This window comes from Ischnura elegans (assembly GCF_921293095.1).
Source record: "Ischnura elegans chromosome 13 unlocalized genomic scaffold, ioIscEleg1.1 SUPER_13_unloc_1, whole genome shotgun sequence".
Classification (NCBI taxonomy): Eukaryota; Metazoa; Arthropoda; class Insecta; order Odonata; family Coenagrionidae; genus Ischnura; species Ischnura elegans.
The window spans coordinates 6,684,700-6,828,878 of NW_025791657.1; the positions used below are offsets into that span (position 1 = coordinate 6,684,700).

General features: G+C 37.4%; 3 protein-coding genes across 5 annotated transcripts; 1 reads left to right on the forward strand and 2 right to left on the reverse strand.

Annotated features, from left to right (window-relative positions):
* Positions 1-21,640: 21,640 nt before the first annotated feature.
* Positions 21,641-68,219, reverse strand: LOC124172377 (zinc finger protein 2 homolog). 3 transcript variants are annotated; one of them, XM_046551824.1, is made up of 8 exons: positions 68,140-68,219; positions 67,787-68,049; positions 67,529-67,666; positions 64,941-65,108; positions 63,505-63,672; positions 61,242-61,409; positions 36,074-36,146; positions 21,641-23,355 (listed from the first exon to the last, which is right to left on the reverse strand). In XM_046551824.1, exons 2-8 carry the CDS (start codon positions 67,952-67,954, stop codon positions 21,740-21,742), a joined length of 2,499 nt encoding a protein of 832 aa, XP_046407780.1. In that variant the 5' UTR covers positions 67,955-68,049; positions 68,140-68,219; the 3' UTR covers positions 21,641-21,739. The 3 variants fall into 3 exon arrangements, with proteins under 3 accessions (XP_046407780.1, XP_046407782.1, XP_046407781.1); XM_046551826.1 differs by having other exon boundaries at positions 67,529-67,686; XM_046551825.1 differs by lacking the exon at positions 63,505-63,672.
* Positions 68,220-68,966: 747 nt separating this feature from the next.
* LOC124172537 (zinc finger protein 37 homolog) lies at positions 68,967-94,355 on the forward strand. Its single transcript, XM_046551983.1, has 8 exons — positions 68,967-69,358; positions 69,479-69,616; positions 72,016-72,183; positions 80,133-80,252; positions 85,922-86,053; positions 90,965-91,037; positions 92,857-93,986; positions 94,314-94,355. The coding sequence occupies exons 1-8, from the start codon at positions 69,191-69,193 to the stop codon at positions 94,353-94,355; spliced, it is 1,971 nt and encodes a 656-aa protein (XP_046407939.1). The 5' UTR covers positions 68,967-69,190.
* A 42,691-nt stretch (positions 94,356-137,046) lies between these two features.
* LOC124172400 lies at positions 137,047-144,015 on the reverse strand. Its single transcript, XM_046551855.1, has 7 exons — positions 143,982-144,015; positions 143,176-143,295; positions 142,022-142,153; positions 140,718-140,849; positions 138,828-138,953; positions 137,742-137,814; positions 137,047-137,490 (listed from the first exon to the last, which is right to left on the reverse strand). The coding sequence occupies exons 2-7, from the start codon at positions 143,242-143,244 to the stop codon at positions 137,312-137,314; spliced, it is 711 nt and encodes a 236-aa protein (XP_046407811.1). The 5' UTR covers positions 143,245-143,295; positions 143,982-144,015; the 3' UTR covers positions 137,047-137,311.
* Positions 144,016-144,179: the final 164 nt, after the last annotated feature.

Sequence of the window (144,179 nt, forward strand, 5' to 3'; positions counted from 1 at the left end):
TCCAGTTACAGAAGGAAATGGTTTTGGAAGAAGAAATATTCGTGTATATGCTTAAGTTTATCTCAGTACAGATTTAAAATATTATTTTCACTGTAAATTTTGGTCCCGCTACAGCCAACGCACAACACCGCTGACATTTGAATTATTTGGTCATAACAGCCTAAACCGTGGTTTTATTTTCTTGCCTTGAATCATATACTCATCCACGAAATATCCTGTTTCTGCCTATAAAACGTAGACTTTACAGATAAAAGAGAGGGTCTTACCTATAATTACAGCAACTACAGAAAATCCTAATCTTTCACGTTTTAGACAAGACTTTGCGTGGCGAAGTCATCGGAGGTACTTATTCGCTGCATGGAAATTAAGTGCTCAATTGATACTCAACTCAGAAAATAATGTGTAATATTCGGGTAACTTAATTTTTTTGTTAATGTGTTGCATTTTGTCGTAATTGCCTGTTGTAGCTGAGTTACCATAGTTAATAAAAGTATTTTATTTCTGTTGTTTCATCGTTAACCGACAGAAATAATGCGTGGATGCATTCGTTATAGGAGTTTTTTATACCTCAGTGTTAGGCTGATTTACCGTAAAATCGGTATTCACCATCAATAGTAAATTCAAATCGAGGGCTATATATATGCAACTGGTTTTCTTGTGTATCCATGATACGTAAATGCAAAACTCGCGATTATATACATGAATATCAATGCTCAGACAGGTTAAAATGAAAATAGGGTACTAAATGTATGCCAAAGGAACTACTAAGGTTGAAAGAAGTATGTATAGTAAGTCGTCTTGGAGAGTACCATACAATATCACAATGTTCTCTCTTAGCTTTTCGTGGCGTTGTTGAACGTCTCACAATTATTCCGGATCTCGCCGCTTTGTTTGTCTTAGGATGAAAGCAGTCTTCATGTTGAAGTGCTGATACCAGTATTTTCGCCGCATTCGTGTAGCCCTCGTTCATCGCTGCTTTGCTGCGATTGGCCGGTTTCTGAAATACTCTTTTTCCCAGCAATGAAAATAAGAAAAAAAAAACTACTAATGTAGGAAGAAGTTTGCAGCGTAAGTCGTCTTCATGAGTACCATTCAATAAGACAGTTTATAAATTAGGCTTCGTGAGAAAAAAGCTTAGGTTATTTCACGTTAGGAAAACGTTAGTTCCAATATGAATAATATAATTGAACGCGTTGACATGATTTAGAGACGATGTAGACTTCGATTGCATTAATCGCATGCGTCTAAAATAAGCGACATTTTTTTCATGTGTCGTAAAAGTATATCATGGAATAAACTATTATTCTCAAATCTATTATGATCTAACATTTCAAATCAAGATGATAAACTACCACTGCCATAAACGCACACATCTTCATTTAGAACTACTTACTCCCTCGCAAGCCACATTAAAAGGAGTGTGGCAGGTGGTGTTACGGTACCAGCCTATAAGTATAATAAAGCAAATGCACAAGCCAAAAATTACCATTAATATATATTGAAGTCATTAATGATTCCGGGGAAGAATGAGTTCTCATATCTATCCGTGCGATCAAATATTTCTCTTATTTTATCTCTTTTACAAGGCCTAGAAATATAGCGGGGCTATGATATGATATTTTCTGTGTCGCTTTTAAAGATATATATTCATATTTGCTGAAGGAATCAAGGCATATTACGCAGCCTACGAGTTTCTAGCGGCTTCCATTCTTATTTATTCAACATCTGCGTAATGCTTTCTGTACGCCAGCAGCTGTTTTTAACGAATCGAAAAGCTTTCCCAAGTATTTTATTTAGTTCTTGTAGTTTCCGTCGGTGTTTAATTCAGTTCGCGGATTAAGTTTTTCTGCACCGGATTCCATATGCTATCGTTGCATATAAAAGGCGTGGTCGGACGAGTGCGAAACAACCAACTTTCTCATCCAAAAATCTTCCCACGATACGCTTGAAGAATCCTAATTAATTCAGGGCTCTACCGCAAATATTCCTCTATTCGTTCCCCTCAATTATTTCGAAGCTAACAAGACTTCCAGGTACTTCACTTCGTGTGTTGCCTTCATGTTAATACCACTCACAGCATACGCATGGAGATAGTTGGACAAACTCCGCCAGTGGCGTAGCCAGGGATTTTTAAAAAACTTTTTTCCCATATTGTCTAAAGGTGATCGCATATCTCCCCGTGCTTCAACTTGCGAAGGATATTTTTTTCCATCGTTTCTCTAAAGCGGCGTTTGCGATAGATAGATGTTGGGAGTCCTTTCCTCCGAAGTGACAAATACAAGTGAAGGCAGAGTCAATGTGAGGCGGAGATAAGATATCGAAAATGGAGAGATTAGAGACTCCTGCTTCTCCATTTATCTTTGGACGCTGAGTTTAGCCGCGAGAGTTGAAATACTTGCAGAGCGATGAGAATTTTGAAGATGGGCTAGAATATCATTTTCAATGACTTCTTATGGTCCAAAAACGTTATCGAAATTTTAAGTAATGTTTCCTGTTTGCTTCAGAGATACATCCCATTAGCGTCTCAAACATAATCAAGATTTGATAACAGATAAGTCTCTTTTTTACTCTTTTCATTACGACTCATAACAAGAATTCTTCCCTCAGTCACTGCTTGGAAACAAAATTACGGATGAACGTCTAAAGAAGTATATAATTACTTCCCTTCGGGCTCAATATTTTTTCGGTGCATTTCTAACTCGGCAAACGCGTGCGGTAATTTTTCCGTTACTTAATAGCATGTTTCTTATGAATGTTGATGCATGGTTAAATCGCGTTAATCATTCATTAATATTATTTACAAGGTTTCCTTTATGCCTGAACCTGAAGCTACCACTAGATATTGAGACGCTAGGTATTGACCAATCGCTAGGAGCCACTCCACATTAGAAAAGTGTAAAAAGTAGTTTAATTCAAATAACCAAATGAGTCTTAACTTTTTTTATAAGTATCCTTAGAAAGAAAAATACCGAAAAAATACGTATTCAGACATGTGATTGCAAGTCAGTTATAGCAAATATGTGCGTTTAGCTATTATCACTGTCAATGATAGCAATTAAATGGCATTTTGTCGGAGTAACGCGTAAAAAAATGGAACTTCCCTCGAATTTCTTCATAAAGAGTTATTTTTAACGTCACAACCGTGAGGCGGTCTTCAAATACGGTTATCAAGTAAACTTTTAGTGCGATTAATTGAAGAGTTACACAAATATTATAATGAATAATTAAACGGAGAGTTACAAATACAATAATAATTGAGAGAGAAATATTGATGCATTTTGTATCCTTTGCTTTATTTAATTATTCATATCAAACTCGATGACACATTATTTTTACACATAAAATGGTCTCATTATTCTTGTCTTTTTCTCCAACCAGTTTCTGTTTTCAGTGTACGTTACTTCTGTATGAATATATTTTCCCAGAAACATCATCCACAACCAATTCTGCGAGAATTTGACCTACTTTTCTTCATTCAATCTGAATGTCAATGCAACTCAATGTCTGCAGTCAATCGCATTTCAAATAAAGGATTCCCATCCTTTTCAATGGAAATAATATGTACTGAAGATGAGCACTTCACTCCTATTTATATCGATATTATGTCCTTCAACTCAACTGTTCATTTGAGTTACCCATCCAATCTGAAAATTGGCTGTCTTTTTCTCACTGAATACAATTTTTTTTGTATTGCGTAGGGTATTTTGAAATCCATTCCGTTTACTGTTTTCATGCCGTGAATAAATGTTAATAGGAACTCACGGAATGATTCCAACATGCATCGCCTTATATTGTTCACCATAGTTCACAAAAAAGTAACTGCCGTCATGATACCAGCTCGTGAGGATGGACACCAGTAAATCAGTCACTTATTCGAACGGAGATAAAATGGAGATTGTTTTTCTTGTTCAAATTTTTCCCATCGAACAATGTTTAACGACAAATATTTCTATAAATACATATTTCACTTGAGCGATAGTGGCAGTACAAATTGCATTGGGATCATTTTTTTCACATCCCACTACAATTAGTGTTTTCAAAACCTTTTTTCCTTTATTTTTTTTAAATATCGGCACAATACCCATTCCCAATGACAATGGAAATAATTGAATAGTATCAAAAAATTTAATCTTGATTGTAAATGTGCTTCCAATTATTTCCTTTACCGAACACGTCTTCCTTAGTGCTATCACAAGCAAAGGATATTTTTCCATCACATTCATAAAGTGGCCTTTGCAGTACTGCAGTGTTGTAGCAAGCAATATGCTTCGGGGGTAATTAAAAGTGACCTCCCTAGGAATCAGGGACTCCGGGAAAATGTCAGGAAATATAAATTGATTTCTGTAGGGCAAGTTCAGTACGACAACCTGTTTGCAGGAATAATGTGAAGTCTTTGTCACTTGAGTGCGCTTCGTTAAAAGAGGTATATAGCATTCGTCAGGTTTCCCTCCGCACTGTTTTCTCATCTTTTACCCCTATAAATGTCCATTACCATCGGGCAACCGAGTCATATACGTTACCTTGGAACAGTAGGATAGTCAGTAATTTCGTTCGGGGGCATCCAAAACCAGGATTTTTTTAAAACAGGGTACTAAACAGAATGATATAAACTAATTTTAACATTTTTCATAATTGAAAAAAACTTCATTTATTCAAAGAAATCTTTTTAAAATTATTGACTTTTCAATATTTTGTTTTCTTTGATGGAGGTGATTAGTGTTCCCATATTTGGGGGGGGATGTCCGGACCCCCCAGACCTCCCTTCTCGCCAGGCCAATGCCTTGGAGACCCCCTTTCACAAGATTCAATCTTTTAGGAATGCGCCGTTGCTCTGCTTATCCCCATCGTGTTTATTTCTTATCTTATTTGTATTCTCCTGCTGTCCACCTCTTATCTCCTAATCCAACCTGTTTCGATCTTTCTTTGAAACTCGCGCGTTCTCTTTCTCTGGATGGAATTCTTTGTACGTGATCACTTACACTTGTCTCCCACCGAACGCGCAAATTGAAATTGAAATGGATCAGAGAGATATCATTGAGTCATTTGGTGATAACAGAAAAAAAACAAGATTTTACTCTTAAACGATCGTGTCTTCGGTGACGTACGCATTCGTAAAATAACGAGTTGCGAATTATTCAGATAAAGTCGTTTTTTCTAGGAACAAGAGTTTTTCTCCCGTTAGTTTTTTTTCACCTACCACCGATTGCATGGCAATATTATTTTTGGAATGGATTTTAAGTATTTATTGTTCGACTTATCTCTGATTATTCAGATATAATTTAATATTTTCTTTGAAAGAAACAATTGTATCTGCAAATGGCGAGGAATTTCGAAGAAAAAATATTCGCTTAAATGGAAAATAAACCTGCATTTAAAAGAAAAAAGTAAAAACGAATTGCTTCATAATCAATGTAAAAAAAATTGAATATTGAACAAGATAAAAATTTCAAAATTCACCTGCGTTCTTTCTCACACTTACAACAAAAGGCAAAACTGTTCCCTTTACATTAACCTTCATCACTTGTCCCCATTTTAGTGCTCTCTGTTGTGCAATCACTTCCGCTAAAGGGATGGAAAAGTTTCATTTTGTACTCCGCGCGGTAAATAACAGGGGCGAATTTTAGAGATGGTCATCAATATATCTTGATTTTGTTAACTATAAGCACGATGGCTATAGTGTGAGGATGTCACAGCGCATCAAATGTATCTGAAACACAAATCAAAGGGCCACAAAAGATGAGAGAAGGCGACGGTTGTAGGGAAAGAGCGATCGACTCGCACGGCTTCCCGCAAACAATGGAGGGCTGAGAGGCGAGCGAACAGTCACAGGAGACACCGAGTGTTTATCAAAACAATAGAAGAGCGGAGAAGACATCTACGAATGGCATTTGGTTCTTCCTCGACACTTTTTTGTTCTTCTTCGAAACTTGCCTGCTAGGGTGAAGGATTTTACTGTATATATTTCTGGTATCGAATGGCGTGAACGTCATAAGACTATTTCATTCCAAATTTTCAGAAATTATTATTGAAGCTAAGTTACTTGGATACAGCCTTGAGTTATTCAATTGTTTTAATCAAGTGTTTACGGATATTCGACGGAATTTAGTCATTTTCGCAGGTAAAGCTTCAGATGTTTAGGTACCACAACAAAACAATAGAGGGTTAATATCATTCGCTATGGTAAAAAATTTGCTTTGATTTCGGTAATTTTATATTTTTCAAAGTATCCGTAATTATTAAAATCATACCATATCAGACCATTTCATATATTATCATAAAATTCCAAGGTGGTGCCAGTAGCAACATGGACTCCATACGCTCATATCATTCATAGAAATCATTCAAGCAAATTTGAACATGCTCTAAACTTCATTCGAGTAATCATTTGAATGCAGAAAATTTCACTTTCAGACGGTGAATGATGGTCATTTGCTAGATCATTCACCAAATCATTCACATGGTCATTCGATTTTAAACCCACCGAGTGAAACAGCCATAACATTTCTCTGCCGGCGCCTACGAGAGGAAAACTTTTTTCCGTCTTACAAGTAGGATAGAATTTGAGACAAAACTCAACATGTGCCCGGCCCCGGTCACTGGGCTATGCGTTGTGTTTTAATTTGATTTTGCGTTATTTGAGGTCTCTAAAATAGACCTCCTGACCCAATCTTTGCGCAAGTCCATGGTCAGTTCATTGAGTGACCAGTGTTTTTAAACAAAACATTTCTTTTGAATTTCAATAATTTATTCTTCCAAAAGAATGAATAACATTTATTGAGCAATTTTGATTTTTAAAATGATTTCTTTAATTGATTATAGCAAAGTTCGTGAATACAACCGAAAAACTCATTACAGATCCATAATTAGTATGTATGTACACTGTACATTGTACAGGTGACTAGGGTGCCTTCACAGCATTGCGTTGCGTCAACGTGGCGAAAGCTCTATCCCCATCGGCAAATATTGCCCTTGACAGCTCTGCATTGCGAAAACTAAAGAAATTCGAGGGTCGTCGGCTCTTAAAAATTGGCCCGAGAACAGGTCGATTTATGATTTCTATAACACTGGTTTACAAAAAAACAAAACTTTTCTGGCGCAAGAGGTTTATTAGCCGATCTTTATAGGTTTTTTTGCGCTGATTTCAAATATGTAATTAGTTTTTCTCCATCACCCTCAGTTTTCGTGTGATTCACCAAAACGTCCCGAAAATCCCGAAAAATCTGGTTTCATGCACCAAGATACACTTAAAATGACATAACTTCCACCCTAGTTATCGTAGAGCAATGAAACAAAAACCTGCGCACTTGTCATGCTATACGCGTGAATTGAGACTACATTTCGTTCCATTATACATCGTCAGGGATGGTACCCGGGGACCACAATATTAAAAAAATGCAATTTTGGTAATCACGATTTTTGGCGCAAGAGGTTCATTTGCTGACCCTAATAGGGTTCTCCGCGCTGATTCAAATATGTAATTAGTTTCTCTCCATCACCCTCAGTTTTAGAAAAGCCTGCATATTTATAGAAATATGCAAGCATGTAAGAAAGTATCATCCTACCTTAAAATGTTGTGGAGATGGATTTCCTTCTGTATTTCGCATCTTTCACATCTCTCTTCAGTGTCCAACAGTAATCAGCCACCATTCTTGCATTCCACTGTCTCTGATACCTCTTCTTCATAATACTTTTATCTTGGTGGAACCGCTCACCATGCTCGTCACTGACGGCACCAAGGTTGTCAGGAAAAAAGTCCAGATGCGAGTCCAAAAAATGAATTTTCAGCGACATGTTGCACCCCATGTCTTTGTACGATTGCAACATTTCTTCCACAATGTATCGGAAGTTCTCTGCTTTATTATCCCCCAGAAAACTCCGTATCACACTTTTCAGTGCCCCCCAAGCTGTTCTTTCCACTGGGTGTAACCCATCCTCGAACATTTTGTCACCCATCAAAATTCTTATCTGGGGCCCACGAAAATTCCCTCTTCAATTTTGGCGTCATTTCCCCGAGGAAATAGTGTCTTCATATGGCGAAATGCATGTGAATTTCTGTCTATTCCATGTCTCATCAGATGCAATTATTCTTCCTCCTCTGCACATAAAGTTCGGGCTGGTCAAGAACTTTGTGAGGGCTATGCATGGGAGACTAATGGAGGATGCGCAATATTTTTCTGTCCAGGAATTGGTGATTGACGCTGTGGCCATTCCTTTCTGAGGTAATGTTGTGTCTTGTCTCTGCTATCCCATTCACATAGGAAGGAGCAAAATTTGGTGTAGCCTCCCTGGAGACCAGTTAACAAGGCAACAACCTTGAAATCGCAACACACCATCCATTTGTATCTATCATATTGACTTGTGTCCAAAAGAAATTTCATGTCTTTGTAAGTTTCTTTCACGTGAGTAGCATAAGCTACAGACACAGAGGAAAATTTGTTCCCGTTGTGCAACAGCACAGCCTTCAAACTCGTTTTTGACGAGTCGATGAATAGTCTCCATTCACTCGTTTTTGTTCATGGCCAAGTTCATCCATCACATACTCAATGTTGTTGCAGTAAACCAGACCATTTGCTTCAGAATAGAAATTTTGGAACTCTCTTTGACGATTGCGATAGAAACACACCTTTGTTTCATGATGCAGTAAGTCCCAGCCACTCAGTCTTGAACCTAACAGTTCGGACTGTTGTTTCGACGAGGACAAATCACGAATAAGATCGTTTAAATCACCCTGAGTTAGGAGATGAGGTTCACCGGAAGATGTACTTGCCGTAAACGTAGGATCATGCAGCTGCACCTCTTCAACATGGGTGTCTTCCTCATATTCAAAGTGCACTAGTGGTTGTGGCGGATGAGCTGGCACGGGTAAGTCCTCGCTGTGAGCAACTGGCCTCATTGCAGACGGCAAATCTGGGTACTTCACTGTATGCTTGGATTTTGCAGTAATTCCACTTATCTTGGTTACACAGAAGTAACAGTCTGATGAGTGGTTTCGTGGTTCACGCCAAACTATGGGTACAGCAAAGTTCATGAGACGCTGCAATCCCTTTGCCCACTCTGCGAGACGTTTCGCGCATGTCGAACAACATATATGTGGTGCCCAGTCCTTGTCTTGCTCCCCCACTTTACAACCGAAGTATAATTCATAGCAATGTTTCACCAAAGGGGTCAAAGAACGACGTTACGAATTGAATGTGAACTCCCCACAACACAACTCAAATATAACAGAAGTTGTCGGGGTGGGTAACGCACTTCCTGGGCATCATCAATAAATCTTGAGTGGGCCTGAGGGAGTGTGGTCAACAATGACTGACAACCCTACTACAGTGGGAATGAGTGCGATTATAAACCACGCGCTCCAATCCACTACTCACGACGCAACCCTGCTTAATACAATACGAGCGATAAAATTGACAGTACTAAAAAATAAATATATATATATCACTGGGCGTCCAGAAAGTTCGCTTTTACAGGAACAAAATTGCATTTTTTGACATCGTGGTCCCCGGGTACCAACCCTGGCTATGTATAATAGAACAAAATGTAGTCTCATTTCACGCGTATAGCATGACAAGTGCGCCGGTTTTTGTTTCATTGCTCTACGATAACAAGGGTGGAAGTTATGTCATTTTAAGTGTATCTTGGTGCATGAAATCAGATTTTTCGGGATTTTCGGGACGTTTCGGTGAATCACACGAAAACTGAGGATGATGGAGAAAAACTAATTACATATTTGAAATCAGCGCGAAAAAACCTATAAAAATCGGTTAATAAACCTCTTGCGCCAAAAATCGTGTTTACCAGTGTTATCATACATTTAAGGTACTATTTTTTTCATAAAAATAACTTGAAGATTAATACTAGAAGTATATTTCGTAATGGACATACGTTGTTCTTAAGCGCAAGTATGAGAAGACCGCTTACCTGTCAGACCCTTGTAACTCCGCCATAGAAATAAATTCTGGATTCGCCATCGATCAACCATCGTTTCAGCTACATAAGGGTTACTCACCTGAATACGAACCACCTGAAACAAAAGGCTCCGTAGAAGCGTTTTTTAGGCAAATTTTGATTTATTAACCTCACCAACGAAATCTTAAATTCTTACGGTTAAAGAATATAGAGAAATTTAGTAGAGTAAAATATTTAGTTTACGCAACTGTAACTTTTTTCTCTGCAGAGCCGAAACTTCAACTACCAATTCACTACGATCCGAAATAGGCTTGAATTGCAAGAATGAACGCAAAATATCGTATTACACGCAAATATATGTGAATAATTGAATCACTCAAATCCAAGGATAAAAGCCTATTCAGTTAAACTATAACAATTCACGTATAAGGGATAGAAGGTACCAGAGGCGGATACAGATGGGGGGCGCGTGCCCCCCCTTTGCAGGACCGCTCACATTGCCGAACATTGTAGAATCACAGTTGTACCTTTTTTGTATATTAAGATATTGACTTATATACGTGTATAATGAGTTTTAATAAAACTTTCTTCAACTACTCACATGGCTTGATTAATTTTTTATTAGCATAAAAGTAAAGGTAGCTCAAGATATCTTTTGCGCCCCCCCTCCCCTTGAGTTTTTTTCTGTATCCGCCACTGGAAGGTACTAGGGTCTCATATAATTCATACTAATAAAGGGGCATTCGTGATTGTTTCATACAATGTGAATAAAAGACGCGATTACTTAGTGGTTCAAATAACCCATTATTCATTGCAAAAAAACAGTGGGACAACAATCACTCAGGCTCCCGGTTTAATCATATCAATATTAGATAAAACGGTTATAAAATTCTGGTAAACTCCTGGGCTTGATGATAAATTACAATATATCAGTACCAAAAAGCGGAGAAATATGCTTGGGGGAATATGCTTTCGAAACGGAGATTTAAGGAAAATAATAAAAAAAATTACATCCCTGAAAATGCATGTAACATTATTTTTTCCCTTGAAATTTAACTCGAAGCTGACGCAGTAAGTATGTATAATTCAGACAAGAAATTTTAATAATTTTTTAATTCTCCGAGGCTTAGGGGGATACATCTTCTCATCACCCCATAGTTACGCCTCTGCCAAAAAGATTTCAGTTGAAAATAATTAATTCACTAGCAAGTTAAGAAGTAGCAGTGACATAAAATACTTTAAAATTATAAATACTAAATGATTCTTTAATAATACGGTTTCAGGACACAATTGTTAAGCAATTCATCAATCAATTAGAAAATGCGACTTTTTCCATTATATGCTTTACGATGGGGCCGAAGAGTGTTTTTGAAAACATTAACGGGTGAACAGCTATTTCTGATGTCACAACTTCACCAGTTAACTAGTAGTTCATGCAATTAACGAGGTAGATATATACTGTAATGAGAGCTAAAAAAAAATTAAAATTGGATGGCCAATTGAAAAATGAGGGTCTGACGTAACGGGGAAAGCGAATTTCAATGAGGGTTAAAAAGTGATTCTCTAACACTCGACGAGGGGGCTGTGCCTTAGGGTGTTGCTTATTTTTTTTTTCCTCGGATTTTTGATTTCTACCTCTTAAAATATGCTATGGGGTGCAGAATGGATATCCTAAAAATTTCAGCTCAATTGTTTAACATTTAGAGGTCGCTCAAAGAGCATAAATGCAATAAAATTAAATTTTCCTGATTTTTTGAAGTAACATCATTTTCAGGGGTAATGCACGATTTTGCAGCGTTTTAGGGCCAAAACTTGCTCCATTTTAACGTCCGCTGAACAGTTTTCTAAGAATACAATACTTTTCCGCGAGCTACAGCAGCGCGTCACACCCCTGACGGCAAACTGGTAAAAACTGAAAATTAAAAATATGCAACACCCTACTGTGCCTCCTTCCGCCTCCAGATTCCTATGGAAAAGGCGCACGGTTTACTGCCCCATGACCGAACACAATATCTCCCGTCGTCGTTGAGATATTAATTAATGAACAGAGAATTAACTAGGATGTGGCAAAATTTTAAAAATGGTCTCGACACATTGTGACGGCTGCCTGTCCAAACGCTAATGCGCTCGCCGCTTTTCTTTTGTCTTCATTGGATCCCACCCCCGAACGGTGGACGGAAGGTGAGCTCGTGGGGCAGAAGTGAGAGGAGTCGTTCTGAGGAGACGTGAGGGCGAGGATTGCCATAGACAGCGAGATATTTATTTATGACAGCGATTTTTTTTTGTTTAGTGTCCAGCGTTGTTTTTAGTGCCAGAAGTTTAGTTAGTTTAGTAAGTCCAGATTATTAATTTGTTAATCCCAATTCCTTTACCACATTCCCGGTGATGAAAAGGGAGTGCTTTTGGCGCTAGCGCGATTCTCCCAACTGACTACGGGAATTACTTTCTCCAACAGGGGAGTTGCTTCAATTCCCAGCACGAGCGGAATCATTTATCCCTCTAATTCAGCACCCCGTACTGGCGCCCAATTATTCCAACGAACCTAGACCCTCGGGTTAACCCGTGGCACAACCGTTACCTTATCACGTGGACTACATTCCAAAAATGACGTATTCGAAGCAAGGACTTCATTGACACCTCAAATGGAGTGGTTTCCTTCATCAAAGAAACTAAAGGCATTGATTACGATTAGTTACCTGTGGCATTACTTCGTTAATCTAGGAGATTGTTGACGTAAGCCCAGGCATAGGGACACTCCAACCGTCGGTCACAAGCTGGATCAGGGTAAGACTCCACAAACAAGAAAACAGCACACAGGAAAAAAATTGCCAAAAATATTTACGAGTTATTTTCATCAATATCTATTTGAAGTAGAAGTATTCAAAATCATAATTATTACAGAAAACAACGATGATAACTAATGATCCCATAGGAAACATTACCAAACTAAATACCAGCAGCATAATTTTTCTAAAATCGGCCATGTCCCACTAGCCGTCCGTCCAACAAGAGCGCCCAAGTAGAAGAGAGCTTGGCTCTTCCACCACGAGACAGGATTGAGGGTAGGGGTTTTTCGGAGGGAGCGTAGGGGTAGTGAGGGCGATGTTCTATCAGCTGCGTCACTGCCCCTGTTGACAGGCTGCTCCGCAAAACATCATCCCTTGGTCGGAGTGAACAGCATACCAGCCAGAATTTTCCCCTCTTTTTTCTGGGTTGGAGACATCAGTCGAATCAGAGGGGTATTCATTGGAACACAAGGAGGGGAGAGACATAGTGGGGAGAGGTGTTGGAGGGAGAGAGATATGTGATAGGACTATGGTAATACTTCTCACTCCAAACTGCATACTAGAGACTCATCACTCATTTCCCCTTGATTACCAAGGAGTAAGTATTCCTCCGCAGTAGTCCTATATAAGTCTTGCATAGCAGGAAGGCTGGTTTGGTGCTGTTTCAGGGCTGTTTCGGGGGCTGTTTTCGGAGGCTTTTCCCGAGACAGGATTTTCCGGAGACTGGATTTTCCGAGACAGGAGTCTTCGAGCCTTTGTCAAAGGGCCTTTGCGCGAAAATCCTTTGCGAGAAAAACCTCCCGCGAAGGACTTTTCGCGCTAAGTTCTGCGGATAAGTTCGGAGGAAGTTCCGAGGAATTTGGAGGAATTTCTGGGGGGTAGCAGAAATTTTGGGGGGGGAACACTAAAAAATACCACATCCTCTGTGGAAAAATGATCACAAAAATTGCTTGAACTTGTGGACCAAGACACATCCATCAAGAAATTATCAATGCCCAGAAACGTTTTCGAGACATCACAGTTCTATTGGTTTTCACTGGATGAGCCCCCACAGTTAAATCCCCATAAATATCACAAAAAACATGATTCAGTTGTTAGAATTGAACTGAATATAAAAATGTTTATTAATTTAGACAATAGTTTAGATGAAATATCTCTCAAAAAAGTTTTAAGAATAATATACATTTTTATCACTCTCTAAACGATAACTTCAAGAGTGAGGTTTTGATTCAACAGGAATCCAACGGAATACCAAAGTGAATAACATGGCATAATTACAAAAAAATGAGACAAGAAATATTGCTGACTGATACAGAGTAAATTATTTAGTATTAAATAGCAAGAGATAAATTTAATAACCAATATCTTATAATTTGATGCTTGTTCGGTGTACCAGTGCATCAAAATTACAAATAATTACCAGCCTTAACAGTAGAAACTGGGAAGATTTTATTGGTATAACACCAGGAAATCTACCAAACTCAAATTGTTTCTTCTCTCATCAGAGATATTTTCTGGTTTTTAAAACCAAGTAAAGGCATGACAGTACAATAACCAACCACTTAAAAATGGGCTAAATTGGGTTGGAAAAACACTTGGGTTCGAGAGAACCTTGGGTTGACCATCAAGTTGGGTTCAACCACCTAATCAAAAAAACAAACGATATACAAGAATGGGTTTTAACTTCTACTTATATGCATATAGCAACCCAAGAGAAAGTTAGGGTCGACCAACAAAATATATACCCCATTTTATATAATTAATAATTACAAGTTTATTCAAATATATGGTTATTCACTAAATAATTATTGGGTTTCAGAATAGCAGCATTAAATACTCAGCATAAGATATAGACATATGTCTTATGCTGAGTATTTAATGCTGTAGTGCTACGTTGCATCCCATATAGAGTATGTCTATATGGGATGCAACGTAGCACATAATATGAAGGTTCAAATCACAGTCACTAAACATAGACACAAAAAAAGGAAACACTCACACGAAAAATATAACTGGAAGACTTTCGTAGTTGTAGCTACTTCATCAGCCAAGGAGAAAATGAGTAGGGAAGGAGTGTGTTGGAAAAAGGGAAAAGGTGGGGGGAAGAGGGGAGGGGTGTATTGGGGCGGGGCTAACTCAACAAGATACATTCAAACCCGGGTGCTTGTTGGCTTGCAAATGCCAGATGCACGCCAATTCGAGGGTGTGGAGATTGAGGGGCGAGTCAGTGGGTAACAGGGAGGCAATGATTGAAACTTTGAAACATTGATTAAAGATGGAATCATGCGATAAACAATGTGTGGGGACCGGGAGAGATGCGTGTGGGGATGACGGACACCAGGAAGCACGGTGATTATTTATTCTAAGGTTGAGGGGGGTGGTGCATTGGCGGTGCATAAAAAGCGGGGCAGAAGTTGCATTGAAGGAGGTATATGATGTTGGTGGAGGTACAGGTGGTGGAAGGAGATATCGGGAGAAAATTTAAGTTTGGAGAGGAAAGAGGCGGGGGGTGGAGAGAAAATTTTACAGGTTTTACATCTAGGACGGTTGCACGGCGAGGGTGGGGTAGTGGGGCCTGAATTCAATTTTTGAAGGGGGCGGGTGGCTTTGAAGATGGTGCTGAGGTTAGTTGGTCTCTTATACGTGATCCGTGGAAGAGAGGGGAAAATTTGTGAGGTGGATTTTTGGTTGGAGAGAATGGGGTACAGGTCCTTCAGGATGTCCTGTAAGGCATGAGCACCGGGAAAGTAAGTGGTGAGAAGAGATGGAGAGCAATTCTTTTCGGCACTGGGTTCATTGGACAAAAAAGAAACACTCACATTGAATAAATAAACTCGAAGCTATCGAAGCACTCCTGGCTTCTTCCTCAGCTGAAATATGAATGGTGAGGAAAGGAGAGGGTTGGAAAAGGGAAAAGAGGGGTAAGGGGAGAGGTGTATGGGGAGGGGGAGTTAGGAATAGAGGTTAGGATGCGACGTTCAGACCCGGAAAGTTATTGGCTTGAAAGTGCCAAATGCAAGCCAATTCGAGGGTTTGTAGGTTGAGGGCGGAGTCAGTGGGAGGGAGGGAGGCAATAATGGATACTTTGTAGCATTGATTGAAAATGGAATCATGTGAAAGACAATGTGTAGGAACTGGTAGAGAGGAGTGGGGGGACGATGGACAACATGAGGCGCGATGATTGTTAATTCTGAGATTGAGGGGGTGGTGCACTGGCCAATATAGAAAGCAGGGCAGAAATTACAACGAAGAAGGTAAATGATGTACAAGTAGTGGAGGGGAAAATCGGTAGGCATTTAAGCTTGGGGAGAAAAGAGGCAGGGGTGGAGAGAATATCTTGCAGGTTTTACACCTGGGACGATTGCAAGGTGAGGATGTGGAGATAGTGACTGACTGCGACTTTTGGAGAGGGCGTGTGGCTTTAAATATGGTGTTTAAATTCGGTGGTCTCTTAAATGTTATCCCAGGAGTGGAAGGGAAAATCTGAGAGGTGGACTTGTGTTTGGAAAGGATGGGGTACAGGTCCTTCAATATGTTTAGTAGCAAATGAGCACCAGGAAAGTAGGTTGTGAGCAGAGGAGAGCAATGTTTGTCTGCGCGGGGTTTATTGTGAATAGCCGGTTTTTTTTTATTTTGTTCATCAAGAGTTTTTCGGGGTAGCCGCGGTGAAGAAGAGAGGTGTGGAGTTTGTAGAGGAATTTTTGAAGGTCTTCGGGGTTATTGCAGATTCTGTGTCCCCGGACAGAGAGGGAATAAGGGATGGAACGTTTGGTGTGTGGTGGATGGCAACTGCTGTAGTGAAGGTATTGTTGTTTGTTAGTAGCTTTGATGTAAACCGATGTTTTGAATTCGTTATTATCTAAAAGGTGTATGTCCACATCTAAGAAGTTGATATTGGTTTTGGAGATGGAAGAGGTGAAAGAGACTGAGGCAGAAGCGTTAAGTGAAGAAACAAAGGTATTGAGAGAGCCGATGTCATGAGGCCAGAGAATGAAAATGTCATCAATGTATCTGAGCCAAAGAAGAGGTTTTAGAGGGTAATTAGTGAGGAAATTTTCTTCAAACAGGCCAAGGAAAATATTTGCATAAGAAGGGCTAAACCTACTTCCCATGGCGCAGCCGGATATTTGCAGATAGTAGTTATTGTTAAAAGAGAAGGCATTGTGGGTGAGAATGAAATGGGAAAGATCAAGAAGAAAGTCAGTGCTAGGGTTTTGAGGAGTGGGTCGTAATAAAAGATAGTGGCGGAGAGCAGCGAGTCCCTCAGAATGAGGGATTGAAGTGTAAAGTGAGGTTACATCAATAGTGGCCATGCTAATGGGCTGATTGGGGGGGAGGGAAATGGAATTGAGTTTAGAAAGGAAGTCATGAGAATCTTTGATGTATGATAGAAGGGACTGAACGAAGGGTTGGAGATAGAAATCAACGAAAGCAGAGATGCGCTTAGTAGGAGAGTTGCGAGAGGAAACTATGGGGCGGCCTGGATAATTAGCTTTATGAATTTTAAGAAGGATGTAGAAGGAAGGCGTAGTGGTGTGAGATGGTAAGAGAAGGGAAATGTCTGATGGAAAGAGAAGGGACTCGCTGCTCTCCGTCACTACCTACACAAAACACAACTGAATCTTAATATCTGGCGGCCCCTCCACAACTTATCCGGAAGCGAGTCATCTCGGGGAATGTTCCCCATTTATTCTCCCTTCCACTCCCTCCAATCACCCATAAATCCTCCACCTTACCCCATCTCACAACAACACATTACACCGACACTAAATAACGTGTGTGATCTAGCCAGGAAGAATAAGCATTTATAATACAATATTTCAGGATAGAAATAGACTTATTATTCATTATTAAGTATTCAAAACAATATTATTAGGAATCAATATATACACCACACCGAATCAAGCATCAAAAGTATTCGAGAAACCAAACATTAACATTCATTGAGAAAAAAAAATTAAAAAATCAATGATATTTCTCTCCTTTTAATTACTGGAATTAGCAATGTCACCATGATATGCCTTTAAATGAGAAACATGGCAGATTTTCTCTTTCTCAGGAGACATTTCCAGAATAACAGTTACAGGAGAGACATACTTTTTAAGGACAAAAGGTCCATGCCAAAGAGGTACGAGTTTTTCCATTCTCTGTTCACCTTTAGAACGGACAGGGTGGTTTTTGCAGAGAACAAGATCTCCCACACAGAAAGTGATTTGGGAGTGAGATTTACCATAGGTTTCTTTATGCCTGTTTCTAGCCTTTTTAAAATTAGTAATAACATGATTCATGCAGGCTTGTCTGTCATCATCGTTGAGATCATTCTCGAATAAAGACTTTGGAATGTCCCACTCTATCCAGATCGCCATGATTCACCCTATCTAGATCAGATACGTTGCTCGCGTCCTTCGCGCCGCCAAGCCACCAAAGCCGAACACCACTGCCGAGGAGAGGAAAGCCTTAAAGAGGCTACGTGAAAATAAGAATATTCTCGTTTTACCGGCGGACAAAGGCAACGCTACAGTCCTGATTACAAAGGAAGAGTACGAGCAGAAGATATGTGATATCCTCAAGGATACCACCTACAAAAACTGAAGACCGATCCGACGGCCAAAACGGAACGCAGCACTAAGGCCATCATAAAGAAGTCTTCAATTCCAACTGAAGAACAACGAGGTCTTTTGCCGCGTGTCTCCAAGCCACCGAGGTTATACGGACTCCCCAAGATACACAAGCAAGGAGTGCCGCTCAGACCTATAGTCAGCCAAATCGACGCGCCGACATACCATCTTGCGAAATACTTGGCTCAATCCCTGCAGCCACATGTTGGAAAAACTTCATCTTATGTGAAGAACTCTGCTCACTTCATAGACATCATAAAAAATGTCTTCATCGAAAAAAGCGACATTTTAGTGAGCTTCGACGTGGTGTCGCTTTTCACCAACATCCCGATTCCAGATGCAGTTGAAGTTGTAAGATCGCTCACATCTGATGGTATTCCAAAGGACTTCCCGGAACTCGTCGAGCACTGCCTGAAGAACTCGTTTTTTCTATGGAATGGTTGCTACTACGAACAGACGGAGGGCGCGGCGATGGGTTCACCACTATCGCCAGTAGTGGCTAATCTCTTCATGGAGAAATTCGAAAAGGAAGCACTTGAATCCTGCGAAAAGAAGCCGAAGTTGTGGCTGAGATATGTAGACGATACGTTCGTCATCTGGCCCCATGGTGTACAGGAATTACAAGTGTTCCTTCGACACCTGAACTCACAACATCATGGAATCCAATTTACCATGGACATGGAGAAGGAGCAGTCATTAAATTTTCTGGATGTCCTCGTGACCAAAAGAGACAACGGGGGACTCGGCCATGCTGTCTACAGAAAGCTTACGCACACCGACCGATATCTAAATGCAGCATCTCACCATCATCCCAGTCAGAAGGCCTCACTAGTGGCTACATTGGTCCACAGAGCATATAATATCTCCGATGATAACTCCCTCTCCACGGAGATAAAGCACCTCACTTCGGCACTCCAGAAAAATGGATATCGGAGAGAACTGGTCCTTAAAAGGACCACAAAGGAAGAGGAAAAGCGACGCAAGGCCACCATAGGAAACCAGAGTGATGACGATGGAGAGGCAGAATCGTCAAGGAAGCTGTACGTCACCATCCCTTTCATTGCTAGAACATCAGAAAGGATCGCCAGAATATTAAAAAAGCATGACGTGGTCACCAGATACAACTGTGTGACCAAGATAAGAGACTTCCTCCCCGGGCCCAAGGACATCATTCCTCAGGAACTGTACGAGGGGGTATACAAGGTGCCTTGCTCCTGCGGGAAATCCTACATAGGGGGAACTTGCCGCTCCATGCATGTGAGGATCAAAGAACATCAAAGGGCGACCAAAAACAAACAATTTCAGCTCTCAGCCATCGCCGAACATGCATGGTCGGAACCTGGCCACGACATAAAATTTGAAGAAAAGAAACTTTTAGCTAAGGAGTCCCGATACTTCCCAAGGCAAATCAGGGAAGCAATAGAAATTCAAAAAACACCATTGAATTTCAATAAAGAAGATGGATACTTCCTTCACAGCGCGTGGAAAAGAGTAATCCAAGAGAGAGCCAATCAGATAGAAGCGACCAGTCAAACAGCCAATCACAGTGCAGCTCCCATCCAGCCTACGGTATATAAGCGAGGCAGAAACCGACAGCCGATACCTTCGACCTGAAGACGCTGGCAGGATAGCCAGCGAAACTGTTGTCTACTAACAAGCTGACGCGGAAGGAAACCCGGAAGAAATGCAGAGGTCAAACCATCGCCGCGGAAACCTACGTTCTAATATTTAATACTTGTTCATATATATAGAAAAAATACTTGTATTTTTAATGAAAACGTTAATTAGTATTAAATTTTCTATGTATTTTGATCCTTGGAACTCATGCATCAATTATAAAGACAAAATGCAAATTAAGTAATATAGGACTCAATAGTGTATAAATAATTTCGTTATTTTATAACAAAACTCGCACTCGCGTGTCTTCAATTTTGAAGTTTTCATAACAAAGAAATAAGGTTTTAAAATAAAATTTCCTTCAAAATGTCCTTTTATTCATTATTATGGCATTCACAAAGATCCAGATATAAATTTGCTAATTATAGCGGCACATCTTTTTGACGCTGACGGTAAGATATTTGCAAAGCGGTGAATACCGAAAACCACTTGAACGTAATACAGTATCACAATGAGGCGCATGCAAACTTCGCTGCACACATATCTACATGATAGCAATGCCCTTGCAGGCTTAAAAAAACCGGGGCTTTGCATTCCCTGCGATAAAAATATGAACATTGACCACATTTTTACGTGAAATATTTTGTGCATGATAGAGTCATCTCAATTGATATATCTCGATACGCAAAACCACGCGTGTAATACGAACAATTACCTAAAAACTGTATTTAGCACGGCACGGAAGTTATTAGTTTCGTGCCTATAAACGGGACACATTTACCTAGTATATGGCCATTCATCTGAGAAAGAAATTCATTGCATTGATCATTTAAGCCTTAACCATGGCTAGCAATGTTTTCAAGAGGACATATTATTGTCATTTGAAGTAATAATTGCATGGTGATTGTGGTGCAGCCATTCAAACTACAACCCAATACCGATGTGATCATTGAAAGGCATGTGGGTACATCAACAATTAAAACAGACCAGTCACTTAGCTCAGCACCCTCTTCATCAATCGTATATTGTTGTGAACTTGACATTTGCATATAAATTACATAGATGCACTACATCAACTAACATTGATCAGACAATGAAGCACTGATTAATCACACAATAATCATTGACATTATATTGAAAATTATTCTCGAGACAAAGTGTCCTAAGCTTATATCGAAAGTGTTGAAATGCATGTATTACGTTTAAATGTAAATAATTTTCCACCAGTGAAAAAATTTACAGGTAAATATATAAGAATAAATTATTTAGTCCTTGAAAAAAAGCAGTATAAAATACTTGATGATAAATAAAATATGGTCAGATCTTACTGAATATTCTTTTATCATCTTCAACATTATGGGACATTTTTTATTTCATACGAATAGAACTCATAATATTGAGAATAATTTACCTCATTGCAAATGAACACCAATTAATTAGGCAACTAAGACCTAACCCTGTATGTTTCCAAATGAATAAAAGGTGGATCTATCAGGAGAAAGTTTTTCTACATTTATTGCAAGAATAAGGCTTCTTTCCGGTGTACCCGCATGTGAAAGACAAGGTTTTGATTGGTAGTATAAGACTTTCCACATTCATTGCACGAATAAGGTTTCTCCTTAGTATGAGTCTGAATGTGACGGACAAAATTGCTCTTTTCAAAGAAAGACTTATCACATTCATTGCACGAATAAGGTTTCTCCTTCGCATGAGTCCGAATGTGACGGACAAGGTTGCGCTTATGAAAGAAAGACTTATCACATTCGTTGCAAGAATGAGGTTTATCTTTCGTATGAGTGCGAATGTGACTCACAAGGTGACTCTTTTAGAGATAGACATATCACATTCATTCCAAGAATGAGGTTTCACCTTCGTATGAGTTCGAATGTGACAAAAAAGGTCACGCTTACGAGAAAAAGACTTATCACATCCACTGCAAGGATAAGGTTTGTCTATCGTATGAGTCCAAATGTGACCGACAAGGTGACTCTTTTTTGCGAAAGACTTATCACATACATTGCATGAATATGGTTTCTCCTTCGTATGAGTCCGAATGTGGTAGACAAGGTTTCCCTTTACAGAGAAAGATTTATCACATTTATTGCATGGATAAGGTTTCTCCTTCGTATGAGTCCGAATGTGACATACAAGGGAAATATTATGAGAAAAAGACTTATCACATACATTGCATGAATATGGTTTCTCCTTCGTATGAGTCCGAATGTGAGTGACAAGGGAACTCTTTTGAGAGAAAGACTTATCACATCCACTGCAAGGGTAAGGTTTGTCTTTCGTATGAGTCCAAATGTGACTGACAAGGTGACTCTTTTTAGCGAAAGACTTATCACATACATTGCATGAATATGGTTTCTCCTTCGTATGAGTCCGAATGTGGTAGACAAGGTTTCCCTTTACAGAGAAAGACTTATCACATTTATTGCATGGATAAGGTTTCTCCTTCGTATGAGTCCGAATGTGACAGACAAGGGAAATCTTATGAGAAAAAGACTTATCACATACATTGCATGAATATGGTTTCTCCTTCGTATGAGTCCGAATGTGAGTGACAAGGGAACTCTTTCGAGAGAAAGACTTATCACATTCATTGCAAGAATAAGGTTTCTCCTTCGTATGAGTTCGAATGTGACGGACAAGGTCACGCTTATGACAGAAAGACTTATCACATTCACTGCATGGATATGATTTCTCTTTCGTATGAGTCCAAATGTGACGGACAAGGTTATTCTTTCGAGAGAAAGACTTATGACATTCATTGCAAGAATAAGGCTCCTCCTTCGTGTGAGACCGCATGTGACGGACAAGGCTATTCTTGTGAGAGAAGGACTTATCACATTCATTGCAAGAATAAGGTTTCTCCTTCGTGTGAGTCCTAATGTGACTGACAAGGTTGCTCCTTTGAGTGAAAGACTTATCACATTCATTGCAAGAATAAGGTTTCTCCTTCGTATGAGTCCGAATGTGACAGACAAGGTAGTACCTTTGAGTGAAAGACTTATCACATTCATTGCAAGAATATGGTTTCTCCTTCGTATGAATCCGAATGTGACGGACCAGGCTGCGTTTTTCAGTGAAAGACTTATCACATTCACCACAGGAATAAGGCTTCTTTGCTGTGAGTGGAACAACTGTGCATGATTTCCCATCTACAATGAAGCTTCTCCTGACTTGCCTCACATTTTTATTCTCCCTTGTTCCTTCGAAGTTATTCTCAAGAAGCCTATTTCCTCCCTGTCTCACCCCTTGCCTTTTACACATCAGCTGATTTAAACTTTTGGAGGAGATGGGCTGACAAGAACTGTTGATTTCCCTTCTAGAAAGAAAGGTTTTGAGGGACGAATGTGATGCTCTAATCTTCGGTTCAAGGACTGCAAACAAGGCTGAGGCTCTTTCAGTAGCTGGAGACTCTGGAAAAGAATTTCACATTAAAAATAAGTAAGGTCAAGCGTGAAATAATTGATTTGTTTAACTAATTTATAACAGCCATTAGACAGATATAAGATAGCTCTTTTAACACTAGAACTACCGATGGAGTCATTTTGACTCCTCGCCATTTTTATTTCTCTGCCATGTCTAAAATTTTCAGAATTCCGGCCTGAAATTCCGTGACTTTTATTCATTTTTGACACAAAATAAGGCTGTTCGATTAAAATAATTCTAGAAAATAAAATAGTGCACGTTTTTCAAAATTTACCTTTGACTACCAAAGGGAGTCATTTTGACTCCCTAATGTATTTTGCTTGTCTTTTTACCAAATAGTAATATTTATTCAAGTGTTTATCACTTCTTATGTTAATAATAATTAATTGAAATCAATCAATGGCTTGAATATACAATTATTTTCCTTTTAGCCCATATTTGCGAGACTTTGAAAGCATTTCTTATTTTACGGGTCTGTGTTTGGATCTACAAACTATGTGAATGTCCTGATATTATTTTACCTTGCAATAAAGTGGTGAATATGCAATTCATAGCATTTTCAAATTCATGTGTTTAGAATCCGTCGTGTGTGCCCCTTCTCCCTTACCCTTTCCTTCTCGCCGCCCACCTTTGCCGCCGCCCGCTAATACTGTGTATTGCGCTGCAGCACTATTATTTCAGCCTTGACTGCGTGGAAGTTGATTTTCAAATATGAAAAAGTACCTTTGATATACTGATTCCCCAGAAAAATTGATACACTGATGAACCAGGAAAATAAATCAGTACAATGAAATAAAGTTACTGTCCTAGCACGTTCTGACAGCGCTGGCTGCCGGGTGCCGCACAGGAAAACCGTGCGCTGTCCTTTGCATTAGTGAATCCAGTGAACTCTCGAGTGGATTGCAAAACTCCTATGAAGCAAGGATTTCATTCTTCCTGACTGGCAGTATGGCTAGAAGAAGTAGTCGAAGGCGTGAAGAAGTCCTATCTATGTTGCATTCTATACCGGAAGGTGAATCGGAACGCGAAACAAAAGATCATTTCGGCTGTGACGAAGTCGAGGATTTTACTCCTCAAAACGTTTCTAGCGAGTCTGAAGATTCAGACAAAACGCGTGCGAAATATAAGCAGTAATTTACATATACTTCCCCTTTCATAGGTAGTTACTAAAAAAGGTATTATCTACGATTATTTATCGATTCGTTTATACTGACTCACATAAAGCGATGTACAAATGTGGAACCACGCAGGCAAAATTACGAAGATTTTACTCTTTCCGATGTGGAGCTAGTTGCATGTATAGCCATATTTTATGCCCGTGGAATATCAGGTACAAATGATCACTCTATTGAGAGTATTTGGTCAAATGACTGGGGAATACCATTTTCTACAATGAACGACTAGGTTTTTAACATTTTGCAATGTCTAAGATTTGATGAGAAATCTAATCGATTCCAGCGGCGCAAAACTGTCAAGTTTACCCTCTTTTCAATAGTGTACGATAGTTTCATAGAGAATTACATTGCCTGTTACAAACCTGGTCCGTACATTATAGTACTTTTTCCCAGTATAATTAGGTATATTTCACTCTGTGCATTCCTTATAATCCGGAAAAATACGCCCATGAATATTGGGTACCTGTTGACAAGGATAGCAAATATCTTGCAAACGCCTTCCCTCATGTTGGAAAAGGTAATTCACTTCATGCAGATTGCCGTTTAGCAGTACTGAAGCTATTGCAACCCTTTCTGAAAAAGGGCGAAATGTTACTGTATATAATTACTTTACCTCAGTCAAACTCGCTGAACAGCAAAAAATCCAGGGTACTAGCATTGTGGGAAAGGTAAATAAAAGAGAACAGAAGGACCAAAAGAGATGAAATCACAAATATACCACAAGAATGTCTACTCAGTGATAGCCTGTCTACTCGTTGGAAAATACTCCCGAATTAGCAGGTATTCATGGATAGTGTGCAATGAGACTACCTAAAACATTTCGCCCAAGGCGTTTTAGAAAAAACTCGTTACAGAGTTGGCTCCTCATGTTAGATGTAGATAAAAGCGTTGCGTGTCCAATGCCGCTGATTATTCTGACGGGTTTCTGCAAAATAAGTATTTCCAGGCAAAACCAAAGTGGAAAAATAATCGATCAGTTGGGAATTGTATGACCTGCCTAAAGTCTTTGTGTGGGTAATGAAAATGAACGACAATGCTTGAACTCTAAAGCTCCTTAGACAAATGCGTGGCGTATCAACAGCAACTTTTTGCTTTATTTAATTATCTTCCTAACTTCCATGTAGCCTAAGTAATATTTTTTATCATTCAAACATTATCATAAAATATGTTGAAAAGTCTACGTTTGCTGTTTTATCCAATTCCTCTATTAACATTCTATTAAAACAGCATAACATGTAAGAAAAAAGAATTTCAAAGCAACATTGTCGAATTTCGCATTTTTTTAATTATATGTTTTTGTTAAAACGACGTCTGAAATATTGCAAAAATCAACAAAAATTATAAACTAAAACAATGTATCGATAAAAACAGACATAAACTGCAAAATTAAAAAATTATAAGATAGGAGTCAAAATGACTCCATTCGGTAGTTCTAGGGGGTGTGTCAAGTCCGGTATTCTTAGTGTTAACCAATTCTTTGGTTAGATGCTATGCACATAAAAAGGAGTCAGCTAATTGTTTTACGGTGGTTTCCATACATTTCTTCAAGAATTTAGTGGCACTGCTCCTCAGAGAAATTGAGCAATATATATGCATACTAACCTCAAGTATCTACTCCAGAAAACACCAAAATGCACTTTTTCATGCACAGAAGTAATTATAAACTTAATTTACAAATGGCATCCACACATATACGATGTAATGCTGAATTGAAACAATTCTCATCATTATTAAATGCAAATAGCTTTTTGCAATGCAACACTAAAAATATGCAATAATAATGGACATTAACTATGGTGGCCAGAAGGTAGTTAAAGCTCACAAAAAAATTCTTGCCAGCATAATAAATCATAGAGAGAATGATAAATGGGTAATAATATTCTAAAAAATCCGATTGCAGTGGATGAATCCCAATTTAGAGATGGGAGATTACAATTTCCCTTAATCAATAATAAATCATTACTGTCTCTTAAAGCCAAGGCAAATATTATATTTTATAATTGATAAATAATATCAAGTGAGGAGTTTGGAGGTCTATAAAAAGAGCAAACAGGTTGCCAAAATTATTCCGTGACGACTCAAACCGTCATTAATATTGATTTGCTTCATCTATTTAAGATGGCTTACTGCTAAAAGGTGTAATGTTTTATTTCCTTTGTTAGACTTGTCAACTACTTTATTATTAAACAATATGTGAGAACCGATTCGGTATTGGAGTTTCCCTTCTGTTTTGTTGTTTAATTGTACACCACACTCTCTCTATTTAATTGCTGGTATTTCATGGGCGACGTTGAGCAAAACTGATTACACTGTTATAAAAAAATCTGCCACATGTTCAATTTCATCCAAAAGTTTTATACCCAGGAGAAAAAGCTTAATTGTTGCTTATATATCCTCCATTAGCCAACTCCCTGTTCCTATGACCACGTCTGCATCCTAAAATTCATGCTCAATTTTTGCGCTCTTGTTTTTAATGCTACGGCAATTAGCTATTGCAAAGTTGATGTCAGATTTAATTGACTGAATTTCGGTTTAGTCTTTTCCATGCTTGTGCACTAGGAGTACGAATTTCACTGGAACTGCTCATATCACTGATTTAATTACTTTCCCTAGAGAACGGTTTTGGAATTTTTATTTATTTTCTGCATTACACTCCTAAGCTAGTCGATCATAAAAGTTTCGTAATGCGGATTACCTCAGACGCTACTTTTAGTTAACCCTTTAGCTGCGGGAGTTCTTGAATTTAGCTACCAGCCTGTGCGGGAAAGAACCAAGAAATATTCATCCTTCTAGCATGACCCAATAGCATGACCGAGCGTCTCGCAAGGAGTGAACCCTTACAATGTGAGGCAGCTCTTCTTTCTTTCTTACCAAAGGATGGGCCAGCATTTGGCCACTTGTCTATGGCATATTAACACGGTAGACTGGGAAGGAAACAATATGATGAGCACAGTAGGATCGGGGATTCCGATTGTCTGATACTAAAACGTTTTATTCAATTAATAAATGAAGTGCAGTGATTACTTAAAATTTAATGTAAATTTCAAACTGCCACTACATCTATTATCGTGTACCCAACGAAAAGATTTCCCTCCATTAATTCCGCCTTTCTGTCATTAGATACTTTATCATTCCATCCTACATTCGTTTTTCCAAACCAATTTTACCATCAATATCTCAATCTCACTTCCCTAAACTCATCCAAGAGGCAGAAAGAAGTATCGACAATGCAAGCACTCTTTGGCATAGGAAAGAGACCGCATATATCTACACTGGCTGTAAGGATTCTCCTCCACTCTGTCCCGAGTGCTTTTCTCCCTTTCATAATAAGGCTTAAATGGTATTGTATAGTTTAGTATCGTATGCTGTATATAAAATTATAAATTAAATACATTGTCATACAATTTTTGAGAGATTTATTTCCTGAATTGGTAAATCATACATGACTGTACGTAACTGTATATAATATATATGTAATTTTAAAATGATCATCCTTTCGATTGCACTGAATTTTTTTGGGTAATAATTAGATATGCGATTAGTATCCGCGAACACTCGAAAACCTCGAATTCTAGAAAGTATTTGATATTCGAGGTCTCGAGTAGTTATGCTGAAGGTACCGTCTCGAATACCTCTAGTACTCTGAATTTCGCGTCATACACTGTCGCACGCACGTCGTTGGTAGTTGACTCGGAAAATGTAGAGAACTGTAGTAGTTTAGAGCAGGCAGCGCCGTTTTAGGCAAGTTGACGAATTACGTCAAATTCGTGGATTAGAGCGGTGAATAGATTTTGACGTGGGGAACCGAAGATGATCGGGTGAAAAATCCGAAAATTCGCGATTCCTCCCACCACGAGACGCACAGTGCCGTGGGATAGTAACTGCGTAGCACAATTCCAAAAATCTGCTACCCCTCCATCCATCCACCCTCGGCCCCTCCTCCGATGCTTTCCTCCTCTCCGAAATAAAGAAAGGCCCCAGCTCGCGCAGGGTTCGTACTACAAAGACCATAAATGAAAGGCTTCAAAATAAATTAGAATAATAGAATCGTGTTTCACCCTTCCCTCATTCTCCCCCACTGACCTTTTTCTGCCTTCCTGCTTCGAAGTTCTCCATTTCTGGAGGTCAACTGCTGCAAGCCATCAGAACAGACCACTTACACAGAATGTTAAAATGATAAAAAGATTGTCGTGTTTGCACAATTAATCCAACATCTTGATAAAAGGCTTTTCATGCAAAGACGAACTGAACAGGCAGAAAGTACATTTTGTAACATAAAACTAGCCTTCCCCCACCCTACTTCTCAACTCTGCCTTAGGACCATATACAATCGTCTGGTTTCACTGGCTGGCCCAGTAAACAGGGTTGAATTCACCATGGATAAAGTCTAGCAAGCAATCACCATGAAGCCTGATTCAAGAGTCAGTCTGTAAGAATATCTATTTCATTTCCTCAATTTGTCTATTCACAGTCTTGATATGAAAAAGCTGAAAAGTGGCAAAGATACCTGATTTCCAGGTTGTCAACATGTATACATTTTCCAATTCCCTAACACTTCCCTTTTAATTTATCTACTTTTAGAAGCAATCATCACAATAATATTTTAATTTTGAATAAGTCCAGAGTGAATTTTCATAAAACACACAGTACGTAAAACGTGAAGCAATGTAGAAAATGTCACTAAAGCATCCTAGTAAAATATAAACTTAGCAGTTATAACTTAAATCAACATCCAATTGACCCATTTCTTCCCAACGTTGCGTGAACGCAACGAAAATTTGCGATTTTTTTCTCCGCATTTGTTATTGATAAGTAGTTAATATTTTTAACATAGGTAGTTCAATGCTTTCTAAAATGTTATGAATTTTTTCACGGAAGATATTGAATAACTTTTGTTTTTACAATAGCCTTTTCATTTATATGTATGTCGTTATTTTAGGTTATCTTCAAAGTTAACATATTTTGTTAAATCTGAATATGTTAAATCTCGATGATTATATCTCTCTGCAAATACAATGATGCATTTGTATTCTAGGCCGTTGCAACAAATTGGGTGAATGTGACTGAGTGGTTTTCAAATTATTTAAGAATTAAGCAAGTGTTGCGTTCACGCAATGTTTGGGAGGACCCCGGTAATCTAGGGAAACGGCGCGCCGCGACAGTGGTCGTGTAGAGCGTTTCTTTTTGGACTGAAAAATGAAAATCTTATCAAGAATATGTTACCTTTTTATGGTGAAACTTTAGTTTCAGACAAGTACAGTATTTTAGTCCAAAATATACATCCACATAAGTGTTGAAGGGTCTTTACTAGGATGTTTGGCAGGTGGTGAGTTTTCACCGAGTAATGACTGTTTGATATTTTTAATTTCAATTATCGAGCAATGGAACCTATGGAACGCCACACCACTGAGGAGGATTCGGTGACACCAGCAGCGAAACTGACTATCCCGTATATCGCGGGGACTTCGGAGAGGATCGCCAGAATTCTCAAAAAACATGACGTGGTCACCCGATTCAACTGTGTGACCAAGATCCATGACGCTGTGCCCGGGCCGAAAGACCAAATCCCACAGGAGCTATACGAGGGTGTCTACCAAGTGCCCTGCTCATGTGGGAAATCATATGTAGGAGAGACGTGTCGAGGGATGGCCACATGGATGAAGGAACACGCCCGAGCCATGAGACAGAAGCAGTTCAACTTGTCGGCCATCGCAGAACACGCTTGGAGTGAGCCGGGACATACCATTGAGTTCGACAAGGCCAGAATACCGGTAAAGGAGAGCCGTTACTACCCACGGCAAATAAGAGAAGCCCTGGAGATATACAAAACAATGAACTTCAATAGAGACCACGGCTACCCGATCGATAAGACATGGAAGAGGGTCCTGGCCAACCAGCGCCCAGGGGCCTGCCTATATAACTCGGCGGAAAATTAAGCTTCTCCATTTCGACCTGAAGACGGGAGCAGGATGGCTCTCGAAACCGTCGTCACCCAAAACCGACGAACGCGGCTGGAGCGCCCGGAAACCCATACGCACCATCAATAGCAGACACTTTGCTGCTTCCGCGATATAAAAATTCCTATTATTTGACCGGTTTCTTTATATTTTCTGTACTTTATAATGGTGTAATATCCGAAACCGCCCAGGAAAGAAAAACTGATTTCCAACAGTTTTGAACCTCATTTGAATCTGATCTGAATCCTTAAAATCTGATTTGACTCTGTCTTGACAATGATTTCCACTGGTTTCCAGCGGACAGGAAATGGAAGTGATTTGAATCTCATTTCCATTGTAACTGGTTTCTAGCCGTCTTCCACATGGACTGTATTGACACTGAATTGAATGTCATTTGAAACTCTTTTCCTTATTTATTGGCTTGAAAGTGTTTTCCACAAGTGCTTTCCAACAGAGTTGAATTGTAGAATGAATTTGAAATTCTCTTGAAATGGGTGTCTTATAAAAACCTGTCTCACACAGGCTTTACGACTGCACTGATTGGAAAATAACTTCTTCTGAGGTGTCAATCAGTATATTTAGTTCAAAATTATGGTCAGAAATAATGACGTAGAGGAAATATGTACTTTGCCGTCTTGCAAAAATTCACGGGTGATGAAAAAAATTTACTGTACATCATCCACATTTGGTATTGTGCATCATTTCACCTGCTGGAACTCACCGGGCATGCAATTTAAGTGGCTAATACGGCTTAAGCTCGTTTAAACCTCACTTTGCGCCTTCGCCTTTAAAAAAATATAGCGGGCATAGTGCTGCCACCTAACTACAAAAGATAGCAAACCAAAGTAGCAACGCCGATACGCCGCTCAATGTTTACATGCATGTGGTTCTGTTTTGTGCTAAAGTAATAGGGCGTGAAGAAAAAATAATCATATCAGTATTATTTAACCAGTGCTAAATTCCCGCAGCGTTGAATTAAGCCATTCGTGCATCTCTTCAGTCTTCAAGCGACAGTGGAAGTCTGATGTGATTTCGATCTTTTGTGTTTTCATTGAATAATTTCTTGTGTCAACGGATTTTGAGCGATTACTAATATTTTTGTATGCAATATGTATAATATGTTACGTCGCCGAAGAGATTCTACCAGGATTTTCAGAGTATTGTGTATCTTGCTGGTTTGTTTGTGCTAAGTGAAACGACCGTGTTCATGTATTTTAACATTAATGGCAAGTTTCTGTAGTGTAACTACAGATATCATTGGCTTAATGCTGAACCAAAATTATTTTCATAGTAAAAAAGTCTTTCTTTCATAAAGGCATCTGAAATATTTTCTAGTGTTGTGATTTTTCTGTTAATCACGGAAAAATGTTTCCTCTTCGATAATTCAAGATTGTGGAATCTGATGTAAGTTGTTGTTGTTCTGGTGCAGTGACTGTTCTGTTACTCTTGGCAAAACTTTTTCCTTTCGATAATTCAAGATTGTGGAATCTGATGTAAGTTGTTGTTCTGGTGCAGTGACTGTTCTGTTACTCTTGGCAAAACTTTTGCCTTTCGATAACTTTTCAAGAACTTATAAACAATTACAAAAAGCCCAACTAATTTGTCTAACTCTACTTCAAATGAGATTTCATCTGTAAATTCTGTTTCCCTAAATTATTTCTAACGCACGAAATTGAGATTTTAAGTGTATTCTGCCTCAGAAGTTTACCAAATTAGATGACTATGTATTTTCAATTGAATATGTACTTCCAATAGGGTTTGTGCATACTTAATAAATACGTTAATAGAGCCTGTGATATTTTGTTGTGGTGGGAGACTTACATGAAGTTCATTTTGTTAGGCTGTATTTTGTAAACTTTTTTCAGCTGAGTCTACATCCAGATTGATGATAGAGATGTAGTATGTGAAGTTAGAAACGTTGGTTGAGTGCAGCTCTGCGATACTTGGAATTGGCGGAAATAATTATTTCCGCCTCGGGTATCAGCAGTCAACTCATGTATCCGAAGTTAACTTATGCATCAGCAGGCCATAGGAGGTGAGAATCGAGTCGCAAACAAGATTCTGAAAGGTATGAAGGTGGAAAACAGATTCGAAATAGCTTAAACGGGGAAACCGGATTCAAATCTGTAGAACAGTGGAAACCAGAGTCAAACCACATTCATGGAAATGAGTAGGAAAACAGCCGCCACGTTGGACCCTCACAACTGATTTCCCACTGTCTTCCAACTGATTTCCAGCTGTTTCAATTTTCAAAACAGATTCAAAGGAGAAGGAAATCAGTGCGTCAAACCTGTTGGAAATCAGTGTCAAATTTGATGGAAATCAGCTTTTCCTTGCTGGGGCGGTCAAATAGTATAAATTTTTATAAGTACTTTGTGGAAGTCACATAGTATCTGTTATTGATAATATGGACCTTCTACCATGCACAAGCTTCAAGTTTCGATTTGAGCAACTACACTTTTAGTCACTAAACTTGCCATAATATAGGACATAACGGAATAAATAGTTTGTGAGATACAGTAAGGAAAGACACGGTTGGCCACAATATTGTTTGTGACAAAAAAATTCACGACGAAGATGCCGAGTTGGTAGCAGCCAGATTTTTAGTGATTAAAAAAATTGCAATATTCATTAACATACTAATTGGTCCTCTAAATTTCATGAACAATACCAAGTTTAATCAATATTTTGGGTTAATTATATATTTAGGTTACAATAAAAGCGAATTATTTGCAAAAATAAAAGAGTACCGAAAAAAAGCGAAACGGCTCATTTGTCCCGGGAAACTCCCAACCGCAAACTTAAAACAATAAAAATATAAAAATCGATAATTTGCCTTATTTGAGTCTATTTTATTGCTAATTCATCAAAATATTTGGAATTTTTAAGTTATTAACATGCTTGGGATTTAATGGGTTAATTCAAACTTCTCATATCAACCCTCAAAGAGGATGATGCCTTTTACATCGCTGTACCACCTTTAACAATTTGGATGAAGCCATAACCTTGAAAATTTAGCTAACGAGAATAAGTAAGCATGGTCTGGTCACCCACTGTCATTACTCTGCAGAACTCTAACTACTGCACACAAGGTATTGAAATTGAGTTTAGTCTATTTTTAGCCGAATCAGTTTCTTCCTTACCTCACTTTTTCCATGAACAACTGTTAGGTCAATTAAAGCAGTTGCCAAGAGCAAAAACAGTGAATTAGTTGGGGAGTCTACCTGAGCAAAATTTTACCATAATTTCAAAACTAAAAAAACCACTTGATCTCATTTCAACAGGTACCATGTTTATTTTGTCTATGGATGCCACAATTGACATGGTACTGTAATGGTTCAAGCCCCATTACAATACATTTTACTCGGCGCATTTTCTTCCCTACCTGTTTACCCGCTCGTTCCACGACCTTTCCAAAACCCCACCCCCAAACCATGGCCCGTGGAGGAAGGCGTGGGTTGAGTCAGAGGGGATGAATGTGTTTTCCGTCGATTTTTGTATGGTTGTGTGTGAGTGTGTGTGTGTGGGAGGAGGGGAGCTCGGGTTTTCCTTGAATGAGTGGCGTATTACTCCTCCCTCCCTTCATTGTGCATTACCCCCACCCCTAGTTGAGGTATGATAAAAAGGTGGTGCACGAAAGAGAACGAGAGAATTCCTAAGTGACTGTCGGGCGGAGCCTATGCCCAAAATCAGTGCGACGCACGGCAGGAGGAGACAAGGGGCCCAAGCATTCTCAAAAAGATTGATCTGGAAGAAGAATTCCCCCCCCCCGTCCGAAGGAGCAAAGGACCAGCTGAAGAGGACGCATTATCTCCGTTCCGGATGCAGCTTCCTCCAACAAGGGAGAAAGGAGTGCAGTAAATGGAACGAGAGAGTGTTGGATCCAACCTGGTCCAGACTCGGACTACAATAAAGTAAGATTGCAGCTATCCCCTTCCCCCCAAAGCCCCCTTGTGTTTCCTGCCAAGCCAAGTTAAGACAAACATTCACGGAACGCACCCGTTACATTAGTGAAAGTGAAATCAGTCACCACGTACAATTAACGTTCGCACCCCAAATTTATATTCGACGGGATGGACTATCATTTACCTCCCCAGTCAAGAAATCACTGAATTTGTATCATATTTACGTGTTCACCACCGAACTTATATTTGTTATCATCATTTTCTATATTGATTTTCATCTAGAAACCAAGTTATATTGTTGTTTTTTTTATTGTAATTTATCATCGATGTTTCATAAGTGGCTTTCACCAATTCATATTTCATTAGCGTAAAAGAGGGTTCATTTTGTTTGTTTTGTCATATGCAATCTTATTTGTGTGAATTATATTTTGTTTAATTGAAAGTGTTTGAGAGAGTGTTTTTGTCCTGATTCCTCCACGGGTCACCCCATTGAAAATATCCTTCGTCCTTCCTTTCACCCCGTCTGATTTCCTTCCCGTAAATGCGTGTTGGACGAGTGCATCAGCGCCCGAACGTCACCCATCAGTTTGAATCGGGGACCCCCCACCCGCAATCATCCTCACAGAAGGGGAATATTTTCTTTATTTATTTGAATTACGAGAAGTGAGTGGCATAGTTTTGTCCCGTAGGTCCCATGCGGGAGGGATCTTCGCGGATTTGTATTTTTTATTTTTTTTTGTGCGACATCTCCCCCCGGTTCTATTGTGGTATCCGGGCGAGTCGGGGGTGGGATGCCACAGTACATAACTGTCTTAATCTTATGCTTATGCTTAATATGTCCTAATCATAACAATCTTATGCTTATTGTTCTTCACAAGTGACTTATTGGGATTTTTTTTCTATTACCCAGTCTTAAAGACAAAATTGTTAGGTGAAGTACGCAGGAATTCCCATATGAATGCACATGACTGCATATATTGGTTAATGTCCATAAGGCATGACGAAAATTTTACAAGACATTTGCCGAGCTGATTACATTCTCAAGCGGAACTTTAAATCATAAACAAAAGAATGTATAGATGGATGACAAATACAGATTCTACATACTTCACAAAGTAATTGTCCGAAAACCGGGTCTCAGAATTCAATCAAATTTTCTTGCGTTATAAATTTTCCATCGGGGGCAGTCCTTGAATCAGCCCCCATATGGGGTTACATATATAACCAAATAGTTTAAACTGAAATGCAGTTTAAAATTTACAGGTCAAATATATTCATGTATAAGAGCCACTCTGCAAAAGGTGAGCATTAGTCCAGTGGTTAAAGTGCCCAGTTGTCATGTGGAGGACCGGGGGTCGAGCCACATGTAAAAATAAAATTTTCAGTGAACTTTATGGGAATGTTGACGAAAAACTAGCTTTTGTAAAATAGAGTGTAGAAAGAAATTACGAAAAAGCTCTAATTCTTAATTTTATTAAATTCTGAGTCTGAGAGTTGAGATTGATGAATTTATCTGTAAATAGACAAAGAAACTGTATAAAAAATTTAATGCGATGTTTGCAAAATTTAATTGAATTTTGAGATCCAGTTTTTGGACATTCGCCCAGTTGGAATTAGTTATAAGTCTTTTCAGTTAAGAGTCATTTTCAAACACTGAAGATCACTCACCCTCCACGTCTGTCATAGACCCCATGGCCATTGTGGGATTCTGAACCAGTTCTCCATTCTCCGTATCAGTAGGCTGAAAGTAAGCAGATTTCAGATTTACCAAATACAAATGACATCTCTAAAATAATAGAAAAATGAAACAAAAATCTTATCTTTTAATATCTTTTTTCACGTGAATATAAAAACAAATGAAGTGACAACAACACTAATCCTAAAATATGACAAATAATATGCTGTCCTAAATACTAAAATATACACTCCTTTCTGGGGAAAAAAGTGGACCAAAAGAATAAGCAAAGGAAAGGTACAAATATAGCGGGGCAACCGGTCTTCTTCAGAGTTAGTCCTTCTATTCTTGATTACATAGGGGATTTCTCTGTGAATCTCCTTAACAGGGGGGAAGTCAAGTGGGATAACAGTTAAACTTATTGGCTCTCCGTCACGGATGGGGATGATTTCCTCGGCTGGCTCCTGCAGCGTCTTCATTCACCATGGGATGAAAGAATATTCAATTCAATTGGTCATGGGTTTACCTTGGAAAATCTACCATTCTATTCTCCTATTTCCTCTTCTTATATACTCTTCACCTCACTGTCTAACCTCCACGATTCTCTTCTCTTTCTACCACTCTTTCAACTGACAGGCAAGACACCATCACCTGTCGGGCCTAGCCTTTGGCTGCATCATGAAGCCGGGGTCGATGTATGTCCTCAAACAGAAATTGGTCTGTATTTTATTAACCAGAGAGTGTTAGTTTTCTGAGGTTGGGGCAACTGGAGGAAACTCAGGAAGAAGCGGGTTTCATGGAATCCTCACCACCGGGAGGGGGGATTGCCAAAGTTTGTTCTCATTTCTTAGAGGAAAGGGGTCCAGGTTCCGTCACACGCCATTCGGTGCTCACAGTTGCTGTTTGCAGGGAGGGGATTGGGAAAAATGTGGACCTTTCACTGATCACGTACACATCACGGAAAACCCCCAAAATTGGGAAATCAGGGAATTGTGGGGGGAGTGGGAAACACTCAACACTCCATTCAATCTTCACTGCTCGCAAACACAATCACTCATGATACTGAATCAGTTCTCCTTGCCTTGTGAACGGTAATTTAAAGTTACCCATGAAATATGACAAGCGGCATAGGTTAAAATATATTGTCCCTATTTTTTGAAAATAATGGCTAAGTTTTGTATGAAAGTTTTCACAGCTTCTTTAATCAATTTTGGTGGTTGTTTTTGGGAATTGCTGCGTAATAAATAATATTTAATGCTACAGGGTTATTGGCAAAGACGGAAGAATATCATCCGCGTCTTACACGTGAATCCATGAAGATAGCGAAAAGGACTAACACCTTATAGGGAGGATGGATATAACCTCAGCCACACATGCAACCTCTGCACTTTAAACTTTAGCCCTCAAAAGAAACTTTTTGAAAATAGTGCTATGGTGAACAGACCCAGGTTACTAAATTAGTCAATTATAGGGTAGGGGAGCTAAATGCCTGGGCATTGATAGAAAATTATGACTTCTTATTTCCAAAAAATTCCACATTTTTTCCTCAAGATGAAGTTATTGGGATGTGCATGCAGTCTATTGCCCCAATGATGCCTGGGAATCCAACAATCCCAAAAAAAGTCTTCTTTCATCCCCACAAGTTCCTCTCTTCCACTAGGTAATTGTATGAATTCTTGGTTCAGCATTGCTATACAAAATGGGATTTTTTAAATTAGCCTGCTTGATTTACTCACTCTTAGTAGTTCACCAATTACTGTGTATCTGCAAAAACTTATAAATCTCAGGAGCTTCTTAGCTTCCTCTTTACTAATTACATAAATGTATATTGCAACTTGAGGCAGGTTAAAGGACAGCTACATAAAATAAACCTCAATGTGAAAATAAAAAGTCAATTAAGCTCATTCAGACCACAGTTTGAAAAGCAATTTACAATGCCATGTAAAAAAAATTAATGAGACACAATTCAAACTGCTATTTAAAATATATTGGAGCAATTCATTTAGAAATTTCAAAATTTACATTCAACATAAATATCACGTCAATGGGTAACCACTGCTATCATTGAATTATTCCCACCATTGAATTATGATGAAAAATAGATCTGAAGGATGTTATATTGCCATGAAGAATTTATAAATGTGTACAATAAAAGGTTGGTAAGAATTTTAATCGCCTTAATCAGGTCAATTGCTCCCTAGGGAACTAGCAACTGACCAACCAGTTACATTTGGTATCTTATTATTGCTTAGTGAGAAGTCTATCGCAATAGGTAATTGCAATAATCTGTACTATTCATTTTAATACCAGTCTAGCTACTAGGTATATGATGAGCTTCACTCTTAGATGCACATAATTATTTCCAGGCCTAACTCTAATCAACTCATACTAGCATTACAAAGGTCCTAGCATCAAAAAAACCCAACAGCAATTTTTTCTTTTTATTTTATTCACTTGTATTTTATAATGATAACATGTGAAGATTATCGACCAAATGAAGAAAAAGATTGCTCCATTTTCATGCTTTGACTTTAACCCTGCAGGACTCACGCTGAGCCTGTCAGGCTCAATTTTCTTTTTCAAGTCCTCACATGCTAAAGTCGATTATTTTTACTCTTCTTTTGTTTAAATCTAACTAATTATGCTAAAATGGTCCAATTCATGAAAATCAAGTCCATTTGCGTCTGATAAAATATGCAATTATTTCTTCATATCGAGTGTGATATAAGATAAATTACCATTACTTGTTACTGATTTATTGACTCGTAAAACCACTACACAGTGTTGATATTAGGACAGAATGAATATTATAAGGCAAAATTAGCTATGATCATTATTCTGCAAGTATGCACTATACAATAAATGTGTATGCTCGAGACAAATACACTTTCCACTATTTTCGCAGACATACCCGGTAAATATATTTTTCGTGTATCCACAGTCTGCACACATTTTTCAAATTTCAATGGACTTTGGGTTCTCTGTTTTTTTAGTTGCCTTTGGTTAATCTATTCTGTTAGTTTGGATAGGCTCGAATTATAATTAGCCCTAACTCTTTGGGGAGCGATTTTATGGTTCCCCTTCTTTATGCGTGTTCATCTACGAGCCCAGCTGACAATTGCCTAAATAACGCTCTCCGAGATTTTACCTCTAAGTTATTGTTTCCGAGGTAAAAAATGTAGGAATTTATCACAGCAATATTTAGCATTACGTAAATATTTGGCATAGGACAACGCCGTGCATTACTTGATACATTGCATGCCGTGCATAACTGATCTAGTGTACCTATCTACTCCCGATTTTGTCATGTCATAAAAAAGGTATCATTTCTGGCTTTCTTTCATCTCCACTACATCAATCATATTTTTGTTATAGTTCATGGTTGATATCATAAACACAAATTTATTCTTTCTTGGAGTGTATGACGCAAAAAAACAGGTCTTGCAGAAATCAAATGAACTGGATTTCTTATTTTTTGTTTCAACAAAAAAGTAGGCAATTTCCGAATTGTTCCAATCACGGCAAGTGGAATTTCAAGAGTTCATTTAGTAAACAATAACTGGCAAGTAAATTGTCAATCAAAATACTTTTACCAGTACTGCTGATGGGGAGCATAAACTCTTCAGATATCAGAAGGGCTGTTGTAGACCGAAAACGATTTATCAGGTGTTTTACCAGCATACACTTCAAAGTTCTAAGCATAAAATATTCTAGCATCTACCTACCAAAGCAAAGTTTTTTATCCCGTATTTGTTGGGCATACTTGGGATTTATAGCTGGAATGCGAAAAGACCTCGAAAATTCACAATTTTCTCATAAATGGTTGTGTATTCACCAATAATGTAAGAACTTCTACGATAGACTGTCAAATGTTTTCAAATATATCATGAATTGTAGCTATCCTATACATTTTTTTATCTTCTTTACTCTTATTCTTTGCATTTTCTATAATTAACGCAAGCAAAAAATCACTGCCAGCATGCTGAAATAGAATACTCACGGTTTTGTGGCGGAACTGGCGCAGTTGAAACTTAAGCGAGAAACCTCCAATATCTGTGCACTCTCTAGTCAGAATGACCGTGTCCTCCGAATTTTATGGCCGACGAGTGGCGATGTGAATACACTTTTCGAAAAGAGGTGTAATTATAACGAACCGTAACTAATAACATTGTGTGAAATCAATACAAGTAGCTTACTTTGTGTAAACTATAGCGCGCTTGTAATTACAGTAGGAAGAGCAACAATGGCTTCTCAGACATACTCACATGTAAATAGTTTTGACTTTCAAAATATCAAGCCGATTTGGCAGAAAAAGAACCTTTATTAGGAGTATAGTGTTAGAGGTTATCGATAACAGCCTACATAGTGTATACACAGGCAATCAGAGATTAAGAATAGGCTAAGGGTGAGAATCAAAAATGTAACGCGAGCACTCGCGTTGAGCCTGAGGGGCTCACACTGTGTGCATACGAAGCAGAGGTATGATATTTCAACCTTATGATCAGTTGATCGGGATATTCTGCGCATGTAAAACGTAGCCAAAAGAGTAAGGGAAAGGTAGAGAAAATCTAAGCGCATTATTGATAATTGGTCAAGAACTGTTTAGAAAATATCAGCAATGTGAGCCTGTCAGGCTCCGCGTGAGTTCTGGAGGGTTAAAAGAGAATCCTTAACATAATTTTTGAACATGTAAACAGAGGATGGTTATGATGAAAGTATAACAGTAATGACACAACATAATAAATTAATAAAGTATATACTAACAAAGCTGCAGTATATATCAAGCTATAATTGATGTGTGAACAAGGTAGCATGTTAAACTTTATACTTCCCATATCTAAGTTGTTTTGAACCATCACATACTATAGTTGAACAACACTTTTATACTAACACAATTCATGAATTTGCGCCCACGATCTTACCTCACATCATATACCTGACATCTATTTATCACTTCCTTATATTAGTAGCAACAAACTCATCATGCCAAAGAATTCATGGAAAATAAATTGTGATATACATCCAACAGCAGTAGACGTTACTTAAAAACAATTTAATGTCGCTGATACGTAATATTCTTCATAGAAGAATATGGTAAAAAATCTCTAATTTACATTGCCAATATCTTATTAATACCACAGCTGTGAATATAATGCATGCAATGAAATTGTCGATTACCATGATTTTACATCTTTCGTATTTATTACTATGCTGAGTATTCAAAAAGTAGTTAAGAAAATTAATAGGATTCTTTCACTGGTTTATGATTAGCCATTTATCTAACTTTTACATAACATTGTGGGTTATGTGACCCTCTCACCTACATCACCTTTATGAAGTAAGATATTTTAAAGTGCACCACTATACATTAATCATCTTAAGGATACAATTATGCCATTATTACCAGTTTGCTCCAAATCCTGCGCAGCAGTGTTATCAGAGTACATCACTGAGTTGAATATGACTAACTCCTGAGCGTGTATAATGAATGAGACTACATCGTTCAATACTTCTTATCTCTTGACCATTAATTAATAAAATCTACCCAGAATATGTAGTACCACAATATAGTATAATAATACCGTAATACCATTATCTTCGGTTACCTCTAAAAATAATGAGCTATTTTCATATTTGCCACTGTTAAAATAATCAGTAATGGTTATATTAAGCTCACTCATTAAATTTATAACTAAAATGTGTCATCTCAAACATCACCGAAAGGCTATGCCAACAACGATCAAGAGAATGGAGGGACATTTTGACATATTTTATATTGACAGACATATTTTGAAGATAATTTTTCAATGGTTTTGATTTTAATTGCCATTACACTTGATTTACACACATGAAACTAAAATGTGAAAGTGAACTCGTTATGTAAGCTGAGGTACCAAAATGCTTATCTTGAAATTGAGGTTAACTTATGTACTTGCATGGAAACTTGACATGACTATTATCATATACACAATATAATTTTACATACCATTTACTCCAACAGCAGCAATGCTATTATTACTAACTAATATAATAAGTTTCTTTCCTCAAGATAACATACTTCTAACATACAACTTGAAATTTAACTTTACAAACCTTCACAACTACTGACCGATTGAACTACCATTTGATTCCAAGCGAGTATACTTTATATTATATACTATAACTGCACACATAGCAGTCATTATAAAACGTATTATTTAAATACAAAACCATCAACGAAACAAGACCAACAGTAGGAATATCTTCCAACAAGATACCCGTGTCTTCATAAACAACGTCAATCTCAGCGGAACGATATTTGTTACCCTCATGTTGACAACCCGCTAAATTTAAATACAATGTGATCAAGCCACTCAATTTAACTGAAGGCTTTCTATTACGTAGAATCTCAGAGCTATTAAAGCTGTTCCACGGGTGATATGGATGATTCCTTCTGTTTCCTTTGCCCTGTTACAAATACGCTCTAGGACAAAATCAATGGCAGGTTTGGATAACCTAAATTTCATTTTTAAACTCCTTATTCTTTGTATATATCATTCACATTTACTTCCAAAGGACCTGTGGTGTGCACATAAGTTGAAATAATCTATAATAATATCCAACTCCTCGCCAGATGATGACAATAAGTCGGCCATCTTGGTTGATCATGTTTTGATCAAAGAAAATCCATGATCAACTTGATCAAGGATGTTGATCCCCGATTAGTGCTGATTGCCATTGGTGAAACTCAATCAGTGTGATTTGAGATTAATTGTACGGTTGATCCAAGATCAAGCGTTGATCGGAGTTGGTGAGATCGGCCCTTATTGTTTTACACTAAGTCTAAATATTTTTTTCAATGTTGGCCACTTCCTCCCTCAAGAAGTAATATGACCTCCCAGAGCTTGCAGTTGCAGGAGAATTAAGCACCCACAATATGTGTCCTAGTGGCACAAACAAACATACCTCTCTGGCCAAGAGAATAATGAAGGTGAGGGCCCTTTAGGTGTCATGAGTTTAACTGAAATATCACCTTCTTCATGGTTGAGAGCTTCAACTAGTTTAATGTACCACACTGCTTGCTCTAAATACAAGCTGCACATGAACCAACAGCCAAATTATCTAGGTAATCCACTGTTTCAGAAAAAAATCAAATATTATGCTGTACTCGTCATCCAGGCCAGTGAACTTTGCAGTGACTTTTCCATCTGGTAAAGGCACACAATGATGGAAATTTCTTATGCCTGGAATTGTTTTTGCCTTGGTAAATTTTTCCAATAGTTTACTACGTGACCAAGCCACATCCCTAGACTTAACGTAATGGATTTTGATGTTTTTCATATTATCTCTATAAAATTCATACATCCCACTACTGTTTGTTAATTGCTGTGCCAATTGTTTAATTGTACCACCTATACCATCACAGGAGGACTTTCCATGGGTTATGGACAAAAAAGACCGGGTTGCATTCATTCCATAGTCATTATAATGATGGCAGAAATTTATAAAAGACTTGTAGTTTTTATATTGCCCAGCAAATCCATCTGTGAAATAAAATCCACAGCACTGAAGGGGTCACGCCCAAAGTTCAATTGCTCATATTTCATTAACAATTTGGAGGCAAAAAGTGTGCACAATCTCTAGTTATACCAGGATATATGACCATGGCAAGTTTAATGAAAATCTGTGTCAGCGGGTGTAATGGCCTGGTTAATTTGAAATGGAATGACCACATGTCAATTCAGACATGACCTCAATGTTAAAAAATTCTACAAGAACACTTTTATACCTAAACAGTTATATTATTGTAGCTGTCTATATATTTTGTTCGTTGATGAGCAATTCTCAAAAAATTTTAAAATTTATTATTTAATGGTTTCATTAAATGTGTTTACTCTTTTCTATGGTCTGTCATCTGTGATGCTATACATAAGAAAATCATTAATGGGTTATAGCATAAATAAATGAAATGAAATAATGTATTGATGACACCTTCATACACGGAGATCAGACATCCAGGTTGGTCTAGACATGTCATCCTTTGTAACTGGGCAAAATCAATTTCGTCCAGTACCCCTGCTGACTTTTTAAGAATGGGGAAATGTCCTCCATTTTGAAAATTATGTTATATTAAATATATTAATCTGCTATTAGCAACTCAGAATTTCCCAAAATTACTAAATATTTCTCCAGCCTACCATGGCAAAATACAACTGCAGAAAAGGTATTTTCTCAAATTTCATCCTAGTGGACTTCAGAGGGAAACAAAATAAACATTTCCTCAGTAAAAATTTATAAATAGAACACTGTCTAAAATGTAAAAATTGCTTGAAAAATTAATAGAGTGGAACTTGGTTAGTACGTTCCTCGTTAGTACGTTTTCCTCCATAGTACGGCGATTTCTCTCGGTCCCGGTACAATCCGAACAAAATACAGGTAAAAGTATTTGGTTAGTACGTTCGAAAAAATTGCGCTTTCCTGGTTAGTACGCTCAATTGCTTGCCGTGACGCAACCCGCAATTCGTTCTCTAGTATCTTCTTAACCCATTAATCCCCAGCGTTGCGTAAACGCAACATTATAGAATCGTAATCATTATTTAAAACCTTTGCGTCATGATATTTTTTTCTCTGGTTTTCTGTATTCCTGAAATACCTTTTGTTCTCATTCAGTTATTTTTGGAAACATTTCACTAAAATAATAATTTTTATTTTGCTTCGAAATTTGCCTATTTCGAAGAGTTGAAGTACTACATATTGTAAATATTTTTTTACAAAGATTTATTGAGTAATCTTACTATAGGTAATGTTTTCTCTTAGTTCGAAGTTTCTTTATTAATCATGTTTATATTTGTCACAAACTTCCGTCGTTACTGGCATAAATATGATTGTTGTAAATAATGTTGCGTTTACGCAACGATGGGAATTCTCTGGTAGACCAGAGGGCTTTTATCAAAGCATAACGAAACTTGACAGTATGGCTTTTAATCGACAACTTAGTCTTTTGGAAGCAGTTTAGCTGCATTTTTGGCACTCAAAGGTTGTGAGTTTGCAAACCAAAAGGTGAATGGTATCTTGAATTCCAAAATGGCCATCGGTACAAATTTTACATTGAACACTGGTACTTCGTGGGGTCAAACTTGCGCGCACACGTGGAACCGATACAGAGCAATGTAACTCCCACGTCGTTGAGTGGAAGGATTACCTAGTAGACGTTAAATTCAGCTTCAGATGCATTCAGTTTCAGAGATGGTAGAATGAGAGTGTGAGAAACGTATTAATTGAAGCAGGATTGTGATGGAAGGTGGAGTGTTCCTCTATTCACTCATTGTAATTTTCTCCGTGCAATCCTGAGTTACCTACTCTTTCTTTTATCGCTTAGGCGATGTAAGGCTAGTAATCTAGCTTCAGTTGGATTCGTATCAGTTAGAAAGTCCTCTGAAATGCATCTTTATCTCTCATCCAGTAATCATACCAATAATACCGCAGTAGTTTTTGCTCGGCGTTTTGCAAAATGATTCATCCAGGGGTTTCATTCAGATTTAAATGTGAAGAAAATTTTACCCGTTATTTCTACGCCTTAGACGTATACTTTAGAAGAACCGTCAAGAAGGTACCTAAGAATATAAATTAGCAGGAAAAGTGATGTATAATATTTTCTAAAGTTTGGAACTTCAATGGGGATTACATCTTCTCAGTATTTCAAATATGGATGATTGCAGTAGGCAATTCAAGGAAAATCACAGTTTACTCAAGTAGTATCGAAAGAAAAATCGTCCAGTTAACGCGCACGCCCAGGCAAAAGATGCAGAGAACAAAAGTTTCATCTAAATGTGAAAAAATAGAATCTACATCCGTAGTAGTCTCGAATTTCTACGTGAAAATAAGTAATAGAAACACTTATCACTCAGTATGGAGGCCACTCTCCAATTTGTCACTTATTTCTCAGTCGAAAAATACTTGAAATAATTTTGAGCTACTCAAATAACTACGATGAGGAGATAAATAACCATGCATTTACTCAGAGTAAGGCAGATTTAAAAAATATAATGGGAATCCTAATGTTGTCGGGGTATCATGTATTACTGCGCACTAAGTTGTACTGGACAAGCTAAGAGGAGATGTCTGTCGCAATTGTGAGGCAATGTATGACGCAGATTCGGTTTGATGAATTACCTTAATAAATATCGACAGCTGTCCGATAATTCTCAACTACACAAAGTGATAAATTTTTGAAAGTCGGATCTATTCTCAACAGACTAAACGAAAATTCCATTCAGTTAGGAATTTTCCTTACAAATGGTTCCATATTTCAGGTGGCACACAGCTAAAATGTTATTCGTTGGGAACAATTCAGAGTAGGTTATACATTGTAGTGTCTGGTCTCTTCTACAGGCTATTTTTATCAATATTTGCCATATGGAGAGGCGGAACTTGAAAGTGTTTTTTCGTGAAAGGTGTTCACGAAGATTCCCGAGGAAAATCGAAATATCATCAACGGTTACAATCAGGGAATGGGAGGGGTAGATTTACTCGATAATTATGTTGCATGTTACCATATCCAGATTTAGGGCAAAAAACATCTATTCAGAAAAGGGGTTGGTAGTCCAAAGTTGATTCCGTGGTGATTTTACGCCAAAGTCACGTTCAAAGCAATTCCTTTGTAAGAATTTCGGTCTGAGATCGTAAAATTTTACTGAGGCAAGTAATCGTTTCCAATACAATGCTGATGAATATGCTGACTTGGCATAAAAATCGGTGCCCGCTGGCGGGACACTTTAGGAAAAATGACATACCAAGAGATGCCCGTGAAGGGAGAATTGGCATTTCATCCGCAAGTATACTTATAAATCCCGGCAAAGATGTCGAGTGTGAAAATCAAAGATAAGTTATGTTGTGAAAAGTGCTACGTTTAATTCCACGCTGAATATTATTGAACATTACATCAGAAAAGACGATGAAAAATAAAATACGCAACCTAAGTTTTAAAAAGTTATTTTTTGTTTTTATTTGCCGGGGTTTTCCCAGCGTTGCGTAAACGCAACATTATGTAAATCATATATTATGATGAATATAATATTTTTTTCTGAAAATTAATCTTAATTAGGCCAAAATAAACCGTAAAATACGAAATGACCTAAGGTAAAAGCCCTATATGCAGTCTGGAGAAAAATGGGTTAAGGGTCGTAACCTCCCAATTCATGATATAACTTATTATTATTAGCCATTGACATTCTTGCATTCGTTCCACATCTCTTTCTGCGACCGTGATTTATCCGAATGCATTTCCCAATTCTTATGACGTGGTGAATAATAAAATGCGGCCATTTGTCAGGAATGTCTGACTATGGAAAACTGCCGCCAATGAGAAGCCCCAATTTTCCCCACCCCAAGCTCCTCACCTTCTGTTGCCTCTGGAGTGCCCACTGCACACAAATTTCGTGAGTGGGCAATTGTTGCTATTGCACGAGTTATCATGACGAAGAAATGTCTTATCCAATTCCCACTTTATCTAAAGCAGTACTGCACGTACTCCATAAACTCGACGACAAGGCTATGGAAGCATTGAATTGCTTCTCCTTCCAAGGAACAGTAGAAATAAATGAGATAACATTCTACAATTAGTATTATACTGCCTCCTTTTAAATGGTCTAGATTAGGTCTAGCGTATTTGACTTCTGCTGCAGGAGCAGAGGATGCTCTGGATCTCCACGCGAAGCTTAGCTTAAAAATACGCTATCTCGGCACGCAAGCAGACGACATTATACAAATTTCTAAAGTAAATTTCAACTGTATAATATAAAATCTTCTTGTAATTACGTCGTAATATAATCTTCTTGCGTGTTATTAATCGATATATCGATCGATATAACAATCGATATGGTTTTATTCCAGACGCGAATGTGTACGGCTCTTGCCGTAATTCAAGGTTAATACAATTCTGTCCCATTTTTATGATGTTTAAAAACAACCAGTGGACATAATCAGGGTTGTTTTTATATTCTCCGAGTATGGTGTGAGAAAGAAGAAATGACTTAGGTTTACTTCCGTCTTTCTATAAATATATATAGGATAAATCACGGGAGATATACGCCATTTTCAAGTAATTGTCCTCGGGAAACCTATGAAACATTGTGATTTTTATTCACATGGTATTGTTTTTCAATGTAGCACTCATTTTCGTGATTTTAAAGGTGAAAAGAGTTCAGGAAGGCGATCCTACGAGAACTACCGATAGTAATTGTAATTATGACGACTTTTCCACAGATTGCGATTACCCCGACTGCTATTATTTACTTTCCTCGTTAGCACATTTTCCTGGTTAGTACGTTCATTTTTCGTGGTCCCTTCAGAAACGTACCAAACAGGTTCCACTGTATACACAAACAAAATCACAATGCTAATAATTTCTTTCTTCTAAATTATGAATTTGCAATTGCATTTCAAGTGTCCAGCTTTTCCTCCATTCCCCCTTCTCTTTTAACCCTTTCGTACCTTGATGTCAGTTGGAGCCAACGGGCATTTTTATTCATAGAACACCTGCTGGTGGGTACAGTTCGGATGTTCGTCCGCTATCAGGCAGATTATTGAAGATTGGGAAATTGCCCTTTTCATTGAAAACATTGATTACGTGCATAGGAGATCTGTTAACAGCTACCTTGCTATCAGTAAAAATATGCAAATATTGCTTTAAAAAATTAGTTCCACGAAATATATATATATAGAACCATAGGTCTAATCAATTTTTATTAATCGAAATTATGAAAGGATGCTATTTTTAAGATGCCTATTTTATTCATATCTTATTTTAAACACATTCAATTGACAGGCTCTGGCAGTCAGACCAGGGCGGTGATTCTCGTTCTCCCTTCGCTCGGGTCCTCGCTTCGCTACGGCAACTCGAAGCGTAGCGAAAATTTTCTCCGCGATTATTCTCGTTCTTTTCGCTCCTCCTATCGCTACAGTTCGGGTGACTTCGTTCTCTTAGCGAAATACTGTTACGTAGGTAATAAAGAATACCCGTAAGTCGATAATTCTCATACCAACAATTGAACGCGAAAAGTGAAACAAACGAAAGTCGGAATTGGAAAATCGAGGCCGTGTTCCAATCCATAGGGTGCACTCTACGCTCTTGCGCTCTTACGCTCTAAACGGCTCTTTCGCTCTTTCCTGCTCTTATTGCAAGTAGTGCCACCACTGTCAAGTGGCAGATTTCGAAACTGAAAAAAGTTGAGTAACAAATTTGGAGGGTAAGGAAATAGTGCAATGTTGTTGTTGTTGTTATGAAGTGAGTGTTGCAATAATTTATTGCCTTATAAATATATGTACTTATATATATGCTTATATGTACTTATAAATGGAATTGCAGAAGTTATAACGAATAAAATACGGCATAGGCGACATATTTATCAATTGTAGGCTACTAATTTCGTGTAGGCAACCAATTTCGTAGTACATTCAGACAAATTTAAGTGGTTCTTATATCTGAAAACAATTTATTAAAGATGTAGTGAAAATGAAAAATTATAACCACTGTAAATAGGTACCCGTCATAATATTTGAAATGCAGTAAGTCGACTGATTTAGGGCGTCCAGCCAAAGCAGAAAACTTCATGCATAATTCCAGCTTCTCCAGGGAAATTTTACAAATCCCAGTTTAATCTTACGTGATTATTGCGATATATACGAATTTTTTACATGATTTTACCCGAATCCCTTACATGACTTTAAATCATTGAAGTGATTTCATGTTATATCATTATCATATTCATGTATTTACAAGGAAAAGAAATACGTTAGTTAACACATTGAATACGTTTGTTAGCATTGAAATTATTCAAAGCAAGGCTGACGAGCTGCTTCAAACTCCTAACTAGATGTCGACGTCATCTGGCATTCTATTCTTCGTGTTTTTTAAATCTTACTTGAGTACATAGTTAGATATTTACATTCATTCAGATAGAGTACATATATTAGTATATTTCGGTTCTGTTGTCTCGTCTGACATTGCACGTTTCGTTGCAGCTGAAAAAACTCTTCTCAGCTGTTGCACTTAAATCTACAACAAACACATTTTAACCAGAAAATGGGCGTTGAACTGGAAAAATTATCTGTGAAATGAATTTGATATAAACGTTTCTACAGTTCCGGGGTGGATCAAAAATTCATGCATAATTCCCGACTTTCCCGGTCACTGGACACCCTTAAATTCACATATATTCAAGATTCATTCGGATTCGATATTCACTCGATTCCTTATTAACGATTTAAAGAACCGAATCATTGCTCCGAATCAAATCCCATCCGAATCCACGAAAATTCCACCTCAACGGCGGTAGACGAAGGGCGGAAGAGCGAGTAAGGGTGGATCCTTGCGCTCTCTCGTGCTCTTCGATTATGCGCTCTTCAGAGCAGAACCAGCCCCCTCCAACTCGGCTGCTATGCCGTTGGTTGGCTGGTCCCAAAATCCTCCCACGTTATTCAATTTTTTTAGTTTGTAACGGTGGCGCTGACAACCTGTCGCGCGTCCAGCAACGCGTTGCTGTCTCGTTCATTTCAACGGTGAATCTAGGAAGAAACGTCCGTCGCTTGGAAGGAGCCTACGACTGAAAAAACTCTTTAATTTTTAAGATGGTCCGTACATCGCGGTATTGTTTTGTGCCCAATTGTTCAACAGGGTACAGGACAAGCAGGAAGAAGAACGCACAGTTGGGGATTAAAAATAAAAGCCTGTTCAAGGCTGTGGTAAGTACTCAGAATGCGGTGGGTTACCAATGTTACTTTCATGGCTCCTGATATCGCTCATTTGGTATTTTTCTCTTGAGTGTAGATTTCAGTGAACTTATTCGTTTGATAAAAATGTGTTTTATTCCCTAAGAGTAAGTTAGCGGAGGAGAAAGGCATTGTAAGTACTGCGGTATCTGCAATGGCGTCCATGTTAATTCTACCATTCATGCTCTTTCTTATGTTATTAAAGAGGTCGATGCGACATAGCATGCGATATTTATTCACTTTAATTGTTCATGGTTATCGCTATTTCCTGAGTGCTATATGAAGTTTCCTTTTATTCATATCCTTGAATAACTTATTTCCCATTTCATCCACACCACGTGGTGTACTAGCCATGAATTCTTGACTGGATGGTGTTAAAATTATCTTTCCTAATTTATTTATTGATTTTTTTGTTGGTATCTTTGCGGGAATTAAATAGTTGATGCTTTTCTGACAATACCGAGATAATAGAATGCCACATTGCCGTAGAGGTATGGTTCCGTAAGATCTTAGTTATTATTGTTGCATTTATAATGTCCGTGGTTTCGTAGTTTTCTTTCCCAATTAATGGACGGCTGGAGATATTTAGAAAAGAATTGTGAGAACATGGGGAACAGCGTGGGGGGAAATGTCGGAACACAGCGAATGGCCCTTTTCGGTTGAAAGGGATAATTCGGGATAATTTCATTTTCACCGTATTTTCGTCTAGCAATTTTCATTATTTACTGTGGTTGGAATTCGTTATATTAATTGTAAATTTGTCTCCGTACTGTGTGAGAGTCAAGTGAATGCTGTGAATCAAGTGAGGATTTAATGAGTGAGATGTGTATGAGTAAGAGTCAAGTGAGAGGTCAATGAGTGAGAGTCAAGTGAGTCGTTTATGTTTTCCACCGTTTTTAGAAGTTTTTTTTCAGCCAGTTTCATTAATTAATGAATTTTATACTTCTAAGGATAAGAACCAGCTGGAGAGGTGGCGACGAGCCATTCCTCGCCAGGACAGGGTGCTTAGGGAATCCGATACGGTTTGTGAACTGCATTTTAGGGAGGAGGATCTCATTCGAGAATTTGAGAGCACCTTAAATGATGGCACTCTCTTCAGATTAGAGAGGCTTGCCCCAAGAATTAAAAAAGATGCAGTTCCAACCATTTTCCCCAACTTGCCGCAGTACCTCAGTAAGGTGGTAAAGGAAAGGAAGGTGCCGAAAGCGAGAACACTGAAGACTAGTCCAGGCTCCTCGAGGGGAGCAAGTGCGGAGGTAGCTGCTAGTGGGGCCTGCAACCTTGAGCATGAGGGCGTTGGCAATATGAGTATATTGGCAGAAGTTGCGTCGCAGATGTGGGATGAGGAAATAGCTGGACCTAGTTTCAGTGTGGACTACCTGATAGAGAGGATAGAGTCAATATCTCTGCCTGGGCGCTATTGGGGTACTGCGGTTGTTAATAGTTGTCTAGTATTTATGAGTGTAGGCCACTCATTTATTACTGAGAGGACTATTATAATATTGAGTGATCTGAAGGTCAAGGTAAGACATGGAACAATATAATTTGTCTTTCTATTTTTTTCATTATTGGCATTCATATTTGTCTGAATATTTATACATGTTTTTATGGCATAGTCATTCACGTGATAGCAATTTACCTATTTCATTGGCTTCCATTCCTTATATACATTTATGCACTACATTTTATTTTCAAGAGTCACCAACATACTTTACACAGAAATGTAATTTTTTCTTGGGCATTAATATCTGTTGAGAGCCAAAACTTTTATGGGTCAAGTGGTTAATTTACTGTGATTGCCCGATAACAAACTTGCTTTATTTTCTAGGTCATGCTTTACACCAAAGAGATCAGCATAGGGATTGATGGTGTGAAGTGTGTTGAGGAGGTCGGTGAGCTTATTAAGCTTGTGGATCGGCTTACCATTTGCTCTGGATTAACTCCTAGAGGAAGGTGAGATGGCAGTTTTAAAAGTGGTTTTGATTGCCTGATATTGGTTTTGCTGGACACATAGATGTGAGGAATAGTACACATGTAGTTGTCTGCTTTTATAAAGACTAAGGATTGTCTTTCAGTGAGCATGCTGTGTGTTTCGGTTACCTTCCTGAGAACGGTGAGTTCACTGGTAAAGGGCGCACTGTATCTAGGTGGTGCTCAGAGTGTGAGACTGCTAGAAAAAGGCAGAGGGACCGAGAGAGGAAGAGGAAGGTAACCTCCAAGCCTAAGCATGTCTTGAAGATTACTAAAAGGAAAAATAAGCGCCTGATGATGCAGGTATTGATTTCTTTCCTTATTTAGTCCATGGTTTGATTTCCTTGTATTGCAGTTTCATATTTACCTTTTTCATTTTAGATTCACGATGTTAAGTCGAAGATGCTTGATCTCCAGCGAAAGTGTGCTGATGCATCACCACAGGGCGTGGAAGAGAGCATCAAGATGTTGCCCTCTATTCAGCAGGATGCCGTCAGGACTTGTTTTGCGGCCTCTCGGGTTAAGGGCACCAAGGGTAGACGTTACCCTTTGAATTTCATCTATGAGTGCCTCCTGCTGCGAATAAAGGGCCCAAAAGTGTATGAGCATCTTAGGGCTCACAACATCCTTCCTCTGCCCAGCATCAACACACTTAGGCGCTATATTCGGAACATAAAAGGATCGTATGGATTTCAGCAGGCTACTTTTGACTGTCTGAAAGAGAAATCTAAGGATATGGCCGCTGAGGACAGAAGAGGTAATAGTAATGTTTGAATTTCATAAATTTTCCATTAGTTTTTCTGTTTTTGAAAACAAACTTTCCACTGACCTTTTGGTTATCCAACGAGATGATGTACGGATTTTTCTCTTCATAGAATAATTATCCTATTTCGTTGGTAAAGCAAGTAATGGGTTCGCTAGTAGTGAGCCCCGGTTGCTCTCATAGCGACTGATGACATTCATGATGATTATTTCCTATTGCTTTGAGGCTTCACATTTTTATGTGATATATCGTCACATGAAGTCATTATTTGCGAACTGTGGGTTTTTTCACAGTGCACCTACTATGTCAATCCTTTTTATTAATGGAAATGACCTGGGATTGCACTTGCTAGGTATTACTTCAAATCTGTTTTTCTAATTTCAAATATACTTTGACTAATTTTTTGAAATTTCTATTTCCAGAGTTTTTCATCTCCCGATTCTTTGATGGAAGCGGTGCGGTCTCGATCCTGGAGAGCCCATAATACTTCATTAACTTTTAGGGTTATTTGCTTTTATGCTTCCTATACTTTTGTCTTTATGCTTACAGCTCATCTGTAGTGTTCATGTTTTCATGAATAAATGAATTGAAAATTCAATGACTATGACTTCCTTCACCTGGTCCCTATTTCCTTTATAATGGTTGCTTTTCCGGTTGATCTTATCGTTGTGTGTTTCTGTGAGTTTCCTGGGTTAAAACTGTGGCCAGTTCTCATTGTGCCTTAGGTAAGGTCAAAATTAGGGGTTATTCTTCAATATTTTAGCTGTTGTGGGTTGCCTATTTTGTGTCCTATTCATTTTAAACGCGGTCTTTGCGGCTGCTGCTTCTTTTTTACTTCCGAATAATCGAAAGTTATCATCTAATCTTTTTAGTGTTATTCTGTGAAGCCTTGGTACTAACGTTGGGTCTAGTTTTTTTCCTTACTCGTCATGTAATCTCTGAATTGGAGGTCAATTAACGTAGCCTCGTTTCACATTTACTCTGGCATTTTCAGTTTAAAGGTCACTGCAGCTAGAGCTTATTTTCGCATTCAAAGTAGCGTGTCTGCTGGGGTTTATAAGGGGATCGGGCAACTAGGTGGTGTGCATCGACATTGCTTTTCAGTGACGGTTATGTTGATACCGATAGATGGTGAACCGTGGTGTTATAAATTTTTGGCGATTTGGAAGTAAATAACTTCTGTTTAATGTAGTAGAGCTAATACAATACGACTGCTAGCAGACGATAATATTCATATTCTATTCCCTCTAAAGGCAATGTTTTTTGTTCATGGACTTTCTAACTGGCTGTCAATGAAATTAAATGGCTATTAAATTGCTTCTTAGTGTTAAATTCAGTTAAAATCGTTTTAAATTCGTTGTTCCAGCGATCAAGTATCGTATTTGGTTCAATGTAATTTAGCAATGCTGGACGCGCGGACCCCACTAACACCATCTATCGGCGATTCCCTCCGCACGGAATCTTTGGGGCCACCTAGCGGGCGGGAGTTGGAGGGGGCTGAGCAGAATGTAGAACGGATTGGAATCGCTTTACGTGACGTCACTTCCGAAATGTGACGATCGAAAAGTGCGGGAAAGAGCGCAAGAGTGCATTTACGGTGGATTGGAACACGGCCCGAGTGTGGAGTATGGTGAAAGGTTTGTTTACGTTTGTTATGAAGTGATGGTTAGCCTTAAAAATGAAGATGAAGCCAATATTTTCGGTTTTAATCGTTGACGATTAATATGGTCAATCATCTGTGTGTCGTTAAATAAAAGTACTCGCGTCGATTTGTGAATATTTAGTAAGTAAAAGTGTTAATTTTATGAGTGCTGCGATAAAAGTAAACCATAAATTACACGGAGATAATGAATGACTATTTGTGGATCGAATGAAATTGGAGTTCCTTTGCAAGAAATAGTGGTAAATTAACCCTGTTTGTGCTTATTCCACGGGAGCGAAGATTCTCATTTGTATTGTGAAACCAATTGAAATGGCTTTCTATTGAGTAGACCACCAGAGCGATTTTAGGAACATTTTGTGGCTACAATGTAATCAATGACGATAAATTTTAATCATACTTTTGCAGTAAGATATATCTTCTTAGCGTTAGTTTGGCCCCTACGCTATCATATCATCATCTCTGCGTTCCTTACGGAATTGAGAACACCTTACAAGTTGTGAATAATCAAAGCCTTTCCTGTTTTCAAAGTACTCACCATGGCCATAATTTCAATAACAGAATTTATAACCAACCACCGTCTAATAGACAGGCTAATCTGTGTTCATTATAAATGATAACGTGCAGAATGACTTCTGTCACACTGAAGATGTCATTGTTATGAATATTAATTCATAAATAATTCATTGTAATTCCTTTGATTATTTTTGTGTTTTTATAGAAGCATTTTCAGTTTTATTAAAATGTTCACAATAAGGAGGTATCTTCAGGCATATGCCACTCATGTAACAGACAAAAAGAATTGAGCCATATAATTGTCAGCTAGCAGCAGATATTTCATAACTTTAAATTATCTCATCTTATTTATTACTGTTGATATACTGTTGTGAAGCAATATGTTTCATGAAATCCATAATCTCTGGCAAATAAAATTTCAATAAGGGACAGAACTAAGTTTAAATTTATTCATTAGAGATACAAAAACATATTGCATGACACCAATTAGCCCTTACCATCGAAATATAAGGTGAAACATATTGTGATACTGGCTGTGAATAGTGTAGTTGATATTGTAATAGGGAGGACTGTGAGTCTTAAAAGTAATGCCGTTGAGAATCATAAAATTGAATTGATGTTCAGAAATCACTTATTATGAACATAACTTCACTGTCTGAAATTAAAATTAGAGAAGATTGAATATAGTTTGAATACTTATGCATAACCCTACAGCAGTTACTTCAAGGGCTCATGGCCTAGTAAACTTGCCATCCAATTATTAAATAAATGTAAATTTTGCAGCAAACCTTCCATACTTTACAAGTAGGCTGCATGTTGTTACAACAATATGCTTCTGTAACAAAATATTGCTACTCTTTTTGGCTCATAGCTTGGGATGGGGGATCTATTGTTTATGCTTCTGCGATTACCTGCGAGAATGCTAATCTGTGGAAAAGTCGTCATAATTACAATTACTATCGGTAGTTCTCGTAGGATCGCCTTCCTGAACTCTTTTCACCTTTAAAATCACGAAAATGAGTGCTACATTGAAAAACAATACCATGTGAATAAAAATCACAATGTTTCATAGGTTTCTCGAGGACAATTACTTGAAAATGGCGTATATCTCCCGTGATTTATCCTATATATATTTATAGAAAGACGGAAGTAAACCTAAGTCATTTCTTTTTTCTCACAGCATACTCGGAGAATATAAAAACAAAGTTATTTAATTTATACTGTAAGATATTAAAGTTGCTGGGTTCAATTTATTAAAAAATCTGTTGAAAAACATATCTAATCAGAATGAAAGCATGAAATTTCAACTCTCAGTGGTGTTTATAGATACTATACTATACATGTGATCCATATTTTCTTTTATTCTCAGCCCAAATATATGAAGCTTTCATTGAGCATGTTTGAAATATTTAGCTGAGTACTAAATTATACAAAGACAGTAGTGGATCCAGGATAGGGGCAACAGGGGGAGGGTCTAGGTGAGATTAAAATCCAGCTGTAGTGGGGGTCAGAAAAAATCACCATTCCCTCTAGTCCAAATTGGATACCCAAGTGGAGTAAATTGGATAGCACCCCCCCTCCCCCCATAGATCCGCCTCTGTACAAAGATACAGTTATTTATATAGCATTTGAAGAATTTATTCGTATCAAATGTAAAGCATAAGGATTCCATCATGATGACTCCTTCATTGCACCTGTCCTTTTGGGATGTGGGTTTTCAAAGGAATTATGTTGTTACCTGGTGTTACAGTAAATAATTTTTTTACTACCCTTCCCTTCTGGGGTCATTCTTTCAAATGCTGCACCAAGTAATCTCTAAATGCATCACATTGACATCATTCACTTATAATTAATGTATGTGCCTCCATTATCATAAATGCGATAATATGAATTCCTCAAACAATTTTATCGCAACATGTTCTATTTATGAAGTGATTATAGAAGCAATTTCCCTCACATCCACTCCACTTTCATAAATCTATTAAGAAAATTTGCCTTTTATGTGACATGATCATAGACTGATTCTCATTACATGCATTGCAGCTATGCATGTTAAAATATATCTCTAGCAATGCAGATCAGAGCGAGACAGATAGGGAATAAATAAAAAGAGGAGAATCACAGGGAAAATAACAGCACCAAAGTGCAAAAAGAAGTTGATTAAGAGATATGGAGTACGGTTTAGTATGAAACTGGTAATTTTGACCCAGAAGAAGGATAAGAATAGAGGTATACAGGAATGTATAGATAACATTGACATAGGAAAAGAAAGTAGGAAGTGATAGTAGGAAACCTGATAAGTGAGGAAAGGGAATAATTGCAGGAGATAAATTAGATATAAATGATGTAGATGAAGTGTGCATCAAGCTTGAAATGCAGACAAAAGTGATTAAGGTAAGGATTTTGAGTAACAAGCAAGGGCAGGGAGACAATAGTTCTGGAATTAATGGAAGAACTATGTATGTTACAAAGAACTATGTCAACCTTAATGAGTAGATCACTTCTAACAGTATGTAATGGAATGAGATATCTTGTCATACATTGTTATAAGTGTTGAAGATATTATACCTAATGGATTTTTGAAATTTTGCACTCATTGGTGATAGTCCAATGGATGGAAAATGAAAAAAATTAATAAAAGCTATGTATGGGATTGAAATCCCAAGAAACTAACATGTGTACCAGATATGTGATGTAAAATGACTTATAGGAATATGTCTTCACTTATCCTTTTGAAACTTATTAAACATATTAATTAGTAAAATGTCGACAAGTAGTAGTAAAGGTTAATATTTTAGGAAAAAACCACGCCAAGAATTCTATTCAAGACTTTGAAAGAGTTATTAGTAAAATTAGAAATTGCAATATTTCCACTGACAATGAGTTTATTATGCTAAAACTCAGTAGAAATATTGCAAACTCTAATTTTACTAATATGAAGAACTTCCACCATATCTTGCCCAATGCCATACAACATACTTTGAAAGAGCTTATCGATGAAAAATTTTCAGTGGTCACTGATGAGCATGGAAAATAATGGGTGGTGAATGCAGTCATTTCCTGTAAATTCAGCCTCATTAGCAAATACATAGGTATACGGACAACAGCTTCCCCCAATTGCCCAGCTGGCTCAATATTATAAGAAATACAACTGACTCTGATTGTTTCAAACATTCCATTAGCAGACAAGGATTGAGAACCTTAATATAATATTTCTTTGATTAATCTGGCTTTGATGTTCTATGATTCTTCAGGTGTAAGGGTCCACATTCTCTCCTTGAATTAAGGCTCAATTATGTGGAATAAAATCAAACTTTTTCAGGATAAAGTATCATTTTGTTTACTTTCAATATATTAAAATATTCAAACCTGAAATAAGATAACTAAGTATTGGTAACCAAACTGGCACTCTTATGTATTAATCTGAGGTATCTAGATAGGCACCACTGATTCTATGACTCGGAAGCTACTTTTCATGGTAGATAATTTGCTAGGAGATTTTAACAGTAGTACATAACCTGTGTTTGGCTACGAACAACACTTAGGTTATGAATTTACTATTTTTCCGTTGAAGGCAATGCATTGGAACAGAAAATTTGCATAGAAGGGAAGACTTCTTTTGCTTAAGGTTCATCAAAAGGATGAGAGGTACTTAGTCACAAAAATTACAATAATTAGTAAACTTCCACACTCTAAATGCTCATTTGCCAAACGAGTTCATTTATAATTAATATGTCAAACCATCTTGTGAGCAAATCAGTCATTCTTACTTTTTTTACCCACACGAGCTGTATTGACTGCATCAATTTGCATTTCTCAACTTCCAAGGAAAACTCAAACAGTATCTACTATAAACTACGTACGAAATGTGCAAATTCCTTTCTTTTTCACGCAATCTTTCACTAGCCCCACTCATTCCCATATATTTATCACCCAGAAATACCAAGCCGTACGCCACATATTGCTATTGGATTATTGTTATGGACCTGTGATTTTTATTTTAGTACTTTGACAAACATATCCTTCGGAAAAGGCATAACGAAAACATTCAACATTTTACCCCCTTTCACTTCATAATATATATAATATATATACTCACAACTAATTATGAATTCTATAGTTACATCTCATGCTAGTAAATCAGAATGCAAATAGTGGGTACGATCTTTTTCTCACTTTCGATTGCCAATACGAAACTTGGCTGTTCTTCTAATTCAAACTGTCTTCGTAAACACCGTCACATTTTGAATTCATTGATGAAGTCAGCAAAACCAAGTAATAATAGATTTATAAACCTACATTCCTGTTTCACCTCCTAGCTTTCCTCTCGGCTGGCACAAATCATAACAAACGCCTCCTTCGGCACAAATATTGCATAACTTCAACATTTTCAGGGGTTGAGCACACGATCTCCGACTGCAGTCCACAAAATAGGCAATTATTTATTGGATGGTGATTATTATCAAAGTTGAGAGGCTTGTAAGGATCTAGTAGCGTATAACCGTAGCCACCGATACGGTATAACCCACTTAATATCCCATTTATTGAATTACGTAGAACGACAAGACGAGTTAAACAACACACAGGCTGTATGCCGAGCATTTGAATAACAATTAAACTAATTGGGATCAAAAATATTACATAATAATGGTGTATGGCTGAAATTAAATCACAAGTCGTTCTCTCACCAATTCCTTCGCCGAGTCGCTAGAGCGAGTTCATTGTCGTCGCTAGCAAAATTCGCTCTTGGCGAATGTTTACATTCGATAATTGCTCGCCAGACAGAACGAGAATAACTTTTTCGTCGCTAGAGGAACTAAGCGAAGCTTATCTGGCGAAATAGCTAACGAATGCAAACGAGAATATGAGTTCAGTCACCGTACGCCAATTTTTTCGACAAATCGCTGTTGCTATAGCCAGAAAGAACCAGAATAGACCCCCAGGAGTCCTTTATCCACCTCCGTACATAATTAATATTAACTCCAGTTTTTCGATTGTGTGCATGCCTTCAGCAAGGACACCTCTTTCGAACTATATGCACCGTAAAAGAAGTGTTTGAAGCGAAGGTATGTTGTGAAAACTCTACCTTTTTCTTTCTTATTTCATCAACCAATTCCGTCGACTTTCACAAAAGTCACATCCGCATTGAATGTGTTAATAGCTAACTAGCTGATACATATATATAAATTCCTTAAGAAAATTAGATCCACAGAAAAATATATTGGTAAATTCATACAACAAATTAATTTTATTGATCCAACTTATAAAATTGATGTTATTTTCCAAGCGGCCTACTTTTCCTCTTATCTCTTTTTTAATAGGGTGCTGTCCTCTTTTTTCACCTCTTGGCATCTGGTCTCCCTAGTCACAAAAGCAAGGGTGACTGCCTATACAAATGCATTCAGTTACACTGGGCAAAACAAATTTCATCTTGAACCTAGTGAATATCTATAAATTAAGGTCATTAAACTAGGTTTTCACTGTGAATGAGATTAAAACTTACCAACATATTAGCTCCAGGTTGTTGGGAGTCAGACACAGGAATGTTTATTTCAGTCCTTTGGACTGTGGAAGTGAGATGTGAGGTGCCTTGTATCTCATCTTGAATGCAGTCTTTTGTGTCAGCAGAAGACCCAAACTCATCATCAGCTACCTGATCTCCTTGGATACTCTGTGGAGAAAATAACAGTGATAAACTCACCTCCTTCAATGGCAACAAATGAAGCATACTCCTAATAGTGATAAAATAGGATTTTCAATGTGATATCCAAGCATTTATATAAAAATTGGCATGTGTCTCTTAATCAATAACTCAAAAGCTAAATAGCTTCTGAAACCAAATTACGCAGGAAGATACTTGGTGTACTCAGTTCACAAAGTGGCCGTATTACTTTTTTTATGCATATTAAAGATTTTATGCATAGAACATCTGCCGGTTGATACAGTTGGGATGTTTGTCCGGTTTCCAGGAAAATTTTTTAACCCTGGAACCGTACACCGGGGCACTCAGTACCCCAGGGAATTTTAACTTTGCCGTAAATTTTATTTGGCAACACTGGCTGCAGCCGGCTCCCGTGACTTTTACTTGACCATTATGACCTGTCAGTTACTTTGTTTGCTGTGACCGTGGCACATCGCATTCCTTTTCTAGAATGTTTTTGGGGCACTGAGTACCCCAGTGTACGGTTAGTGTGAGTTTTTAATCAAGTGTGTATATTTCGCTTTCGTAGATATTTTGGAATTTTACCGAAGTATTTTTACACTGTATTAGTCATGGATAGGCTACGAACTGAGGAGGACATTTTAAGAGAGTTAACTCGTTCCTCTGAGTCTGAGAATTTTGAAGATAAGTCAGAGAGTGAAAATGATGAAGAAGATGATGTTATGTCAGAATTTTTTCACCTGACGCATCTAAAGATGAGTTTTTCTTGGTGAAAGTGATTTTGAAGGGGAAGAAGGACAAACAACACATGCAAGAAAATGACCTAGACGAAATGAAGACGCACAAGACTTGCAAGTTGAACTAGAACACCTGGAAGATGAATATGAAGAATCAGAAACAAAATGCAGTTGAAAAAACGGTCCCCGAAAATGTTATTCAGTTAAAAAAAGTGTCCTCAGGGGTAAAAATAAGTACCGTTGGGCAACAAAGTCTGCTGAAAGAGTTGAATGAACTAAAAAACTGCACCTTTAGAAGACTTTGATAGAAAATGTAAGGTTTCTTAATTCTCCTATTATATTTAATAAAATATTAAAACAAGTAATAAAATTTATGTTTTTGTAATAATTAAAGGCCCAAATAACGCGTTTTCAATGTTTTTTAGGATAAAAATAAGTTTTTGCATTTTATATGTTTTTTAACTCTTAGGGGCACTCAGTACCCCAGTGTATGGTTTGTGTAACAGAAATGGAGGTGTACGGTTGCAGGGTTAAGAGTGGGGAATTATCCTTGTCATTGCTAACATTCATTATGTGTATAGAAAATCTGTTAGCAGCTACCGCGTTAGCTGTAGAAAGTACAAAAATTGCTTGAGATAATTAGGTCCATGAAATATATATAAAATGGTAGGTCTAATCAATTTTTATTAATCTAAATTATGAAATTGACGCTATTTTTCAAGATTCCCATTTTCTTCTTATCTAATTTTCAACACATTCTGTGTGGAGCACGTCAATTGACAGGCTCTGACAGTCAGGCCATGAGTCCTTTATCTGCCTCCATACCTCATTAATATCCACTCCCGAGTTTTTCCAACGTGTGTTTGACCTTCAGCAAGGATCCATTAGTCAAACCATTTGTGCCATTTGTAAATAGCAGTGGTGTAACGGAAGGTATGTTGTGGAAAACTTCCTCTTTTTCTTTTGTTATTTTATTGACCAAATCAGACGACTTTCATGAAAATCATGTGTGCATTGAATTTTAATGTTAATGGCTAGCTAGCTGATACAAATACATAAATTGCTTGAGAAAATTAGATCCACAGAAAAATATATAAATTCTTACAGAAAATTTTTTTAATCGAACTTATAAAATTGACCTTATATTTCAAGCGGCCGACTTTTCCTCTTATCTATTTTTTTAATACGGTCCTGTCCTCTTCTTTCACCTCATGGCATGTTCTCCCTAATCACACCAGCAAGTATGACTTCCCATAGGAACACATTCGTTTACACTGGGCAAAAGCAATTTCGTCATGTATCCTAGTAAAATCTATAAATTATGGTCATTCAACTAGGGTTTCACTGTGGATGAGAATATAGCTTACCAACATATCAGCTCTGGATTGATGGGATTCAGGCACAGGAATGTATATTTCAGTCATTTCAACTGAGTGAGTGAGATGTGAGGTGCTTTGTATCTCATCTTGAATGAAGCCTATTGTGCCAGCAGAAGACTCCAACTCGTCACCAGCTGCCTCATCCCCTTGGATACTCTGTCGAGAAAGTAACTGTGATAAAATCACCTCCGTAAATGTCAACAAATAAAGCATACTCCTAGTATTGATGGAATAGTATTTTCAACGTGATATCAAAGCATTTAAATAAAAATTGACATGTGTCTCATAATCAATAACTCAAAAGCTAAATAGCTGCCAATCCAACGTAGGCAGGATTGAACTTGGTATACTCATTAAATCAAAACTTGAAGCATTTACGTGGTGGAAGGGTTCCATATTAACAATGAAATTACTTTGTTACCTCCACAAAATACACAGTTTCTATTTATTACCGGTTTCAGCCATTATACCATTTGAAAATGGTATTTGAATATGGTATAATAGCCGAAACCGGTAATAAATAGAAACTGTGTATTTTGTGGAAGTAACAAAGTATTTTCATTGTAAATTTGGTATACTCAGTTCACATAGCGGCAATATCACAAAATCCTTGGGGCAACAGAAGCAGAAGATAATTATTTTCAACAATGGTGTCTTAAAATGTGAGCCTTTAATGTAGTATATGTTTTTGAATAATTTCTATTGTGATTGGCCTCTTTTTAATACGTGCTCCAAAATGAACTCTGGGATAGAAGAGGTATATCTCATATGTTGGCCACTTTCTGAGGTGGAAGAGTATGAAATCGTCAGCCTGATCCTGGATGGGAGAGTTTTAGAAAAGCGATTAAGATGAGAATAAAATTTTAAAAGTCACAAAACCTCCACACATAACTAATATGCACTCCTGACTTTTCGATAGTGTGTATGACCTTCAGCAAGGACCCCTCTTTCGAACCGTGTGCGCCATTTGTAAATAGCAGTGTTTGAATGGAAGGTATGTTGTGGAAGACTTCCCCATTTTTCTTTTTTTATTTTATCGACCAATTCTAATGACTTTCATAAAAATCACATCTGAATTGAATGTGTTAATAGCTGATTCAAATACATAAATTCCTTAAGATAATTAAATACACAGAAAATATATACCTAAATTCATACAGTAAATAAATTTATTGATCCAAATTACGAAATTGGCGTATTTCTCAAGTGGCCTACTTTTCCTCTTATCGCTTTCTTGATAGGGTGCTGTCCTCTTTTTTCACCTCATGGCATCTGGTCTCCCTAGTCACACAAGCAAGGGTGACTGCCTATACAAATGCATTCAGTTACACTGGGCTAAAGCAATTTCGTCATGCGACCTAGTAAATATCTACAAATTAAGATCATATAACCAGGGTTTCATTGTGGATGAGAATATAGCTTACCAACATATTAGCTCTGGATTGATGGGGGTCTGGCACAGGAATGTATATTTCAGTCCTTTGGACTGTGGAAGTGAGATGAGAGGTGCCTGGTATCCCATCTTGAATGAAGTCTTTTGTGTGAGCAGAAGACCCCAGTTCCTCATCATTTGCCTCATCCCCTTGGATACTCTGTGGAGAAAGTAACTGTGATAAACTCACCTCCTTCAAAGTCAACAAATGAAGCATACTCCTAGTATTGATGGGATAGGATTTTCAATGTGGTATCCAAGCATTTGCATTAAAATTGACATCTGTCTCTCAATCAATAACTCAAAAGCTAAATAGCTGCTAATCCAAATTAGACGAAATGAAGATACTTGGTACACTCAGTTCACATAGTGGCCGTATCACAATAGGGTGATCCTTATTTTTCAATTTTTCGAATTTCTATCAGGACACCCCCTCATTTTATGCCAATTGGTATAAAAACATATCCTGTAAAATATTATTGCAATTGGATCACGGGAAAACGTGCCCCATCACACTCAAAGTTTGGAAATTTTGGTATTTTCGGCTGTTTTTCAGATGTATGGCGATAATTAGGCGCTGGTTTTTTTCAACTCATTTTCTATGGTAACTAACGAAACAATGGACAGTTGGCATGATTCTCCTAACATATTTTCCAATTGTGACCATTGGTCCCCAAGATACGGCCCCAAGAGAGAGTGCCCCCCACCCTATGCAGACATTTTTTGTGGCACGCGGGTTGCATACACTCAACATTTGTTGATCATTCTCACTCAACGTAAAACCAGAGAATTCTTTAAATAAACTTTAATATTCGTCAATATAACCATGAATGCTATATTCATAACTGTTTATTGCCAAAACGGGGTATTATTTAGTCTTAGTGATTTATTCTCCATAGGTTTTGAAATATTTAAAACGGAGGAACATTAGTGTCCGACGACTTCCCGATCTTTGCGTCGAAGACACTTTTTAAAACCAGCTTTTATATGTAGTGCCAGCTTGGTAGAAGCAAAAATTTTTCCTTTTTGAGAAGCTGCTCTAATAAGAAGCATGCGCAACTGAGTCTCCCAATGTTGGTTGCAAATAATTACAATTAAATCTAAAAAAATTACCTATCTATAAAAATATTTAGGTTTAAAAAAAACTGTCCACAAAATCAATCATAATTATCAAAATACCCAGTGCAAATTTGACACAAAAAAAAACTTTCCTTGTCATTTATGAACAACCCCTAAAAAGGAAGGATTAAATATGGCAAGCCACGACTGTGAAGACTGTTACATAGGTTAACCATATCAATAAATAAAACATTGTATTTCACCAAATAAGTCATCTTTAAAATCAAATAAACAGAGCACGTAAATTTAGTGCATATCTTAGTTGGTATTCATAGAAACAGAACTTAAGAATTTGATAACACCAAAATTTGAAACACAGAATGCAATTTTAACTGGCAGATTATTCAAAGAAACTTTATTTTGACTGAAAAACAAAATAAGTTGTAAAAGCTGAAATGACATACATTGTTATAGTAAATAAAACGTACTCATATTAATAAATATTTATGCATAAATAAAAATGTAAATGTAATCTAGTGACAAAGTGACAAAACAATCATACTAAACATATTGATACTTTAAAGATACGTCACATTTATTTTGTGATCGTTATTTATTTTTAGTCGATTGTTTGCAACGTTTCTTGACATTTTTCGTAACAAACATCTTCAAAGCTTAAACGCAATTTTAAATACCGGGCCACTTATGCATTCATTGTACCTCTCCTCTTTTCACATTATAAGCCGTGAGAATTGAGAAAAGTTTTTTAACCATCAGCAGGTATGTTTTGTAATAAAGAAAACCTCCAGAATTCACATTTTGTGTTTGTGCAGTTGAGCCTATGATTGAACACTAACGTAAGGCTCCATTTGAGTTCACCCTTACAATTAGCAGGAAATGGTAAGAGATCTTTTGTTCATTTTAACATGTTTCGGCTACTCAAGTGAGTATATACATTAAAAGGAATTTTTTCATAGCGTAGTGGGTCCATTGCCTTTTATGAGTTGACGAACTTGAATGCCCCACTTTGTTAGCTATGATTGTTTGACAAACACATATTTGAATGAAACAACAAAACGTCTTCCTTTATCACCACTGAAACATCTACTGCGAGGTAACTAGCACTTAGCATGGAGATTGAGAAACAAAGCTTGCGGGAAACTGGGCTAGTTTCACTATTCCGTCAACCATGTACGACGGCCTTTAAAGTTCTCCAATATTATCAATTAACAAAAATAATGATCTATTTAATTTTAATCTCTAATCAAAGCACTTTTTAAAATAAAGTGGGATTTACCACTTTCAAGAAGTCATACAATATTCTATTTCTCAAGTCGTGGCATCAAGTAAATAATCAATCACAACTTTGAGCAAATCCAATCAAACAAGTGCTTTAACAAGTTTAAATAATGATTCAACTGGATTTCTGACTGCTGTCGACACAAACCAAAGCTCTCACTTGACATTTACCGAAACATACCATGCACAAGTCTTCAAAAGAGAATAAACGAAAGTACTCACCCTAAAGCAATTCACCGCAGAAAGTTTTCTCAGGTTTGCGTCCGATTCTAAACATATCTTTTTGAAAACACTGAATTCCGTGAGCTTTTTCAAACATAGTGGACACATCGTGTTGGGCAGGCCATCTCCTACAGCAACCTAAGATAGCAATCAACACGCTATACAATTGAAGAAGTGAAAAATGATGCTCATAGAACGGAATAAAGTTAGCAATAGTAATAAGATAAATCAATAAGTTGTAGGTAACGTGCCACTTACTTCTAAACCGAGTAAACCATTTATGGCATCCTTCGCAGTTATTCTGCAAGCTACGTTGTAAGTGAATATGTCGTAATAATAATTATTATCCTTCATGCATAGTCTGCATAAGGTACCCTCAGAATCCGTTTCTGATGAAGGGGTGAAACTCCCGGCGCTAGGATTCATATTTTAATTTCAATCACTCATTCAATCCTCAAATTGTTTAATCGTCGATGACATCAACACACATCAGACTGAGATCTCCAGATTCGTCACGGGAACTACATACATTTGGATGATAAAACATATATTTAGAATGCTTAGGGTGAAAGATAACTTCAAATTTTAATACGTAAATAACTCATAATCACCTCAAGGAAAACATACACCACAGCAAAATGGATATTATGGTTCACCTTCTAGTTCACTGTAATAATCAGTATTAATATAAGATCATGCAATAAAGATTGGTTTGCTTTCGTTGAGTGTTAGTTTTTATTTCTACCGCTAGAGGCAAGTATACATAGCAGGCCTATAATCAAGGCGCGTTACGGCAGAAGTGAACATTAAGTATGGGACTGAGTTAGCCTATGAAATGATTATGGTATGTATTATTATTTTCTTGGTACTTAAATTGCTTTCTTCCTTCTCTTTTTTTATAAAATATTCAATTAAAAACATCACTTATAAAATTCAAATGAAAAGGTTGATTTCTAAGGCTTTCTTACAAAGTACTTTTGTGTCATTAACGTATTTTTCTGAATAAATATCAATTTAAATATGATGTATCATTTACAGAAATAGTTTGTCACCTTATCTACTCTTTGCAGACTTGTTTTAATGTTGCTTTACCCAAATGCCTCTAAAAATTCTACCATGGTATAGCCGTTTAATGTGTCTCATCAACACCGTGCAACACTGCGCTTTGTCACGATACAATGCCTTCTTAAGCTAAGAAGCTTCGTAAGCTTAAGAAGGCATTGCACGGTAGCATTAATATTGATAGTCTAATGAAAAATCTCCTCCTTCTTCCATGTTACTGCCAGTGAATTTCGGAACGCGCCTTGATAAGAGGCCTGCTTTGTGTATGTGCCTCTATTGGCCAAAATGTAGACTAAAACTCAGGGAAAGCAAACAAATCTTTGCTTGCATGATCTTATATAATCGTTGTTACAGACAACTGCAAGGTCAACCGTCTTAACCATTTTGTTCTGGTGTTTTTTTTTCATTGAGGTGCTTATGAGTTATTTAAATTTTAAAATTTAAACTTGTCTTTCACCGTGAGCATTCTAAATATAGGTTATATCATCGAATTGTATGTAGTTCCCGTGATGAATCTGAAGATCTCATTCTGTTGCGTGTTGATAATTTCATCGACGATTTAACATATTTAAAGATTGAATGCGTGATTGAAGTTGAAACATGAATCGTAATGCTGGAATTTTCAGCACTTCATCAGAAAGGAATTCTGAGGATACCTTGTGCAGACTATGTATGAAGAATAATGATTATTTTTACAACATATTCACTGCCAACGTAGCTTGCAGAATGACTGTGAAGGATGCTATAAATGGTTTACTCGGGTTAGAAGTAAGTGGCTCGATACCTACATCTTATCTATTTCGCTTTTTTCATGTTGCTTTCATTATTCGTTGTGACGAGCATCATTTCGCACTTCTTCAATGGAAATCGTGTTGATTGCTATCTTAGGTTACTGTGGGAGATGGCTTGCCCACCACTCTGTGTCCACTATGTTTGAAAAAGCTCACGGAATTCCGAGTTTTCAAAATGACTTGTTTAGAAGCGGACGCAAAGCTGAGAACATTTTCTGGGGTGAATTGCTTCAGGGTGAGTACTTTCGTTTATTCTCTTTTAAAGACTCCTGCATGGTATGTTTCGGAAAATGTTAACTGAGAGTCTTTGGTTTGTGTCGACAGCAGTGAGAAATCCAGGAGGATCATTATTTGTGGATTAAACTTGTTATAGCACTCGTTTGATTGGATTAACCCAAAGTTGTGATTGATTATTCACTTGATGCCATAACGTAGGAAATAGAATGTTGTATGACTTTTTGAAGGTGGTAAATCCAACTTTATTTTTAAAAGTACTTTGAGTAGAGATTAAAAATAAATACATCATTATTATTGTTAATTGATAATACTGGAGTACTTCCAAGGCCGTCGTACTTGGTTGACGGAGTAGTGGAACTAGCGCAGTGTCCCGCAAGCTTTGTTTCTCAATCTCCATGCAAAGTGATTTTTACTTAGCAGTTGGTGTTTTTGGTGGTGATAAGTAAAGACGTTTTGTTCTCTGATTCAGCTGTGTGTTAGTAAAATAATTATGGATTACAAAGTTGGGCATTCAAGTTCGACAACTCATTTAAGGCAATGCACCCACAACGCAATGAAACAATCCCTTTTAATATGTTTACTCACTTGGTTAACTGAAGCATGTTAAAACGAACAAAAAATCTCCTACTGGTTCCTGCTAATTGTAATTCTGAACTTAAATTGAGCTGTAAGTTAGTGTCCAAATATGGGCTAAAGAGCTCACACACAAAATGTGAATTCTTGAGGTTTTCTTTATTTATAAGAAAACATACCTGCTGATATTTCAAAAACTTCTCTAAATTTTCACGGCTTGTTATACGAAAAGATGAGAGGAACTGTGATTGCATAGCTGACCCAGTATTTAAAATTAAGTTTAAGCTTTGAAGTTGAAAGCTGAAAAAATGTCATTATTAACGTTTTAAACTATATACGTAAAATAAAACACAATGAAAAAAATGGATGTCATGTATCTTTTAAGTATCAGTTTGTTTAGTTTGTTGGATAGTTACTTTGTTACAGGATAATGTTTACATTTTTATTTTAGCAAAAATGTATATTGATATGAGTACATTATATTTGCTAGAACAATCTATGTCACTGCAGCTATTGCGAATAATTTGGTGTATGAGTAAAAATGAAGTTTCTATGAATAATACATTAGTTGAAATTGCATTCTGCATTTTAAATATTGGTGTTTTAATATTCTTAGTTTTTTTTTCTTCGAATACCATCTAAGATGATCACTGAATCTGATTTGATCTGTTTATTTGAATTTGAAGAGGGCTTAAGTGTGAAATACCATTTTTTTATTAATTGATATGGTTTACCTATGTGACCGTTTCCACAATTGTGGCTTGCCTTATGATATTCTCCATTTTTGGGGTCGTTGAGGAAATTTTTTTGTGTTAAATTTACACTGGGTATTTTGGTAATTATGATAAATTTTGTGGTCTTTTTTTTAACTTCAATTTTTTTCAGATAAGTAATTTTGTTAGAAATTTATCTTTATGGAAAAGTTTTTTGTTAACGATTCTCTGTACAGGGAATGGATTGCTGTTCCACTTTCTAAGTAAATTTTGTTTCATGAATTAGTTGTTTTAGAATTTTTTTCTGATAAACTTTCAGCTCTATATGTACAGGTTTCTTAGGGGAAGAACTTTTCACCTGAATCTAGAGCGGAAATAGCATGTTAGCTGTATTTACTTTTTACTTTACTAAGTGATGAGATTTAAAAATATATAAATCTCCTAAATTAATAAGGTTCCGTCCACCAGATTATTGAAGTGGAATTGTCAGAATTTCCTAGATTCTCGTTTTTCTTCTTTGCTATGCGGTACCCTTTTCAGTGCATTGGCTGTTCAGGCATTGCTGTCTTGCCCTTTTGAAATTGGTCCCATATCTCTCTAATTTCTGTCTCTTCTATGATGTTTTGTGACCTTGAACAATTTTTTCTCCTCTTTACCGCTTTTCTTAAGTCTCCCATCCAATATCAGGCTGATGATTTTGTACCTTTCTGCCTCAGATAGTGGCCAAAATATGAAATCTATCTATTCTCTCCCTGGGTTGGTAATTGAGTACATAGAAACAGGAGTTCAATTTCAGGAAATGAATGAAAAACATATTCAATATCAAAGATTCACATTTTAAGACACTTCTGTTGAAAATATTTATTTTCTATCCTACATTGCCCGAAGTATGTTGTCTATGTGAACTGATTATTCCAAGTTTTTTTTCTGCCTAACTTGGTTTCAGCATCCCAGGTTTAGCTTTTGAGTTATGGATTAAGAGACACATCTCAATTTTTACACAATAGCTTAGATATCACAATGAAAATCCTACTTCATCAATATTAGGAGTATGCTTCATTCGTTGACTTTCGAGTGGATGGATTCTTAATCACTGTTACTCTCTCCATAGAGTGTCCAAGGAGAGGAGGGAGGTGTTGACAAGTTGGGGACTCCTGCTGAGACAAATGGCTGCATTAGAGATGTGATTGAAGGCACCTCACATCTTACTTGCTCAGCCCAAAGGACTGAAATATACATTCCTGCGGAAGACTCCCTACATTTTGGATCTAATATGTTGGTAAGTTTTATTCTCATTCACAGTGAAACCTGAGTTTAATGACCCTAAGTTGTTGAGATTCGCTTTAGTGGCTTTGTTCAGTGCAAATGGATGCATTTCTACAGGAACTCACCTTCGCTTGTGTGAATAGGGAGACCAGATGCCATGAGGTGTAAAATGCAGGACAGCTCCCTATTAAATAAGCAATAAGAGGAAAAGTAGGCCAATTGAAAAATAATGACAATTTTATAGTTTGGAACGGTAAAATTAATTATATATTTTTCTGTGTATCTATTTTTCTTAAGCAATTTATGTATTTTTTATTAGATAGCTAGCCATTAACACATTCAATGCGGATGCGATTTTCATAAAGGTCATCAGAATCAGTCGATAAAATAAGAAAGGCAAAGAGGGAGTTTTCCACAACATACCTTCAGTTCAAACAAGGCTATTTACAAAAGGCGCGCACGGTTTGAAAAAGAGTTCCTTGCTGGAGATAGTACGCACGATTAAAAAACTTGGGCATGGATATTGGTTACTTATGGAGGCGGAGAATGGTCTTGTGGCCCGACTGTCAGAGCACTTGTATTGACCAGCTATATGTATTGACTTGGACGGGACTACGTCAATTGACATGTTCCACGCTGAATGTGTTAAAAATGAGATAAGAAGAAAGTCGGCAACTTGAAAACTAATGGCAATTTCACGATTTTGAACAATATAAATTAATAAGACCTATGATTTTGTAATATTTTGTGGACATATTTTTCTCAAGCAATGTTTGCATTTTTACAGATAGCTAGGTAGCTGGTAATAGATTAACTGTACTCAAAATCATGATTTTCAATGAGAAGGAAAATGTCCCATTCATAAAAAATCCAACCCGTTACCAGACGAACATCCCAACTGTACCCAATGGCAGAAGTTCTATGAATAAAAATGCCTGTTCTCTCCGTCCAACATCTGGTGAGAAAGGTTAAAATGAAAGGATGCATGGAGGAAAAGCAGGGCACTTGAAACGTAATTGCAAATTCATAATTTAGAGCAAAAGAAGTTAATTAGCACTGTGGTTTTGTTTTTTGTTTGTGGATCTAACTTTTTCAAGCAATTTTTAGCATTTCTGACAGTGCTAAGTTTTTAATATTTTCCTGAGGCCATGTTCTGTTCATTATGTGAATACCGATAGGATATGATTTGAGGCAGTGAGTTCGTTCTTTAAATTGTTCATGATGAATTGAGTGAATATCAAATCCAAATTAATCTAGAACAAATGTGAATCTCTGTGTGTCCAGCAACCGCAACAGCATCAGGAAAATTGAGATTTATGCAAGAATTTTAAGTGTCTAGATTTATGCTTCTAATGTCATGAAAATTTTCTCCAGCCTGAAATTTAAAATTCATTTCAGGCCTAATTTTTTAAGTTCAATGGCCATTTTTTGGCCTGAATGTGTTTGTTGTAATCATAAATGCAGTAGCTGAGTGGAATTTTTATGGCTGCATCGAAACGTAATGTCAGACAAAACTACGGAATCCAAATTCCTAGCACTCATGTCTCAAGTAAGATTCAAAAACTTGAAGAATAGAACAGATGATATCAGCATTTACTTATGTGGCTGAAGTAGCTTCTTGGCTTGCATAGAATAAATATAAATGATTAAATTAAATTTGATGATGAATTGTGTTAACTGATCCATTCCTTGGCCTTACGAATTTCTAATCTATCACAGTAATCACGTTACATCAACCTGAAAACTTTCCCTGGAAAAATCACAAAAAGTTGAAGAATTTTTTACTTTGGTTGGCTAGACACCCTAAATCTTTCAACTTACTGCATTTAAATTATTATGATGGTATATTTTCACAGTGGTTAATATTTTTAATTTTAACGACACATTTATTAAATTGTTTTCAGTTTTAAATCACTTCAATTTGTCTGAACATTATCCTGTACGATATTTGTTTTCCAAAATTAATAAATTCATTGTGTTGTGTAATGGTTACAATTGGAGTCACTCTCAGTTGCCTCTGCTGCATTTTATACATTATCACTTCCGCAATTCCATTTAGTGCAGTAAAATATTGCAACACTTAATAAACAACAGCAATGACATTCTCTTAACGCGAATATTCAGTAGTCAACTTTTTTCAGTTTCAAAATTGCCACTCCACAGTGGTGGCACCACTTGCAATCCGAGCAGGAAAGAGCAAAAGAGTCCGCAAGAGTGTAAGAGCACAAGAGGGTTGGGTGCACCCTACAGATTGGAACACGGCCTGAGGCAATGTTTACTTTGTTTCTCTTGGTGGTCCACTGGGTTGAAATTAGAGAAAGTACCCTGCCGTTGTATTTCCCATGGTTGGGTTAAGAAATATTCAGAAATATTGTTGAAAGTTCTGAGTGGCTATTAACAGATTTAAATATTTATAATCATGATTTTCAAAAAGGAGGACTTTTCCCATTCTTAAAAAATCTGACAAGACTATCAAAGACTATCTATAAAGGATATCACGTCTAGACCAACCCGAATGTATGGTCCCCCTACATGAAAGCATCATCAATACATTATTTCATTTCATTTATTTAAGGGATAACCCATAAACGATATTCTTATGTATAACATCACAGATGAATGAACATAGAAAAAAGATAACACATTTAATGAAGCCATTAAATAATGAATTAAAAAATCTGTAAAGAATTTCTTATCAATGAACAAAATTTTTAGGCAGGTTCAATAATAAAAATTTTAAGATACAAAAGTTTTCTCGTTGAAAAATTTTTTAAAATAGAGGTTATGTCCGAATTGACTGTCAGATCAATCTGAATGTCCGGTCACCCTATATGTGACCATCAGTTCCACATCATGAGGCACAAAGGCTGACTGCCTTAATCTATAGACGTATATACCTAAATAGATTAAGGCCTTAATCTACTTAGGTATATCCGTCGATCTGAGGTTTATTACACCACCATTCTTGTGGAAGAAATGTCACACATCCCATGGAGGAGTCCATTGGTGGTTTGTGTCAACTCTCCTTTCTAGCCTATTATATTTGCTTCCGCATAGCTGAATATCAAGAATACTATATTTTTCTTCAATCAGTCTGCCAGCTTGACCTTATCATAGGAAATAGCCAGAACCCTCATGTAGATTTGTTACAAGTAAGGGAAGTACAATAAATAACCAAATTCATCTTATTCATTTCGTAAATGAATCTACAAAAGATAGATGGATAAAACATTAAAATAGCCTTCAATAGTAATGTAAACATGAAGGAAGCACGTTTCCTTAATGTTGAGTGAGTGTGTGTGTCTCTCAACCAAAGAAACTGTTGCAACATCCCATTAACTATCTCAAAATTGATATGCATTGTATGAGTGCTTGTGACTCTACCGAAGAAATCCTAGCAAGGCACCTTCAACCATCGCAAAGGCTTCCTCTGAGCTGACTGATTATAATGGGTTTCCGGTTTAGAGGCTCGGGTTGGTCACTACAATGGATTCTTCCATTCCACAAAACGAACAAAGTATTTGTTTTGACCTGCCTCTTGATCCTTACGTTACGGCCATAGGTGGCTATTTTCATGTTTCATGATTGAAGCTGTGGAGCTCGCTTTACCTGTCTCTGGCACAATCTGACGTGTGTACGAAGGTGCAGGCAAAATTGTGTCGTGTGTAGGATGGAAATGCTAGAACACATGCGAAAATGTGTGCATGCGAGATGGCAAAATAGTCGCTATTCTAATTCCGTTCATGCATTTGTGCAATTCCACGCGATTTTAGAAATAAATGCCATTCTAACCTGAGCAATTCTGTGCCTAGTGTAAAACGGCCTTATCAAAGATTTTGTATGTTTGGAATCTTGCATCACTTGTATTTTTCCATCATTGTACCATGCCAACTGCATTGATGCCCATAGATGTAAACAGCCCAGAGAAAAATCAGTCTATGATCCAGAATATGGAAATTCTATTGCCAGGAATATTCTTCTATCCTGTAATAAAATTTCTGTAACATCACTTTTCTTGTAATATATCTGTAGATTTAGGTGAGAAATACCTGTAGTATACACAAATATTTGATGAAAATAATTTTTTCTTTCATGGAACGTCTTGATTTGCTCATAATAAGGAAAATAATTACTAAAGTAATTGTTTAGAATTTGTTTAGTAACTGACTTAAGGTGACAATGTCATGGTAGACTTCTTGCAATTCTTTCTATCTTAAGATGGATTCACTGATAATGAGGATTTTACTTCACCCCATTGCAAATAATGAGAAAACACTAATGTCTCTGCACCTTCTTGTGCTGTGGACATTTTTTAAACAAATAATAATGCACTACAAATGACAATATAAAGTAAACTTCTATGGGATGAAATCGTGTCTCCTTTATGTTATCCCTTTGACTATTATGCTGTTTTCAATCTCCTTTGGTAGCATCCAAGCTGCATTCTCATTAATTAAGTAGGAATTAAAGTTCAAGGCAGATGACGTCACTGCCTTGATACCAATGTACATCTAGTGTCTCGATGATGACATGGTAATTTGTTACCTGACTAGTATGTGATCAGACATTATTAATGTGTGTATATTTACATGCCATAAATCATTCAAGGGTAGCTCTTCCCATGACCTCTCATAGGTGCCAAAAGTTAAAAATATTAAGATACATTTTATATGATTTTAAAGTATGGTTAACTTTTCTTCCTAGGTTCACTGATGTATAAATTTTCCAGCTAACTGTACATGGCACATGTGCCTAAGAAAGACCTTGCTAGCTACCTGCTCTGGTATTTGCTCTAAGTGGTCATTATTGATGCCTACCTTGTACTTACAACTCCGTTTATGGCAGTAGCCTTTGGTAAATCGAAGTTACTATTCTTAGTAATTGCATTACAATCATCACTTTTTGATGGCATTGATGACATTTTGCGTCTGGGGAAACAAAGTTGTCCACATTAACGAAGCAATAAACTTAGGAATGCCTTCTTAGAATATAGATGTCGTCGCTTCAGGCAAAGGGTGTGACATGGGTTCACAAAATTTGCTACTTGGGCCAGTGATGGTAAAGAAACACAAGTTTCATTGAAAATTGATCAATGAATAGACATTTCATCTAAAATTTTATACATGGTGATAAAATCGATGTAATAAAACCATGTCAATGCTAATTATTGTGATCCTATAAACCCTATTGCATATTTTGGGAAGAAACTGATATCTCAGCACTCATCACCCCTTCATCCAGAGAGACATATTTAGCCTTAATTTATCCATAATTTGAAAAAAGCTGAAATATATTTTGAAATTCAGGTAGAGCAAGAATTTAACCCTATAAATAGGCATGACATAATTTTTGGTCTATAACATAACTTAATTTGCTGCTTATTTCATTCTATAAAAACTTCTTATTAATTATGCATTCCATCATACTATTGCTGTGGTACTTATGTTTATTGATTAGTTTTTAATATCTGTCTCACATTCATTATCACCTAACTCCATGAAAAGCCAGTTTTCTGAAAAATAACTTCCATTGCATTCAATGTTGTAACCGGAATTTTTCAAAATGTTCTTTTTTAATGGAACTGCTTTTTGCTATTAGTGTCATCCATTATTTATTCTTAAGCATTTTACTAGTCAGTCTTCTTTGAACACATAATGTGTCTTTTTTCTCAGTTTATGATCCAAAGTTATTGTCTATTACACGGATCAAATTGAGGTTAGTGCTTTAACTTTTGGAAATGTTTTTTGATGCTTTCCCAGCATATGAATTGAACAAATATTTTCAGGATTCCAATGAGGATAATTTATCCATATTAGTCCATATTTCAAGCTCCAACTTGAGGCTCATTCTCAGAGATAAATGTTTTTTATTTGTTTGTGATAAAACAATATTCAGCAGCCCTCAGGATGAGCCCTGAGTCAGAGCCTGAAACGCGTTTATCCGGCCGATACGATTTGGCCAACATGGATAAATTAACCTTGTGGGAATCTGGAAAGCAGTTGACTCAACTCAATTTCTGTCTGCTTTGCCCCTCAGTTAATGTTATTCTGAGCAGTGGAAGTACAAATGGTAAAGTAATAAAGGTATATGAATCAATCAATGAATGCAAAGGTGAGCTGACTCAGTATTTAAAAAGGAATGCTGTCTACTGTATTGGCGAATTCATGCAGCCATGAGTATGTATACTAAAATTGTCTTTATTTGTTGCATATTTTTGTACTGTCCAGATAAATGGTCATTATTATGTTTGTAACAAGCATGCAGCCTGCTACAGCCTCCACAGCAGCGCCTCAATACCTATGATAGCTGCTACAGCTGAAAGTACCCCTGAGAATTTTCTTTTACCAGAGGCCACTCAAGCTGGCTGCATGCATGCACCAATGTTATTGGTCACTTATGCTATCCTCTTCATTATAATTATTTCCCTTAAATAAAAAAGAGGAATTTGATGTGACTGCATTGCAACTAAGGTGTACAAAGATGTCAGAACATTTCTTGGTCAATAGAAGTAACATAACTATTTAGACTTAGCTCTTGCCCAACATGTGGCATTATGAGAAAACTCTTTTCGGCCTGCTTTCTTCGGTCACATGACCGACCGCTCAGTTGACCATGAGCATTTGTCATTTCATAATAAGACCTCAGTCCTACCTACTTGATTATTGCGGTGATTCCATTGCCAAGATCTCAGAAATGACATAAATGATGGTGCAGTGCCGATTTTCCACTCTGGTTGCATAATGGGAACTAACTATAACAATAAGGAATGACATTTAATAACTTTCAGGCTTATTGTCAGGGCAATGACTCAAGTTAAATAAACAATTGTTATTGTCAGCCTGTATTGTGTCGGTGCATTATTAATCGCTACAAATACTTTTATATACAGCCAAAAGTAGAGCCATATTGTCTATAATGACTTCAAAAGCGGTCTGTTCAATTTAGTGATAGATACAAGGCAAATATATTATCATTGACGTAGGAACTTACATTGCATAAACAAGGTTCATAATTTTTCAAGTTTTTTTTGCTTCTACCCTCTCTATTTCAGTAAATAACTTGGCTAATAGTATCGGGAAAATATTTTTTTATGATTATAAGTAAGTAATATTCAGGTTTCTCAAAAGGGTTGCTAGTGCTAAACATGTAAATATTGTTATATATTAGCATAAGCAAGGAGCATGCATGCCACTTTTTTTATTTATTTTACTTCAAGCAATTTTATTATTTATTTCACTTGATGGATATGATATGGTTGTATTATTACTATTCTGCTGTGTTGCTTTACATTTGAAAATGATTTATGTGAGATTTTCTCCCTTTATATGCAGTGTAACGTAGATTCTTTAATTGAAATGATAAGTACATGACAATTAGCTGCAGTCTTTTTAGGGTGTAAGGCATGCAAGCCTTATGAGCTGTTTAGTTCCAAAAATGGCCATATGTAGGCTTGATAATGCACATGTAGGGCAAGATCAGTTTATGCTTGGGCTGATGGTGTTCCAAGTGTCAGGTGGCCCTGCAATGTCGATGAAACAAATGGCCCTTATTCTAAATAAATGGGAACAAATGGTGATAATAGCTTTATCTTTATTGATTGATGGAATTCAAGACTTTGAAGTCCTCTCCTACAATCAAGTTGAGGTCACCCAAATATTCCAAGGCCTGGATGGGGGAAGGCCACCCATTTGGGATTCGAACCTGTAACCTCTGAGTAGAAAGGTGAAGAATTAACCCACTTCTACTTTGGCTAGCACATTGAGAAGCATTCCACACCAAGGTGTGCAGAGTAAACTGGTCATGTCTGCCATTTCATTTTAGGTTGTCACTAAAATCTTGTGCAAACATGATTTCAGCCAGCTTGAGTGGTCTCAGGCGAAAGAGGAGATTTATTTTTGTTATTTATAATTATTCAAATTTTTATTTTGCCTCCATTGATTGGCACCCAGCATTATCTTCTAGGTAACTGTGAAAGATGAGAATAAAGACCCTCTCAGTGAAGGCAATTATCCTGAGATGTACGCAACAGATCCAGCTGCAATTTCAAGTAATGCTTTGGACCCATTGGCAACTGACGACTTGGTAAGTTCACGTTTGCTTTGTTAAGCATAATTTTGCTACTACACAAATTCAGTCCTCCATGGAATAATCCAATAGCATTTACCATAGTAACAATACCTTGTACCTTCCTTTATCAAAATCTGAATAAGTAAATTTTAGATGTGTCATGATTCTCCATTATAACTTTCACTGTTTCTCATGGTGTTGGTTAAAGAAAAACTTCTCCACTATGTTGACATGCTAATTCTTGTCTACAATCTACGTTTCCTGACCTATTTTGGTTGCTTTTTCAAGGAGGACTAAGGGAATCACAGTTCCTTAAGTTTTGGCCCAAAGGCCCAAAAGTTTTTTTTTGTAACTAAGAGATGTGTCATTTTTGATGAAATCATGATGCAAAATGATTGGGTCATTGCACTGAACAGAATGGGGGCATACAGCTGCTCTGATCACTCACCTTTGCTCACTGAGCAAGTGATACCATCTTTGGAGAGGGTATTGGATGTTGGAAAACCAGGTTGGTTGTTGAGAAGCATCAATTATTTTCCTTGAGCTGATTTTGATGGAGCATGTTGTATATTCAACTTTGATTGAAATAAAATGTAGTGATTCCTTTAATGTATGAAATCAACATTTTTGTACTCCGTCTGCACATGTAGACAAAAATTCTTGGTTGCCGATGACTGATGTCATGAGACCATTATGTCTCAAAATATTGCAGATAAATTTGTTCTTCCTTCTTTAGAAGATTTTCCTATGGCTAGTTGGAAAGGCAGAGTAACCTAATGGACCATATCTTTTTGGTCACTAAATTTATCCTGCTTTCCTCTGTGAGGTCAGAATAGCAATTCAGGGAATTTTTCATTTGAGCATACATTTGATGTTTTGGTTGTGATCTTTTGCTTCTCGTACCGATTGGTGAAAACCCATGTCAAGGAAGTGTTAATTCTCTTTCTATTAGAGTGGCATGGCAACATGTGGGTCCCCTTGTTTAACCCTGCAACCGTACACCTCCATTTCTGTTACACTAACCGTACACTGGGGTACTGAGTACCCCAAAGAGTTATATAACATATAAAATGCAAAAACTTATTTTTATTCAAAAAACCATTGAAAACGCGTTATTTTGGCCTTAAATAATTGCAAAAACATAAAGTTAATTACTTGTTTTAATATTTTAACAAATATAATAAGAGAATTGAGAAACCTTACATAAAATTTACGGGAAAGTTAAAATTCCCTGGGGCACTGAGTGCCCCGGTGTACGGTTCCAGGGTTAAAAGCAGATCAGACCAGTGATGATGGAGGAGGATATGTGCACAATGATAGCACTGATGGGGCCACAAATGACCCTGTGGCCCAAGCCTCTGCTCAGGTAATCATCATAATAATAATATTTAAATCGGTCCTGGGATTTGTTTGGACAAATATAGGACATTTCAATGAGTAAGTAAGATACAAATCAGTACAAACGAAGAAAGAAAAAAATGTTTATGTGAAGAAATGCATCATAATTATAAATGTACTTTTTTGTGCAAACATTTGCAGCATACACGTACACGCAAGTCTGAGGTAAAACAGTCAATTTTTGAAGTAGAGTGAGTCATGCTGTTTATGTAGACATTTCACCTATGAGCTACAGTATCCGTGTATGAATTTTGAAGAATATTTTATAATTGGTTCTAGGGCCCTAGATGAGGATACTTAATATCACATTCAGGTAGAATTCACTATAATAAATTGAAAATACATAATACATCAATAACTAGTTTCTCTGATGGAATCAGAAAACAAGCATATGTCATTTTCCTGTTGAGCTTCTAAATTTGTTGCACCTCGGAGACTTGATTACCATGTTTTACACCCAAATAAGATCTGAGATTTTGTGGAATATACATCAACTTTTACTGAGATCAGTTTGTGTGGAGCTGGTTGTATATAATTTTGAGGCACATGCATTAGTAAACCTTAAAATTTCGAAAAGTTATTAAGATAATTGCCTTAAAAAGTCACATTCGTGTGCTTAAATTAATGCACATTTAATGCAGTTACTACTCACTATGCACCCCTAAAAAGCACCAAAAATCAAAATGTTATGATAATAGTATGTTCACGATTTTTTAGGCTTACTTCTTGTAGGTAAAGTGGGGTTTTATATCCACTATACTTTTGGTTATATAGGCAGTGGAATGAGTAAAAGTAGCAGTTACTGTTTGCATGCAATGAATGCTCCTTTATCCTCCTAAGCTATTTATTGCCTGGCTCACTACAAGATAAATAAGGTGCTATAGCGACATATGGAATTACAACCGCTTGGATCAGGGTATTAACCCTGTTTGATGAAAGAATAGTAGGGTAAATGTAGAAAAAGCAGGGACTATGATATTGACCTGCAAAATGCAGAAGAATTTGAAAAGGCTACCATGGGAATCCAAGGTTGGTAGTAAGTCCAGGCATTTCTGTAGGATGAGGTAACGATATGATGCACTATTGTCAAGTTAGTAACCACATCTCATCCATGTCTCAGCAAGGCATGCTTTGTATTTTTCTGTACTCTTGTGAGTGATTTGCCAAAAATTGAATCTTATATCTGTATTTTCAAAGACTAATAAGAATTTTGAGAGTGATAAAATCATATAGTGGAAAAAATCCTCTGAATACACACACTTTCTGCTTGCATCAAAAATTAGTCAAAGTAAACAATAATCAGGGCAACAATATCTTGAAGCAATTCCAATTACACATAAATCTCAGTCACATTGAGGCATTAGACAAATTATCGTTCACACAGTAGAATTGATCTTTTACTTGTGACTAATCATACATTTTCTTGATAAGATAATTTTTTTTTCTTTTTCGAGTTCTGTGATAGATTATTGTACAAATATTGCATGTAAATGTATAACACAAGCCATCAACCTGGATACACCCAAAATATTTTTTTTTGAGATTAATAATTCATATTCTAGGGGAATGGTAAGGGTCTCATTTTTACTACATTCTGAAAATTTTACGTTGATCGGTTGTGTAGTTTCCGAGATACAGGCTGTGACATAAATGTCACGTTGGGCGGATCTGTTGTCTTTTGGTGCAAGGTAATATTTCCCCAGAAAAAGCAAATGTTTTTCGCATTTGAGCTGCACTGTTCATTTAAATGATAAAAAACACTATAAAAACATATTATTAATTACGTACACTATTTTCAAGCTTCTGTTTAAATTGAAAGTAAATTGTTTAAAAATTTAGCAATAATTTTCAGAGTTCCATTGCCCGCGATTCATAAATTTTTCGATGTAAGTTGTGATTTTTTAAGATGTACAAATTTTTTGGATTATTTCAATGTTATTTCACAAATGTGGGGTATATTTAATTTTATAATGTTTAAATTATAAACTTGCCAAATACACATAAAGAAAAATTATTTTAAATTTATGCAAAGTTTTCGGCAGGAGTGTTATGAAACTACAGAACCTTGAATTGACACAACCAATGGATTTGTTTAAGGTACATTTAAATAATATTTTTACATGGCTAATAAGTGAAACAGTTGAAAATGCATTTCTAGATTTTGGAAAATACATAGGATAAATATACATGTTTGAAAAATATTCTTAAAACACAAAAGAGTGTAATACAGTATAAAATTCAAATGAAATTTGAATCAATTTGTTTCATATAAATTAAAGATTGATTTAGAGTTCAATGCCGACGTATACGTACCATTTTGAGTGGTAAGTAGTAAAGCAATATTTGTCCATATTACATGCATCGCATGCAGTGCATTTGACGGAAGCGCAATGTTCTCCAGCACGGCGACGCAATCTTTTGATATAGTAAAACAGAGACTGATTGATCATTAGCATCGTAACATATTTCACTGTCTGCCTCAGTTGAAAATGAAGTAGTACGGCGGCTATACTTGGCTCGCATCCATGTGTGGTCAGTTATGTGTGCACTATTACACACCTGATCTCTAATTGTGACATGCAATGACCAGATTTCGCTCGTGAACAGAATGTGAATAGCTTCAGATTGTGAACAGTTACATCCAAAAGCCAAGGAAAAATATTCCACCACCACCACCAAAACTGATTGTCTTCCGCCGAATGAATTGCATGCAAGGATGGATACCAAAATATGCAATCATACTCCTGCCGAAAGAGTTTTCTTAGTGGGAAAAATCCCCCTAAAACGTTCTTTCAATTTAGTGATCTACGGCGAAGCTCCCACAATTTGTCTATTATGTCGGGAATCGTATTGTCTGCACAGTGAAGGTATCTACTCATCACAAAGAACCTATTCCTTCGCTAGGCTACAGTAACCATTGAGTTGTGAGCAACCCCTGAATCTTCCCAGGAGCATCGCTTGGATGGAAACCAGTTACAACCTCATAACAGTAAAATTCCAATGAAAATTTTCATCTCCTCTTTCCTGTTAATAGAAGATGAAAAAGCAATAGAAGTAGTATACTTATCTAATTCTGCCATGAGAAAAAAGAATGTCATCCAAAAAAACTATTTGAAAAATTTCTGCACTTAATTTTTCTCTCTATTCATGAAGATCTGTTTCGGGGAATAACCTATTTCTTACAAAATGACCTTCTTGTCGCAAATTGGCAGCTTCTCTTTTTACTTTTTTCTATTGGAGAAGTGATGTAAGCTTCGTTGACTTCGAATCCTTTTCCTTACATCTAACTGGTACCGAAATTCTTCCGGAATTCTCTTGAAATTCATTAGTATTATCATTATCAAACTGCAAAAGAAGCTCCACTCTTACCCGAACTTGTCTTCCCGTTAAATTTTCTACAAGTCCACCAGCCTGGTCATCTGCAATGTCCTCATCAGTGACAATTGCTACTTCTGGTGGCTCAAGGTATATTGTACTTCGTCAAAGTGTTCTTTTTCCGGAAGCTATTTGGCTTCACACAGTGTAATATCTCTGAGCTATCGATATCCCTAATATTAAAAATTTTAATTAAAAATTAATTGCCGGAATAAAAGTTAATAAATGCAAATTTATCGATTAATTGATAAATAATAAATCTTTTGGCGGGAATACGAAGGAAGAAGCGTTGAAAATGCTATAAATTCTAACTAGAGCATAAAATTCGAAACTTTGAAGATTTGCATAGGGATCCGCCCAATGTGACATTTATGTCACAGTAACATTTATCAGAGAATATTACAGAAATAAAAAGCAATACCAAACGTAATAACGTATTATTGATAATTTGTATCATTATGTTGATACATACCAAAAATTGTCGCTGTAGCGCATATAGTTAATGAAAAAATTATATATTTACACAAAGCGAACGTCCATTTTTAGTGTCTAGGGAAGGCACCTAAGTACCAGGGGTACTCAAAGCATAGGTCTTCACTCTCACTTGGCAATTCTTACCTTGAATTGACACACATAGCTTCCTCTTTCTTATTAGGTATAAAATACAACAATATACCGTGCCCGAACGATTCAAGAGGCATTACAGTGGAGCGATACAGGGTGTGACATTTTTGTTACATTGGGCGGATCCAGGTTAAGTTGTTAATATTACAGAAGTGTATGTTTTGAGTTGGTGTGTAGATATTCATCAATAGTATAAATAGGAATCAATTTTTTGTGAACTCACCAAGCTATTTCTATATACCTGTATCCCTGTTTTATAATGATGCTGGTTTTGGACTCGTATGCAGGCACAGGCCTCAACATCTTCCCAAGGCGAAGAGGTGGATGCTGAAGGCACAAGAGCCGTTGTGATAGACCTTGACACTCTGCTGGTTTTGACCAAGAAAGAACTATCTCCCAGGGAGATTGATGCCACTGAGGTATGCATGAAATTCTCAGTCAATTAAATTAATGGATTAAATTGATGTTTGGGAGAAATCCTGAATTTCAAGTACTGTAAACTGGGGCTCTTGAGCCCAGATTTTGAAACCTTAACAAATTGTAGTACTTCAACGATTCGAAATAGGCAAATAGTAAAGTAAAATAAAATTTAGAACGTAGGTTTCCGTGGCGATGATTTGATCTCTGCATTTCATAAGGGTTTTCCGCGTCAGCTGTTTGGTTGACAACAGTTTCGTTGGCTATCATACCAGCATCTTCAGGGCGAAGGGCCTGAAGACACTGGCAGCATAGCCAGCATAACTGTTGTCAACCAAACAGCTGACGCGGAAAACCCTTATGAAATGCAGAGGCAAAATAAAAATTATAATTTCCATGAAAATTTTAACAAAACTAACTGAATAAGAATGAAAGATATTACAGAAATTCAGAAAACCCTAGAAAAAATTATCCTGCACAAAGGTTTTTTCTATAAATTACGATTCAATAATGTTGTGTTTATGCAATGCTGGGGATAAATGGGTTAAATTAATGGATGAAAGTGATGTTTGGGGGAAATCCTGAATTTGAAGTACGGTAATCTCGGGCACTTGAGCCCAAATTTGGAGATCTTTATCATTATTTTCAAAAATAGGTTAAATGTATTGTAAACCATGCCCCTTGGCATGGTTCATGGGTAACTTTAAATCAGCATTCACAAGGTAAGGATAATTGATTGAATATCGTGTGTTATTATGTGTGTGTGTTTGTGTGTAGTGAATACTGAATGGAGTGTTGAGTGTTTCCACCTCCCCCCATTGTTCCCCGCTTCCCCAATTTTGGGGTTTTTCCATGATGTGTGCATGACCAGGGAAAGGTCCACTTTTTTCCCTATCCTCTCCCTGTGAAAAGGGAATAGAGGGTGACACTACCTGCACCCATTCCTTCCAAAAAAATAAGAACATGCTTTGGCAATTGCCCCTCCACGTGGTGAGGATTCTATGAAAACATGCTTCTTCCTAAGTTTCCTCCAGTTTCCCCGACCTCAGAAAACTATCAGTCTCTGGTTAATGAAATACGGACGAATTTCAGCTTGAGGAGACGCATCAACCACGGCTTTGCGATGCAGCCGAAGGCTATGCCGGACAGCTGGAGGTGTGTTGCCTGTTGGGTGGAGGAGAGGTGGAAAGAAGAGAATCGTGGAGGTTAGACTGTGAGGTGAAGAGTGGCGAAGAAGGGGAAATAGGATAACTGAACCGTAGATATCCCGGACCAAGAGAAATAATATCAACCCACGACGACTTGAATTAAATATTCTCTCAGCCCATAGTGAATGAAGACACTGCAGGAGCCATCCCAGTCCATGACAGAGAGCTGAGAAGTCAAACTGTTATCCCATATGACTTCCCCCCAGCTAAGAAGGTTCATAAAGAAATCCCCTATATAATCGAGAAGGGAAGAACTAACTCTGAAGAAGACCCGTTGTCCCGTAATATTTTAACCTTGATTTTTGCTTATTCTTTTGGCCCACCCTTTTTCCTCAGAAAGGAATGTATGTTTTAGTCTTTAGGCAGGGTTCCCACTCAACCGTGAATAAGCCGGGAATTTAGTCTACAGTGAAAAAAACTGGAAAAGCCGTGATTTTCGCCATGAAACCTTAAAAATACCTCAATATTGATAATATTACTAAGATTGACTGATCAAATTCGATATTTCAATCTTGTTTCATGGTCAGGCACGCGAAGACTCTTAGTCTACGCATCTCTCTACACACGAATATTCGAAGTGTATCAATTGGTCCGTACTATATGACGACACATTGACCGATATTTTCCATTTTAATGGCGGAAGTCTGTAATTTTCTCTGTGTGTTTCAATTTCAGTGATAGCTTGGGATGGACTTGTATTCGAAAAAGGATGAATAAAAACATTTGCATTTCTAATGGACCCAGAGTGAACCATTTACGAAAATTATCTGATCTGTTACTCGAAGTACGGTTCCCACACAAAATTAGGGCACATGCCATATGGTTCGAAATATGAGTTTGCCATTGGAATTTTACTTAAGGAAACAATTCTACAACAAATAGGCTTTCAATTTATGGCAATATCTGTCTATAGACTACGCTCACCTCGTTTGAATTTATGTGAATAATAAAGTGAAAGTGGAAATAACGTGTTTCAGCAGGTATTTATTTTGTCTTTATATATTAAAACCAAGTTCATTATACAGTGGAACCCCGATTTATCGTTCCCGCATTGATCGTTTTCCAGGATTCATCGTTCGCCGTTCCTGGTCCCATATAAAGTTCCATAAAGGCAATGTAATTTTTCCCCGCATCCATCGTTCTCCGAAGTATCGTTTTCCTGCATTGATCGTTTGAAGATCGCGGTCCCCTCGTATAATTTTCCCGCACCCATCGTTTGACGAAAATGAGGCCAAGTGTTTACCACGTGTTGTTTGTGGCTAATAAAGACAGACACCCCCAGGAGATTGAATTACCATAAGGAGAAGCTGAGTACCATGGGATAGTTAGATTAGCGCATTTCCCAAGATCCGCTATCCCCCTCCACTCAGAACTCGCCTCCCCCCTCTGAAGCTTTCCTCTTTTCCGAAATAAAAAAAGGTCTCAGCTCGCGCAGGGATCGTATTACGAAGACCTTAGCTACGAAAAAAATATCAAGTCACACAAGAACAATAGAAACGTGTTTCGCGCCCCCCCCCCCTTTTCTCACCCACTGACCTTTTTCAGCCTAACTACTTCAAAGTTCCCAGTTTCTGGAGGTTAACTGCTGCATGAATCACCTATTAGCCCGAAAGGAGTCTAGCAATGAATTTCAACAATTGGAATTATGCTTTTATTGGATTAAAATATTTGTGAAGTGAACGTAATTCATAATAGAATGACACCAATCACGACGTATTTCTAACGTTATTTAAGCATTTAAAACAAGAAAATATTTGGAAAAATACATTGATGACTTCTGGCGGAACTCGATATCCTCGTAGCTGGGCTTCTCGACAGTTAATGTGGCATTTTTCCGAAAACGGGATATCAGGTTATTATCAGTTATCAATTTACGAGTTATACTATAAATCTCAGTTGTAAGAGTTACTGAGGAAGGGATATATTCTCAAGATATTTTGTTTCTCCCTACTAACAATCCAAATTCATCTACTCATCTGGCGCTACGATAATTACAAAGGAATGCATACGCTACCTTCTCTTTAAAACAAAAAATCTCATGGCGCAGTCATATGTTTATGTTTCACCCTCTGCAGTACGTTCTGCGCAAGACGTACGCGATAGCATCAGTTCCGAACTTCACCTCGCACGAGTGGTTCCGTACTTTCCAGGGTGGGTTGACTTCGGTGTTTCCTGTGTGGCTTTAATAAAGTAAGGTTTCATTTTTTTCATTTTTATCCGTCTTCGGACCATCGCCCCTCCGAAAAAACAAGTGAGTACTTTAAAACATGGAGTGAAAATAATTGAATATGAAGAATAGCTCCGGGATAGAAGCGCGTGAATATTGAAGAACGGCTCGGGCTATTTGCTAGCACATGACGGTAGGGGTGGGGTAGAGCGAGCTACCTGGTGAAAACAAGAAGTGGGATGAAGTCGGGGTTCAGGCGGGCGTGCCACTGACGATTAACGTAACTATGTTCACGCATTACACATGGCCTAAATTACATACAAAATATATTTATTAGACAGGAACATTACAAATAACTGCCTATTTTTGGCCTATATTATCCATCTCACAACCAATCACTGCGCCGGCGAAAGCGGTTATGTTGGGCATAACATGCGCATTGTTCTCGCGAATACGTGTACTGGAAATGGCGTTTCATGGATTTTTACATCAGAGAGAAATCCATAATAGCAGGGATAAATGCCGAGTGGAGAGCAAACATTGTTAGTGAGGTGGCGTGTTCCTTTAGTATATTTGAAAGAGATATGATTCGAATCAACAATATGACCTAAGTGTCTCAATAACGTACTAGTATTCCTGTGATTGGCCAAAACCTTATTTGAATCCTGTGACAAATATCATAATTACGCGCCAAAATCCTGCGTTTCCTGGGACATAGGCAACATATCGAAGCATTCCCGCATCGATCGTTTCCCGCATTCATCTTTTTTTCGCCCATCCCCCGAAAAAAATTGATCGAGGTTTCAATGTAATGATATGAAATTGATTTTTTGATTTATTAATTTCTATAAACAATTTTAGTAAATATTTTCCGAGATCTCAGTAAGATTGAGTAAGGAAAATTTGGTTACTGTGCGGTAATACCAACGTGCGCCAAAAACAATCTCTCGGCGAGGAATTAGAAAAGGACTTCCGGTGTTCATACGGAAGAAGGTCCTAAGTGCATTCGCACATGAAAGGAGGCTATGGTATTCGGCGTCCGGGCAAGAGCGCGGTTGGGTTGGGCATTTAGTTGGCCCTGAATTTTCCAAACGTTGACGTCATAACATATCACTTTTCATTGCTGCGTTTACATTATGTCTCGTACGTATGGCGCATGTCGCGTACGTTAATCTTTAGTTAATATACAGCCGGCAATTTTCCTTTTGTTGACTTAAAAATGAACCATGCATTGGACGACATTGAGACCGTGAATACCTGAAAAAAAAACGTGAAAACCTGAAAAAAAAAACTTAAAAACTTTGAAAAATAACTTAAGAACCTGGAAAAAACCGTAAATTTCATTCTTTGGGTAGAGTGGGAACACTGTTAGGAAAGTTTATTATTGGAGAGTGTTAAGGATTAGCTTTCGTGTTGCCTCTTAATTTGTGTTTTATTCACACCAGAGATTTACAGGAGTTAAAGATTTTTTTATTATTTTTTTAGATTTTTTGAGATGTCATTTGTTTTGGGTACATCTGAAATCTGCTTACTTTCAGCCTACTGTTAGGGAGAATGGAGAGCTGGTTCAGAATCTAACAATGTCTATGGAGTCTATGACAGAGGCGGATGGTGAGTGATCTTCAGTGTTTAAAAATGACTCTTCACAGAATATACTTGTAATTAATTCTGACATGGGTATATTAAAAAACGGGATCTCAGAATTCAATCAAAATTTCAATTTGAATTTTTTCGTACTATATTTCTACACTCTATTTTACAAAAGCAAGTTTTTCGTCAATATCTCCGTTAAGTTCACTGAAAATTTTATTTTTACATGTGGCTGACCCCGGGTTCTCGGCATTACAACTGGGTACTTTAACCACTGGACTAATGCTCATCCTTTTCAGAGTGCTCTTAAACCTGAATATATTTGACCTGTATCTTTTAACTGCATTTCAGTTTAAACTATTTGGTTATATAATTCCATGTGGGGGCTGAACAAGGACAGCTCCAAATGGACTATGTAAAACAAAAGAAAATTCGATTGAAATCTGTGACCCGGTTTTTGGACACTTCCCTTGTAAAGGATGAAGAATCTGTATTTTTCATCCATCTAAAATGTCTTTAGTTTATGATGTATAGTTCTGCTTGAGAATATAATCAGGTCGGCAAATGTCGAGTAAAATTTTCATCATGCTTCAGTGACATTAATCAATATATTTTATCATGTGCATTCATATGGTAATTCCAGTGTATTTTCCTAACAATTTTGTCGTTAAGACTTGGTAATAGAAAAAAATCCCCAATAAATCACCTTTGAAGAATAATAAGCATAAGATTCCAGTTATGGATCATGTCAATTGTGGCGTCCATAAACAAAATTATCATGGAACTTGTTGAAAATGAGCTCAAGTGGCTTTTTCAGTTTTGAAATGATGGTATTATTTTGCTTTGATACAACCCCAACCAATTCACTGTTTTTTGCTCTTTGCATTTTTCCTTTAATAGGCTTAACAGTTGTTCATGGAAAACGTGAGATAAAGAAAAAAAAACTTATTTGGCTAAAAATAGGCTTGACTCAATTTCAATACCTTGTGTGCAGCAGTTGTACTTCTGCAGAGTAATGACAGTGGGTGACCAGGACATGCTAACTTAGTCTTGTTAGCTAAGATTTCAAGATTATAGCTTCATCCAAATTGTTTAAGGTGGTACTGCGAAGTACAAGTCATCACCCTCATTGAGGGTAGAAATGAGGAGTTTAAATTAATTGGATGTTGAGTTAACTTATAACTGCTTATCTTATTTTTTATTAGGATGATTTAGTGGTATTTTCTACATTGATTCACATTTTAAGTGCTTTGAGTTTTATGAAAATTCACTCTGGACGTATTCAAAATGAAAATGTTATGGTGATGATTGCTCCTGAGAAGAGATTAATTTTAGGGGAAGTGCAAGGAAATTGGAAAATGGATACATGTTCACAACCTGGAAATCAGGTATTTTTTTCCAATTTTCAGTTTTTAATGTGAAGTCTATGGATTGACAAAGTGAGGAAATTATATAGATGTTCCTGAAGACTCACTCACGAGGCTTCATGGTGATTGCTTGCTAGAAGTAATCCACGGTGTATTCAACCCTGAATACTGGGTCAGCCAGTAAAACCAGACCATTGTATATGGCCCTAAGACGGAGTTGGGAAGTATTGTAGGGGAAGGCTACTGATATGTTACAAAATGTAGTCTGCCATTTCAGCGAGTCTTTGCTTTCAAAGCCTTTTATCAAAACGTTATTTATTAAAAAAACTGACACTTTGTTTGGTGTATAGCATTTAACCGAAGGATTGGTTAAAGTAGCTACCTTGGTATCTTTCTAAAGGGTGTTATACATTAGTTCAGCGAATCATAGATTTCTTACCTGACTTTATTTTTAATGTGAAATTCTTTTCCAGAGTCCCCACCTCCTGAAAGAGCCTCAGCCTTGTTTGCAGTCTTAGAAGCGAAGAGTCGAGGATCACATTCAAAGAAAGGAAAGAAGGTGATGGATCAAGACATTAGAAAATGTGATACATTGCTTGCTGATGAAATAACGTCGTGCTCAATTCGTAACAATGGACGGTTACATTCGAAATCTAGATATGCGTGTAAAAGCAGAGGGGATAGATCAACAATGACTACTGCTGCCAAGAGAAGTGGTTGTGATAAGGCAGACACCATTAAGTTTTTCAGGAGCACCAGGACTGGAAAGAATGGCTCCGAGGGCGTCGTACGGGAAAACAAAGTGAAAAGTACTTGCACGATTAAAAGTCCTGGGAAGCGTGCCAGTTCAACGAAAAAATCTTTTCATTGCTTTAACTGCAGAGATTCATTCGATGCCAAACATGATCTCATTAAGCACCTCAAGATTCATTTCAGTTCTGGTAATTTGGATATTGATTCAAATTTGTCAATCGGAAAAGATATGTCCCCCAAAGCCTTTGTGTCCACAGGAGGAACTAATAGTTATCATCAGCCCATTTCCTCCAAAAGTTTAAATAAGCTGATGTGTAAAAGCCAACGGGTGAGACAAATAGGGAATGGGCTTCTTAAGGATAACTTCGAAGGAACAAGGGAGAATAAAAATACGTGGGAAGTGAAGAGAAGCTTCATTGCGGATGGGAAATTATGCACAGTTAGTCCACGCACAGCAAAGAAGTCCTATTTCTGCCGTGAATGTGAAAAGTCTTTCTCCCATAAGGGTAACTTTGTCTGTCACATGCGGATTCATACAAAGGAGAAGCCCTACTCTTGCAATGAATGTGATAAGTCTTTCCGTCATAAGAGTAGCCTCGTCTGTCACAATCGGACTCATACGAAGGAGAAACCTTATATTTGCAATAAATGTGAAAAGTCTTTCTCTCATAAGAACTCCCTTGTCAATCATATGCGGACTCACACGAAGGAGAAACCTTATTCTTGCAGTGAATGTCTAAAGTCTTTCTCTCGTAAGGATACCCTTGTCATTCACATGCGGACTCATACGATGGAGAAACTTTATTCTTGCTACGAATGTGATAAGTCTTTCTCTCAAAAGTATACTCTTGTCAGTCACGTTCGGACTCATACGAAGGAAAAACTTAATTTATGCAATGAATGTGAAAAGTCTTTCTCTGTAAAGAGTGACCTTCTCCGTCACATTCGGACTCATACAAAGGAGAAACCTTACTCTTGCAGTGAATGTGATAAGTCTTTCTCTATAAAGAGCAACCTTGTCTGTCACATGCGGACTCATACGAAGGAGAAACCTTACTCTTGCAATGTATGTGATAAGTCTTTCTCTCACAAGATTACCCTTGTCCATCACATTCGGACTCATACGAAGGTAAAACCATATTCTTGCAGTGAATGTGATATGTCTTTTTCTCAAAAGAGTCACCTTGTCCGTCACATACCAACTCATACGAAGGAGTAACCTTATTCGTGCAATGAATGTGAAAAATCTTATGCTACCAAACAAAACCTTGTCTAACACATGCGGGTACACCAGAAAGAAGCCTTAATCTTGCAATGAATGTGAAAAGACTCTCCCTGATAGATCCACCTTTTCTTTCATTTTCAAAAACTCAGGGTTAGGTCTTACTGGTCTAATAATTGGTATTCATTAGCAATCATGGTAATTAACCCATTACCGGCCGAGTAAAGAAATACTTGAAAATATATAATTTTTTCTTTTCATTTTACCTAGTAACATGCTAAATAAGGTAAATTGAAAATATGGGCCTTCAAAAAAATTTGCTTATGGTAAAACAAAAATGTTGCGTTTTCGCAACGTTGGCCGAATCCGGTATCTGTATGCAGTTATGCAACCCGCATTACAATGCATTGCCGTCTCATAGGAATATGCTGATTTTACTGTCGGATATAATCCTATACCTTTTATGCCACGCATATGACAAATATCGTCATATTGGATAAATAAAATCCTTAGATATTATGTTTCCAACGAGATGTTGTTATTTGACCTAAATCCACTATAAAATAGACATGCTTTACGGAAGAAATAAGTCAAAGCGAAAATTTTCTCAGAAGAGCATGTATTTCACATTTTTTCATTGACTTTAATTTTATCATTGCAGATTGAATTACAACATTTAATGGCTAATTATGAAATACTCAAGCATTTTGGGTGCAATGGAACATAACATTTCGTACATTCATACATGGTTTGGTTTTTACAGTGTTTCGGCAACTACTGAATTTTTTTTATGGCCGAATTCGTCCCTTCATGCTTCACGAATCTGCAATGAATTATATGGCCTAACTTTTTCTATGTTTATGGACGCGAATTGTATAGGAGTACGTCATCCATTGACTGATTCACTTCACTTTCTAGATGCATCCCTGCTAGATACGATTTGAAGTCTACCAGTGAAATTTACTTCCGTTGCATAACCTTCACAATCTCCTGGCATTAGTGCAAACGCTGTCCAGTTAGTTGATAAGCTAGGACCTTTTTTCCCCTGAATTATAGTGCGGTAATTTGCATTTGCATTATCAAGTAGGTCCACACCTCCCATGTATTTCCTATATTCCCCAATAACACGAGTAGTATTTTCTTTTATTAACATAGAATAGTATGTTAAATAGTATTTTCTTTTTTCTGCTGAAACTTTTCCCTGTGCCAAATGGAAGCGAAAAACTTGTATTGCTGTCTACAGGGACAATCTATTTATCATTCCATCGAACAATGCTAAGACCTTTGGCTTTATCAATAGTTTTTTTTCATGTTCCTCTCGGTTTCACGTCGATGGTTTTATTATATTCTATCAGACACTCTTCCGTTATACGTATTTACTTGTATTTTCACGGATGGCTCCAGTGACAAATAATCCTTTTTCTTTCAAAACAATAAATAGTCTCCAAGATGAAAAGAAGTTATCGAAAAACATACGATTATTCGAGGGATCAGGGATAACCTTGATAAATTCCAGAATAACACTTGCTTCCAAGCCTAAATTTCGATAGAAGTAATTTTATATCGCCTGGTTGAACCCTAAAGACGTCTGAATAACATAAGCACCAAAGTTAAAAGCAAAATCAAAAGGCTTGTTTTAAGAGAACATTTATGCACTGTAGTGACCAAAGTAAGGTAACATTTGCTCATTATTTCAAAATTTATGCGCAAATATTCCGAATTGTTATAATTTTTTATTCAAGTCGTCAAATTGAGGTCATAATTTACAAATCTGTCATTTTTGTCCAGACAAGAATTGTCTGAATAGTGTAGAAATTTTTTAGTAATCTAAATATGTCTTGGTTCAATCATTTCCGAACAAAATCTACGCCTTTTCGTCTTCATTCACCCAATATCCTGTTGTGGAAGTCGGTGATAGTCGCTGAATCGTGAAGTAAGGAAGGACTAATTCGGATTGAAAGTACAAAGTTTTGTGTTCCATTGCACCCAGAACGCTTTCATGCGATTCATAAATAGTCATTATTTGTTGTAATTCAATCTTTTTTGATAAAAATGTCAATTAAAAACTGGAAAATACGTTATCTTCTGTAAAAATATTCACTTTGACTCATTTCTTTCAAGCCGTAATGCATCTCAATTTTATAATGGATTTAGGTAAAATAATGCAGCATCTCATTGGAAATATAATATCTAAGAATTTTAATAATCTAATATGACGATATCTATCTAATACGAGGCATAAAAATGCGTAGGATTATATCTGACAGTAAAAACGGCATATTCCTACGAGACGAAAATATGTGATAATGCGGGTTGCATAACGACCTATAGATATCGGATTCGGCCAACGTTGCGAAAACGCAACATTATTTTCCGGATCTGATTTTCGCTTAATGTTGACTCCCTGACGAAATATAAGCTTTAATATCTATTAATTGAAATGTCTACGTCCACATGGACGAATAAAAAACTTAATAAAGGGAATAGTTACTCTTAGGAAAAATTATTTATCTTGCTTAACAGGAGACTCGAAAATTGACACATTTTGAGTATTTTTATAAATATCAAAATACTTATTAAATGTTATTATAATCACACTAAAAATCAGTTTAAACTTATTTTTATCTAAAAAAGCGAATTCCACATGAATACAATTCAATTGAAACATTTTTTTGCATTTCTCAATAATGTTGCGTTTTCGCAACGTTGGACGTAAATGGGTTAATTCTTAATATTACGAGTACTATTTTTTTATTAAAAGATGAAATGTTCTATAACGTTGAAATCGATAAAATAATATTCAATTAGGTTTGTGATCTAATTTTATTAATCTTCAAGTAAATTTACTCTATCATATTTTCAAGGACTAAATGATTTATTCCTGTAACTTAACTGCTAATTTTTTTCCTGTAGTAAATTATTTACATTAAAACGGAACCATGCATTCCAACAATTTCAATGAAAACTTAACGCACTTTGTCTCAAGAATAATTTTCAACGTGATGTCAATGTTATATGTGTGATTAATCAATATTTAATTGTCTGATCGATATTAGTTGATGTAATGCTTCTATGTAATTTATATGCAAATATCAAGTTCACAGTAATATACGATTGATGAAGAGTGTGCTGAAGTGAGTGACTGGTCTGTTTTAATTGTTGATGGACCCACACCCCTTTCAATGGTTACATCAGTATTGGGTTGTAGTTTGAATGCCTGCACCACAATCACCATGCAATTATTTGTTCAAATGACATAAATATCTCCTCTTGAAAACATTGCTAGCCATGGTTAAGGCTTAAATGATCAATGCAATGAATTTCTTTCTCAAGTGAATGGCAATACATTTCCTTGTAACTGTGTCCCGTAGATGGGCGTGAATCAAATAACTTCCCTGCTGTGTATAAATAGATCTTTGAGGTTTTTGGTTGTAACACACACGTGGTTTTGCGTGTCGAGATGTACCAATTGAGAAATTTTTTTCATGGACAAAATTTTTCTATTAAAAAATGTGGTCAATATCCATGTTTTGGTCGTAGGGAATGAAACACCGGTTTCCTTAGTCCGCAAAGACATTGCTATCGTGTAGATATTTTGGAAGTGAAGCCATAGAAATTTAATCATACAACCTCTCTGTCTTACATTTTGGTGTTACTCTTTTAAAATTTATGTCAACTTCATCAACAAAAAATATTGAAGTGGAAGAAATTTCTTTGGCATTTATTTTGTGCTTTACAATTTAAAATTCTAGAGCTCTGTTCACTTTACTAATTTAGTCACTGCAATTTATAATTCAGTTTTCACCATACTGAAGTTTTATTTAGTATTTATTATTTGTTTTCAGTGAATTATTTAGATTAATTATTAAATCAACGCTGCATAAATAATTCTATGCACTTAAAGGGCTGTTGGTCTTTGCCCATGCAGTGTATGAAATAAATAAGGCTGCCGTGGATTTTTCGTGACAAATGACGAGATTTCATGCTGACTCAATTTTTAGTGAATTTTTGTCGTGTGAAGGATCAATTGAAATAAAGTTACTAAACGCAAAGGTAGCTCGGATCTTCTGCTGTTGTTGACACCAGTTTTAAAAAATCCTGACAAATAGCAAAATAATGCTTATATATACGACTTAGCAACAGCATTGGGCAGATAACCTTTTCTTTCCCAGTCCACAATTTAACCGGGAGCACTTGAGTATCGGCTGGACCTTAACCATTTCAAGAATTAGTCAGTGTTGTATTGCTGGTGATGCACTTTACCCCTTTTTTATTGGTGCTGTGTTGTTTGCGCTCCGAATCATGTTTTCATCCACAGTACCTCCTAGAAATGTCGTTGTGTTTTCCTTCGCTTGATTCTATAGGTGCCATAGTAAATCAGGATTCATGTGGAGCGTTTATTCTTCCTTATGAACTGTATCACCTCATCCCTTAAGGGAAGCTTCCTGGTGGTAATCCTGTCTTCGAATTAGTGTAGGTGTTCCGGGATGCAGTCCACATCCGTGGTTTGGTCGAAGGACGTGCCACAATGGAGAAGTATTCAGTGTGGAGGCTGAATGTTCATCCGAGTGGATAGGTCATAAATTAAGACGTTTGAATTAGTTTTCCACAGACGTACATTGGGGACCGGATTTATCGCTGTGGAGCATTGCATGTGATAGGGTATACGTAAAAACGTAAATGGTTTACGAGGAAGAATGGCGTTCGATCTGAAATTTAACAGTGGGTGATTCTGATGAAATGAATGGGAATAGGAGAGGCGTTCACAAATGAATCCCTTTTAGCAGACTCATGTAACATCATTTGGATTGATCCAGAAACACCCCAGTCAACTATTTCCTGATATTGAAGACATGCAGCGTTTTTTCCATGCGACGGGTAATTTGGTGTACTTGGGATTTGCCGGCAATGATGCTTGCATTCCTATACAAAAAATTGTGCTGTGACGGCACTAAATTTGCACCATAATTGGACTAACTGCATAGTGTGTCAAACAAAATATTTACGTTTCCATGGCTCGTTAACTAAGGAGTTTCGACGCTATATTTATTGGACGTATTTTATTTTTTCCTCAAGTTTGCATGTGCTACATTGTGATACTATATTACGTCAAGTGGATGTTTGTAAGCACCGCTTTGCTGTCGGTGTCAAAATGATTTGCCGCTGTAAGTTGAAAATATTTATCTAGACCTTAGTTCACGCCATAATAATCAATAAAACGTCATTTTAAAGGAAATTTTATTCTAAATCCTGATTTATTTTTTATGAAGATTTCAAAATTCAGGACACGCGAGTGTGAGTTTTGTTTTAAAATACCGCAAATATTGATACTGTAACCCGTCTCGTCGAGTTTTGGGGGTGGGGAAGGATTTTTTGGAGGGTTCGCTCAAGGCGAGCGGGTCGTGGTTCGGGAAAAAGGGAAGGGGGGGAAACGAAAATGGAAAAGTGGGTTTGGGGTGGGTTCACTTGCTGAATGGAGGCTGGCGTGCACGAAATAACGAAGGCTTACGAAACAGTTACAATTTCAACAGAACTTTTAATATACACTTCGACTTGAAAGTGAAGAAAAAATACATAAACGAATTATTCTTCTGCTTAAAAAATTAAACTATTGCTACTGGCCAGTTAAATACCATATGACAGCAATTCATTAATAATAAAAGAAATGAAACTGTTTAACAATTGTTGGCGTGAAAGCCAGCAGAAATGGTTGAATAATGACAAACGCCAGTTCCAAATTATCACTTTCTGTCCTACTAACTACATTTAACCAGTCACACACACGGGGAAAAGGGAGGTGTAACGTCTGATTTTTGAAAGTTGTTATTTTGGTTGTGAAGGGTTTGTTTGGAGAAGGGGATTGTTGAGGGAGATGTAAAGAGGAGGGTTTTTGTGGAGAGAATTTAAGGAGATTTAAGGCTGGAGTACATATCGCTCTCTCTGAGTTGTGGATGGAGAAGGCTTCCTTGGCTGGCTCCGGTCAACGTTGCTGCGTCTCCTCTCGCTGTAGGATGAGAGAACTTCTTCACTGGGCGTCGTGGAGTGACGTTTTTCTATTTTTCGTGCTGGAAATCTCCCTCTCGTCTCCTCTTTCCTAGCTACTGCCGTAATTAAATTTAAAGTCAACTTCCACGCCTCGCTGCGTCTCTCTCTCTCGTCCACAGGAATGCATCAGCTGACTACCAGAGCCCGCGGCTGCTCCTCCAAGACGAATACAGTTCCTGTCGTCGCCTGTACTCTGCTTTTATAGCCCCGTGGGTCACTTTCTGGGGGGGTTGGGGTAAGTAGGGGAAAATCCGGGATAGCAGGTTCTCAGATTCTTCAGTAGGGGAGGGGGGGGGATTTCGCCAAAGTTTGTGGAGGGCGGGGCTGGCGGGTTACATCACCTTCAGCTTCCTATGTGCAGGTGTTCTTCATTCACAGTGGGGTGGGGTAAACTTGCTGCGAATCACGTACACAAAGGAAATTTCCGCTCTACCTAGGCGGAAGAATCGTGGGAGGGGGGACGGGGAATGGAAAAATACAGCACCAGGTCACTCATGCTTCACTTCCCATTCACAAGCACACATTCACACAAAATTACATAAGCCTTCCCTATCTCGTAAACGCCGACCTGAACGTCCATGAACCACGCCAAACGGCATCGGTTAAAATACACTATGTAGTCCTATATTATTTATTTTGCATTTTGTTTTAATATTCGGAGTATGATTTCCCAGGATCAGGATGAAGAGAAAAATTAACACGATTAAACGTTTTCATTAAAAAAAAGTATTTTTCCTAAAAAAAGGAACAAGTATTAAATGTTTAAATTATCAAAATGTAATAATCTACAATTGCAGAAAAAATTAATATTTAAAAAATAACATAATATTTATTTGTTATAGAACGTGGAAAGTGATGGCATTTTTCCCCATTTGGTAGTGAGCCCTATTACATTATACTTTCCCATGCTAAGTAATTGTTCCCTCCTTTAGCGCAAAAAGTGACGTTCTATGATTTCGTAATTTTCCACTATGCATTTCCTATTCTTCTGTCCATTTCGTATAATTTTCCTGCCGCTGCACTCTGTTATAATGCCTAGGAAAATTGCCCAAATGTAGGCCCATCTGTTGATGAGAAAGGAAAAAGGATTGCCCCGGATTATATGAGTTCACTCATTGCGAGGTACTCGGCTGTGGATTTGGAGACACCAGGCTAGAGGGAAGAATATTTCTTGCTTCTCTTCCGCACAGACTTGTAACTAAAATCATGAACTCCCGCAGCTGAAGGGTTAATTTTATCTTTATTACGGTGTTGCCATTGACACTTACCCACTGCATTAGGGTGGTTTCCTTTTATATTTTTACTGCCTAAATCGAAAGATTATAAATCCTTGAGTAGGTACGCAATATACGCTTTTACATTTTTACATGACGATATCTATTTTTCGTGATTAAATGAGAAGTGAAAATTTTCAAGCTCGCGAAAACGCGACGGCAAAGTATGAACACTGAGAAAAGCCCGTATGTCGTCATTCTGGTTCCCGCTACCGCCATGTTAGTTGACCGTGGAGCGAGAATATGAACGCCGCTGCGATGCAAGCTGCTAGTAGGTAGCCCTTGGCTGAATTATGGATTATTAACACCTTATCAAACGAAGGAAACTTTCCGACAATAGACAGTTTTAATAGGTGATTATAAATAGGTGTTTCCCTGAGCTCTGTGCCTCATGCATACATTACATGCATTAGAAATCTGAAAGGATGCTACCTACTCGTATAAACACATGGTCCCTTTGATGTCACGTGGAGTGGCATTGCATAGTCGCCAATCTGGCCGTTTTCAAATGCGATTAAAATTGACCATTGCCATTCGTCTAAACTGGGTTTTCTAAAATCATATAATTTGTATAATATGAATCACTTATGCTGGGTAACTAATCGTAATGGATGCCTTTCCATTTTCATTGATGAAGGAAACAACCCCATTTGGGGTATCAATAACATCTTTGCTTCGAAAACGTCAGTTTTGGAATGTAGTCCGCGTGATATGTCGAGACCATTTTTAATTTGGCTATATCCTAATTTATTCTCTACTTGGCTAATTATTATCTCAACAACGACGGGAGATATTGTGTTCTGTTATGGAGACGGCAATAAACCGTGCGCCTTTTCGATAGGAAATCTGGAGGTGGAAGGGAGGCACAGCCCCCTCATCGAGTGTTAGAGAATCGCTTTTTAATCCTCATCGAAATTCACTTTCACCGTCACGTGAGACCCTCATTTTTCAACTGGCCATTAATATTTATTTTTTTGGAGTTCTCCATTACAACATAATTCTATCTCGTACACTGCATCAATTTCTAGTAAAATGGTGACGTCGTGACCTCAGAAATAGCTCTTCACCTGTTGATGTTTTCAAAAACACTCTTCGGCCCCATCTTAATGCATATAATGAAAAAAATCGCATTTTCTAACTCATTGACGAATATTCTAACAATGTGGTAGCCTAAAACCGTATCATTAAATAATCATTAAATATACATAATTTTCAAGTATTTTATGTCACTGCTGCTCCTTAACTTGCAAGTCACACAATTGTTTTCAACTTCAAGTTTTTTGGCAGAGGCGCACAGTGGGCCAAAATCCAAAAAAGCTGGCCAAAAGTCGAAAAATGAATTGGGCGCAAATCAACCAAAATTGGTTGATATTCATTATTGAGCATGTACTCTTTATGATAGGCTACTATACAGACCATGGAATACGTTGGTATAATTTTTACAGCTGGTCAAAGTAGAGCATGTGGGAGTGATTTAGTGACCAAATTTTTCCCGTTGAAAACAGCTAAATTTGTGGCTTCACTTCAGAGTCTTTGTTAAGAATATTGGTTTCAAAGTATTTTTATCCATAAAATTGATATTCAAGAAAGTAATAGCTACAGTGTTTGTTTCATTTTACTCGTTAATTAATATTTTTGTAATTTTTCAAAAACTGTGTTGATTTTTCATTGAATTTTATGTTTAACGGTAAATATCGTTTACATCGACATCAGGCTACACGAAGTTGTTTGAACTGTGAGATAGACGAAAGCATAAGGAACAATGTTCAGAATGCAGTTTTGCGATAACTTGCGATTCTAATTTTAACAACCACATTAATGTAAATCCACCCCAGCCACTCAGACCACTGTGGCGGCCACGAAACGGCGGCGGGACTAAGCGTAGAAAGGATATGAGATCCGTGCATAGAGACGAATGCCTGCTCAATGAAATTGGTCACTTAAATTCATATTTTATGAATAGTAGTCATCTTCATTTTTGCTAATTATATTGTGGCTAAATTCAACGTACACCTTGACGCAAATAACAATTTCTTGCTACATTGATGTCTGGCAATTCTACTGTGAGGAGTTCCTTGGGAGGTTTCGTAGCAGAGTTATGGGCTAAAATATCTGGAAATTCATCTGAAAATAAAATATCTTGCATTTTCCCAGAATTGCATATTTCTCTCATGCATCATGGGCAGGCTAAGGTCGAGTAGTTTAGGGAAAGTCATGCACGTGCAGCGGCAGGCGACCGCACCGCCTGGTTGAGGATTTGCGATCCTCCGTACTTACTGGCCCGATAATGCTGGTTTTACAACCTTACCAGTATTGACTCTTTTCTACCATCTCAAGTAATGCTTTTTACACTTTTTGCCGACCCTTACCGCCTCTTGTTCCGACAAATGGAATACTTAGTTAGTGTCCCTAGGGGTTTTCCGGATATTTTTGCGTACCACATGCATCAGTTTTCCTAGAGAGAGTGTCGAGTGAACATCTACTGTAAGTCACTGTACTGTGTTATAACACTGGATTGATCTGTTGAACTTTTGAAGCGCTTCAAAGGAGGACAAAGTTACCTACTTTAACCTGGGAAGCAAAGCCTCCTTGCACCCGCCTCCGTTTCGTTGTGACTTCAATAAGTGTACTCCGCATAAATCGGAAAAGATTTTATTTTTCGTTGTGGCGAGTAGCAGTTTGAAGTGCTAATAGTAAGCAAAATTTATTTTTTTAAATGGATTCCTAGTTGGAGTCCGCAATTTGTTTTTTGCTACCCAGGTAAGAATGATGATAGTTCGGCTTTCGATGGAACTGATTACTAGAATATATTTATTTCGGAGGTTGCTGCTCACCTATGATCCCTTGATATCTTCGATTTTATTTCATAATAGTAAATTGAAGGAAGATTTAGATCCAGAAGTGGAAAAGACTGATTGACAACGAGAATGATGAATGTGAAGATGAGAGTGATGACGAGTCATCAGAGGATGAGTGAACACTTTTATTTGATGCATTACTGATAAGAATTATTGATTTAAGTTTTTGACAGTGAAATTATTAGCTATTATTTCTTCAACATTAAAATTATAAATTATCATGGTCTCTATCATTGGTTTATATTTATGTTTCATTGCACTCAACAACTTATTATTTGCGGTGCATTTATGGTATTTACCCTTTCCTGACGGTTTTACCCTCGGGTCTTCGCGCGGAGGCCGCGTGCGGACGGTAATAAACCTGACGGCTCGCACGCTCCCCTAGCCCTTTTCTTTCGGCGGCTGCCCATTTGTGTACCCAGATTTGTTCTTTTACTTTGAGCAAGTGCGAGTGTTTACAATCTAGAAATTCCCAAAATAAGCCGTATGTGCGATTGGCTGGCTCATTTATAGCCGAGTCAGTCTCCCTTCAGTATTCCTTGTCGAATTACCGAAGGACGTTCAAGGAGTAGTTGCTCAGTTATGGATGAAACGAAAGTGACTAGTCAAGATTTACTGGGTGGTCTTAGCAAATAGAGAGGGTACTAAACACAAAATTTAAATACATAGAGCGGGATTTGTGAAAGATAACATTCTCCCTATTGTACAGCTATACGAAGAGGCATTTGGAGCCGACACAAGGAAATTAGAAGGTTTAAACATATCGGGAAAAACATGCCAGAATTGTTTGTTTTTGGACTCAAAATTTACCTATGCAAAACTATTTGATAGCTTCAACGTTGTTAATAGCAGAAAAAATTCTATTTTCCCTTGATTTTCCATAGCAGAAGGTAGGCGTGCCCCTGAAGAGTTTGCTTACCGCATCACATTCTCCTATTTTCATTTTTATCTCCCTTATAAACAATATTGTTGCCTACACAATCCTAAATAAGTTCAGTTGCATCTTTAAAATACAAAATTTGTAAAGAATCGTTATTTTACTAATACTTTAGCGAATTTTGGTCAGTTTTTTTTTCGAATTTAGCCCACTGTGTGGCGTAACTATGGGGGGATGAGGGGGTGTATCCCCCCGAAAGCCTCAGAGAAATCAAAAAATAATTTACATTTCTTGTCTGGATTAAATATATACTTACTGTGCCTGCTTCAAGTTAAATTTCAAGGGCACAAATGATGTGAAATTTATTTTCAGACACGATATTTTACCTTAAATCCCCGTTTCCAAGCATATTCCCCCAAGCATATTCCTCCACTTTTTGGTACTGATATGTTGTAATTAATCAGAAAGCCCAGGAATTTACCAGCATTGTATCACCGTTTGATCTAATGTTGATTTGATTACACAGGAAGCCTGAGTGATTGATGACCCGCTGTTTTTTCGCTATGAATAATGGGCAATTTGAATCGAAGAAGTAATCGTGTCTTTTATTCACTTTATATTAATCAATCACGAACGCCCCATTATTAGTGCGAATTTGAAGAGACCCTAGTACCTATATGATACAGACGCTAATTATTATTGTTTAATTTTTGTTGTCCTGTTGGGAGTAATTGAATTGGCATTTATCCCAGCGAGTAGTGTAGATCTACACTCATCTCTGCGATCGAGTGATCCAATTATTCGTAATTTATTTGAATGTAATACGATATTCTGCATTCAACTCATCAATTCAAGACTGTTTCGGATCGTAGTGCAGTATAAGTAGAAATTTCAGCTCTGCAGAATAGAAAAATAACAGTTGCGTAAACTATTTTACTCTATTAAATTACTCCGAATTCTTTACCCGTAAGATTTTTAAATTTCTTTTGTGGGGTTAATAAAATCAACAATTACCCACAAAACGCTTCTCAGGACCCTCTCCCTTGTTTCAGATGTCTCGTATTCAGGTGAGTAACCGTTAGCTGAAAAGATTGTTGATCGAAGTTGGTTCCAGAATTTATTTCTATGACAGAATTATACAAGTCTCATAGGTAAGCGGTCTTCTTATACTTGAGCTTAAGACTAAAGTATGTCCATTACGAGATATACTTCTTGTTTTAATATTAAAGTTATTTTTTAAACATTAGTACATAAAATGTATGATAACGACAGTTTTCCAAAATGTTTAGAAATAGAAATAGAAATTTTATTCACCTGCTAAGTCTTACATGATGTAGACAGGCTTTATCATATTATATATTTCTTTTATATTTTAACTTATATTTTTTATTATTATTAATTCGTGATCAATGTCAGATGAGCCGGTATGTATTGCTTTCATCTTTGCATGTTATGCTCTCTATCGCCTTAAAGATTTCCTGAATTTCGCGTCTCACCATCTCCGTTCGCGGCCTTTTTTTTCATTTTAATTGGAAAATAACTTTAAATACCTGAACTTAGGTGCGAAAGAAAAGCTTATGAAGTACCTCTACCTTCAACTATGTTTCTGATTACACGAAGCACAACGAACGAAATGATAACGGAACCGAATTAAAGATCGTCATTTTTTTCCTATTCGCGCCAAACCCGGGGTGGAGCCAGCGGGCGGCTTCAAACGCAGAGAACCAGACGTCGGGTGTAGTTATCGCTTATTTTTCAACACGGACGACAGCTCCGCCCGACGTGCCTTAATTGTCGGATATACTTAGGCCCGCCCTAAGACCCAGGTTATCGAGTCCCTAGGGTAACTCCTCTGCGATTAAGCCCAATCCATGACCATCGTCAGCGCGGGAATCCGATACAAAGTGGTTACATTGCCAATAGTTCGTTATACGATGTATATTGCGGCATACTACATATTATTATTTTGAAATGAATTTTTCGTCTTATTCTATACGTAAGAACTTTTTAAGATAAATTTTAGCGTTAAAAATAACCGACTTCCGTATTTAAAGCCTTTTTACCTTATATTTATTATATTTGATGTAATTAACGGTAGAAATCAGTTTAACATTCCACAGTGCTTAAAAGTATAGTCATTCCTTTAGAAGAGTAAATTATAGAAAATCAAAGGCAATGTATATTTGAAAAAAGATACTATTAACGCAGGAAGTTGATTGTGGATTTTGGCTTTGATAGGGTAATGGGGTTGTCCAGAGGCCGGAATATGAGGGACGGAATATGAGGGACGTTAATATTAGGGTAATTCCTTAAAGAATGTGTCCGCACAAATATTTAAAATATTCTAACGCTACTCGTAAAACTTTTTCCAATACGGTGGTTTCCTATCACTTTTTATTGCATAATTCGAAAGATTATTAGTCCTGGAGCATGTATTTCACGCTTTGAGATTTTTAAATTATGATTTTGCGATTAAATGAAAATGAAAATTTTGAAGCACGCGAGATGTGAGGGCTAAATATGAATGCTGGGAAAAGCACGTCTGACATCATTCTGATTCCGGTTGCGGCTTTGTTCCGGCCGCCTTGGTGCGATGCTTTTAGCACCAATAAAATCCACGCTGCTAGCAAGTAGCGCTTGGCTTAATTAAGGATTATTATTACCCTATCAAACCAAGGAAACTTTCCGACCATAGGCAATTTTAATATGTGATTATTAAGAAATATTACTCTGAGCTCTGTGCTTCATGCATGCATTGGTAATCTCAGACGATGTTAAACTCCTGACTACTCGTACAGCATCTTGGTCACTGTGACGTCGGGTGGAGTGGCATCTCATGGGCGCCAATCTGGCCTCTTTCAAATGAGGTTTAAATTGACCATTGACATTCGTCTAAACAGATCTTTAACCAAATGATTAGTATTATATATAAATATACTAATTTTGGGTAACGAGTCGCAATCAATACTTTTCCTTTTCTTTGATGAATGAAACTACACTATTTTATTAGAGTACATTTGACTCAGTAATATGATTTGAAAAAATCCTGTGCCATCTGGGTATGTACAAAGTTTACATCTTGTTCCTTAACCGGCAGACAACAAGCATTTTGGGAATAATTTTGAGCTGGCTCTTAACAGGCAGGGGTTAATTGGTAGTATATTTCACTGGTAAGGGTACGAACAGAAAACAGTGATGCTGCTCTTTAAGGGCAGGGGCAGGTTGATTAAGTGCCTCCTGAAACAAGGAATGAGTAATCAACAGTGCGCAGGCTCTCCCCTAATACAAAAATTGAAAATTTCAAAAGAGTTTCCCAGTATTCAATGTATTTCCAAATATTCAATTGAATTTTCCAATGCTACATTGAACTTTCAAATATTCGATCGATTTTCTAAATATTCAATGATATACAAAGAAGTTCAATCATTTAATTTGAAGAAAATATCATCTGCAGAAATTATGTGTGCTTGAAATCGCGAGCGTCCAACGAATGCAACATGAATGATCTGTCCATTGCTTCGTTGCACTCCTTTCGAATTTCCGCCATAGAGTGAATCGACCCTCACCTTCACAGGATGCGATCCGTTGAACACTACCAATGCCTCGGAGCGACGGGCGTGGCTGCGGACCACCGGAAAATGGCCATTTTAGCAAAGTTATCAGATTCGTTATTTTTCATCGCAGGAACGCGGTTCAAGGACGCACTTGATTGCTTGATCGGCAGGAGTGAAATGAAAACAATTATTTTTTTGATGATCGGATTGATTGGTTGATTTTCACTTTTCGGGCGGTAGGCCCCCCGCTGTTTGGGTGGATGAGACGGTCCTGCGCGGGTGAGCTCGTCGAGGAAAGGGTCCCGCATTAGGGACCGTTGTAAGTGCTTTCGCGAAAGTGCATTGCAGGTGCTCTATGACAGGAAAACACAAGAGTCCATTATGCCTTGTCTACAATACACACTTAACTTAAGTGACTTCACTTAAATATAATCTTAAATGTGGTGAGGTAGCTACACTTGAGCTTTAAGTCGACTTCAGCACCGTGATTGGGTCTATCGGGAAACAGTTATGTTGACAGATGAAGGTCTAGGAGAGCAATTGATTCTTTGATCCAAAGCGACTGTTATTTGAAATAAACTTCCAAACTCCGTGAATTAACCATTTTGGATTCAGAAGGTTAAAAGGAAAGACCGATTTCAGTTCCTGAGGGAACGCTATATGGCGAGAGGTGATGGAGCCAGAGGAATTTAGAATTACTAAGCGTGACTTCGTGGAATGACATGATCATAACGTGAACAAAAACACTTATTGCTAGTCAAATTCCACTGCTTTATTAAAACCATTGATGTTAAATTTCAACCATTAATTCCTCCCACGTCCAATGAAATCGCCACATCTTATCTCCCTCGGCATCCCTAGGACTAACATTAAAGCCCTATGCAATAGTTTCAATAACAGTGTGTGGGAAGTTACTGAGCGCATTCGTTTACGTTATTTTCGATTATGACACCATGGAAAATAAACTGTTATACCGGATCCTCTGCCGTCGTCTCATTGTCAGTCTTAAAATTCCTTAAAACGTTTCTAAGTTTTATAAATCGAGTTTCACCGTGAGCAACAGGCATAGCAATTAGTTTTCGTGGAAATAAAACCAACAATAAGATGAGAGACACTACAAAATAAATTCGTCGAATTAATATCCCCAACACTAGAAATTAACTAACGAATTAGAACGCTCAATAACCACATCATACAATACAGCACAACTTAGAACATAATCAACGGGATGATGTGAGATGGGTATTTGAGCCATTTACAACACATGAAGAGCTTCAACCGTGCGGAAACAGTTGCCTACGCAATTTAAGTTGGGTTCTAAGATGACTTAAGTGGAGGTGTACTTAAATGAAGCTGGTGACACCTACACTACCAACTTAAATACAGAGCCAACTTAAGTAGTCACTTAAGTTACTAGTGTAGACCCGGCATTAGGAAATAAAACTTCAGTTCTGTGCTATGCGTAGTCCCGCCAACAACTGCCGGACGTGCCCCGTCCTCACATGTCTTACCTTGGGACAGGGCTACCACCGTGGATACAACTCTCCTCCACTAGGAATAACCCTTTACAAACATGAAAAATAAGATACATGAAAACATAAGATATATTACACAAGAAAATCATTCAAAAACTTTGGTGGCTACCTTTTTCGTGATGGGCGTTTCAAGGGAGTAGAACAAGGCTTAAGCCCGTATGACACTTTCCAGTTTATTGGCCAATATATCGGCGCGCAATATTGGTTAAAATATTGGGCTTTACGCATCGTACGACACGTACCAATATTTACACCAATAATGGCCGTTATAGTGTTCTAATACCCTACTAATATAATTCTAATAATAATAGTGCTAGAGAACGCCACATAACACAATTAAATGGCAATAAGAGCATCTCAAGACGCAGATTGATTGCCAATGAGCTACAGAAAGGGAGGTGGCATAATAATTGTAAATTTAATAACTATTTCGAGGGGCTGCAAAGGTATTCTCGAATTGCTCGACATTTCATTCGGGTGAGTTCCTTGAATGATTAGAGATAGGCAATATTGTGATCTTATAGGTGAGCCAAGATAACGTAGCGGCTCGTTTTGGCTGGAATATGTTCATCGAATAAACAGAGATTGAGTCATCAATTGGGACTTTAACCCGAAACCTTAGCGCTCAAATCATGAAATATAGTTTAATAATTGTAAATTAAACAAAATATAGATGCATTCGAGTAGAAATACGACGTTTTTATTCATTAAATATCCTAAATGTTATTTCCGAGTTACCCACTTTAGACAGTTGATGTTTGTGAATTTATGTTCTCTCAAAGTACATATTAATTATTTGAGGTATTTCATGGGTTGCTACGCTTCTAAAGTTTTTATATATGATACTAAAATTTCGAGATGGATGCCAATGGCAAGATGGACGCAGTGCGCTAATATCATTCACGGAAATCATTCAAGCAAATTGGAACAGGCCTGAAATTTCATTCGAATGATCATTCGAATGCAGGAAATTTCCGTTATACACGGTGAATAATGGTCATTCGAATGATCTTTCGAAAGATCTTTCGAATGATCATTCACCGTGTAAAGCGGCCTTAATAGCGAAACCGAATGTTTTGCAAAGAGCTTCTAGTTTTCGCCACTAGGAGTTGACAAGACTGAGTTCTGATTGGAGATTGGCCGCGAGAAAATAGAACCTGTTCTAAATTCCAGATTGTGCGAGAAATTGTGTCCCAAATGTGAAACGGATATAGGGCTAAAAATTGGTGTGTGTCGGCCGGCCCACAATCCAATATCCAATGGATTGACCAATACATTGGGAAGTGTCATACGGGCTTTAGCCAATACAGGGCTTCTAGGCAAGGGTTCATGAGTATTCTCATTGGTAACAGATCCTGGACTGTTTGACTCGGAGATATCATTTTGGGGCAGTGGGACTTCAGCAACCTCCTCAGTGTTGACATTAACAGGTGGGTAAACTCATCTCTCTTAACTTCGCAGGACACAATTCTCGGACGAAGGAATTGAAGTGAGACATTTTTTTTAGTTTCCCATTACACAAGATATCGAAGGACTTGTCACTCACTTGCCTTACTATTTCGTAGGTTTCCATTGTGTACGTTGTGTTTAACATCCTGTGTCCACACCGTATCACCCACTTTCAATTCCGGTACTTTAGTGTTATGTTTGAAGGTCACCTTCTCATTACAGGAAGTCACCCGGTCTTCCACAATGCTCAATGGATTTAATAGGGACAACTTTGTTCCAAGCTCCCTCCCCAGGAACAACTCCGCAGGTTCTAACTTAGTTACAGTGTGTGGCGTCGTACGATAAGCCATTAGGAATTTGTTAATCCTACGCTGCAAGGACAATACTTCATGCGATTTGTCAAGCACCGATTTCTTTAGAGCCTGTTTTACATGCTGCACAGTTTTCTCTGCCTAACCATTTGCTCTTGGTAAGTATGGGGGGAAAAGAGATGTTTGGCGTCCATTATAGTAAGAAACTCACTAAACTGTTGGGTCTGAAAAGGTGGGCCATTATCGGAGACAAAAACTTTAAACAACCCATATGCAGCTGTCATAGACTCAAGTTTTTCAATTACTGCAGAAGCACTTGTTTCCTTCGTAATTGCAACAATCAGTGACTTAGAATAAGCATCTACCACAATGAACAATGTCTTATGTTTTACGTAACAAAAGTCGGTATGAACTCTTTCCCACTTAGATTTTGGCGGTGTCCAAGGAGAAAATGGTATTTGAGGAAGTGAGTTTTGAACCTATTGACGTGACTCACAAGAAGCTACCATAATTTCAATGTCCTGGTCAAGAGTGGGCCAATAGACATAATGACGAGCAAATGCTTTCATTTTACTCATTCCTGGTTGTTGACCATGCAACAAATTTAAAGCATCATGTTGTAGAGCTTTTGGGATACAAACTTTGGAACCCTAGGGGACACACTGGTTATTAACAGAGAGTTCTAACTGCCTCTTAAAGTAAGGTTGTTACCGCAGATCATCACACTTAGAGGGCCAGCCATGCTGGATGTACATCCGTACTTTTAATAAATCAGGATCTATTTCTGTGGCTAGCACAATCGACTGGGCATTCAAAGGTACACCTAATGTCTTAACTAAACATATTAAATTCTCAGGGGACTCCACTGGTGTATCATCTGCCAATGGAAGTCGGCTTAGAACATCACTATGAGGGATATTTATCCTTTTTTTATACACAATCCTAAATCTGTAGCCATGCAGTAGTACTGCCCAACGCTTAAGATGTGCAGCAACGAGGGGCTTGACACCAGTCTTTGACCCGAAAATTATTGTGAGAGATCTGTGGTCAGTAACAAGTTCAAATTCTCTCCCCCAAAGAAATTTGTTAAAATGGGTGACACCGAAAATTACTGCTGCAGCCTCTCTTTCCACTTAAGCATAATTGCGTTCGGTGGTGTTAAAAGTTTTTGAGGCGAAGCCCACTAGGCGCTCTTCTCCTGAAAAGAGAATGTGAGATAGAACTGCCCCAGCCCCAACTTGAGAGGCATCACAAGTTAGTCTAATAGGTAACTTAAGTGAATAAGGAACAAGCGCCTGGCTACTACTAAGGGCTGTCTAACATTTCGCTAAGGTTTCCTTTTGTTCCTTACCCCAAGACCAAGGGAAATCTTTCTTCAATAGTTTATTAAAGGGTTCCATAAAAGTAGTTGTATCTGGGAAAAATTTATAATAGAATTTGACAGCTCCTAGGAAACTACTCTACTCAGGCACATTTGAAGGCGCACCCATATTAACCTAACATTTTTTATTGCCTAATTCAAAAGATTAATACTCCCATAGCACGTATTTTGCCCTAGCAGATTTTTAAATGATAATATCAATTTTTTTGAAATTATATGTAAAGGGAAATTTTAAGAGCAAGAAAGCGCGATGGCTAAATATAAATGCAGTTTGATTCTACTCTCACTAAAGTGTAAATTTCTCAGTGCCGTGAAGTGAGTCCGCTTGATCACTCAGTGAGCAAACGTGAGCACCTAGTGCAGTTCAATGCACGCATTTTGCTCATCACAATTAGTGGTTCATTTTTAACGTTGCATTAATCCACAATACAGTTATTCTGTACTTGTCCACTGTTAATCATGTGAGGGAAATGGTTGCTTGTTTCTACTACGTGAGGCTGGGAATGTTGCAATGTTCCACTGAGGAATGCATTCTAACGAAATTGCAAAACAATGAAAATGTGTTCAATCACCACGCTATCATTAGCCAAGGGGTCTATGGCATCCATTTCAAATCCACCTGGAGCTGTTCCATGCAAAACTTCATTATTTTCTTCTCTATGTGGGTCTTTGTTCTCCTCCTTTTCCATGAAATAGAAGAAAATGCTGAGTGTCACTAACTAAAATCCAAATAATAATGATACCAGTAAAACTTACTATTTTAATGGAGAATAAACTCGCTGGTCAAATGCACCTATGCATGAGATTTATGTGACCAACTTAAATAAAATTGCTGATATGACATTTCTCTCCTGTCCAACTGAGCAATGGAGAGCTCCTTGAGTGGTTGAATGACCCATTCTGTTAGTAATAATTAATCGCCCTTTTTGGAAAATTTCTTCGTGGAATGCAAAGCCCAAGAGTACTTGTTGACATTTGATTAAGTTAGGGAACGGTATGTGTGTTTCTGCTGAGTCATACCAGAAATAAAGTTCTAATAATAATAATCTATTTTTAATAATTATATTTAATGCAGTAGAAGAATTTATGCCCTCCACAAACTCCTAACATTAACCCATTAATGCCCAGAAGATTTTTTTCTAAAAATTTTATTTTTGCTTAAATTGTGATAAGGCATCATACCTGATTCGGGAAAAAATATTTTAAAAAATCTCTAACATTTGCATAGTACTTAACCCTACACGTATCTTAAGATACATCTGGGCACTTAAGGGGTCAAAAATGCACTTTATCATTTAATTGTGTTTATGCACGTTTTTGCTATATAATTCATTACCCATGCTTTCATCAGTAGTTTTTAATACTTGAATTTGAATTATTATGCATCAAATAATATAATTTTGAGTATTATTATAGCATTATAACGTGAACAATTTACATTTGCATTTCGAAATTTTACAGCAGTGTGATACTGTATCCGAGTTTTTTATACCGTATCCATCCCTGTACAACTGATACATCCAAGTCTCATCTGAAATATTTAAACCACCATTTTTATTCCTAATTGTTGTCCGGTAATTTGCCAGGAATTGATCACACAGATCCACTCCACCCATGTGAGAATTGTAGTCCGCGATCGCCACTGGCATTTCGGAAACAGAATAATAAACAGGAGTTTTCATTTTTTTATGTATGCTAATAGTCATCAATTCTGATATGAATAAGTTGTCAGCAAATATGTTTGTACCTGGTGGTAATTTTCACTCATCCACTAGTCCTAAAAGTACATCTCCTTGACCAAGATCTGTTCTCTGAAGGTTGGCTATAGCATGATTAAGGTTGACTTGATTCGAAAATATACCATAATTTTAACCATAATCTTACTCGTTTCCCTCTAATACATTGCTTGCAGCCATATCTACCATAGTAGAGGTTGAATGATTCATCCACCAAACAGTATTCTCCAGCGCTTACAATTTTGAAAGTCTAGTTCAAAACCTCAAACTAAGGTTGAACTTTATATAGCCTATCCTTGCCATCATTCTTCCCATTATAATAATTATCTGCCAGATGCAGAAACCTTAACATTTCTTCAAACCTGTTCCTTCGCATTGACTGAGACACTATTTCGATGGTGCTGTCTGGAGATGACCTCCGATAAAGCCATCAACTAAGTAGACGGTGACCTGAGAGAAGCAATATTCCAAACACTTCATAAATCACTTCGATTTGTACGTACTAAGAATGTGCTAACATTTTTAAACAATTGTTCATAAAATTTGTCTTGAATTTTATCTGCTGACAGCACTGATGTTAGAGCTATTTCAGATTTGTTTCACCTCTGCTCCATCACTAAGGTACGTCTTCTCTTCTCAGCGGTAAATGGGAGCCCCTATTCTGTTTTCTTCACTTATATAGCAAGCGGTGCGCAACAAAAGTAACAAAAAAGTATTTACAAAAGAGACGATTGAAGAGTCTTTAAAGCGCAGATTCCTCCTCATGTCAGGTATATCTTTCGGAGACTCGAATATGAATACGAAGTACAAAGTTTTTGGTGATGGAGCGTAATACAAAGTTTCTTTATCAATGTTCACCAAAGTTGCTTATTTCGTACACTGATTTCCGGCTTGCAAATTGGATATTATTGCCAGGGGAAAGTTGAACGAGAAACAAAGTAATCAATCCATTCCACCGTCGGCGATACAGAATGCCATGACAGTGGCAGATACATATGGGGGGCGAAGGGGGAGCGCGCCCCCCTCTTACGTGGCCGCCCACATTGCCTAACAGGGCAGAACTACAATAGGGAAATTGCATACTTTTTATAAACAGTATGCTGATATACTACAGTAAACACTTAGTACCGCAATATACTTTTTTCCGCTTAAAATTCAGTTTTTACCCTAGAAAATGACTCCCAAAAGTATCCCGAGTTTCGCGGGCTAAAAAATACCGCCCCCACTAATCTTTGGCCGTGACGTCATAGTTCAGTACGAGTCCAAGATCCAAGCCCAGTAACTGCAGGTTTGGAAGAGCCACGTTGCGTTTAAAGGAGAACATGGCTGAAATAAGGAAAAATTACAAGTGGTGCATTGTTCCTCTGTGCAATAACACCCCAGAAAAAATTTTCGTCTGCATTCCCACGGAGGAAATTAGAAGAAAAGCCTCGATGCATGTCGTCTGTCGGGATGAGCGTTACGGAAAAATAAGAGTATAATTAACGGAATGATAAACCCGTGTGCTATGTGAGCGAAGATAACTTTAATATTAATAATATATCCATATTTCATTGACTGAATAACTTGAAACTGAGATTTTTCGATAATTCGGCCGCCGTAGAATAAAAACTCAACTTCACAACAAAAATCGAGATAGGTGTTTCTCGATGGTTATGATGGATTCAAATTATTTATGGCACTTGTTCAATTTCAGTTACGGAAGGACATAGAAAATTCCATGATGTTTAAAATCAAGAGAGGAAATATGAAAATACAGAGCAACGTTGATCCTCATGCATTCGAGTGCCAGCCAAGAAGACAGCGTTTTCTTCTACTGTCGGCGTCAAAATGATGTGCCGCAGTACTTTGCAAATTTATACCCTGGCTTCACTGCATGCTATAATAATGAACTATATGTCATTTTAAAGGAAATTTTATCCTAAATTCTGATTTATTTTATTACAAAAAAATTGAAAAATGTATAGACACGGCCAGTGCAATATAAATGACTCCGCGCACCGAAAAATTAGCCGTTTTGTCAACTTCATGAACTTTGCAACTCAACCTAAGGAAAACTACTACGTCTACAGCATTCATCTTCCACATTAATTTACACTCGTCAGTGCGGATTAATAAAATGGCTTTTGGGTATTTTTAGAACTTATATTTTGTTATAAATTAATGAAAATATTTAAACATCGTCTTGTCCCAAAGATAAAGGAAGAATTGTAGATGGAAAAAGAATGGAATCCAGAGGTGGTCACAAAAAATGAATCGCAGCATTCTTTGATTTTATTCTACGCCGGCTTGCTTTTCAGAAAAAGTTGAGTCACAATGAGGAATGTTCCGCGGCCCTTGATTTGGAAACTGTGGAGATAGAGGAAGACGTGTGGATCAGCAATTTCCATTTAGTTGGTTGTCAGGATAAACCAAGGATCCATTTAAAGGTTGTTAGGCTATCGTATAAAGATAGGACTGATGTGCACCACAGGGGAAATGGGATGTTTGAGGGAAAGTCAAACCCAAAGTTGTCCAAAGAATGTGCAGTACTACGTTGCTCTTTCCCATAGTTAAAACCAAATAGAAATTGGATTGGGATGATATTTTCACCACGGGTTCCAGTGATAGTGAGAGTGCAGGTGATCATGGTCATCGTCGAAGGTCATCCCTCTAGGATTTCCGATACGGAATTTTTAAGTGACAACCGATCGCAATGACGATGAGCTCGCCTTTAGAGTAGGTTTCAGATATATCGTGAGAAAAGCTACCAAAATGTATTAAAAACTCTGTTTGGAAAATATTCAAATTTTAATGTTACTTTAGGAAGGCCTTCTAATTACAAAAGTAACTTATTAACACCTGAAGACGTTGTATTTATTACATTAATCGAAATGCGATTGACCGATTCTTTCTGCAGAATAGGAAGTGGTTTCGGGGTTTTGAGTTACAAGATGGTAGATTGTGTTGGAAGTTCGTCTATATTATCGCTACTAAATTGAAACATTAATAGTCTGGCTTCCTCAGAGCTTCCTGTCGCCCTCCAGGCAAGGTATTTTTAAGTTGAAAGTATCATCGACAGCTTCGAGGTGGAAATAAGTTCACCGTAAGACTCTCTACCGGACTGCCAAAAGAATACACATTTCACATGAGTATACGCTTTCGCCAATGTTATACGCAAGTCTCACTTTGTTATGAACTATAAAACATTTCAGATGCACATCGGTTGGTTCCTTTAATTGCGACGATGTTGCCCGGGCGACCACCATATCGAATTCCCATCGTAAAAAATGCCCCGGATATGATACGCTAAATTTTTTTCGCGTATAGAAGCCGATATTCACTTTTAACATTATTTCTTATGGGATATATGTTTCGATTAACGTCATTTCGTTTATCCTCACATTTTTCAGGAACGTTAAACGAGGACTCACTGTACTGGAACTAAGAAATGCCTCACAACCAAGCCGTCGCTTGTGTCCAAATGCCTATGCTGCTTCCTTCGCTTCCTCGTACTGAACTATGACGTCAATTTGCCGCTAGCCAATCATCGGGCGTTTTCGAGTCCCACTCGTATTTGAAAATTCTCTTGAACTTTAATGAATAAAATATCGCTAACGACATCAAAAAGTAATAAAACCTTTTCACTGTGATACGCAAACATGTATTTCTACATGATTTTGGAGCTCACAACTGTTTCTGAAATGTATGCAAGTTCCCTATTGTAACTCTTTCATATCATAAGATGGCATTGCCTTGTATATATAATAATTATATAATATATAATAATAACAATAATGCCTTGCTTATAATCATTTTAAATAAAAATTTCCTAAACTTTGCACGTGACTTGATTATTTTTCATTACGATACAAGTAAAGATAGTTCAAGATATGTTTTGTGCCCCCCTTGAATTCTTTTCTGTATCCGCTACTGTGCCAGGATAGGCAACTTGATATTGCGAGTTTTTGCATTTCCAGAAATCCAATACTGACTCATTTTCTGCTTCCAATGAAGGTACTTTATCACAATTCAAATGAGGATGCACAACAATTCTGAGAAAATTCCTGTTTTGTTGTATTTACCTAATTGTTCAATATTATACTTCATGAAATGGCAGAAATATAAAACTGTCTTCGATCTATCACATAATTAGGATTATAAAATTAATACTTATTCATCTAATGAATAAATAGAATGAAATATACCTATATGTCAAAACTTGAATTTTTAGTACCACAAGTGCCCAGACGTATCTTTAGATACGTCAAAACTTTACTGATTAGTTTTGTGATGAGCTTGAAAGAAAAATGAATATCTTTAAAAAGATAATATTCCTTATGCATTTAAAATAAAACAGGCAAAAACTGAATTCAGATAACTCAATGGCTTATGTGAAAATTTAATTGTCACATGACCAGAGCGTAGCGATCTCTGAGTAGTTCATGACCAGCCATGTGTAAGTAAACATAAAAATTGCAAATATTGGCTTAAATAATCTAAATCACTTGTATACCATTTGAAGACTTTATTCTGTCATATTACGTAAAGAAATTGCATTAACAACAAACCACAGAGTATTTAGGAATTTTTAAAGTGTGAAGTATCTAAAGATACGTCTGGGCATTAATGGGTTAAAAAACATTTTACCCATCAGAACCAAACTTGAAATTTATGAAACCATAATAATACCCATTCATCTATATGAAGCGATATTTATCGACAAAATAACAGAAGAATTTTACTGTACATATATTAAAATGAAGTTTTTAGGAAAGTTTTAGAAAATGAAAACTGGGAAATAAAACACAGGGACCATTTTAACTTGACAAAGTAGTGGCTGAAACTAGAGCTGCAGATTGCGATGGGCAAGACACATAATATGAAGATAGCTAGAGGCCCTGGTGAAACAAGTCAGGGAAGAAAATCCTGATGGAATACGACCTCCAGGAAGACCGAGAAAAAGGTGGGAGGATGAGGTGTTGATTGGTATCGGGAGAATGGGTGTCAGCAAGGCGGATGCAGAAGTTCAAAAGAGTTGGAGACAGACAGACGGCGAGGCTAAATACCATTTATGGTATAAATGGACATGAGAGTAAGTAAGTTGTAGTACAGCGAGTAATTGTCATTAATCCAGGGGTTAAAGGTTTGAAGCCCACCTGCCCTGTCGATTTCTGAAACAACAATGCCTGTTCGCTGTCCGTTTGAAGTCTGTTGATAGCCTGTTGGAGATTAGTGAACAGAGTATAAACAGCCAACGAACAATCTCGGGTCACTCACAAGTAGGAACAACTTACGAACAGCCTACCAACAGTTTGTACTCTGTTTGCAGCTTGTTCCTTAACAGGCAGGCAACAAGCATTTCGGGAACAATAGTGAACAAGCTTTTAACAGGCAGGGGCCGGTTGGTAGTATGTTTCACCGAACAGGGAATGAACAGACAACAGTGAACAAACACTAAACACCCTATCGATTTACGTAAAAATGATGCCTGTTCGCTGTCAGTTTGGAACCTTTTGGAGATTTTGAGAACAGATTATGAACAACGTACGAACAATTGTTTTAAGTTTCGGAATTTGGACAACAATTTGGATTAATCCAAATTTAATTGAGTACAAGGAAGTTTGATTGAATCCAAAGAAAATATCATCTACTTAAACAGTAATTATATACGGTTGAATTCATTATCACGATTACCATCAACCACGGATGACGGTTATTGAAGTGAGCACGCAAATTATATTAGCTATCTGCTCGGCTTACGCACGTTAAATACTTTACTTCGCCAATTACAGGCAGGGGCCGTATGTTTCAGCCAAAGAGTATGTACTCTGTGGTTTCAGCGGACTGGGAACGAACAGACAACAGTGAACGAACTGACAACAGTGAACGGACAGTCAACAGGCAAGGGCCGGTTCATAGTCCGTTTCACGGTACAGGGTACGAACAGAAAACAGTGAACAGCTAGTGAACAGGTTCTCAACAAGGACGGAAAGATAGCGTGGTGCTGCTACCTACCTATAGAAGATAGCAAACGCAAACAATGACGCCAATAACCGATACCGTTATCCGGACAGTTTACGAGCACATGGTCGACTGTGTTGTGGTGAAGTTGTTGGTTGCGGAGAAAACAGTTATTTATTTGATTATTATTTAACCTGTGCTAAATGCCCGCAGTGACGAATTAAGTAATTCGTGCATCCATTCAGTGATAGTGAAAGTCGTGAAGTGATATTTGTTCTTGAGTGTGTTTATTTAATAATTTATTGTGTCCCTTAAGTTTTTGAGCAAGTACTGAGATTTGTATTGTATTTGTATTATGCGTATGTGCGTTACGTCGCCAATAAGAACCAACAAACATTGTCAGAGGACTGTCTTTCTTGTAGCTTTGTTTGTGAGAAGTGAAATCATCGTGTTCATAAATATTCTTTAAAGGCGTGTTTCTCTTTTAAAATCACTCGTATTATATTGACATAGTGCAGAATCCGAGTTGTATTAATTTAAGGAAGTACATATTTCTTTGATGAAGGCATGTGAAATATTTGTTGATGTAGTGGTTGTTCTGTTAATGATGACAAAGCTTGCTTTTCTGCAACTATTCAAGATTTTTATAACTAATGGAATATGTGGAAAAGCACAATAAAAGTTTTTCTTACAATCATTCAAATGAATTTCAACTTTTAATTATATTTTAACATAAATTATCTCTTGTCTATTATGTCCAACTTAGCAACAGCGAACAGTTAAGGAACAAAGTATGCGCATAGGGAGAGAACAGACAAATAACCATCTTCCCACATTGTCACAAACAAGGAACAGACAAGGCGTTCCAATTTACATTCTACGAACAGTCGCCTGCCTGTTCTCTCTTGGTCAAGGAACAGGGAACAAACAACCTAAGAAAACAGGCAATGAACTGACAGCGCACAGTCCCCTGCCTGTTCATTGTCTGTGGTCCAACAGGTAAGGAACAGAGAATGCCGCTTTCTTAACAGGGAGGGAACAGACAAGTAACCCTTTTCTCACAGACAAGGAACAGACAAGGCGTTCCAATTTACATTCTACGAACAGTCGCCTGCCTGTTCTCTCTTGGTCAGGGAACAGGGAACGAACAGCCAACTGACAGACAATGAACAGACTTTATTGTTACAGAAATCGACAGGGTGGGAGGGTTGCAGTGTGTGGATATATATACGAGTCCACCAACTTCATCAGAATCACTTTATGCTGCTGAAATTGGCTGACAAACAGAGACGAATTCATTTTTGCCATTTTTATATAAAAATAAAATTATTACGACTGACAAAATCCATCATGATGGGCACTACTTGCACTGCACTGCACGTACATATTGAATTTAGTTAGTGTGGTGGACTAGAAAATTATCAAACATTACTGCCTGTCTTGAAAAATATAAAGGCGTGTCAGATGCATTCTTTAAATTTGGAATTGTATATGTATGATAAAGCAGTTAAGTTCTTGGTTCCATTTCATGTGTGCATGCTTCCACCCGGCTTTACTGGTCACCAGTAAGTGAGGATTCTCAGAAGCTCATCCATTTGCCCGAGCTGTTATTGACATTGGGTTACTATTTTAGACGTAGGAAAAAGCTGTATTTTTTACCATCAGGTTAATTTGCAGCCGCCTGTAACAAGTTGGAGACTGATGCTTGCAAGGTTGCCTCCCAATGGCAGATAGACACTCCTAGGACAGAAGTTCTGTTTTGGTCCTTGGGATGCATATTACATTCCAGGTACCCTGCATACACATATCATAAACATTTCCTATCTCTGGAGTTTTTTCCTTACCTATAGAAACTCCCCTTCCCTCCTCATTTCCAAACTTGTAGTGAGCCCAAACATCCATTTTATTTATCCTTTATAATGTCTTTACAAATATGAAAATGTCTTCTACAGTGAAGCTAAATGTAATGTTAACACTGAAGTACCCTAATGTTTATTTTTTCTCCTTCCCATGAGCAAATCAGTTAATTATCACCATAGCATTTTTTACATTGTGTTTAATTCCTATTGCATATTAAATACACTGGGATTGCCATGAGAAAAATATTCCCCATGGACTGCAAAATGAACCATGGCTCACCAGGCGACAGTGAAGATCCCAATGCACATTCCCATGGCAATTGCACCAACGCTCATGGTACTAGGATATAGGCCCCCACGGTTTATCAAGGATGGCAACATGAGGGACAAAGGACTTCAATGAAGCCACAACCGGTTGAGAGCCATATAAAATAGTTTTGTTCTTTAAAGGAAATGAGGGCTTGCCAAAGCATTTTTCCATCTAATATTTGTAATTATTAATAATAATAATAATAATATATTTATTTTAACGGGCACAACATTCTACAAATTACAAATAAAAGTACAGAAAATGCACAATTATCCGTAAAAAATGTATATACTATAAAAAACGTACAAGGGATATAATACATACCTACTCGAGGGGGGGAGTAAATCGAACTCTCGGCTACGACGCAGTCGGCTTCGCCGGCACACTCTGTACCCCGTAAATCCCCGGAGCCGGCTTCGGCGGCCAGGGGAAACGGTATGGACCGCCGTGGCCGGCAAACCTCTGCACGGCTTCGCTGAATTTTGCTGTATTCGAGGCGTGGGAGGAGAAGAAACGAGCGGGGAGGGGACGGGATCGGCCTGCCGTTCTTGTATCCGCGACGCTGCGTGGGCATTGGAACATTTTCTTCGTGGACGCAGGCTCAAATTAGGCATTTTTTGGCTAAAAGATGGCAGAAACGTCAAAATGCATTAAAGTTTTGTCTTAAAAGTGAAGTAACTCAGCAAAATCAATAGAAAATGACCATAAATATTGAATTTTTCGGATTTTGACCCTCTCCCCCTGAAAAGCATTTGAGTAAGGGTTCACCTAAAGATCTCAATATTTTCTGGCCTTATTTTTGATCGGTCCCACAATTTTTTTTCTCTACTCCATATGGATTTGAATAAAAAAATCGATTTTTCCGATCCGCAAAGAATGCGGCGGAATTTAGACGCATGTAACTAGTGATTGCGGCCTGTTACCTTATTTTTATTTTCCGAAGGGGATCCGAGGGGTTGCCGGGGGTTTTTATGGGTGTTGTGACTTTTTACATTGTCGTCCACCTTTATTCCGTATCTATGAGTCATAGGGGCACGGTATTGCGGTATAAATATGCGAAAACGACCAAATTTTCCGACTTATTACAAAAGTTAATTTTTTTCGGGGGTCTTTCAGGGAGCAACCGGAGGGTTCCAGAGATTTTCCTGCACAACATCGGTTTGTCCGCTCACAGTAAAAATTCCAGCTCTCTAGCTTTAGTGGACCTATGATTTTTCGACTCTTACTACCGCTAACATTGCAAATTCCGCGTTCTTCAAGTAGCGGTGCATAGGCGCACCAATTAGCTATCATCCACGTGAATTTCGTGGCCGTATCTTATCGGGAAGTGCTTTAAAAAATCGCGTTGAGTTGTCAGTACCCCATAACTCTCATTTCGATACCATTATTTTATGACGAAATCTAATTTCCAAATTTGAAGTTTTTTGCGGATCCGTCAATAGTCATGGAGAAATGAAAGTGACGTGGGAGAAATCGTCTTCCTAAGCCTTTGTGAATCAATTCAAAAATACCTGTAGGATGATAATTTGCCGAAAAATTCGACTTTTCGACTAATTTTTTTTTTTGAAAGTTGCAGGGGGTTATCGCGCATATTTAGGTGCATTTCCCGTATTATGCGTAGTCACCTTCCATCACTAAAAATTTCGGTTCTTTAGCTGTAGTGCAAGCCGGGTTTTGCGGCAGTCGCACCCCTTTAAAGTAAACATTCCGCGTTCTCCAGGTAGCGGCACAAAGGAGAACATAAAAAACATCACTCACGCGAATTTGGTTTCCCTACCTACTCGGGAAATGGCAAAAAAAAATCCGAAAAATCTGAAAATTGTGCGTTGGTGGGATTGAAACTTCTAGGCGGCTGTGTTGTAAGCTACCAAACGTTGTAGGAGTCGCGATTTCGATTAATTATTTTGAAGTAACCGAGAGGGTTACGGGAAAACTAGGGTGGACCGTTAGGATGCGAAGCTCCCTTAACGATTTTTTCCGGAGATTCCGAATAATCATATGGCAAAGACCCAAGGCCGAAATCCGAAATTCAATATTCCCCATCTCGACAATGGAAAGTCGAAAAAAGTTAATTACTCGAAATTAGTTCGACTTATGGATATTCGAAGATAGCAAAAAAATCTAGTATATTTTCGATTCTAGTAATTTTCCTGATAGGATGTGCGAAATTAAAAACTAAACATTGGCGGCGTTGAACAACTTTCTAATTATGAATAAATAGATAAGCGTGAATAGACATTTTGTCTACTATGAAACAGCTAAAGGTTGTAATGTTAAAGAAGACGCCCCATAGAAATGCATATGCTTAAGCTAGACATACCCATTTTCATCTCACAAATAGCATATTTTATATATTAACCCTCATATGGATTTACAAATTTAGTTACGTCGTTGGATTTTCGGCGCCGCGTCATTTATTGCTATCATCTTTCAAAGTTAGCCTGAATTTACAAGTTTTCTGATTGATAATGGTAAATACATCTATTATCTTTATTTCTCACCACGCTTTGCTGGATTTAACCCATTCTTGTGGAAGTTATAACAAAAAATCTTGAACGCTGCATTCTTTTCCATTTTTTGCCGTAATGCTTTCTATTTCTGCTCCCTTTGTCTGTTATTTTCGAATGAAAGTTTTAATTTTGTGTGTAATGGTTGTTTGAAATATTTTTTCTGATATGCAGTGCTTGACTAACTCCGCTTTTTAATGTTTATATTGTTTATATTTTTATGTATCTAAATACTAAAAATGAGTATCGAATAAAATTCGTTTATGCCCATATGACATAATTTTGCTTCACTGCGTCCACCCATATATTTTATCTTTGTAGTGTATACTGAAGGATAAGTTTTTAAACATTAATAATGAAACAGCTGTAGGTGAAGTGAGAAGAGACGAGTGCTACTTTCGTGATTTTTACAGCAAAAAGCAGATAAAAGCAAATCTTACGAATATTCTGGGAGCTCCTAACCTGCAATAAAAAATAAAGTCCTATAGGTTTTGTAATATAACGAATATGGGATAATTAGCGACGTATCAAACAACCCAACGCTGCTTCGAAGGTGGAGCTAGAAGATCCGGTATTTTTTTCCGACCGCGGAGCCCCATTCCCTCACTGAGGACGTTTCCTTAGAGATGGACGAGTAAATGTGATTGGGAGTGTACCAGATGAGGTTTTACTCCTGGATTGTTGGGAAATCCAAGAAAATAATAGAAGTATGGGTTATAGGTGGTAGGAAAGAAGAAACAGGCGCCTATTTTCTTTCGTCCAGCTCTACGTGAGGGACTGAAGGAAGAATGTTCTGGGGTGAAAAAAATACCTTCAAGCTGGGAGGACTTCCCTCACCTTTTCTTTCCGTAGCGTTTCACTGACCCAAACATTGAGACCATTGAGACTATCCATACCTTCCCACAAAGCTTCCTTATTCGGCTTCCTTATTCGTCATTCACCGCCTTCTTCCCCCGCCCACAAAAGTTGATTGAACTTCTCTCCACCGTAATGACCCACCCGAGCTGGACCTTCTTGGAATGAAGGGAGGGCCACCGCGAGGCGTTTTGACAAGGCTTTGGTTCCCTGTCCCTCATGCAGCGATGGAAAGATAAAGAAAAAAAAGGCTATTGTATCGAATTGTCTCCTTGCACTCCCAACTTTTTTCGCGATAAAGGTTTTCTACTCTTACCTGGCCTAACGATCTGGGTATTCCCTGATCCTTGGCAGTCGACACACTACCACCCCTTCACCTCAAAACAACCAACCTGGCATTCCTTCTCCTTTCTCTTCCTCACTCACCCCTTCACGTTAGTAAAATCCCAATGAATAAAATATCTGTGCATTTGAGTACACAAAGAAACGAGAAATATATTTACAAATTTTCGCTTCACGGTAAATTGTCTATTCTCCTATTCATCATGAAACGATTTTTACCATGTAAATACTGAACTAATGGTCAGGAAAAAGAAATTATTTTCTATCACACAATTAGTTGGGTAGTAATCTTGATTTCACCCCAATGGTAAACTGTCGCGTCATCGGTAATTATATAAACGTCAGCAATTTTGCATTGACTATCGTAGGCGCAAAGGAATATTTTCGAATTAGAGGTACAAGACATGTAACAGTGACCATGCAATGTGTTCTTCACGGTAGTCGGTGAAACCTCTGAATCTCCTGGCAAGTTACAGTTGCTCATTCAACGAGAAATATTCACACGACGGTGAGGAAGCATTATTCTACGAATTCGGATAATGCATTGTGTTGAAATTTTCTTAGAATTGCTGCTTGGTGTAATTCTAAACAGAGTAACACTGGGATTTACTCAAAGGTGACTATGACCACGGCAGGTACGTGGACGCGGAGCGGAGAAGGTGCCCAAGAAAACTAAGACGGAAGCCATGGAACAAACAACCTAGCTTAGCCATGAGTTTCTATGAATAATACTTGCAAAAAGATGAAGTTTTGTCAATGAACATTATAACTAGGTAAACATAATGATTCTTAGCTAAAAGAGAAAGCATAATTGATATTGTAACATTTTCCTTTTGTTAAACAATTTCACTTGGTTTATAAGTTTAAAAAATTAAATAATAATATTGTAAATAGATTAAAGCATTTCATACGAAACATAATTGCTTTGACATTAGCGTTCAGAGTGCCGTCCCTGACGTAGCGACGAGTAAATTCTCGGCCCAAGCAACACTAAGTAGGAGGCCCAGGAAAAAACAACTTTGCCTAGCCGTGAGATTCTATGAATTATTGTTTTGAAAAGATGAAGTTTTGTCAATGAACATTATATCGAGGCAAACATTATGATTTCTAGCGAAAATAGAAAGCAAAATTGGTATAGTTATATTTTCCTTTTGTTTAACAATTTAATTTTGTTTATAAAGTTTAGAAAATTAAAAAATAATATTGTAAATAGATTATAGCATTTTATACGAAACATAATTGCTTTGAAATTAACACTGAGAGTGCAGTCCCCGACGTAGCGACGAGGAAATACTGAGCGCCGCAGCGGCGCCGTAAATCCAACGACGTAACTTTTTTCATTAGAGGCCAATAAAATGTAAACTTTTGACACTATGCAAACAAAATTTTATATGTAGACAAAAAAGGCGCAAAAAATTGACTACTGAAAATTTCAAAATGATCCATTGGAATGGAAAATTTTTACACCACTTTTAAAACCACGAGCGCCGCTAAGCCGCAGATAATCCATATGAGGGTTATTGCAACTAAAATTAAAGGAACGGATCTTTTAACTCAGATTTTACGTATATGAGAATTGTTTGTGGGAAGTTGGAGGTTTGGCACAGGAATGAATATTTCAGTTGGTTGGACTAAGCGTGCTATCTGTGAAGCGACTACAATCACATCTTGAATGCAGTCCTTTGTTCAGTAGAAGATCTCAAATTGTTCATATTATGTTCTCTATGACAACATCCATGGTACCATAAGAAGGCCTTCAAATCGTCCCTTTCACAGCAAATTCATGCTACTCCTGGAATATCAAGATCATGCAAAATATCTTAATTCCCTTCTTTTCATTTTACAAGCTTGTTATTTACATAGAGATTGAGGGTAAGAATCTTCACTGCTGAATGAACAAAAATGTCTTTTTTTTCTTTTGCTGAATTTGCTTCCGCAACAATAATTTTCAGAGTAGTTTCATTTAAAAAGTCATATCACAAAATAATAATATTACACAGTGATGTCTCATAAACTGACGCGGAATGTGTGTATTTTGTTAATGACCTCTTTATATATCTAAATATGGTGTATGGAAGAAAATATGGGGTCCACCGTAGACTAATAGCTTCTCAGTAGAATAGACGCATATCGCAATAAGATTACTCCATATGGAGTGTGATATTTCTGTCAGAAGATAAGCGGTTTTGTAGAGCTTGATTTGCTAACATGAAAATAGATAAGCATGGCCAGGCTTTTTGGCTTTCATCATACAACTAGTCAAGTTGCCCAACTGATGGTCATACAACTTGGAGTTACTAATCATAGGAACACATATCCTTAAACTTTCTCAGCTAATGGTCATTATTCTGCGTTTTACTGTAGAAGAGTGAATAACTTATCAAAGTATAGGTATTGAGTAGTTTGCAGCCTGGAACAGGAATATATGTTTCAGTGATTTGTTCATAGCCTCCAATCCCCTTTTTAAATAACCATAAAATGAGAATGAGGGTTATAATTTTCACAGTTAAATGAATGACGTTTTTCCTAGTTAACTCGATAAAAAGACTTATATTCAACATGAGATTTAAATTTCGAATTCCCAACATAATGTTTTCTAGCTTACTGCAGGTACTTGGTGATATCACGTTCCATGTACCTTGCGTCATAACTGTAACACAGTTGACAAATTAACCCTCTCTGGCAGTCTCCTCCTGGAGATCAGAACGGTGGTCCAGCTCAACTCCGTCATGTTTTACCTGAGAGAATTCCATCATGTATGATTAATTAAAGTTGGAGTTGCAGCGACTCCTCAGTACAATGATGTGGCAGCTTCCCTTGCCTTCCACATTGCAGTACTACAGCTGTTTAAGTACATGTTCTCATGCCTGCAGTGAAAAGAGTATCGCCATACAGACAGATGTGGTTTCCACCTTCTCTCATACGAACAATAGCTTCTGCCCTCTCCCCCAGGTTATCTGAAGCACAGTTAGGGGAAGCCTCATATCGCAAAATCGCGGCATCTTCACAGGCCTTATGTATCATTTAGATAGCCTATCTTGACCGGGGATAGACTCATATCAGCTTAGGGTAATACCACCATTTGTCCATGACTAATTATTTGACAAGAAAACTTTCTTATATGGCCACTAAACTTTATATATTAAGTTTTACCCAACATCTGCAACACAGCGGATGTATTCGGTGGTTTATAGCTCAGCCTTGACTGAAAATAAAAAATGTAGGAATAAAATTGCAAATATTATAAGAATGAAAATAAATAACATACTACATTTATTAAATTAGCAAACTCTGACATGAGTCTATTATTATGCAATAATATCTCATTATTTATAACATAGGGTAACGACAGTGATTATTTCAACCAAGCATATTCAAAGGACACATGATTTATTCCATGAATACTCAGATCCATTTATGAGATGACCAAAAAGGCTGGACTTTGAGCTATACACGTTGAAGTGAATATTGTGGGCGTCTTCAATATAAAATGTGGAATGCAGGCTGCTTCATCCCAATCTGCCAGATTGGCTGTACCCTTTTCTGCAACTTTTTTCCTCCAATATTCACTTTGAAAATCTAAAAATACATGACTTGGTACATTTTTAATGCATTTACATATATTGCCAATAATCCCTGTTGGCACTTAACTATCATTAATTCCTCGATGTGCAGGCAAGAATTAACCATTGGGCTCTTAGGTGCATATTTGCATGAGATTGAATTAGAAACATTTGTAACATTTATATGAATTATCCTGTCCCCGATCAAACATGTTGCATGCACAAAGGTTACTTATCTGAGTTAAATAATCACAGCATACACAGCATGAATAGTGTCTCTCACTTGCGTGTCAATGTGGCAGTAGAGGTTGAAACAAAAAGTGAAATACAAAGCACAAACTCAGCATGAATAACGTTTCAAAGCTTTTCATGTACACATGTGGTGGTCAAGGCTTTTCCTCGCAGTGATGGATTGATGCAGGTTATGCATAAAAATAGCTGCTCTCACATGTGAGCATGCATGTGACTGTGAAGGTAAGCACTCACATCAAAATATATACAACAAATGTTAAATTGAAAAGTTTTATCTTTTCTTTGTGTACTAATGTGTAACTAGGTCGTATAAACGAGTGAAATAGTTGCTGCAGATGTTGCAAAAATAAATATCCTATTGGGTGTGCACACATATCCATAGGCTCTTTGTCACCGCACGAATAACATTTCTCCTCTGGGTTGTTTCGCATGTGACTGTTGAGAGATCACCTCTGAATGAATGTTGTTTTTGCAAATTCTGCATGAACAAGGTCTCCCTCCGGCGTACGTTCGAATGTGTCCGACCAGAAAGTTGCTCACAGGAAAAGAATTTTCGCACCTTCTGCACGAATAAGGATTCTCCCCCAAGTGTGCACGAAAAAGTGTCGCTACGTCCCCCTTTCTTGAGAAAGATTTTTCAAAATCATTTCATGAAAAAGGTATCTTTACCGAATGAGTACGTACATGTCTAACTAATTGCCTCTTATTCGAAAAAGACTTTTCACACAAGTTGCAAGTATAAGGTCTCTCTCCCGCGTGTGAACGGATGTGTGCATTGAGGTTGACACTCTGGGTAAAAGACTTGGAGCAAATTGTACAAGAATACGGTTTCTCTCCCGTGTGTGTACGAATATGCGTAACTAATTGGCTCTTTTTCGAAAAAGTCTTTTCACAATAGTTGCAAGAATGAGGTCTCTCTCCCGAGTGCGTACGGATGTGTGATTTGAGGTTGCCTTTCTCAGTAAAAGACTTGGAGCAAATTGTACAAGAATAAGGCTTCTCTCCCGTGTGTGTACGAATATGTGCAACTAAGTGGCACTTATACGAGAAAGACTTTTCACAATAGTTGCAAGAATGAGGTCTCTCTCCCTTGTGTGTACGGGTATGTGCATTGAGGCTGCCTCTCTCAATAAAACACTTGGAGCATATGCTACAAGAATAAGGCTTCTCCCCCGTGTGCGTGCGTATGTGCCTAACTAAGGCGCTCTCATCCGAGTAGGACTTTTCACAATCGTTGCATGGAAAAGGTTTCTCTCCCGTGTGTGTACGAATATGACGAACTAAGTGGTACTTGCTCGAGAAAGACTTTTCACACTCGCTACAAGAAAAAGATCTATCTCCCTTGTGTGTACGGATATGTGCATTGAGAATGCATTTCCGAGTAAAAGACTTGGAGCATATGCTACAAGAATAAAGTTTCTCTCCCGTGTGCGTGCGTGCATGTCTAACCAAGGTGCTCTTATCGGAGAAAGACTTTTCACACTCATTGCAAGAAAAAGGTTTCTCTCCCGTGTGTATACGAATATGACGAACTAAGCAGTGCTTATTCAAGAAAGACTTTTCACACTCATTACATGAAAAAGGTTTTTCTCCCGTGTGTGAACGCATGTGGGAAACAAGGTCATTACGCAGAGAGAAGGACTTTTTGCAGACTGAACACAAATAAGGTTTCTCCCCTGTGTGCGTGCGCACGTGTCTAACCAAGGCGCTCTCATCCGAGAAAGTCTTTACACGCAAGTTGCAAGCAAAAGGTTTCTCTCCCGTGTGGGTGCGAATGTGTTGAACTAAATGGGACTTATTCGAGAAAGAATTTTCACACTCGTTGCATGAAAAATGTCTCTTTCCTGTGTGTGAACGCATGTGGGAAACAAAGTCATTATGCAGAGAGAAGGACTTTTTGCAGATTGAACACGAATAAGATTTCTCTGCGATTGATGATTCTGCTACAACATCAAAATTATGAGCAACAGAATTACTTTTTGTGTGTTTGATTAGCTCATTTTTGTCGTTCAATGCATCTCTGCAGTGAAATGAATTTTTGTGTGACCTGTTACTGCTCCTATGATTTTTGATCGAGCAATTAGGCATCTCCTCCTTGTCTCCCACGAGGGTCTCACAGCCGTTTCTTTCAATTCTATTAATTCTGATATTCCTAAGGCTATTCATAGTATTTGGTGCATCAAAACCACCTTTCTCCCCAAAAAAAGTCTTTGCGCCTCCGGTTCCACTGAGTTTATGTGATTTGTTGTTTCTCACATTGCATTGTCTATCATCAGGAATTGAGCGATTTGTTTTCGTGTCAGTATCTGGAGCACCACATTTTTCCAAGTCTTCATCCATCAGGTTTCTTTCTGTCTTTACTAGGGATGCTCCAGCGTTGAAATCACTTTGTGTCACCAACGCTGTGGGACCATTGCATTCATCATTTGAATAACTCCTTACATTTCCTTCCGCAGGCAGATATGATGTTGATGTTGTTTGAATGGGCATTCTATCGGTTGTTTGGACCCCTAGAAAAGAATTTCAAATGACAACTATCATAGTTATACATGAAAACTAAGATTCCTAAACCTACTACTCAAAAGTGATGTAATGGATGAAAAAAGGCATAATTCACTGAGTTAAAATCTAGCCTGGCTTAGACTTGAAACCAGAAGCAAAAATAAATAGAAAATGAATAGATGGGAAAAAATTGGGAAAGAAACACATAACACAAAAACGTCTAGGGCAACATGAATCATTATAACCCATTGTATTAATACAAAAGCCAAAACACATGCACACAGCACATCTGACTTACAATTGATGAAAAAGAATAAAATCAGGTCATTTTAAGAATTTGCCCTTTCTATGGCAGACTGTGATTTAAACCTATTTTCTTTATGTTGAATTGTCCTAAGGTAGATATTTTAAAAACATAAATTAATTTACTATTCAATTCAATATCTTATGATTGGCAAATGTTTTGTAAATTAAGACATCATTCAATCAACCAATTAAAAATTAAAAAATTAAAATCGTAAATTTTGTGGCACTACAGACGAACATCTCGTAAATATTTTTTTAATTATTCCTGAATTAGTTTTCATAAAACTGTTAAACATTTAAAGCTTAAAGCAATAAAATAACCAAAATAACTATCTGGTAACCAAATATCCTTAACTGTATCAAGATAAACAATCGTTTGGTGGCGTATCAGGGTTACATATTTCAGGATTGCACGCACGCCTCAGCTATTATTTGCGTTGGGATAGTAGTGATTCCACTCTTTATCATAATTATCGTCCTTATTGCTATCCCTGCTATCTTCTGCAGAAAATCACTACACAATCACTGAGGCACATTACATTTTTCACACAGTTGGTCGACGCCAATTTTAGTTTTGTTGTAGGATGCACACACATCATATTTCTTCTCGCTACCACTTTCAACATCAATGGCAGTATGTATCGTGAAGCATTGTGAAAAGAACAAGAACTGATATATGGTCTTTGGGAAGTACGACATGAACATACAATTCTTTTGGAAATTAAAGAGAGATGAATTCAATGCCCTGCTCTTGCTGGGTAAAAATCCTTTCTTAATTTACATTTAACTACTTTTGATCGTACCAATGTATGAAAGCCTTTTTTCCTGCAAATATTTGGGCCAGGGAAACAATAGTGAACTAGTTATCACATGTACCTTTTAGCACCCACAAATCCTTCAACTAACAGAATAACAATATCAACAGCTGAATTACTACTCCAGTACGGTCCTTTGGGCTCTAAAAATATGTAAAATAAGTTCTATTAAAGAAAGTTACCATGAAAAACTGTTGCCAAAACAGGACCGCTTATTCACAGTTTATAATAGAAAATGAAAAGGAAACTGCGAATCACTTCCTATTCAGTTGACTATTTAGCAATTCTGCTAAGAAGAAGATATGCTATATCTAAACGCGACAGGGGAGTGACAACCACAATAAATACTCCCATATCAGCTAAGATAAGAGATAATGAACCCAGAAGGGTACCTTCAATAAATCGTACAGCTGCGAATCACTGCTTTGTATTTTAGGAGTGCGGATTTCTGTAACTTACTGCAGCGAAAACGGTTGAACTTTGTCCCTTGTAAAGCACCAGCTTAAGGTCGCTTGCACCCCCACTACCCTTCCCTGCAGAGGAGGCAATAAAGCGGGCCACTTGACAAGGAACCCATAGCAGTAACTGGATGTGTGAAACACTGTGTCTTCATCAATGTAGAAAAATATCACACAAAATTTGTTCCATATTTATAAGCGTTCCTGATAGAAAATTTTTAAACTGGCATGAGGCCAAGTCACGCTAGCTTCCTTTCATACTCTATTTGTGCTAACTAAGTTCCATTACTAACATACAACTGTGTGAGGACTTAATAATGTACAACTACTGTAAACCAGGTGCATAATATGCCATCATATGATAAATGGCACACCTGATGAAACACTATCGCCCACTTTTGTGCCCCACATGCCTACTGAAGAGTTAAAGGGTTGGGATGCAACATTATGGGCAGTCACTAGAACCCTCTCCTGCAAGCGCCTACACTAGGAAAACATTTTCCACACTATGAACAGCATTAGAATGTTTGGAGTCTATCTGTGTGTAGCTTTATTGTAGAGTAGAGTCACCGTTAGTTTTTTCATTACTCAGATTTGGGAGACAACTCAACGGTGTGCCCTTCCTTTAAGCCTGCTACTGCACTTGAGCCTCTATCTCTATCTTAACACATGTCCATGGACAGCCAATTGTGTTACCAGTATTTTTTAAACCAAATGTAGTACTTGATTTCAATAATTTAACCTTCCAAAAAATTACTAACCTCTTTTAAGCATTTTGGAATTTTAAACGGAATTGTGACAACAAAGTTAGTGAACACAAGGTACTAAGACTATAACTTCAGAAATTCGTAATTTTAATGCTACAATTTCGTTTTAAAAATTAGTTATGTACGAGAAAAAATGGAGAAATCATTTCAAAGCATAAATATTTCAACAGTATGTAGTATGCAACAAATCATACAAAACATATCATTGCAAATCCATTGACAGTGAAACCACTTCACAACGGAGTACTGGGGTGAGGATATAAATGAGTGGGTAGGTCAGGCTAAACCCTTTCGTGCCGGATGTCGGGTGGATGCGATGGACATTTTCATACATAGAAGACAAGAACCCTTACACTCATTTATGATCATCCTCACCGCAGGAATTCTTTTAAAGGAGTAAATTACGAAAATAAAATACAATGTTTAGTTGAAAAAACATTGGTAATGCAATAAGTTGGCTGTGGATTTATGCCATGACTGGGTTAGTGACTGGGGTGAGGGACAGATACCCAGATGAGCTGGGTCTGAATTCTAAGGGACTAAAATACCCATGCAACTCCCCCCAAAATAGAGCTCCGTACAGAAATGTTTAAAATGTCATAATGCTTCTCGTAGTACAAAAAAATCCATGGCAGCTATACCTGACGTTAGGTGTATGACATGAAAATGCCCGTCGGCTCCGACCCACGTTCAGCTTGAAAAAGTTGAAATGGGAAAGTGACTGCCCCTGAATTTACATCCTGCAGTTAGGTGGATAAAACTTACAGCTAGAATCAACACCTTACTAACCAAAGTTAGCATGACACCCACTATCAATACTACACTGTTTTATAACACCAAAATCCTACAATTAAGGGATTAAAATCAAGTTTGGTTGTTCTTAGCTATACTGATTTCACTACTGGCGTACTACTATCGATTTTATATAATGTCAACAGTATTTTCTCCACCAAGGAAGCTTCATGCTTGGCTCTCCGTTTAACCTAAAAAGTACCATAGCCTATTATAGAGAAAGAAGGGCAAAAAGGAATGCACTCTTTTAAAATATTTTCCATAATTTTTCCACTAACTTAAAATGGGCCATAAGCAAAGATAATTTTTCCATTCACATAGCCAGTTTCCATATTCACATTTTCTATCAAGACTTTTCGATACTCGAATCTCAGACCAAGTGCTTCTTACTGTTGATTTGTTACTATTTTTTCAATTATCTGGTCTCAAAACATGGCTAGTTAAATATTAAAAATTTTAATACAACTAACATTTTAGTAAGGCATTAAAAATGATACAGATGACCACAAAAAAGCAAGTAAATATAACTCTTCTCTCTTATCCATTTGGCACTAAAGAAAACAGAAAATATGGATGGATGACTAATCAGTCACAATAAGGCCACTTTCAGAAGAGCTGACTTCACAGTACCATCCACCATTCATGACATGGCATCATGAAATCTAGTAAGTCGTCTCATCCGGAATTGGCCTGAATTTTGTGGCCCATTGATGGTGTCGATGGCACGGCTCAAGTCTGGAATGAAATGGGTGCTGCGGAGACCATGGTGTGATTAGACTCATCTGAAGGCATCCATAAAGATGGTTATTTGAAAGCACGCCAGCACGCTGGGGATGGTGGCCTGTAAAAAGGCATCCCATCAGAAAGCAGCCTATGCCTTATCTATATACCGCTATTTGTAGCCCTTGAGAGCAATAACCCACTGATTCTATTGCAGACTCATAGGCCACTGTCGTATTCTCAACTACGTCCCTTGTAACAGTAAAAGTTAGCTAAATAAAAGCATTAACTCCACATTATGGATCCACATCCTCCACATTAGCATCATTTCCTCCGTGTATAGAGTTACTTTCAACCATTAAGAGTACTCACCAAATGCCTTAGTAGTGGACTCCTGTGCAATCGTAAAACTCTCAACTGGCTCCCCATCCTTGCCTAACGTAAGCTGTAAGTAATAATCAACATATGAATCATGTATGCACAAAGGATTCAGGAATTTTTTAATGGATTGCCTAGAACTACTTCATACACCACATTGCATCAAAAGTTGGTATTCCTAACAAATATTTTCCACTCAATATAAATCCTTTTTCAACACTCTCAGCGAATGGAATAGTTTCGCATTTCTTTCACTAAAGTGGTCTTTGATTTATGTTACACCCGCGTTGTAATATTATCTTTATTAGTTAACTCTGCAATTGATGTCATTTTATTTTCATAGGATAACATAAGAGAATCAAAGATTCTTTGGTAATCACAGAACCAAAATAACATATTTGAAATTAGGCATCCATGTCAAAAAATGGGATAAAACCTGACGCAGCCACATTGCAGAAGAAGATATCGACACTGAAAACTAAATTTTTCAGTGAAAATCATGAAAATAATGATGAACAGCTGGCATTTGTAAAATGAAAAGTAGAAACTAATTATGAAAAGAGCTTCATGCGAAAATTGAGCTTAGAAGTTCCAGGTAGTAGCCACACACCATAACCACCGGGCTATCGCTCCTACATGAAGGCAGACCATTTATAAGGGAGTAAAATATACCTGTAAATGTTGACCCACTTTTCTTGTTTTAACCATTGGTTATGTAAACCTACATTTGGGTGATTTGTGGACAGCTTCCCACATATTCTATCACTAAAAAGTTTGATTTGAATGTAAGACCTGATATATTGAATGAGATGATTTATTACGACCAGCATTAGCTTTCGCTAAATATAAGGAAGGCATACTATAACACATAAATAAAACATAAAGAGGAATGAAAACGGCTTCTTTTCAGATATGAATACTACTTCAGGAATAAGAAACTTTGAATCTAATGGGTAACCTTAACAGCTGTGCAGAAAGCAAAACATCCTACCATTGACAATGATAAATGTTTACATTTTTACCTACTACATGTCGCCGTCATCAATTAATTAAATTCCATAACAAGAATTTCTTACATACCTGGGCATTCTCTTCCAGAGATGGTTCCTTCTTTACCCCAATCAGCGTCCACTCCAGGTCTTCTACCATGGCTCCTGTGCCCTGAGTATCTACCTTTTCACCATGGGAAGCAGTTAAGGTTATGGGCTGCAACATAATGCCAAATCATCATCATACATGATTGAGATACGAAAAAAAGAAATGTTGTTGAGAATTTGTCACGAATAAAATTAAAGTTCATTCAAGATGGATAAATTCTCCATGCTACCCTGCAAGCATCCTCAAAGTAAGTATGGTATTTGGAGGAGGCGACCGACAGCTGAGGTCATTTGCGCCATGAGGGAAGGGCGTGGAAGGAAGGGTGGAGAGAAACCCGGCGTCGGCGTTAGCCTGCTCTTAACGAAAGGCGCCTAGGGGACCACGGCTTTACGTCCCATCCGACGGACGGAGTGTTGCGCTTGAAATGTCCTCCACACAACATTCAAGCAGGGATCGGGCAGTCTCTGAAAATTCTCTGCCACTGCCGGGATTTGAACCCGAGCCCGCCGGGTGGGAAGCCAACACTCTAGCCACCACACCAACCCGATCCCATCCTCAAAGTAAATACTGTCAGAATTTTATAATGTTTATGCTTATGTTTATTAAATTTACCACTTTAATACAGACTTAAAACCCCTTATTTGCATTGCAAAATCCCTTCAAAAGCCATGCCATGATTCTGAGGGCAATGGTTTCTGGATATATAAAACTCCAGATGTAATCCTATTCTTAATAGAAACCTATTTTATGGGAGAAATGTCCATGAGAGTCCAAAGCACAAATGTAACAACACACATTCATGGAAAATCAATAGGGTCAATAAAGGAGTATAATTTATTGTGCTTTGCTTTATAAGTCAGTTTGTCACACATTTTGATTAATAAAAATAAGTTACTCAGTCCAGATATAACAGGAGGCAATTCCAAGTTGATGGAAAAAGTTATCCATGTGAACCTGAACTCCTTATAGGACAAGAGATGCTTAACTTTAATGGGAAAATATGAAGGTTTATTTTACCCTGCACAAACAATTGATGAGTGGTGTGTATTGAGCTGTTCTAGGGACTAAATAAAAATTTTATAATGTATATTGAAATGAATGTCATTAGTTTTCACAGAAATAACTAAATCCTTAACAACTTATTTGCTCAAAAGGTATACGACAGTGCTTTCAAGGATGTGAAATTTTTTTCTGGTGTAAATGCAATATATCCGTGATAAATATAAACAACAAATGACAACTGGAAATGTATATCTTCACTACTGACCATGGTTTCATTACTATCTCAGTTTCACTTCACATAACCTTAAAAACTGACTGACATGTAATACTAATGGAAGCAGAATAACCAGTGATAGATGAAGTGGGCAAGAAATAGTAAGTAGAATAGCACAGGTACAGAGAGCATTCTACAAAAAAGAATATTCTACTCACAGCTGAGAATTAAAATACAGACGTCAGGAAACAATTCATCAAACACTACACATGGAACATATTTATAAATGGTATTAAGGTTTCAAAATTGACAGCTGCAGAAAAGTCAAAAGAAGAGTGGGAGATAAGATGTTTTCTAAAAATCTTAACTTAATCGGCTACATCATGAGATATGATGGCCTTGTAATGAGAAAATTGACAGACGAAGAGAAGGACAGGTGGACTGAAAGTAGAGAAAAAATGGCTCAATATGTTTTAACAAGTCAGATTATTAAGGATATACAAAAAGAAAAGCAATAACTTGGAAAGATAAGCAGATGTTAGTTAAGATTTGAGGACTCTATGAAATGAATTTAAGGAACGTGGGTGTATGATGGCAACATAGTTCATATGCAATTCAAGTTCAATGGAAAATAAATAGTTGATAAATAGTAATACCTGATTAGAAGAGTCTTGATGCACCTGATTGCTTGTGAAACCATCAGAGCAATCATTCACCACATTTTCTTCTTCATCATCGCTAATCTGATCATTTTTAACAGAAGAGCAGTCGTACGTTACCGGATCACTCTATTGGAAAGAGGAACACACTTTGATGAACATTTTAATCAATTGGGGCACAAGCAAAAGTGATCATGAACGAAGCTTCAATTACAGGGTGTCTGTAGTAAACAACTAATCCCTGATGAAGTATTCTGGCCTATTTGTAAAAAACAGAGTAACTTAATTGACTAACAAGATTCAGCCAGTTAACTTATTCTTCCTTCTCATACAATCTAATAAAAGCCTTGAGAAAAGGGAGGAACAACTTTATTGGGCACATCATGAGAACGAATAGATTTTAAAATTGTGGACTTCCCCTATCATTGTAGTTAACTTCCAAAAAGGAGCAAAGCAAAGAGCACTGAGCTTTAAAGAAGAATGTCATTATCTTGTACAAAAATAACTGAAACCTTTACATACTTATTTGCTCAAAAGCTATACAACAGTGCTTTCAACCGTATGAAATTGCTTCAGGTGTAAATGCAATTATCATCTATGATAAAATACAAACAACAAATGACAACTTCCACACTTTTACATATATCTCCACTCCTGACCATGGTTTCAATACTATGTCATTTTCATGCCTCATAACCTTAAAAGCAGACAAGCTACATGAGGCCTAGTTATCAGTGATGGATGAAGCAAGAAAGAAAAAGTGAATAGAATAGTTTTACCACAAAGAGAACTCAAAAGAAAACAGGAATCTTCATACAGCTGAGATTACTATTACATAAATATGGAAATAATACATCTGACACTACATTTTGAGCATATTTAAAAATAATAGCAAGGTTTTAATATCGATGGCTGCATAAAAGGCATAAGGGGAAGCGTTGGAAAAACATTGCCAGTGAAGAATATAGAAGATATAAGGGATCGAATGAGGAAGTTCCAAGAAGTACAGAAAATAGATGGAGAAGTCTTCTAATAAACAAAACTTGATCGGCCACAGCATGAGATATGACGGACTTATAAAGACAATTGCCAAATAAAAGAAAAGGAGAGATGGATAGAAAGAAGAAGGGAAAAGATTGCTTCCAGATGTACATATATCATTAGTTATATTAATAAGGATTTAAAACAGAAAAAGAAAGTAAATATTTAAAGATAAGAAAAATCAATTTTAGGAAGATGCTGATACAGTTTATATGTAACTCAAGGTCAACAGACAATACATAGTTCATAAATAGTATTACCTGACCAGAAATGTCTTGATGTATCAGTTTGCTTGAGGCACCATCAGTGCAATCATTGAGTCTATATCCATCTTCATCATCGCTGATATGATATTCTTTAACAGAAGGGCACTTGTAGGTTACCGGATTACTCTATTGGAAAGAGGAACCTCCATTGATACATATTATAATCAATTGGTACAAGAAGCAAAGCAAGTGATCATGAAGAATGATTTAATTACAGGATGTCAGTACAAAATAAATTATTCCCAATGAACGATTCTTGCCTCTAAGTAGAAATAGATTTACCTAATCAACCAGCAACATTTGGCCAATATAGTTCTTATTGTTTCAATATAATCTAATGAAATTCTTGGTAAGAAGAAGGAACCCCTTTATTGGGAAAATCTTGAGAGTAAATAGCTCTTAAAATTGTGGATTTCCCCTTGTTATATAATTAATTTTCAAAAATGAGCAAGACATAAGCACTGATTTCTAAGAAAATAATAAAAATCCAAGAATAAGCAAAATATTATTATTACATTAATAATGGAAGGTTTTCAAGACTATGAACAACAACAGCAGAAAATTGAGTCAAAGTAAATAAAAATCAGTTCACTTCACTAAAATTTCACGTCTTTTGGTAATCGATTTGCATTGCCAACGTGCAACACCTCATTCAAAAATGTTAAAGGACAAATCCCTAGTCCTTGTCATAAATTTCTGTTCACTTTCATCACAAAATCCATATCTGATCTGATTCCTGTGAATATCAATCTCTCATAAGGAACGAGCTATGCTGTTCGACCGGGCTAGCAGCTGCATCATGATGTCATGGTCATTCTTTAAACTGTTGCAAACTCAACAGTACTCATCTTAACTCTCAATTCCTAATCACCCTTCTACTACACAGTCATGTGATTACAGTGCTCTCACTTGCTCAGTAAACAAATTTTAGCAGTCAGTTTTGCATTAAAAAAGCAAAAAAAAGGTTCATTACAATAAATAATTCATTCAAAATTATTCATTCATGAAATGTATTCTGTAGCTGGTCATTATTGATCAGGAGTAGGAGAATGCGTTACGTTTGTTCTAAGAGGTGTTGGGAATAATCCACTAAGGAATGATATTGTGCCGTAGAAAATTAGAACTATACAAGGCAAAAGTCAACTCACCAATTCATCAGTGGCCAATGGGTCTGACACATAAGTTGAAATTCCTGCTGGATCATATGTGTACAGCATAGGATGAATCCCTTCACTGAGGTTACCTTCATCCTCGTCTTTCACTTGAAACTGGAAGATAGTAATGGGCTTCACTCAATTAAAGAAAAAACAATACTAAGCCCATTCGATGATAAAAAAATCCTCATTTCCTTGAGATCACTCCAGCTGGCCAATGTACTCATGATATTTTTGCGACTCCTGGATCAAACTCAAGAATGTCAATGTACAACTAGGGAGGGAGAGTTATGTCACAAAGGGCGTGTGATTTGAATGAGAGTTTTGAGACAGATTGAGGTTCCAATGTACATAGAATTGTCCTAATATTTTCTTTACCCATGCTTGTAATGAGGTGTCACAACAGTTATAGCTGGATCCTTCATTGAAATTAAGGAGAAAGATGGCTTAAAACAAAGACAGGGCAATAATGAGACAAAGCCCAGTTATAGCTAAGACAAATGGCTTAAGCAGACATTTCACATAGTTATCAACAAGTCTACTCCATCAGATACTCTATCCGAGGATTTCCCGTGTTGTACAAGTGATATTGACAGAAAAATATTAGTGTGGTTCAGCTTTCTGCCTCATACATTACAACTGGAAAAGACCTCAACTGACAATGGCATTACTGTGAGTAACTTCCCATAAATATACTTATATTTATGACAGACACACCGTCTTCCTTATTGCTACCGAGAAATTTGTATAACTGAAGGTGGTTCAAATCAGGTTTCACTGTGTACTAGAACATAACTTACCAACTCATTGTCCCTGGGCAGTACCAAGTCTGGCACAGGAAGGTATATTTCAGTGGTTTGGGCTGAGCATGTGGGCTGTGAATTATTTTCAATCACATCTTGAATGCGACCCTTAGTCTTCACAGAAGGCCCCGAATTGTCATCAGCTGCCCCTCCTCCTTCAAAACTCTGCAGAAAAAGTAAGAGAGAAAAAACACT

Bases quoted from the DNA above. Each gene is read 5' to 3' on its own strand.
- LOC124172377 (XM_046551824.1), bottom strand. From the start codon at position 67,954: ATGAATCCTAGCGCCGGGAGTTTCACCCCTTCATCAGAAACGGATTCT. The intron at 67,667-67,786 runs GTAAGTGGCACG...TTGCTATCTTAG, and splicing joins ATGGTTTACTCGGTTTAGAA to GTTGCTGTAGGAGATGGCCT. The intron at 61,410-63,504 runs GTAAGCTATATT...TTTTCTCCACAG, and splicing joins AATCCAGAGCTGATATGTTG to AGTATCCAAGGAGATCAGGT.
- LOC124172537 (XM_046551983.1), top strand. From the start codon at position 69,191: ATGAATCGTAATGCTGGAATTTTCAGCACTTCATCAGAAAGGAATTCT. The intron at 69,359-69,478 runs GTAAGTGGCTCG...TTGCTATCTTAG, and splicing joins ATGGTTTACTCGGGTTAGAA to GTTACTGTGGGAGATGGCTT. The intron at 86,054-90,964 runs GTATGCATGAAA...GCTTACTTTCAG, and splicing joins GGGAGATTGATGCCACTGAG to CCTACTGTTAGGGAGAATGG.
- LOC124172400 (XM_046551855.1), bottom strand. From the start codon at position 143,244: ATGCTGTACACATATGATCCAGCAGGAATTTCAACTTATGTGTCAGAC. The intron at 140,850-142,021 runs GTAATACTATTT...TCTTTCCAATAG, and splicing joins ATCAAGACATTTCTGGTCAG to AGTGATCCGGTAACGTACGA. The intron at 138,954-140,717 runs GTATTACTATTT...ATTATGTTGCAG, and splicing joins ATCAAGACTCTTCTAATCAG to CCCATAACCTTAACTGCTTC.